We start from the raw sequence: 136,317 nt of genomic DNA on the forward strand, positions 1-136,317 counted from the left end.
ACCTGACCAGAAGGCTGCAGAGAGGTCATCTGAAACTGGCGGAAGAAAAAGGCCAACGGGAGAAGAAGCACAATCGCCCGATTCGGCGTTTTGTTGTTGTGCGCGTAACCAGGCACTGACGTGGCGCCCCGCTCTCCGAACATGTGGGAGACGGTACGGTAACTGCACGGACAACACATGCAGGATCCTCAAAGAAGATGACATTTACGGTTACTCTTCCACTGAGGAGCCAGATTTTTTTAGGACTCAGCCGAAGGGGCCTCCCTTTTTACAAGGTTTTGCCGCGTGTTCGCCATTTGCTCTGTCAGCTTCGGCCTTCTGGCTTCCAGCGCATGCAGCATGCTTTTGTCATCGCGAGATCGCAGTTCACGGCTGGCAGACAGAGCAATCCAGTATCCTTGGCCAGAAATGTTTTCTTGTGAAACAGATACACTCTGTTCGCCTTTGCCTTCCATCTTTTCGTGAACTGCTCCTCTCAAGACCATGCTGGCCGGCTCGCGCTACGGCATCAAAGCGTTGGTACCCTTCTGTGCCACACACCGGGGTCACCTGGCTACGGTGGCGAGCGGATTCGCTCCTGCTAGAACTATGAAAGAAAGCATTTACACTCCGGAGGCACCGGCACCCATCGGGCCTTACAACCAAGCAGTGAAAGCAAACGGCCTTGTTTTCGTTAGTGGACAAATCGGGCTCGATCCTCGTACCATGCAACTCGTGGAAGGCGGTGTTAAAGCACAGGCAAAGCAGGTGCGCGAGCGGATATCCGGACGCCAATCCAGCCAGCGTCTAGTTCCTTTGGTACATGCGGAGCGGCCAGACATATCGTTCAGTAAATTGCCGTCGAGCAATTGTTTTCCGCTTGTGGAGGCAAGCGGCTTTGTGAAGCGCCACACATGCTTGGAAAGGAGTCGGCGCGCAGACGCGCACACCACACACACACGGTGAAAATGGACCATTTCTCGGTGTCCCGTTTGGCTGTTTAGGGCTTTCAGAGGTAACAGGCAGGTATCCACTTCCCCCTTTAGTTTCACAACTCATTTTGGAAAGCTTCATCCTTCCTGCGTGTGCGTGCAGTGCCTGGCCAACATATCAAACATTTTGAAGGCAGCAAGGTGTTCTCCCCAGGATATAGTCAGTACCACTGTACTTGTCACTGATACGGCTCACTTCGGTCTCGTCAACCAAGTCTACGGAAAGTTCTTCTCTGACACTTGTGCTGGCCACCAGTGCACAGAAGGAGGATCCGTTTCAAATGAACCAGGCAATAGCGTCTTCCCGACTCGAGCTGCCTATGCTGTCAAAGAATTGCCAATGCAGGCTCTTGTTGAGATAACGGCAGTCGCTGTAACAAACGAGTCTACCCGTTAATCGAACTTCTGAGTCTCGTTCAGGTATTTTTTCATGTCCGAGTGATAATTGCTTCGTCGTTGCTTTGCCTTGGTGGGCGTCGTCGTAGTTTCGTAGCACTTGTATTGCAAGCTCCCGTGGGCTCGTACAAAGTGTATCTGATCGTGACCATTGGTTCCGACTGGAGACGCTTGAGGGGGGAGCAGCCTGGCTAAAGTCCCTGTTGCAAAGTGGAAGATACGTGGGTTCCTTTTTGAATGCAGGAAAAACTCGTACGCGTCTTTGGCCGTTGCTGCCATAAATTCTGCATGTGTAGTGTTCACATGGTCACGCTGATTCGGTGCTCGAACTATCAAATAAGATCCACTTTTTGCATCGCCCTAGCCCGAGCGAGGAGCGTGTTAAGCCACTGCAGATTAAAACGGCTTTCCGGCGCCAGATTTCTCGTGACAGTGGTCAGAGGAGGGAAATTCTAAGGCACTCGGTTTATCAAGAGGCGGTTCTCGTACAGTTTGGGCATTAGTGAAGGAATTCATTGCGACCGGAATTGCGAGGAATCTGTCCCAGCATCCAGCGCTGACGACAGCCTCATGCTCACGCATACCTCTGGCCTACGATAGAAGGGCCCTGGTGAAGGCGCGCGGCAGATAAGACCGGTGGCGGTTCCCGTGGAGAAACGCTCGCGTGTTAGCCTGCCGCGACGGTGTTTCGAAACCAGAAGATGCTCCCCCCTTCTATCAACGGCGAAGGAAGCAGGGGCCGCTTCCGGTCCCACGCTTAAAGAGAGGAATGGAATCGAGACAGGAAGACCTACGGCCTCTGCCGTGCTGCCGTAAAAAGCCTTCACGACCTGCAAGGCTATCAGAGAGGGACCAGCTACATATCGATAAAGAATACTTCGATAGCGCTGATCACGAGAACAGCAGGCCTGCGAAACGGCATAATTTTTTCTTGAGGTGGCCACGGACGAGTGGTGCCTGTTTCCTTAACGCGAGAGGCTCAATGATACGCACCGCCTGACAGCCGCTTTCCCCTCTCAAAATGAGCATACAGTGAAAATTTCATCTCAGGCTTTTGCTCTGACATATGCTGTTGTTGGACGAAGCACATCATCGCCTGCGGGCCACCATGGTGCTATGTAACCATCCCGTGGATCCCTGTCCAGTTTCGTTGGTCCTCCTTTTGACCAGCTTCTCCTCCATTGGCGGATGTGGTACCCGTTTCGCGGAAAGCACCTCATTGCATTATGGCGGGGCAATCGGACGACTTACCGAAACACTGAAGAAAGAAGAACGACTGGGCCGATACCTTCTCCGGGGTATTGAAGCGCTGCTGAATACTCGGCGGATGAGGTTGGCCAGAGAGTTGTGAGTTCTATAGTTTGGGCGTGTTTGTTAGTGCTGCCGCAAGTGCGCATCACGTAGACTGTTTTTGATGTGTGGCCTCAATTGCGGGGCTCTCCTTAGTTGTGCTGTGCTTATCGAGGCACCGCCGTAAAGGAGAAATATGCAAATCAGGGACCAGTTGTAGTGCGGTATTTCTGAAGATAGGTGACCTTATTTTTCGGTGGATTGTCATATGCGTATTCTTATGCTTGCCAGATCGCTAATGTCACGTTGAACTCTGGCTGAGGACGCTCACCGGGGCTTCTTGCAACGGTGTTTTGTGCAGGATATCACGAAGTGTCGTATCAGGACACGGGATGGAGGAAGATGCGTTAGTCAACTTGCAGGCACACCAAGCAGGTTGCACTTGCAAGCGGCGTTGAAATCGAGACTGTCGCCCATCTGGGAGAGCATGGTGAAGTCCTGAAGCGCGCAACACTGGCACATATGCATCTTACGACTTGCGAGATTTGCTCGTCCCGCTACGTGCGTCGTATCCGTCTGCATGCGCCACTGTGGGGCACATTTTTAAAAAAGTCAAGCTATGATAACGCAGTGAGAGTCCGTAAGGCCCACGGAGAATGTCAACAATGGTCGGAAGAGATAGTATGCCTCTAGGGATTTGTTTCACACTTCCACAAATAGACGCGGCCAACACCTACTTCGCCTCCCAGCCATGAAAGTCATGCAGCCTGGCAGCTGGACATTGCTGTCGGGGAGCCTGCCCCGACGATGACGCCGAGAACCGTTGCTCCTTCTGTTTTTGGCCTTTCGTTTCCCTGCTACAAGCATCTGGAGGGTCCTCACCAGACCATGTTCACAGACTGTCGGAAATAACAAAGCAAGAGTTTGTCTGGTCTTCATACCCATTCGGCACCGTCGAATGAGGAGTGTACGTAACCATTGTATGGCGCAGTCAGTCAGCGATCCCTTCGCAGCAACTCACAGTTCGCAGTCCGAAGTATCACCGTTATTCTCGGTGGCGGTTAATAGATCGCCCGGCAAACTGAAGCGGTGTTCTGTGTACTGAATGACCTTCCCCACCGTTAGTTTTTCTAATGGCAAAACCGTTCATTCATTGCACGGGGGAGCGTCCGTTGGATTCATTGCTCGACCCTACTTTTGCGTTGGCTGCACTCGCGGACCATTCCCAACACGTAGGGAAAACTGTCGCCGCCCGTCTGACGAGAGTCTCAGACCGAAAAGGATCATTTTTAGACTCTGTGCACGATACGTGGCTGTATCGTGTCGAGTGTCCTGCGGTACACGCGTGCATAGTTGGTGAAGCCCCTTCTCAGTGGCGTGGCGTTTTTGAAAAGGACGAAAATCATGGGAAAGTCTCGGGAGACCAGAGGTATAAGTTTTTCCACTATGGCTCGCCGGGTGAAGGAGCCGCCTCTCCCTCTCTGGGGTATGAAAAGGCTGATCTCGAGGGCGAGACGCCGGCCAGACACCCCGCTGATGAAAAAGCCGCTTTCGATCGAACTATAAAAAGTAGGACCTTAGCACCAGAACAACCAACTGCTACGCAGTTGTTGCTATGGCAGAGAATAGATCACACACAACTCTCCGAAATAAGGTAGCGTCGCTGTCGCGCCTCGTGAAGTCCCAGAAACATGGTCCCTGCTACAGAAAGTGACCTTTCGTGTGTGCTGCGCTGTTTGATATTAAAGCAAACGACCTGTCGAGGTCTCGAAGCGAAAATCCGTTTCATCCAGGACAAGGAAGGTCAAGCATTGGAATTCAGTCTGTTTATTCTGAACGAGAAGTTCAAACGGTTCCTTATTCGCCTCCATTTGTCGTTCCGGAGGGACAGAGTCCGGAAGAGCTTACTATTGCACACTTGTGCTGGGAGAGAGGGTTGCCGGCAACGCAGCTCGAGATTTCCATTGTTCAGAGAATGCGGCAGAAACGCAAGATTGAGAGACTTCTCCCCCCAACCACAGACGAGTACTCGTTTCAAGCGAGAGCCTCTCTTATGAAGGAGCAGGAATTCAGAGAGTGGGCAGACCGGGAGAGGCGCATCAAAGAGCTGCATGTACGTCACACGAAAGAGCGACTGCAGTTGCTAGTTCGGCTACCTGTGCGCCGCAGCGTGATTTAGATTTATTTTTATTAGTAAAAACATTTAAAGGAATTGAATAATAAGAAATCTCACCAAAAGAAAATGCGACCGAAGGAAAGACTTGCGAGCACCTGCACAGGCCGACCTTTCAACACAAAGAAAAAAGAGCAAAATGGGGAAGAGAAAAAAGGCTTAAACAGCGCTTGCTGCAGTACCTTTCTGGTCGTGTCAGGATCGCAGGTTGGGGCTCTTCCGGTTGGCAATAAGAGAAAGGAGAGAAGCGTTCCGCAACAAGGAAGAGGATGTTGTAGAGAGAATGCGAATGCGTCTATCGCAGAAGGAAGCTGTGCAGGCTATCAAGACAGATGCAAAGCGGATAAAAACGCTACGGCGCATGTGGCAACAGCGTGTTGCCATGGAAAGCCTCATGAATCCACAAAGATGGAAGGCAATCAGCGACAGCTCCAAAAGGGCGTCAGATATGTTTGCTCCTCGGTCGATGAAGGGATACATCCCTGGTGATCCTTACGCTTCGCTGCAGATCACCCCTTCAGCTCTGAAGGTCAGTTAGTTTGCGGCTCTATCGCCTCTCGAAAACACATGGCTCGAGAAACATACGCCTCGCACACTCGCACTGCTCTGTCCGGTGTCGGTGCGCTGACCGTCGTTCCTTCTTCAGGATTTCTTGGCCCTTTCAGAGATAGAGGCGTCGACGGGGCAAAAACACAAGAAAACCGTATTCCCACGAGGACGGAAGACCGCCTCCTCGGGGCGCGCGGAATCAAAGCTAAAACAGGTCGGTGCGGTAGCGACCGGGCTCTCGTCTGCCCATATATTGCATCCTGTCAGTGCCCCATCCCTCACACGCCTTCACATGATGTACGGTGTCTATTTCGCGCAGGCTCTTGAGGAAACGGCCACCCGTCTTCGGCAAGAAGCTGTCCGGGAACAGGCAGAACGGGATCGCGGAAACACACAAGGCCTCGAAGCAGCCAGCGCCATGCTGCAGTTGACGGGTTCGCAGTCGCGTACTGTGACGGATGCCAGCGTGTCCCTCAAAAAATTCCACATTCGTAACATACGAGAGAGACCCGAGACCCCGCGGGTCGAGGAGGTCAGTCGCGACAGAAACTGGGAAGCACAGTGCAACCTCCCTGCGCGGCAGCCGAGCAGTGTCACGTCTCAGCTGTTTAGACGAAAGCCGAGATGACATCGCTTAGGGCCCTTGATGGTGTGCTGTGGCAGGTGTTGCCGGAGGATGAAGCGGTTCAGGTCGCAGCAGTTCTTCTGCAGCGAGTGCTACGGGGACAAACTTGCCAACAGCGAATGTTTGCAGGCAAACAGATGAGGCTGGACCTCATCAACTTCCTCCGTGCTGCTGAGCAACTGAAAGACGTGCCGGTGGAGGACCAACAAGTTCAAGCTATCGGCGAAACCACCGAGGAAGCAGCCGAAGTGCTCATGGCATCGATTCAAGGACAGGCTATCTCCGAGGTAAAGGGAATTTCCAGGCTGTTTGCCAGCGAAACGTCCTTGGCAAGGCCACCTACACTATTGTCGGGTTCCACCACTTCACCTATTGGCAGGTCCCCTGAGCACAATGTGTGGGGGCGCCCCGCTGGCGACACCGCCAGGCTGTGGTATATAACGAACGCGTGCACTGCGATTGCACCATTGTCATGTACAAAAGACTCTAAGTTGTGCCAGCGCTTGCGAGAGGCCGGGTTTGCGTACAGACGCTGGATGAGCTCGCGAAAGAACTCCGGAAGGTGGAAGAGGAACGACGGATTGCTGCGATGGTTAATCTGGCTGAACGAGACCGGAGGATGCGAGAGGCACAAGAGTCTGGCACTCGCCAGGCTGAGGAACTCCTCCGCGCTCGAGAGGATGAAACATTCAAGCGCGTCATGACTCTGCATCACCAGACAGTTGACTCTTACGTCGAAGACATACTTACAGCCTCCGTGGAGCAAGCAGCGAAGCAGCAAGTATGAAAGGTTTTTCTGCAACAGCCCGAAACCAGAGGTTCCAGGGACACGTGCATTGCCACCCTTTTTCCCTTCTGTCTGCGTGCTTCTCTCAGGCTGTCATAGAAGCGAAACTACGGGTCGAACAGCTTTCAGCAGTAGTCGACGAGCTGGAAGAGAGATACTCAAACCCAACCACGATAACCCGGGAGTTGGTGACGAGTTTCCTCCTCCCCCATGTTCAGAGGCAGCAGCTGCACAGGCAACTGCTTCGCGAACAAGAAAAATACGGCATTGCAGCGCGTTACGCCATCGGAGAAAGCTTCCAACCACTCAAACCAAAGTTCGGTCCCCTTTTTCAGTAGCCCACACGTTCTCCGTGGGAACGGTGACCCGTCGCCGCTGTGAGACGAGGTGACTATGTGAAAGACAAATGGTCAGTCAAACGTTCACAATCATGCGGCAGGCGGCCTCTCCTTCTAGTCGCCAGGGCCTCTTCCCACGTCGGAAGGCGGTCCAGGTGACTCACAAAACAAACAGCCGCGCGCAACCCAAAAGGAACCTAGCTCGAGAAAAGCGGTCCGAGGGAATCAACGAGGGCCGTCGTTTTCGTCTACTCTGAGAATCTCTGCGTTAGCCTTGATGCGTCGACGGCGATGGACATCCGCTTGTTCCGCCTCAGAGGACTTTCATGCATCTGCTCTCGTGTTCCTAATGTTTTGAGACATCGTCGTGTCCACCGAATCAGACGAGGCGGGTGTTGGAATCTTCTCTGGCGAAGTCGATGCTGCATTCAGAGCGCGGCGCATTTGGCAGGATGGACCACACAATGCGTTTCAAGCGAGTCGCGTTTCGATGACATGTGAGCGCTGACGGACAGCGACTTACAGTTTTGGCCTTGGATAGATTTGAGGAACGAAAATGTCAACTGCCGCAGTTCGTTCAAGAACTTCCAGTTCTCCTCGGACTCGAACCTGTCAATGATCTCATCTCTTGTCCACGTAAGACCGCAGCGAGCTCCTGCCAATCAAATGCAGCATGCAGACAAGCAGCAGCCCAATCTTTTCCTGCGTATGGGCAGTATCACCTATCAGCCTGGGCCACTCAGCACAAAGAGTCAAGCATGCCGCTTCAGACTGACCTTCTTCGACAAGCGTCTTCAGAATTAGCTTCTGTGACAATACATCCGGCAGTAGGCTCTCAGCGGACGTTTTCTCGCCCGCGGCGGTTGACAGGAGGGTCAACATGGCAGAGAGGCCCCATGCTCCCCAGTTCGCTGTCGTCGCAACTGCAAGGCCAGACAGAGAACCCTCAAAATAGCAAAAGAACTTGTGGAAATGTTGTAGGCTGCAGCGTCTGAGCATCGCAGTCACGACCAACTTACCCAAAGTCAAGTCCGCTGGGACATTGCATCCTATATCTTCTCCGTACTCGACGTTTTCCTTGACACAGTTGATTAAACGGCCCATTCCTAGCTCGTTGCCTGCAACAGATGTAGGCAACAGATACGTTTTCTGATGAGCGACTGCTTTGCGCCACCAGCAGGTGCTGCAGAGAGAGTGTGAGCCTCACCTAGTTCCCCAATGACCGCAGTGGTGGCGACATGATCAGGCCGCAGAGCAAATCTCTCGGGCCGAGTGAAAAAGAACTTGAAAGAGGAATCGAATGCAGTCATATTTGCCCGGTCGTGCGCTCGCGTTTCGCCTTCTTCTCCTGGGCCCGGTCTGGGAAGACATGCCGAGCAATAAAAATTCGTATACGAATCCAAAATGAATCAACACTGGCACTTGCGATGACTCACTGGTTGGCAACAGCGAAGAATTTGCACTTCGAGCTGTTACCTGCCAAGGTTTAGGATGAAATCCGCTGCGTCGTACACTTTCTGTAGCCGCACATCTTCAGCCTCTGTCCAGTTGCGCTGGCAAGCAAATTTGACGTATGCTGCTGTCTCAGTTGGAACGTCCTGAAGAACCAGTGGACAGTCCATCAGCTCGAGGGGGGAGAAGTTGATAAATCTACGCACTGTAGGTGCCGTTCCAGTAGACTGCGAAGTGGGCAGTTCCTCACCTGCAGTGTAGCCGCGGTCAACTCTGCACACTCAACCATGGAAAGGTTTGCCTTTTTCAGAGACTCAAATACTTGCTCATGATTCAGTTCATCTGCGAAAAAAGGAAACGACGGAAAAAGCAAACGCATACGCAGGCGAGCCGAGCAATATATCTCGCTCTATGTCTCTGGGGGAAATGTTCAAGCAGCCCGAGACACTGTTCGAGGCAGGGCATGAGCAACCCGAGACTTGCCTGTTACGAGCACAACTTGTCGGCCCAATTGCTGGAGAGTTCGAGTGAGGGCAAATGCGCCACCAGGGCCGTCTGTGTCTGTAGGAGGCCACATAATTGTACAGTTAGCTGAGCCGACAAGGATCGCCACGACCTTCGTCGTAGCGGAAAGCAGCTTTTCGGCCATTGAAAGGAGCTGACCCTTGCCGCCTGCCTCGTAGAGCGTTTTAACACCACCTTTAATTTTATGGTAGCCCGACTCCCGAACAAGCAACTCTTCCAGCTGCCGGCCCCATTCGGCTGCCAAAGGGAAATGCGTCTGATCCATCATCGTGAAGACGGTATATCAGCTCAGACCTCGTCGTAAGCCTAGGGAACCTGATTGTTTTCTTCTCTGCGAACGTCCGTCTGATCTCGTTGCAACACGATCCAGCTTTGAACTCAAAAGTGTCAAGGAAGTCACTCTCTTGCTTCCACGTACTCGGGTTCACGTCAGCTACCAGGATTGCCAGGCGCATCAGTCGCTAGCAGAAACCGAAGCAGCCGACAACAGCGGTGGCGTCTGTAACTCAAGTAAGAATGCCTGATCCGTTCCCCTGCAATCTCTTTGACGGAAGGATAGTGACCAGCAGGCAACTGTCCGCATAGTCTGACTCACTGACATCTGATTTCGCCCGCAAAGTACCTTGCGCGCCCGCGGATCTTCTCCATCCGTTGACCCCCTCAAAGGCAGCAGGCCAAAAAGGTGTTTCCAAGGGAACACTATAGTCGGATCTAGGACCAATCTCTCAGGAAGACGAATTGACGATATGATCAGCCCCCAGCGGTTCATTAATCGTGACTAAGGTGACGACTGCGATTGTAGGGTACTAGTTCTAAGGACAATGCGAGCTGCGTTATAAGTGAAATCGAGCAACTACGGTTTCCATCTCACGTGTCTAGTTACCGACAAGCCAGCACTCCTTTCCGGGTTTGTCCGTTAATTTTTGTCAAAACGGGCTGCAGGACGTACACGTGGCTGCTCGAGATGGACGAGACTCCACCGTGGCACCGACAAAGCACAGGCCCCCACACACGACCCTGCCACATCTGAGATAACGTTGGCAGGCTGTGCCTATTGTAGTTTTCGGACTTATGTACCTGCCGCTCTTGCGTTTTCCGTCGCACAGACGCAGCGTGTCCAGAGACGAGCTGCTGCCTAAACGAATACGACAGTGTCACTTTTGTGAACTTAGTTCCTTGTGTCCCAAAGTATATGCAAACTCATCCCCCTTCCCCGCTAGAAGCTGGATTCCTGGTCGGTGGCTCCCCAAATTGACTTGGATGAGCTGCTTCCCAATCGCTACGCGTTGATAGAAAACGGTTACTGTGACTCGCTCGATTAGGCAGCATGGTAAGAATCTCTCGATGATTAGGAGCGACATCAGGCAGGCTCTTGGTATGGCTACGTGGTAAAAACGTGTGCTGATAGCAAAGCCGCAGTGTGGCTGTCTTCTGCGATATGATCAAACGTCAGGTTGTACACCGGAAGGGACAGCGGTAGGACAAGTGGACAGCACACGAACCTGGCGTGCCAGAACATTAGCGAGTGACGACATTAATTCAAGGACCTGCGTAAGTTCTTTTGAGTACGAAATTGGACACCATTTACACACTCAGCAGTTCTCTAATCCTCAGGGATGCAGAGGCGTGTAAACGATGGAAATATAACCAGTATCAGTCAGAAGCGAGTAGTCAGAGCTCATCTCCACGGCAGCTCCCATCCGACTTGTCTTCGTGGCCAGCTGCGCTGCCGTCAGTACGTGTCGCCGTGCTGTCCGGTTCCTTCAGGGCTGGGATATTCAACGGCCGCTTAGTCCCACGCACGCTGGGTTCACCCTCACTGACCTGCTCAGAAATCTCGAGCCTCCACTCAAAGAAAGCACCATTCTGGATTTCGAGCATCCTAGGCGAATTAGCTACGTACCGACTGATTCCTGTGTCGATCAAGATGAGCCTACCATCACAGTAGAACTCAATGTTGCCGGATTCCTGCACTGTATGGCCAATGACCATTTTCTCAGACTCCAGTATCCCTAGGGCCTTTTCAAGCTCCTCGCATATCTTCGTCATTTGCCCCATGGAAAAAACCCGTGTCCAGAGTGGACCATGAGAACCGGCCACAAATAGATCACCCGTTCGCAACCCCATAGCCTCGTTGTAGAACCGAACGTTATGCAGCTTGCAATCGTCTGCCAGTTCTTCATGAAGCTGTTGCGTGAGCTTTCCGAGTCCCACAGCAGCGAACTCGCTCGGGATCCCCGCATGGGCGAAGATGACGCCGTTCACCTTTATCGATGCTGGGAATGATCGGAGCATCTTGCCATAATGTCCATCATCCATGAACTGCTGGCGGCGACCCGCGGCACCTCCAAATTCCATCGTTTCTGCAGGATGTGCATATCGAAAATCTCCACAGACATTCATTACATCATGGTTTCCGAGAAGTTGAACGATCTTTCCTCCCCTCTCCTTTGCCTGCGCAGACAGAGTTGAAAGGTAATCGTAAATACGCTTTCCATCGGGGCCTCTATCGACGACATCACCAGTCTGGATCAGGAGAGAGTCGCCACCAATCCAGTTTCCATCTTCGTCCACCACTCCAGCGCCGTACAACAGCAGCATTGTATTGCCGATGTCGCCGTGAAGGTCGCCCACAGCTAAGATCCGAGAACCCGGCCAGAGAAAGTCAAGAGAATCGGATGCCAGAGCAGTCATCGGCCGTGTCAGAAAACACGTAAAAAGGAAAGCGAGCAGGTACACGTTCATCTTCGTGCGCGCTCGACCGCCTCGTTGATTCTGCCATGTGCTCCTGACGCACACGGGCACGATCGTGCTTCTCCCTGAAGGCAGTGCCCCTTTCTCCACCAACGGCCGTCTACATTGGGAGAACCGAAGCGAACCGACAGATGTACGTTCCCTGGAAAGCCAGGAATTATGTGGAAGTGAGCAAAACATGTCTGGAGAATGAAGAAGGAATCTGCGTTGGTAGCCAGCAGCGTGTCCACTACGTCACTAAGACACACAAGATCACAAGGTGGCGAAACGACGCTCCTATGTGGCCTATACTGTGTAATTAAATGTAAGGTTCGACTACAGAAAACTGTCCAGGCCAATTAGTTGCATTATTTGCAATTTTAAATCAGGATCGGCGGTTTGGCCTTGGTCTCGAATAGCTGGACTGCCGCAGAGCAGGTTCTGCTACACGGCCGCCTCCATACACTTAACTCTAGATACACTCCTCAACACGAATTGATATCTGGACGACAATAATACAAATATTGGTCAAAACGTTTCTGCTGTCAAAAATGCGCGTCAGTTCACCCGCAATCGCACAGCAACTGAGCAGCATCTAAAGGAATGTCTCGCGGTGGGAAGTCTGCATGCAAAAGGAGTGACCCCCCCGGTGTTGAAAGACGACTTTCTCGTCTACTGGTCAAACAGTGACATTTTTTACTTCTCCATTTATGCCAAGGGGGCCGTCTACGCTTCTTTTTGCTCGTGGAATGATAGATGACCTCTTGACCAAACTGTCCGACGGCTTGACTGTCGAGGACGGCTCTTCCTGCTTGAAGCGCATGGTAGAGGCCTGGCCGACTCGCAGGCCTGCAACACGTGACCAGCGCTCGACAGCCGTAGACATACACGCCTTCAACACATAAGCTTACTTCGTTCAACTTCCGCCCTGACAGGGTTCGGGATCTGTAAAAGGAATTTATGACAGCAAGGGTGCGAGACTTGCTGGCAGACCGTACCATCGCATGAATCGGTTCGAATGCTGCCTGGACGATATCTCTGTTTTGGATCAAAGTTCCCTACAGTTGCACAGATTCAGTTTCCTAGCGGATGACCTCCTACCGAATGCGGTTCTTCTGAATATTCAGAAGTCTCTGCTTTTCAGACACGTAATCGTCTTCGTCAGCTCTTCGTTCTGCCTGTTCGATCCTCAACAGCGAGTCTGCATTCCTCGAAATGGGATTGAGGTTCTGAAGACGTCGCCACTTGTTTCCTACATACCCAAGGCTTCCAGTACATCCTCAGTGTCTTCCTCTGGAGCCTGAAATAGAGCATATAGCTAGCGTTGTTTTCCCTTGCAGAGCACCCCTTCTTACGTGAACGCGGATTTTGAAGTCAGATTTCCCTTGGAATGCAGACAGCAGAGCGGTGGAGCCGCCCTGAATGTGGGCAGATTGATATTTTCTCCAAGCGTTGCGCAGAATACACAATTTTCTTACAGGACCGAACGGGATTTGCTTCAGCTCTTCTCCCGCGCAGAAGGCACTTCCACATAGTGTGGCAGCCATGCATACACCAATGTAACAAGGGGCTGGATTCATTGTGAGATGGAAGGTCTGGATATCGCAGCTGTACGCAACCCTTTTGGAAAGAAATCGCTACACGCGAATGCTCCACTGGAGCAACGGGGAATGACAGCCCGCTCCCCGTAGATACAGCAGGAATCGCCTGTCGCTCTATAGGGGAGACTTGTTTAACTTGCTGTTCGTCGGATCTGTCAGATGCGAATTCGAACGCACTCGCTCCTGACGCCTGGTCGCTTCCATGAGAGAACGAACTTCAATGTGGCGTCATTAGAGGGAAACACAACACTGTGGCTACGGACCGGCTGGTTTCCACTCTTTGTGCTGCTGGCGAAAATGGTACACGCCAGTCGCCGTAGAAGAGTAGAGTGAGCGAGCCCATGCGATCTGTCTATCTGAATTGCATCCAGAGGCCAATATCATGCCAACTACAAAAATTGGGACGGATTAGTACAGCTTCGCTACCATGCGATTCAGCTCGGAAAGTGGAAATGAAGCAAACGCGTGAAACCGCAGGAGAATACGGTGTGCGGCCATGCTGGAACACTCGAGGTTGACGATGGCGATAATGCGGATTCGTGGCGGGCTGATTCACACACGTCGTGTAAACTGTGCACCGTTTTCTCTAGCGATGGCATCGCCGTCCCTCCGTTGCCCACTGTAGGCCTTTTTAAAAACTCTTCCCTGGGCTTGGTGAGTGGGTATTGCAGCGCACGGCAACCGTCGCTTCGTATTGCGACAGAGTGTTTTTTCTGGATGCTAGCAGGAGTCTTGCTCCACAGCAATTTCCCCATCAAATCTACACAAGCGGATCAGTTGGAAGCACTAACAAATCTTCGCAAAAAGCGACCACGAATTAAGCCATTGTTTCGACACTCGACAAGATGACTTTCTCTGGTTCGACATTCTGAAGTCGCCTCTCCTGTTACCGGCCAGAGGTAACGGAGCCGCTTTCGTCGATGTTAATTGTAATGTACACATTGGTACGCGCTGGCGGAGTTAAAAAATTTCTGTTTTCTTTTTCTGAGGAGGGCTCAGCCCGGTCGGATTCGAAGGCAACAGCGCCGGTTCCCTGACTGGAGGGTATGCCTTTGCCAGCAAAAGGCAGATCAGTCACACTGCCAGGATCAAGTTGACCATCCAAGTTCCCTTGTTCAAGCTGGCTTCGTAACATGCCAGCACTAGGAAAATTGGCTCTCTCGGAAGTAGGCCGAAGGTTTGAAGGATACTGTGAACTACTTTCGGCTTGTGCCACGTCACTAGTCTTAACCTCCTGCCGAATGGCCTCCAACTGGATTGCAATATATTGCAGGTCACTGAGGGATAGCTCCCCAGCTTTCACCCGGTCCACAATTTGATGCATTTTCTCCATATCACGTTTTAGTCCTTCCAGAAGATCCTCTGCTTCTTTTTCTCGGTCCGTTGGCATGTCTGCAGTTTCCAAGAGTTGCTGAATAGCTTGCATTGATCTCAGTATGCGAGCCTTTATCTCGAAGGCTCCCTGCAGAATGGCTGCCATTAACGCTTCTCTGGGGCTTGCTGCGACATGCGGCGACATTTTTTTGAGCTGCAGCTGGTGGTGACCGGAAGTATTCGGACTGGCAAAACTGATCTCCATTGCCTTGTGAAGGGCAGCCGCAGCTGCTGCTAAAGCTACAGAGCCTACCCTATCTTCCGGAAACACAGGTTGTGTTGCATTCATGGGCATATGATCATGAGCGGAATTCATGTAATGCGGGTTCGGCTCGATAGTTGCCGAGTCGAGTGTGGGCTCTGCATCCTTCTTTGTCCCGTACACGTCATCTGCCTCACTCGCGTCTGAATCTGGTGAGACTCCCTCCATTGAAGATGCGTTGTCTCCGAGGAGGAACTGCCATAAGCTCTGCATCTCCGTATTCGAGAGGTCCTTTCTCTCAAGACGTGAAAGCCCATCTTCAACAACTCCAATATCGTCTCTGATGAGTTCGAGTTCTTGTGCCAGGTCGTCGACTGGACCATTGTCGGCATCAGTGTTATTCATGGTTCTAGTCAAATTTTTCTCTTCGATCCGCAGCTCCGACAACAGCGACTCCAGCAGTTCACGCAGCTTTTCCGGCTGAAAATCCGAATGCGGAGCTGCTGCACCATCGCCTGACAGCCCTTGTGAATTCCGGTTGTGGCCAGACTGAGAATATTTGGAACCGTTGTCGTTGTTTTCTCCTGAAGGTTGCTGTACAACGGTGACACCGGGGGAGGGAAACGCTGATGTATTGGGTCCCGCCAAGTGTGGCTGGTGATCCGAGTGCCTCCATGGGAAACTGGAGCTTCCTGTGAATGATTCAAGCTCACTGATTATTTCTTCCAATCGTTGGTGTTGTTGATCCGTGAGGTGGCCGCCTTGCGTTTGTTGAAACTGCATCAAATAGTGAATCTCTGTTAGCAGCTGTTGTATGCGGTGCAACGATGGCGTGGTTCCGAACTTGGGGATCCCCCCCGAGACCGACGGTAGAGTCGCTCATCACAGGTCCGAGAACAGCGTCGTGGTGAAGTGGCAGAACCAATCCTCCACTCCCGTCTGACAGTACACCCTCGGCACTGAAGGGTAGAACAGCAACCGGTATGGGTGCCTGGTGGAACGTCTTGTCTGGGTGACCTACGCAACCGCGTATATGACAGTAATGTGCCGCAGCTGCAGCTGCAGAATATTCTTTCTGCAGCTCTGCACGGTTTTCTTCCAGCGTTGCGTACCCAGCGGAAACGTTTGAAGTGTCGACAAGATGGTGACTTTCCCCAACGAAGTCGCCATGATGCAACTCTGGCGCTCCAGAGTTACCTCCTATCTGCACGTGGGAAGATGTATGCTGAGGAACTGGATAGATATCCAACCTGCTGTTTCCTTTATGGCCATGGGGTGCTGGATGAGAATAGGGCTGCTGATTGTGACCGTGAGGTTCTTCAACTGCAAGACCTTCCCCTCGCTCGAAGTGTGATGCACCGACTGCCGCAGGGACTCCGCTCTTTACCGCAAGGGAAGGAGAAGGTACGTCGAAGAGCAACGACGGCACTGGTGAACCGGGAGCTAGAGGTGCCAACGGCGCCGGGGACCCGTCATCAGAAACTGGAGAACGTGCCTCGGATCTGTCTCGCTGATGCTCGATCAAAACGACATCATGAGCATGGTGGTCTTCACTGGGGGCAAGACTGTGGAACGCAACCGGTGGCAGAGGTGAGGGTGGTACTGGCGGTAGGACTCGACTGGGATCAGTATTGTAGTACTTACGGTGCTGGTTGCCTATGTCGTTGAGTTCGACGACGTGAGAAGGTGGCAGACGAGAGTCGCTACCAACAGAAGATGGGATATCAGCAGAATCCAGAGCTGCGTGTCTGTTGAATTCGTTTATTCCATGAGCTCGAGGACCCAGATAGACTCCACCAACAGGCGGTGGTGGTACTGGCAACTGAACAGTTGAAGATGAATAGGGAGCGGGTTCCTTTTTGCTCTTCAGACCCCAAGGTTTGAAGGCCGGCAGCAGACGCCGGGCCCTGGTACCGACTTCATCATAACGTGATCTGTCACCAAGCCGATCTTTTGCAGAGTGAGAGGATAGCGCAGCGATGCTGGGTCTGTTCGGTAGTTCAGGAGTTGAAGATGGTATCCCAGCAACTGTGTGAGCCAGGGAGAGTGCTGCGAGGGCTGCTTGTTGCGTAACTGGGTCAAGAGGAGACATGGTGGAGTCTCCTGTTCGGTGTTTAGTCCGTTCCGACTCGTTCACGTGTGAATTATGAACGGAGGAGTGCACACTGCTGCTTTCTTTGGAGGAAAGGGGAACAGCCAGGTGTGGTGCTGGTATTTCCGAAACCCCCTTCGCCTGCTCTCGTCCTGGGCAGGCCCTCTTGACTGCAGTCTTCTTGCAAGGATACGATACCTTCTGCTTGATGACCTGGGGAGAGGGCAATTGAGTAGCGTTTACCAAGGGTACATATTAAAGGATAGATCCAACAGTGCCACTATGAGTAGCTGCACGATTTAGTGTGGTACCTTTCCTCATTACGCAACAGCTTCTGACATATATTGTATTCCTTACCTTATCACAGCGGGACGCAACTTCTTTTTCCAAGTCTTCGCATTTCTGGCGAACTTGAGTCTCTGTGCATTCGTACGCTTCCTTGTACTCTTCTTGCTCGAAACACTTGCCGGCAATATAAGCGGGAACGGGCACGCATTCCTCGACCTCTGTTGGTTTCACGCATGAGTATTCCATTGCCTTTCGCGCCGCCTACAAGGATTTACAGAGTGTGCCACAACAAACTATGAACTTCTGATACCAACAAAAATCGCATCACTCAGGACATCGGTGACGTTCATATTGTCCAAGCCCATTTTTTCTTCTTCTCTTCGGTACATAGAAACGCTTGGCACTTTTGTCCCTACATTGATGCTTCCCTATGTGCAAGGAGCGACAAAGGACGAATTTGTGTACGAGACCTCTCTGTCAAAAGGCATGTGCCGTCGCACCTTTTCAAAGAACCACTTCCAACGTGAACCAGAAAGATCGAGAGGGTGATGCAAACGAATGCAGTCCCATGGTCCACGTCTGCAACGAATTCGCTACCTCTCGCGGATTTCTTTTATGAGACGCCCTAGGGCGCTCAAATATTAGATGTTCCAACCTACACGGTAGCAAGTGGTGGCATCAGTCTTTTCAACAGGAGAACATGTGGTCACAGGCACCTTCGTCTGGCAGGCGAAGTCTTCGGTGAATGGCAAGGTTTTCATGCACATTTCTTTCCGCTTCACGGATCGCGTTTTGCAGTTTGATGGCACAAGCTGCCGCTTTTCTGATTCAGACCGGCACACATAGGTCTCGGTGAACTCCTCAATCTGCAAGAAACCCAAGATGCTGCGTTAGGAAACCATGGACCGTGAAATTAGGTGGTCTAGTCAATTCTTCTCCAGCTACCATTAGCTAGCCCTCAGGAAACAACTTCGGAGAAGTCTCTTCTTCCGCAATCCTACCATGTAGCATGTGTCGGGTTCTGCATCCTTGACTGTTTCACACACTTCCTCGTCGGCTTCAGTTTCGCATTCTCCTTGGGTGTTTTTGAGGGAAACATCCTTGCACGTTTTTTGAACGCGCACTGGTACGTCGATACAATGCCGGAGGCTGTGTAAAGGCACCGCTGGTCCATAAACGGCTCCAAGGCGTCGCAGCGAATTGTTCCGATTTCCCGCCGCTGCCGCTACCAAGGAGCCGCCGTCTCCGCCGGTCGGTGGCATAGATTCACCATCTGATAGCAATGTGCCGCTTCTGTCAGATTGGACTGTCTCATACCCAATGGTCTTACGCGTACGCCCGAGCACTCGGGTAGAAAGAAGTTCAGCCTGAGGCTCCCCTGTGGAGGGTATCGTTGAGCAAGTCCGCTTCACCTCAGTATATGAGCAATCGAACTCGTTGACAACCTGTTCTTTCTGCAGGCAGTAGTCACATGAGTCTAAAAGTGGCAATGGTGAATGAACGGCAAGAAAAGTGGCAAGCTAACGCACGCTTTTCTTCTGAAACCCCGTTCTCTCGCGGTCGTCAGGAGGGGACTCACTGTACACCGGAATATGCGGCCCGTGAAGAACTGACAGCGCCACACTCACCTTGATACATCGGTGCTTTCGTGTTTGCTTGATCACGTTGCACTTTTGTTTCATACGCGGACGAGAACATGTGTATGGAACGTGCCGTTGAGCTTTTCGGTGGCATAAAGAATGTCCGCCGACGGAACCGAAGGAATCTTCGAGAGGACCACTGTCCTGCTCGCCCTGATTCACCTCCACCAGCTTGCGAAGTACTTTGAGAGGAAGCTTGTTTTTCTTCCACGATTCCTGGTCTTTTGGCGGAGGCCTCACAGCCGTCTGCGGCAGTGTTATGAATTCAAGTTGCCCCTCGCAGTAGGTTTCCAAGGTTTCCTTGACGCAGTCGAATGATACTGGTTTCACCACAGACTTCGTGCATTGGTCTGAAACTTGGATGTCTTGGACCGTACATTCTTCCACGGTGGAAGTCAACGCGCATGGGTACGGCTGTTGAACCATCCATTCCTTCGTACACTTTCCAGGCAGTTCGACTAGCCTCTTACTGCATTTGAGCTCGTAGTTGACCAAATTACACGGCTTTTCAATCCACCTCATGCCAACCTATTTGCACGCACATAATGAGACAATGGCCATCGCGTAACGCCGTAGATGCCTCTCCGGCGTGAGATATTCGTTATATGTTACATCATAGGAAAAGCACAGCCAGGATACTCATGGGATGCCATGCGAATCAAGTACCTGTTTTGGCGCGATTGAGGTGCTTCTATAAGCGAAACACCTTGTTGCGGCACTCCGATCCAAACACACCTTTAACGGCAATCGTCACTGGAGCAACAGCCGGTAATACATTGTCGCGCTCTGGCGGAATAACTACGACCCCCAGGTTCGGAATAGAAACGTGTTGTCTTTTTAAGTTCAACGCTTGCGACTTACTGGACCACCTTGCTGACTTGCCATGCACGTACGTGCCACGAAAAAACGTATACGCGATGCTCTACCAGAGTTTCTTCCAGCGGCTTACTCTGTGACAAACTCGAGGAACTTGTAAGATCTGCGGTCTACAAGTCACCCGTTTTTCCGTTTTCGGGCAGCTGTAGGGTTCTGCTAGTTGCACGACTTCGTGGCACAGCTCCTCGACGCTCACAATTTTATCAGCGCACTTTCCCAAACCCCCACTCGACTCCTTGCTCGATAGAATGGAATCCGAATCATCTATGTACTGAACAGTCTCAGGAGGAGCGGCTGACACCCTTTCCGCTCCGGCTGCTGAGAGGATGATGCCGAGGAGGAAGCTCGCACAAGCAAATAGGCCGGTATGTTGCATTTTGCAGCCACTATTTCGGAACAGTTTCCTGGTTTTGGTTTTTACATAAAGAATGTGGCCCGTGAACCGAGTGGCCGTCGGAGGATACGGACTCGTTCCCATCCGCTGCCGCCACCGATTTTGTGTCGGAGAGGCAACACAGCGCCTGACAGCTTGCCTGCTAGTCGAAGGGGCTTTGCAATGACAAGAAAAATATTTGATTTGGTCCACACGTACCAGCACAGATGCACACTTGATTCAAAAGGACAAACGCTTGTTACCGGTAGTATGAACGCCAGGAATATGAGTGACTGTAGGTCTTGTCGATCTGGCGAACTTCACGCAAGCAAACTGGCTGCAGATCTGCGGTTGTCGCCGCCTAGGACGGCAGAAGAGGATCATTGCGATACTTAAAAAGACGCTGAGCGAATGCCACTCCTTCGTCAAACAACACAATATTCAGGCGAGCACAACAAAGGTAGTCAAATATCTCAGTGGAAAGATGTGCCGCGGCCGATCGAACAGGACTCGCACAGCCAGCCAGCGAGCACCGGGTTCGTGCAAACGCACGCGCAGAAACCGCCTGTATGCTGGCAGAGTCTTGACACCGCCTCATTTTGGGAACCGTTACACTCCGTGGGTGGTTTCCAAAATACCGTCGATGTTGTTCTACAGTTTTCCTAGGAGGATCCCTGCGTCCTGTGAATGCGCTGAACCCGATGCAACTTGACTGTTGAGAAGCGGCGACGTGTCGGAGAAAGGAGATTGGTTAGTCCTACCAGTCACATCAACTGGACGGCTTAAGTCACCCCCCGTTGAGCGCTCCCCCAATGTGACTGCAATGGGACTCAACCACAATTGGTAAAGCAAACTGTTCCGCGTGACAAGCGCTCCCATTTGCCTGCAACATGCTGAGGAATAACAGAGAAACGACGTCTCCGGAAGCGAAACAGAGCTACCGTTTATTGAAATGCCCATGAGGACTACGAAGGTTGAGGTACATTGGTGAAAATGTATCGTTGCCCTCTAGTGGGGTATTAAATAAATGGGTGTTTCGTCTATCTTATTTAATGAAGGCTCTTCGTTAGCTGCTTGTTTCGTGTTTCGCTGTCTCACGGATCACTTAAACGATTTTTTTTTCGTCTGACGCTAGCACCATATTGTTGTCCACGAGAGCCTTCGCCGCCTGCGGCACTACCACTATCTCCAAATGTACGTCCACGTGCAGCATACTAACAGCATGAGATGCCAACGGACATCCAACGAACTTTAAACAAAACGCATGGTTGGGGTGCTCTTGCCACTCACTTTCATCGCTACGGTTTGCTCCCGTGAGTCAATCATCGGTTTATGCTCTAGCACGCGAAAAGAGCAGGTTTCTCTTTCCGATCCCTTGATTAGTTGGATTTTCGATGGTGAACGTATACTGCCGAGAGTTACAGCTTACCAGCACGGATTCTTTGTGTTGCTTCTACCCGAACGGAAGATTGTTTCTCGATCCCACACGGATGTCACCCGGGCTGCTGGGACTATGACAGCTGTTGACAGGTTGGTGACCTCAGGTGGTCTTGAAATAATCTCTTTCCATGAGGTGGGTTGGTTGCGTGAAACACAGCGCACTAGTGAACCGCTGCTGAAGCGACACGCTCTATCTATTCATCGTTTCGGTCTATGGATGTTTGAGTCAGAGTATTTGTAGCTCGCCTTTTAGCCACATATAAAATGAAATTCATTTGTCACTTGCATTGGGCGCCGTCTACAAAACGGCGGTTTAATGAGAGACGTGTTGGTTCGCTCTTGACTCTCCTGTTAGCCACTTTCCCCTTTTAATTCTTTGATCCTTACCCACGTGATTATTTTTTGGGAAGCCGGATACGAAGAACAGAAGGACTACAGTTCATCCCTATCCCTCCTTCTCCATCACGAGTGAACCAAGCCCCGATCAAACAGCGGATAGAGTGTGACAGATATGCTGTATTTTTTGGATTTTCTGAGCGTTGTGGTTATACACCGCGAAAAAGGTTTTCCTTCTTCCGGCCACACTGTTGCCATGTGGTCGTTGGTACTTTCTGTGATAGCTAGGTAATTCACTGACTGGTTGAGCACTCGACACCAACACAGTTCAGCAACCTACAACCTCCACGACGGTTTGTTTTCCTCAGTTGTCGCGGTCTCGCCGCCCTCTCTGCTGGCGACAGTGGGCCTCCCGAAATGAGTTCCAACACGTTCACCTTCCCCTCACTTACACAACCACGAGATGAAGCGTTGGTGGATCAACATGAAACACAGAACGCATCTGATTCGAGTGAAACGATGCAGAAGAAGACAGGACGTTCCCGTCGGCTGCAGAGTCCATTGCTGTGCGAAGTCGATGCTGCTGGCTGGTCGGATCAGCGTTGATTGCATGCGGGTTGACTCGCTCCGAATGACGGCCGTCGCAACACACCAGTTCAGCGTGCAACTTTTTTTTTAACATCTTGTCACGCTAGTTATTTCAAGCCTTTACGCAGAGTGCGACTATTCTTTTGCGTTTGCTTATCCCCCATGCTGCAGTCGTGCCGTCCTACTATTTGTTCGGGCACGAATTTTACGTTTTCACGGGCGGCGTGACCACAGAGCGCGTTGTCTTCGAAGATATTCCTGGTCGTCTCAGTACGGTAAACAGTAACGTCAATTTTTCTTGCATCGATGAAGCTTCCTTTCCTCTCCGGAGCGTTGCGCACAGCTTTTGCGCACACAGCTGCATCTTCCGTAGCCCGCGGTGGTTCATCGGACGGCCTGGTCAGAACGGAGTTGAATTCCCTGTACCAGCGCGTGAGAGACGCAGCGGGCAAATTCAAGTCTCCGATGTTTAGGGAATACTTCATTCGACGGGTAAGCTGCGATGCTATTTCCCTGGTGGCTGAGCGCTGTGGTTGAGGGAAAGTGCCGAGAAGGGTCGGGTTTCGTACCCCAGTGAGTTGCGGGCACGTCGACACCTCAATGCAGAAAGAGCCAGTTCGTGGTTTTAGCCGTTTGCGCAGCACAGGCTTTCGAGTGGCCGGGTCCTGTATTGGTGAAAGGGTCTAGCGTTCTGCAAATAGGCACCCTCGGCCTACGCTGCGGCCTTCCCACTGGTCGCAAATGACTTGGTGTTCTTGACGGTTTTCCGGCCCGCCATCTGCGTGTGCGGGACGAAGTTTTTCTTCACCTCACATCAATGGCTAGAACGTGTCGCTGGGACATACACTCCTCCTTCGACACAGCTGAACGTGCGCGCCGCCGCAAACTGTCTCGGGGACCACTTGCCCCTTGCCGGACTGAAGGAAGCAGTTCGACGAGACCGACACGCTCAGCCAGTGTTCCGCAAGTTAGACGCTGCCAACTGGAATGGTGGACCTCTTGTGGAGGGCATGCGCGTGCTTGCCACGTGCATCCGTCCATCGGAAACACTCAGTTGCACGGGCGGGGCCTGTGGGCGCGCAGCACATAGAGGCTCAACTGCTCTGCGGCGTGCGAGATTGTGGAAACGGTCAAGAAGCGCCGGCGAAATCCGTCGTCTCCAGCCTTTCTGAACAGAGCGGGTGACAACTGGATCCGGCGGCGTGGCCGCATTCTAAATTTCGTATCTAACTGCCACCACTCGTGTGGAATGCATGGGTGTGTGATACCATCTGTATTGCGCTCGTGCACACACACACACACACTTTTGATGACGCGACCGCACTTTGCTCTTTCTGGTCTAATTTACAGGCTGACGAAGACTTCAGGAGCATGCAGGAGAGGCTGTCGTCTGCGAGCGCCGAGGAGGTCGAGCAGTTTAAAAAGCGCATGGAGGCCCACTGCGCACTCCTGCATCGCCAAACCGTTGTTGCGAATCTGTACCATACGGACCAGATTGCCTATCTGAAGTGAGGTCTGCTGATTACCGTCACTCGTTTGAACCCCCGGAGGTCTGTGAGAACCGACAGGCGTCCATCGGCAGTCCCGGCTGTCTGTTGACATATGGTCTTTTTTATACTTTCCCTGTCATGGGTGCACCAGAGTGAAGTCCGTATGTGGATCCTAGTCAGCTGTCTGCTGTCGTGTTGCTCCACATGCTGTTAAGCCCGTCGCCCGAAAATGGCCGCGGGTTTTGCCACAAACAAAAGGAAGGCATTCTGACCTGGCGTACCTGGCTCTTTCGCAAAAGGCCTTTGCAGCGCCTGGGCGACTCCAGCGTTCCTCCCGCCTGTCTGTAATTACACAAGCTTTACGACGCCACGCGTCACCTCCCATCTGTTAGATCAGCTGGAAGAGACGCACAGGTAAACAATTTGCTATTTCTATTGGTCTGCTAAGGTCATCAGTCGTTGCCTCCATTGCTACTCTCTCTTTCTAGTGTATCTGCCTTGGCGTGAGCTGCGTTTCAAACCATTCGGATTGCCTTGAAAATGCCCGAGATAATAGGTTGGTGGCCATGCGCGAAGACTGACTGTTCCCTCGCGGGCTAGCCCAAACATTTCAGCTGTGCTTGAGGCGGGTCGCCCCTCATCGGAGAGTTCGCCCCTTATTTTAACTCAGAGGACGATATTCTGTCGCCTCTGGAGGACTCGTCTGCCTTAGTAGCAACGCGCAGTGCCTCGATAAGAGAAAAGGGCGAATGATGGCAACGGCGTAGCGCACAAAAAAGTATCGCGAACCTAGACGGATGATGCTGTTCTGCAAACAGTGAATCCTATGTCTATCGCTCGCGGTTTGTGCCTCGGGGTTGTCTGGTCGTGGGAATTCAGTCTCGGAGTTAGGTTCCTGTTCAGTTGTCAGGACCACGCCAACTGTAACACTAAAAACGTTTTGGAGCACGCGAGTATGAAGCAGTGCGTTGAAGACCGTTCATGCTAGGCAAAACGGTTCCACCAGATACCGGCGTCTCAGCGCGGACACGAAAGACTCCAGCACTTTTTGGACGGCATGCAGAAGTCGGTCCATTTGTTCACGGACCACCATCCCAGCACGGGTGCCATCTTCTTAGAAGCCCCGGAAACCAATCTGCAACGTGGTTTCACCCTGCAGACCGGGGTGGTGTCCCTCCTGTCGTCTTCGCTCCGACGTGTCACCTGTGGACTCCGACTTCTCTTTGAGCCCCGAGCCAGAACCCTTAGCTTGCGCTTCTCTTTCTGCTCTTGCGGCCTCCACCTTCTCGAGGAAAAAGCCCACCCTCCGGAACGCCGCTGTCGCTGCTCCCGCTCACGCCACAGCCGGCTGTCCGCACCCCGCGGCGGCCGTCAAGAGAGCCGAGGGTTGAAACGCTTCCCTCGAGGAGGCCGCTGAGGTCTTCGTAGCCGACCTCGAAACCACCATCTCTCGCAGCTTTCCCCTGCATCTGAGTGTTCCGAATAATCAACCCCGTGCCATCCACATTCCACTGTCCTCGCTTCTCAACGTTCTCAGAGGTCATGGCGTCGTCGAACAACGCAGCATGCGCAGAGTTGCCGAGATGAGAGGCTTCAGGCGCACACTGAGAAGTGCTGCGGCCTGACGAGCAGACGCCATCCAGCGCCTGCGCAGCGCTTGCCGCCCACACATCAGCATCTCTGTTCCTTTCCGCTCTTTCCTCGCCATCAAGTAAAGTCGCCAGCGCCGGCGGGTCTTGCGCCGCTTCCACCAACGGTCCACGCCTCGCCTCCTGCAGATACAGCTTCTGCCACTGTTCTCGGAGCTCCGCCAAATTCTGTGCCTGTCCGGGGCGTGTCTGCACGCGCAGGGCGTCTCCGTCTGGTCCACAAGAAGCGCCGCCAGCTTGTCTTTTTCTCCTTCCCTTTGTCCCTGGTACACAGTCTGCTTCGCTCTTCCCTGCCCCTGAGAACGAGGAACCCGGTTCCTCCGCCCCCGAAGTTGCCCGTGCTCCCCAGCCACGCTCGCCGACTGCTCGGTCGCCATCCTGGCGAGGCGTGGGACGCAGTGCGCCTTCGTTCTCGTTCATCGCGCTCCAGTCCACCTGAAAATCACTTGCCTCGCAGTGACCGCCGCGCAGAAGCTCCTTTAGACTCGGCCGCATCGGTCGTTCCGTTTTGAGAGTCTCCCCTGGCGCGCGCTCTCCCCCGGGGGCCGTCCACGCCTCGCGGCCTTCCGCGGCGTCGCTCTCGCGCTGCCACCGGGAGGCGGGCGCTAAACCCGGGCAGGCTTTCTGCTGCCCTTGCACGCGAGCGACGATGTCGTCGAGGGAGTCGCCGGGAACTGAGCGAGGGCTGCGATGCGCGCCCGGCTGGGATCTCCACCGTGTCTCCTCTCGCGATGGGGGCTTTCCCCACGGGTCTCCCGGAAAGTCGCCCCGGCCAGGCGTCTCCTCTGAGCCGGAAGCGGGGCTGAAACTGTCGCTGCGACGCGGCGCTCGCAAAGGCTGCAGACTCGACTCTCGCCACGAGTGTCGATCGCCCCGTGGCGCCGCCCAGCACGCGCCCAGACCGTCTTCCTGGTTTGAGGGCTTCTGTCCCCGCGAGCCCCGCCGACGCCCGCCGCTCGCGCGTCGCCCGCGTTCGCCCTCGTTCTCCAGCACTTCTTGACGGACTTCCGGTTCTTCTCTCCGTCCGACGTCCACGGCAGCAAGGTCCCCTGCGCCGCGCTCGCTGTGCCCCGAACCTTCGTCTGTCAGGAACTGTTCATCGCTCTTTCTTCTGAAGAGTGAAACCGCATGAGCCTCTTCGGCCGCGACAGCCTGAGCTGTCGCCAGAGCTGCGGCGGCAGAGCCCCACACCCGGCGATCACCCTTCACCCCCGCGGCTTGTCCTTGCCCGCCGCTCGGGCCGACGGCCTTGGGCGAAAACGCAGACAGCACGTCGGCAGGGAGACTCTCTGGCGACGCAGCGAAGGAACCCACGGTCTTCAGCCGGCCGTCGCAAGCTGCCACCAAAGATCGAAGTTGCCTCAGCCTGTGGTCTCGCTTCCCGTCGGAGAGAAGCAAAGGGAGCCTCTGAACACTCACTTCAGCAACCCCTCGGTTGGTCGTGGGTCGCGGGTCTGCGAGTGTTTGCTGTGACAAGTGGGGAGCGTCGAACACGCCGCGTCCCCCATTCCTCGCTGCGACGCCCGCTTCCCCGGCCTCCCTTTTCTCACTAGGCGAAACTACAGAAGTCTGCACTTCTTCCGTCCGCACGGATTCCATCTCCGCCGGCAAACCTCCGTCTGCAGGCGAGAGGGACCGCGACGGCTCCGCCACGCGCGTGCACGCCTCCAGAGCACCGGCTTCACTCTGGAGGGCAGTGCTTGCCGCAGCGACGTCGAGACACATCCTTTCCAGCGCCTGCTTTGTGGCGAGACAGTCGTTCGCACTCATGGTTCGGATACTCTCTCTGAGTCGGGTCAGACACCGTCGCACGAGAGGCACGTCCCCCTTGGGGCCTCGCCTGTAGAAAGATCGAAGAATCGCCAACCAGCTGGGAGCGGACAGGAGAGGCCAGAGTCGCTTTCCGCCCAGTTCCTGGCTAATTCTGTAGAACAGCACTGCGTTGTCTACGCCGAGCGCCGAGAGCGCGTCCAACGCCTCGCACAGACCCTGCGGCGTGAACTCGCTGAGCTGTCGGGTCACCTCGTGGCTCAGAAACGCGACGAGCTCGTCGCGAATCTGTTCATCTTCTGGATCCATTTCCTCTTGGCCGCCGCCGTGGCTGCGCAGCGCGTTAGGATCGACGGCTGAGGCCACGGGGGAGGGCGCGGCAACTCGGGCTCGAGGTGGAGAGGAACGCAACTCCGGGGCGATCTCGCGCCCGCCCCCGCCGCGCGACTGCCCCGCCCTGAGTCTGCTGAGGGCCCTCAGCAAGACGGCGACTTCCTGAGACGTCAAGCTCTGCGCCTCCCCTCGTTGCGGATCCCTCTGTCGGGCGCGCTCGGAGGCGACATCTGAGCGCGAATATGTCAACCGGTGGAGGCGCCGGCACAGAGGCCGCACGAGCCTGGGGGCGTTGTGCAGTCTGCCGCATGCATGCAGCACTTGGGTGATGAAGGGGAGCTCGAGCGTCTCGAGTTCCTCCGGGCACGCCTCGACCCAGTTGGTCAGGCAGGCGAAGAGCCGAGGATCATAAAACCTCAGTCGGGAGCACGCGTTGATCGCTTGCGCCTTTTCCGGCAGACTGAGGCTGCCAAAGTGTTCGCATGCCTTGCGCGTCATGAGCTTGAGAAACGCCTCGTCCACCGCCGCGTCCACTGCCGACGCCCCGTGGACGATCATGATCGTGTCGGGCGCCTCGAGTTTGTCACGCAGGTGCCCCGCATGCTTGAGCAGTTCTTGCCAGAACGCAGGGTTTTTGTACCGCACACGCGCGCCGAGAATGTTCGCCATGAGAGCAGTCGGTCTGGGGGGGAAGTCCTCCAAGAACCGAAGCGTTTGCTCCGCCACGTCGTCGAAGAAAAGGTCATCCTGGATCTCGAGCTTGGCGAACGCGTGGGCGACAGCCACCACGTGCTGCGGCTCGAAATGCGGGAGTTTGTGCGGAATCTCTTCACTCAGGCGTTTCATCAGACGCCGGTGAAAGAAGCCCAGATTCCCGTACGCACTCGCAATGAGGGCCAAGTCCTGCGCGTTCGCGTTTCTCAAGCGCGTCGCCAGCGAGTTGCCCAGTGCATCCAGAAGCGCCGGATCTGAGAAGCGGTGCCGCGCCAAAACGTTCAGGATCAGCGACGCGTGCTTCGGGTACAGAGACGGCGCCAACGCGAGGGCCCGCTCCGCGTACCTAAAGGAGAGACAAAAGAGAAGAAACAAACCGCGCTGCCCGAGCTGGCCGAGCTGCAAAGCGCATGCACACCATCCTGGCGAAGGGCGCAGACCGCGCGTCCCTGCCGGCATCGGAGCTTCCCACCCCCCACACCTCGCCCTCAGCAAAGGCCCCGTGGAGACTCGCCCCAGGGGCGGAAAGAGACACCTGAAAGGGCCGCGCCGCTTGACCGTCGACGCCTAGGCGAGTTCCGCTCCCCGCGTTAGCCTTGCGCGGTCCGTGCATGCGTCTCTCACATCCCATGCTCGCGGCAAACGAAACCACGTCGCCGCAAAACGCCGGGCAGAGACCGCGAGAAACGAAATCCAGGCGGAAGTCGAATGAAGGCCTTCCGGCCTTTCTGCAAGAAGACGCGACGGGTCCCCCACGAGCCTGCCAGGAAGGAGTGTTCCGTGCCTCCAGACGTTTCGTCGAAAAAAGAGATGCAGTCGAACCTGAAGACTCAACGACCGTTCCTTCCCCCAACCAAAACCGCCCTTCTCCCCTTCTCGTCTGAAAGGGCACACGTCGTGGTCTGCTGAGTATCTACATCTACACAGTGATAGTATACATTTACGAATATGCTCTAGTTGCTGCAACATATACATATATATGCATATATATATATATATATATATATCGTCATGGTCTCGGTCGAGGACCAGGCCTTTTGTCTTACCTGGCGAGGAGCTCTCGATCTGAGGCGTAGCCGAATTTGTTTAGAGCGCAGATGAGGACTGTGAGCTTGTGCGCGTCGGCGTTTTCAGGGAAGTAGATTTCTCCCTTCTTGACCAGTTCGATGCCGTCGCGTTGCTTTTCGAACTCGAAGGGATTCTTCACTTTTCGCTCGATTTCGACGTGCTTCCGCTTGCTCGGGCGCGACTCGCGATGCCTCTCCTGCTTCTTCACCCCTCTGCGGCGGCCTCGCCCCGAGGCGAAGGTCCGCAGGGGACAGGCGGTCGGGCCCCAGGCGGTCACGCCGTGGACGCGAGAAAGGGACGGAGTGAACAAAGAGAAACTGTGGCGAGCCGCGAAGCGGAGTCGCGAGGCCGAGGCAGAAGAACAGGAGACAGTTGGAGACACAGACACAGCAGGAGGCGCAAGAGCAGAGGAAAACGAATGGGGCGAGGAATTTAAATGGGGCGAAGAAAGTGAATGGAGCGAGGAAAATGAATGGAGCGAGGAAAACAAACGACTCGACAAAGTTGACGGCACCACGGAGAAGGCTCTTTGTTGAAGGAAAACGAGAGCAGAGCGCCTTTGCCTTGCAGCGACGTGCCCGTCGCCTAGTCCCTGAACAGGTGCGCTGGCAAGGCACGGCGACTGCGGTTCCACGGAGGTGAAAACAGGCTTTCGTCCCCGAGAAGAGAAGTGAAGAGGCGAATCGGAAGAACGAGTCGAGGAAGGAAAACATGAGCGAGAAAAGGGCTTGTCGCCGATCCCCTTTTCAGCCACTCTGAGCCGGAATCGGGGAGAAGACGCGCCCTCGACGCCTGGAGCGTCACTGGACGGGCCGGGAGGGTCCGGCCGCCGGCCAGCTTTCTCAGAGAAGCTTCGGAGGGTTAACGTTCCGTCTTCGCGCGGGACGCAGAACTGCAGGCGCCCGCGTCTCCTCGTGGCGACTCGGTGCGCCAAAGAGGCCTCCATGGCTGTCATTTTGGGGCGACGGAAAAGGCTCTCTAGTTTTTTTCCTCGTGTTGGAGAAAAGGAGAACCGAAAGCGCGCTCCGCCGACCCTCGTTGAGCTGCTACAGACGAACGACACGGCGAACGGAGAGACGCCTGCCGGCCTCGTGTCCGTTGCTGACAAGGAAGCAGAGAGGCGACTGCGGAGAAGCTCGACTTGCGGCCTCTCTGAGCGGAACACACGAGGAAAAGCGGCTCTCGCTTCCTCAATCGAGGAGAGGGCTTCAACGTAAAAACAGGGAGGAGACGTCGCCGGCCTTTGTCAGCGAAGGAAGTCACGGACACATTTCGGAAGGAAGGGAGACTTCACAATCTTCAGAGCAGCAGTGACGGAAACTGGGATCGGAGCGACGTGAACGAGGCCTCTGTTTTTTGTGTCCATGTGGGTTTGTCTCTCCATTTTCTCTGTGCATTTGGCGAACGAAGTCTTCAGACGAACAGCCGAGGCACACCACACCGACGCTGGACAGCCATCTCGACTTCACTTCAAACTTGGCCACCCTGAGGCTCTGTGACGCGGTCCCCCTTCGAGCGTCGATTCTCGTCAGAAACGCTCTCTCTCTCTCTCTGCCACATTCCCCCCCGCGTGGCTCGGAACCGCGCTTCCTCCACTGCACGGCGCACCTTCTGCGTCTTTGCGTCTCGTCCACCCCTCAGGAAAGCGGCGTCTCCCTCCCGGGGGCCTCCAGCAACAAACTGCGACTGACGGCGACACCGGAAGAGGGAGAGAGCGGCCGTTTCGCTGAGCACACTCTCTGTTTCCAGCCGGCGACGGCTGAGAGGACCAAACTCGAGAGCCCGGCGCGTTCGACAACAGGAAGGGGGAGCGCAGAAACTTTCGAGAGCCGCCCAACGGCCTTTTTGTCGTAATGTCGCCCAAGCACATCTCAGAAGAGACACAGCCTTCTTCTGGACAGAGAGGACCGCCAGAAAAACGCATGCAGCCTTTTTGCGCGTCCGCCGTCGAGTGTGACGCGACTCTGAAGGAAGTGGAAAAGAACATGAAGGAGAAGAGAGGCAGTATTTTGACTTGTGGAGAGACTCTTTCGAACGTCCGCCGCGAAAAAAGACAACAGAGCTTTTCCGGCTTCTCCCTTCCCCGAGTCCCGGGCCCCCGAGGAGGCGTGTGTCTTCTCTCTGATTCGCCAGCGTCGAGAAAAAACGCGAGTGCATCTTTTCTCATACTCGCGGCGTGAGAGAAGCCGGCGCAAGTCCCTCACGAGACAGGACGGTCGCAGCCCGCCCTTCTTCTGGGGTTGCTACCGTGTTAGGAGACGCCGTCCGATTGAGGGGGAGACACCCACCAGCTTTCTCGCGAAAAAGGGAAATTCCAGTCGCCGAAAAAACCGCCAATCGCCGTGCCGCGATTGGCGAGAGCCTGCACTGTTCTTTTCCTCTCGCACCCCCTGCGGCGCTCCGTTCCAGTTCCACACTCTCTCGCCGTCCCCCCTCCTCCGCAGATCTTTGACGTTTTCTGAGGGGGGCGAAAACACCCCACATTTCTTCCACTGTCTCTCCTTCTCTTCCTCGCGCTGGTCTTGCCACTGCGAGACGAGGGAACCGACTCCTGCGGCGCCTCGAGCACTTGCAGAGCGCCGCTCGCAGGGGGGGAGGTCTCCGCAGTCCCGTCCTGGACCTTCGCGAGAGTCCTCCGTCACCTCGCCAAAGTTTCCGCTCCAGAGTCGCCTCCGTTTGCAAGTTTTTCGCGCCGACTGAAAACACCCGCGGCCTCGAACCTCGCTACAATGCGGGCGACTGTCCCGCCCCGCCCGCTGCCTTGGGGCGTCGCTCAACTAAGGTCCTCTCGACTTCTCTTTCTCGCCGCCCTGACCGCTCTCTGCATCTCCCTGCTGTCCCTGTCTCCCCATCTGTCTCCTCCGCCTTGGTCTTTCTCTGCGCTCCCGGCTCTTCTCCCGGCTCGCGCAGGATGACGCAGGCAGTTGCACATCGCCCAGCCTACAGGCTCGGCGGATCGGCTCGGGCGGCTGCTGCGTCTGGGCCAGCGGGGCGCGTCTTTTTTCGCGGACAGAGTTGGCAGCTTCGCCCGAGAGAAACCGGCCGTCTTCGCCCTGACCTCGGCGGGGCTCGGCCTGGGGCTCTGGGCGGGGGCGAAGGCGAGGCGCGACGGCCTCGTCTTCTCGCAAAACCCGCACGAGTCGCTCTTCCCTCCTCCGGAACTCTACGTTAGAACCCGCTTCCTCAGCCAGGCCGCACGCATCCCTCGTCGAGAAGCTTTCCTGTTTCCTGAGACTCCTCCAGCGCCCCCAGGGGGTCCAGCCGACGAAAGCGGAAACCTTCGCGAGAGAGAGGCCGGGGCAGGAGAGGGAGATGCGGACCAAACTGCATGCGCAGTCGAGGGCCGTCCTGCGTCGATCTCCGCGCTGCTGACGGAACTTCTGCCGCCTGAAGTCTTTGCTCCACAGCCGAGCGCGCGACGCTCGTCTCTGCGAGCTCTGCGCTCTCCCCTCATCCACGTGGGGCGAGGGACAGCTGCGTTCCGCCACGCCTCGCGTCTTCTCCTCGGCTTCGATCCTCGAGTCTTCTCAGCGGACCGCCGGGGAGAGGCCCCGCGAGGCGAGATCATCGCTGTGCACGTCGTCACGGCCAAAGACTTCACCTCGGACACAAGCGACCGGTCAGGCGGCCGCGGCGCCTCATGCCTTTCTCAAGGAGACAGAGAAGAAGAGCTTCGCGTGGGAGACGCCGCCGCCCTTCTTCTTCGACGCGGGTCTCTCCGGTGGCGACTCGTACCCCTCACAGTCGCGTCGCGGGAAAGGAACTGCGCACTCGTTCTCGGGGGACCGGCTGAGGAAGCCGCCGGAACCGCAGAGGCCGCGGTTTGCATGCAGCCAAAAGAGACCGAGTTTACGAGCCAAGGGCGGAGCGAGAAAGCCATTCGCCCTCACGTCCAGGGAGACAGTGAGCGGTCTGAAGGAGGCGCGAAGGAGAAGGACATATGCGAGGAAAACACGAAGCTTGCGCCCTCGACAGTCGCTCTGTGCAGTTCCCTATGGTTCGCCACAGCCCCCAGCGCCGTCTCTTCGGCTTACAGCGGATTCGTCGTGTTCCGCGTTTTCCTCCTTCCCTCGTCGCGCTCGCTGCGCCGCCCCGCGACCCTGCCGAGGCCGACTCGCGCAACAGGCGACGTCTTTGTGGAGGTCTTGGCTGCAAACGAGCAAAGCGAAGAATCGCCCCTCTCAGAAGAACTCCTGCGCCTCCTCGCAGAGCGTCTCGCTCGAGAAATCCGCCGGCAGCTGGCGGCCAGAACGCAGCGACTCCGCGCCCTCGGAGACGAGCGGAGAGACACGCAACCGCGCAGAGTCAGCAAAGACAAAGAAGACAAAGACAGAGAGGGTGAAGACAGAGAGGGTGAAGACAGAGAGGATGAGAAAAAAGACGGAAATGAAGACGACCCAGAATGCGGTAGAGAAGAAGAGAGCGAAGACGATCTGTGGCATGATGCCTCTTACGAGACGTGGCAGAGAGCGACGCCTCGCGTGCGGGCTGGGGCCTCGTTCCTGTCCGCAGAAGACGGTGGTAGAGAAAGGGAGGAGTCTGAATCGATTGTCAGTCCTGGAAAGGGGTCGGGGCCTGGAAGCTGGCGCGCGGAATCCACTCGCCAGCGGGGCGAAGCGTCTTTCTTCCGCGCCTTCCGAGGGCGCCGGAGTTCGCGGTGGACGCAGAGCGCAGCCAAGCAAAAGTTTTTGCAGACGCCTCGCTCTGGAGCGCACTGGAGACCCAAGCCTCCGGCGCCAGGCGGCTGAGGATAAAGCACTGCTGCTCACTTTGCTTCTTCGCGCGTATCTGCCGCAAAGAGCGGGCGAGACAACAGGAGCAGCAGGCGAGCGCGTTCTGCGGAACGGAGAGAAGTGGAAGACGGAGAGAAATCGACGAGGGTAGGCGTTCACGGGAGGGGGAAACGGGCAGCGGATGAAGGTTCCATTGTGGCGGTAGAACAGAGCAGGCCGAGAGTGTACGAACGGCAGAAGGCACTCGTGTTTGGTCCGTCTGTGCGAGCGCGTGACGGGTGTTGCGGGAATCTCTCCGGAGAGGGCGACGCCTCGAAAAGCTCCAGAGGATCTCGGTGTCTTTTCCCGTGTTAAGGAGTGGTGCCTTCCCCCTCGTGTGGGGCAAGCCTGATCGGCGGAGCGCCTGCGAACGGGTTTGTTGAGAGAACAAGGATGATTCACCACTTTGGACTTGCCTCGGGTTTCGGCTGTCGTTTCGTTAGCAGGCACGGTTCAGACGCAAAGGCCTGGTAACGGCCACCACGAGCAGCTTTCAGTTTCGTGCGCGATCGCAGCCCACACTGCTTGTTGTTTCTCTCGCGTCAGTTTCTGGTTCCACGTAGACTTTGGCTCTCACAAAACGCGGCGCTTCGCACACTCCCTGCGAAGACACGCCGAGAGAGAGGCTGGAAACTTCACAGCCGTCCTCAGCGGGGTTGAGACGCACCTCTCAAATGACTGTCTTACCTCGGTCCTCCACTGCCCTCAAAGAAACAGCCTTTAGGTGAAACGTGAGTTGCAGGAAACACAAGAGTACACACGAGTACACACAGCCACGGACGGGTCTCAAAAAGGCCTTTTGCCCTTCACCGTGCCAGGTCCAGAACTGTGTCTCCGCTCTCTGCGCAACCCGTGTCTCTGCTCTGGGGCCGGATCAGGCGAGAAAAGCCCGTGCACTCCCCAGAAAAAGCTTATAAATAATCCTGTTACGAAGACATGCAAGATGTAAACCAGTAGTCAAGCCCTCTGGAGGCTGTGCGGGTCTTCCGCGCTCGCCGCGTTTCTGAAACCGCCCGTGTCCGTGGAGGGCGTTCTGCCCGCGTGATCGTTTGCGTCGGTCGTGACTCTAACTTGAGTATGACTCTAGCTTCTTCCCCAAGAAAAGCGCATATTAATAATCCTGTCACAACTGCCTCGGTTTGCATGTCAGGTGCCCGCGTCGTCAGCAGCCCGTTGTGGCGGCGCCGTGGCCACGAAGGCGTAAAAAAGGCGACAGGACCGCAGCCATCCTCGTGTGTTCTCGTTTACCACTTTCCACGATGTCGCTCTCTTTCTCTCTCTTTCGCTTTCTTTCTCTTTCTCGTTGGCTCTCGCGCAGAATTCTGTGCGTTCTAGAGTCACGCAGCCGCCTCTTTTTGATACGCGTCTGCGTCTCGTCCAAGAGGCCCGCGGTCGAGAGAGAAACGGGGTACAAAGCGCTCGTCTTTCTATGGTGAGAGCTTATGCACCCGTGGGGCCCATCGGCCTCGCTGCGCTTCTCGAGACCGTTCCCGCGGGGTCCGTGAGAGGCCGCCGCAAAGCGCGGGGGAAAAGGGCGAGGAGACACCCTGGCAAAACGGAAAAAGGCCCACAGTCTCTACGCAGCGTCGAGAGCGGGTGGGACATCGTTTCGAGCAAAGAACGGTGTTGCCAAGACAGGGAAAAACGAGCGTGGTTGGGATCCACAAATGCGCGTGTGAGGCCTTCTTCGAGGCTTTCCACCAGACCCTCCAGCATCCGGCCTGGGTCTGCTCGTCGGTTATCCCGGAGACAGAATCTCCACAAAAACGAAGAGACACTGGGACATAGTCTGGGCGAGGACGGCCCAAAAAGCATAACTCCGTGACGCCGCTCCTCTGCCTCGGTCTCTCAGTGGATCTTGTCTTCGGCGTTTCACCACGCGTCGTGCGTCGGGTTGTGGGCGCCGACAGAAGAGAAACCCAGATCGGGTGAGAGAGGAGACCAGGCGGCGCGAGAGACGTGCGTGTGGCAGCATGCGGGGGCGCGCCTTTTGCTTCTCTCCTTTTTCTTGCCAAGCCGCGAGAGCTACAAAGCTTCTCGAGGGACGATAATGTCCACGACGACTCTGCGCCGCTCGTAGGGCAGGACGCGCGCGACAGGCCTTCGATCCTGAACAATTTTCGCCACCAAACAGACAGAGACAGACGGCGGGAAGACTCAAGTGGCTCTGGCCAGCCGTTTGCGGCGAACTGCAAAAAGAAAACAGGACTGAGCAGCCCCGTCCACACGCCTGTGGTGCGTCTCTTGCTCGAATGAGCTCGTTTCTCCCGTCACCCGATTCCTGTCGCTCCCCCCGAGCTCTGGCCTGGGGGCGTCTGTGTTTAATTCACGTGACTCAAAGACTGCGTAACTGATGTTGCGGTTCCTTAGCTGCCGCTTTCTAGCTGACCGCCTCAGTTTCCTATCGCTTCCACTCGCCACTCTCCCCCCACGCGCCCTGCCTCTTCTTCTATCCGTGGGGCTGTGTCTCTCTCGGGCGCCATCACACTCGCTGGTGCTGTCTCTCTTCCGCTCCTCCTCGCTCTCTCTCTCTGGCTGCCTTGTTTTTCCGCCTTCTCTGCCTTTCCTCTGCTCCTTTCTCTGCCTTTCCTCTGTTCCTGTCTCTGTCTTTCCTCTGCTCCTTTCTCTGCCTTTCCTCTGCTCCTTTCTCTGCCTTTCCTCTGCTCCTTTCTCTGCCTTTCCTCTGCTCCTTTCTCTGCCTTTCCTCTGCTCCTGTCTCTGTCTTTCCTCTGCGCCTTTCTCTGCCTTTCCTCTGCTCCTTTCTCTGCCTTTCCTCTGCTCCTTTCTCTGCCTTTCCTCTGCTCCTGTCTCTGCCTTTCCTCTGCTCTCACCTCTACGTGGACAAGACCGTGCTTGTCTAGCTCCTTCAGAAAATGCTCGCGCGTCGCCTCTTCTCGAATTGCGGAACAGAGAACGCAAATGCGCCGCCATTCGCCTCTCGCCCCCTCTCCTCGCTTCTCGCTCTCTTCGCTGTGTCCGCGTTTCTCTCCCTCCGCGCTCTGTCCTTCTTTCTTCTCGTCCTCCTCGAGCGGACAGCGAAGGAGAGTCGAGAGCGCACTGGCGAGCAGTGCGTTGAGGCCTTCGTCGTAGATGAGGTCTGAGCCGACAATGAGGAGAACGCCCGACGTGGATCCGGAAGGAGGTGCCGAGGAAGCGGCGCAAGGCCTCGAATGTGGGCCAGCGCAGAGTTGCCGTCGCGCGGCTTCTCGTCCGGTCGCCTCGCAGATCTTCTTGAGCAGTGCCGGGGCGCGGCGTTTGGCGTCGGCAAAGTCCAAGAGCTCGAGGAAAACGCGTGGACACAGAACGCGCGCTCTCTTTGTCCCTCCTCGCGCTGTTCCCTGGCGCGCGGAGTTCGTCTCCACTTTCCCTTCCCTCCCCGTCTCCTCTTGCGTGTCTCCCTCCGCTCGCTGCAACGTCTCGGAGCTCCCCCCCCCGGCCTCCACCTTCCCGTCGGATATTCGTGCGTCTCTTGCCCCGCGCTCCTGGGCCTTCGCCTCTGTCTCGTCCGAGGCGTGCGCGTCGGCTTCGTCCAGGCCTTCTCGGGCAGACTGGGCGAACCCGACAACTGCGTTCCTGCGCAGGTTCGCGGCGCAATTTGACAAGATGCTCGGTAAAAAGTCGGAAGCGACGTACACGCAGCAGGACGACAGACGCGCGTCTGTGGTGCATCCCAAAGCGGGCGGAGACGCCGCGACTGCCGAGAAAGCGCCTAAGGAGTCGGAAGACGGCAAGGAAGCAGAGACGCGAAGTTCAGAGTCCCTGAATGCGCTCCCCGATGCCCCAGCGGTCGCCTCGTCTGGCCCAGACTCGCCTTGGAAGCAAGAAGCCCGTGCAGGCGCACAGAGAACCGACGCCGTTACCCCCAGACCACTTCCCAGCTCCAAAACACTCAGCGGAGCAAAGGCTGCACGGCACCGAGAAGACAGGGGCGCCAAAGGAGGGGACGACGAAGCCAAAGAAGAAGAAAGAGTCTGACGAGAGTGAGGAGTGCGTCTCCCCGTCACGCCGCCGTTGTCGCTGAAGTCCTCATCGCCTGTGTCTGGCCCTTTCCCGCGTTCGCCTGCTTCCACGGGTGGCTCCGGCAGCACGCCAGGTTGGGCCGCTTCGATTTTCTCCAGCATCCTCCGACTCCACGATCGCTCCGAGTTTTGCTCGCCCGCCTGGCAGCAAGTATCGTTCGGACAGGCGCGCCCCGCGGTCGCCTCGCCACCCGCGTTTCGCTCTCCGTGCGCTCGCGTTCGGGACCAGGCGGCGCCGCAACAGCACTGAGCTCCCGTGGCGGAAGAAAAGGGGAAGCGGAGCGAAGCGCACGCAGACGCGAGCGCTTCGAGGTCGCCTTGCGGCACGCGAGAGGATGCGCCAGCGAGAGAAGGACAGAGACAAGAGAGACAGCGAAACTGATGGCCGTAGGAGGCGAGGTACTCGACGAGGAAGAATCCGGCGGTCCAGGTGCGCAGGCCGAGCTCATTGCGGCACGGCTGAAGGGAAAGCAGAGGAGAGAAAGAGAAAGAAAGAGAGGGAGAGAAAGAGAAAGAGAGAAAGAGAGGGAGAGAAAGAGAGAGAGAAAGAGAAAGAGAGAAAGAAAGAGAGGAAGAGAGAAAGAGGAAGAGAGAAAGAGGAAGAGAGAAAGAGAAAGAGAGAAAGAGAGAGATAGGGAAGCAGGATGAACGCTGGAAAGCAACGAACAGGGCGAGAGTTAGCTTCTGTCCACCTGGGCACACACGCGCATATCGACGGGAATGGGCCAACGCAACTCTCAGCGTACCGAAAGCGGCAAAACGCGAACCGGTGGAGAGAATAAGAGAGCAGGAAGAGGAAGAAGAGGAACACGAAGAGAGGGAATGGAGGAAAAAAGAAGTGAAGGCAAGAAAATGAAGAAAGGGTGAAAAGGTGAGGAGATGCAGAAGAGCGTACGGGTAGAAAAGGCGCAGCAAAGAAGAGTAACCGATAAAAGAAAGAGACACCCGTAGGACTGACGACTTTCGGGCCCCGTACCAGAGTCCGGAACGTGAAGACCTGAGGAGGGCGTGCGGCGTCGAGCGTCTCGTAAGACACAAACGGCTTATCAGCGAGGTCGTCGCATTTGCTGTACGCGCTCACGTGTCTGTAAGCAGAGCACAAAGAATTGCCAGGAGAGCGACCGTCAGCCTTGGGCTCCGTCGCGCCTCCCAATCCTTGCGACTCAGCGAACGGCGGCGCGGTGAGGCCGGAAACCTGGAGCTCTTCCTCTGGGGAACGCGAATAGGGCTTGCACACCGACCCCCCTTCTCGCTTCCCGAGCTTCCTATCTTCCCTTACACCGTCCCCTCGCCAACGGACACGGAACCGCAGTCGCACAGACAGCGAGATAGAGAGACAGCGAGGGAGAGGCGGAAAAGGAGACAGGGGTGCTGCGGAGAGCCAGCAACGCCTAGGTACTTTGCCTCTGGACGCACTCAAAAACGGCTGCGGCGAATCGGTCAGAAAGGGGGAGTTGCCGGAGTTCCGCGGCCGCGTAGAGGCACTTGAGGAGGGAGACCAAGTAGGCCTTGGGGGGCGGTGCGTCTCTTAGGGGAGGCGAGACGAGGAAGTCGACAAACAGATCCTGCATCTGGAGGATCGGCGCCACATAAACAGGAGGACACGCAGAGACAGGTGTGGAAAAAAGCGGAGTCTCTGGTCTTTGGGGTGCGCTTTTCAGTTCCCGTCACAGGGCCATGCGCGGCACACAGACGGTGGTGCACGTGCGTCTCGCTGCCGCTTCCAGAGAAACGAATCGCACTCGAGAGGGAGCACGGCTGCGCAGCGACGAGAAAAAGCGCGGCATATTCCAGAGCGGAAGAGACGCGCTCTGTTTCCCCGAGAAGAAGCTGAGGCAGCGGGGACTGAAGGCGTCGCTTCGGTGCGCCGTCTCTCCGGTGGCAAAGCTGCACTTGCACGGGGTTGTTCAGTTTTTTCAGCACGGCGAGAAAGCCGCGGCGCGGCCTCCTGGCGCCTCTGGGCAGGGCGCAGTGGACTCACTTCGAGACTCTTCAGAAGCCCGAGGAAAGTGCATATCGCGGTAACCTTTTGCATGCGGGCCGTGCGCATGATGCTACGTCGAAGCACTGCCAGCAGAGCTGCCTCGACGGCTCGTCGCTTCAGCGCCTCTCCTGGCGCGTGCGCAGACGACGACAGGCCAGGCGGCGCGGCGGGCGACTCCGCAGGAAACGAGGAAGAAGAAGCGGGCGAGCGGCGACCGGGAGAAGACGAGCAAGGTGCGCGGGGCGCAGACGCGGCCGAGAGCTCCGGAGGCGAGGACGCGCTCAAACCCTTCTCCGGCGAAGCCAGCGAAGGCTCTGGAAGGCAAGAAGAGCCCGACGAGAGAAGAGAAGGAGACGAAGAGAGAGACGGGGCGGAAGAAGGGAAGGGTGAAACGGAGGAAGACTGTGGAAGGCTTTCTCTCTCGTGCGACTCAACAGAGGTTCGCGGCGGTCGCCTCCCCCATCCACGGCGATGCTGACTCCGGAGGAACCTGGAAACCTCCTCGTCAGGCCAGGCTGTCTCTACCCCTCGTGCTCGACGCAGCCTGGGAGAAGGTGAAGACGTGCACTCGCAGATGGAAGAGCCGGCAAGTCCACACCCTTGCAAAGATGGAAGTTCGCATGCCGCTGGGAGAGGAGCGAAGGTGACTTCGTCTGTTTCACAGTCGTGTTGCAGATTGCAGAAGGCTAAGGTGAGGTCGCGGAGAGACGGTTCATCTGGTCTTTTCTTGTCGTGGGATTTCTCTTCTTCCGCGTGCTGATGTGCGGCATCTCCTCTTCCTTTCCGCGCCTTCTCTCTCTGGGCATACCGAGAGAGAAGCACGTCGACGTCGAGAAGGCGGCTGAGAGTCGCATACACTTCCTCTTCCGTCAGCGGTCTCCGCGCGTCTCTTTTTCTCCAGGACTTCAGCCGCGTTTCTTCTCCCTCGGAAGCCTCGTCATCTTCGGGCCTGTCCTTCTCGCAGAGAGCGTCCTCGAGCCGCACGGGAAAAAAAGAGAGGCTCCGCCTTCTCCCTTCCCCCTCATCGTCGCTCGACGCGTTTTCCGCGTCTTCCTCCTCAGTTAATTCTGCACAGTCTGCCGTGCTGCACGAACTGCGAGGCTTCGAAGACGGCGTCGGAGGCGCAGAAAAATGCTCCCCTGATGAGCTCTCCGTCGCCGCGAACCCCAAAGAGGCAGAAGAAGAGGAAGAAGAAGCAGAGGAGGAACAAGAAGAGGAGGAAGACGACGAAGAAGAAGAGGAGGAAGAAGAGGAAGAAGAAGAAGAAGAAGAAGAGGAAGAAGAGGAAGAAGAGGAAGAAGAAGAAAAAGAAGAAGAGGAAGAGGGAGGAGGAGAGGGAGGAGGTGAGGGAGGAGGAAAGGGAGGAGGAGAGGGAGAAGATGAGGGAGTCGCTGTGTGTCTTCCGGCAGCAGTTAGAGAGGCAGGGGCTTGTTTTCCACTGTCTTCGTTGGTTTCTGGGCCGCCAGCAGCGGCGCCCGCGGCGGTTTTAACTTGCATCGTCTCGGGGGTAGACGGGAAGAAGCGATAGAGAGGAGCGAGCGTGTTTCGCCCGGAGACGGCAACAAGACGAGACAGAGAAGAAGCACGAGAGGAGACAGGAAGAAAGGGATTGAAGGGACAAACGATCCAGAACGAGCCGGAAAAGGTGAGCAGAAAAACGCCAAATGCGCACGCGCGAGAGAGGGCCAAGAGAGAGGGGAAAAGCCGGGAGAACGGCTCACCTCACAGAGAGCAAACGGAGACAGAGAGACGGAGAGACACGGAGAGAAGAAGAGACAGGCGCGGGTCAGGGCGCCTGTCCGCGCATGCAGAGCGGAGAGAGAGAGCGCTGAGCAGGTCCAGAATGTGAGGAAAGACACCGGGAAAAGCGGAGATCACCTGCGAGCAAAAGGAAAGAAAAGGCGGAAAACTGAATGGGCGCACGAGCACAGGAAAATCGCGGCCTCGGGGGACCCAGCTGTTCCGCGGTATAGGGAGACACATGCATCTGCATGCTTGTGCAGTCGCTGCATGCGGAGAAAAAATCCTGGAAATAACTTTTTTCTTCTGGCTAGCCTCGCTTTTAGAGATCGCGCGTCAGGAAACGTCCTCTTTTTTTGAAAAGGACAAATTGGTTCTCGACTTTCTCCCGCGCTACTGGACGGCTTTCCTCCGTTCTGTCACCGAGCAGAGAGCGACAAGCTTCCGTTTCTCAAACACACAAAAGCGTCTTCTTCCCTTCCAACTCGCGGTCTTTGTGTCGCGTCAAACGGCGCCCGAGGAGTCTGCAAGGTGACACATTTCTGAGCCGGAGCAGGACATGTCACCATCTGCATGGGGTGGGACCGTTGTTGGTCTTGATTCTGAGTTTCCCGGCAGGCCCCGGCCACGCGTTGTGTCTCTCTTCTTTTAGGGTGTTGCTCCTCGTTTTTTTCTTTCCTCCCAGGCATGCGTTCATTGAAGTGATAATCTGTGAAGGCGTTCCGCCTTTCTTTTCGATGGCGCGGCAGGCGCGCTCTCTTCTTCCCCTCCTGTCTTTGGCGCTCATGCTCCTGTCCACTTCTCTCTTCACCACTTTTGGAGCCTGATTCCTATTTCTGTTTCAGTCACTGCAACATTTCCTTCTCTCCATTTCTCGCGCCTCTTGGCGCCCATCCCGCTTCCTTCCCCTTCTGGCTGCACTCCTTTTACTCCGGTCGTCTCGGGCGACTTCTCTTCTCTGTTGATTCCCCATCTCTCTTGGTCATCTTCTTCTTCTCTCTATCGCGGTAAATTGCATCGCCCTGCTCCGCTCATCGTCCTTTGTTTCTCCTCTCTTTTTTTCGGCGTTCGCTCCTTTCGTCTGTCTCCTTCTCACCTTTCCACTCCGGATGGCGGCGCGTGTCGAGACGGGGCCTCGAAAAATCCCGGCAGGCGCCTGGCTGGGCTTTGAGGCACTCCGCTTCCTCTCCAGCGCCTCCCGCGCCTTTGAGTTAGAGAGACAAAACCGCCAACTCGCAGGAAATCCAACAGGACGGAATCGCTCTTCACACGCTCCCCTGCATTCTTCTACTAGACCCTCTCCGTGTTCGGCGTGCTCCACGCCTTCTTCCTCGTTCTCTTCTTCCTCTTCCTCTTCTTCCTCTTCTTCCTCTTCTTCCTCTTCTTCTTTCGCTCAATCCCCTTTGGAGGTTTGCGAGGAGGCGGCCGCGAGACGCCTTGCCGGATCGCCGTCGCTGGATCGGCTTCTTTTCCTCTTTCTCCGAGCTTCCCGACCTCCAGCGGGGAACACCCACCACCTGCGTGCGCAGGCGCCGTGTGCTTCTGAAGACTTCGCGCATGCAGATCCCTTTCTGTTCGCGTCGCTTCTTTCTCTCGTCCTCGAGGGAGGCTCTGCGCGATTTCCATTTCTTTTTCAACACAATGAAGGGTGCACAGGAAACCGAATGGACCTCACCAACGGAGATACCGGAATTCATTCTTCCCCTGCTGCGTCTCTTTCATCTCCCCTCGTTTCGCGGTATTCTCCTCCGCCAGCTTCTCCCTCTTCTCCCGCTTCTCCCTCTTCTCCCTCTTCTCCCGCTTCTCCCGCTTCTCCCTCTCTTTCTTCTCTTGCTTCTTCCCTTGCTTCGTCTCCGTCTTCTTCTCTTGGTTCTCAATCCTTCCTGCCGGCGTGCTCTGGTGTGCAGCCGCAGGGGGAGCCGCTGGCGTCTCTCTCGCCGCCGTCGGCCTCGTCCCCCTGTTTCAAACTCTACAGTGAGCGCCGGTCTCATCACCTGCGTCCGTGTGAAAGCCGTGCCGCGACGGTCCAAGGCGCCGCGACGCTTCCCACGCCCTCCTAATGCTGGCACAAGTCTCTTCCTCTCTGTCTGTCCGTTGTCCGGCTCGCTCTCTTGCCTGCATTTCCCTCTCCCTTTCTTGCCGGTTCCGCTCCCTTGCTGATGCTCTCGCGTTTGTGTTTTTCCCCCTGCGTTTCCCGTGCAGTTCGAGGCGTGAGTCGAAGCGAAGATCCTTCGTCGCTCCGTGAGCGATTCGCCGCCTTTGGAGGCATTTCCGATTTTCAGTTCCGCGGCGGCTACGCCTTTGTGACGTTCGCCGCAAAATCGGCCGCAGAGGCTGCGCGCGCGGCGCTCCATGGGTCGGTCAGCGGCTGCCGAGAGAAGAAGAAACTGGACATTCACTGGGCCAAGACCTCGAGTGAGGCGCACGCACAGACAGGGGAAACCCGCCGCAAAGGGCCGGAACCCTGCGAGACAGAAGAAGACGAAGCAAAAGGGAAGGAAGGAAGAGAAAAAGAGGAAAAGGAGGAAAGAGAAAGAGAGAACAAAGAATACGGCCGCAAAGTGCACGCGAGCGAGGAGAGAGACGAACGAGAAAGGAACGGAGAAGGATTCCCGGCGGTGAGAGGTGGAGAGCGAGGCATGAGAGAAAGAGAAGGGACGGAGGGAGAGACGCGTGAACCCAGCGCAGGGAGAGGCCAAGGAGAAAACGCCGAGAGCGAGCGCAGAGGAACGCAGGAGACGCCAGGACGAGCGGCCGCCGAGGAAACTGAGCCCCGGGAGAAACGTGGGCGAGGCACGACGGTGCGAGAAAACGTGTCACGTGGCGGTGTGAAACGGTCGCCGGAGAGTCCGACGAGGCCGACCCCCGAAACGAAACTGCAGGAAACGGCGGAAGAGAGGCACGTGCTGATGAGGCGTCTGAAGTACGTCACCAAGTTTGTTCGACTTCTTCATGGCCAAGACAAACTGCTCGAGTTCCTGAGAATTGTAAGCTTTTCGGTGCCAGACTCTACTTTTTCAAACCCTTCTTTGTCTCTTTCGCGCGTTTCCTCTCCTGTGTCCTCTCGGACGCGAGGCAGAGACAGCCGGGAGCGGCGGCCCGTTCTATTCTCTTTGATCGGACACGTTCGTCGCCTTCGCTTTTCTCGCGTATTGTCACTTTTGCATTTCATTTCCGTCTTGCTCTCTTTCTTCTCTCTCGGACGATCGCGTTGCAGTGGCCGAGTCCGGCGGCGCTATTCCGGGTTCTTCAGCGGCTTCTCGTGCATTGCACCTTTTTTTGCTCGTCTTTTCTTTCCCCTCTTTACTTCACGTTTTCTTTTTTGTTTTTCCCGCAAGCGTTCTCTCCATTTTCTCCTGGTATTTCTCTCCATATGTTCTCTTCCATCTTTTGCCTAGTTCCCTCGGTAGCCAATCCGCTGCTCTTCCTCGGGCGGTGAAACGAACCGACAGACCAAATCTGTGCTAGTCAGCTCTGTTAAATCGTGTTACGCGTTTGTTATTCTCTCCCCCCTGGGTGTAAAAGCGTGATGCCTGCGCGTCGTTTCTACAAACATCTATTCAAAGCATGTCTGTGTGTCTAGCTCTCGGCGTGTACTTGTGATTCGGCTCCAAGAGAGTTCACTATTAAGGCACGTGAAAATAGGGGACTGCGTTTATTCCTGAGAAAGCGACCGGGAAACCCTCAATGCAGACTGCATCCCTCCGTCCTTTCGTGCCTCTGTTGTCATTCCTCCATCGTTGCCTTTCTCTTTTCCACCCGTTTTCGTCTTTCGCGGGTCAGGTCTCACGTGGCGACGGAACTGCCGTCTTAAAGGAAATCTCTGAATCCTTCGCCGCCGTCTCAGCTACGTAAGGCAGGGGCGTCAAGCAAACGGACCCGACAAGCTTCGCGCGTTTTTTCGTGTTTCTTTCCTCTTTGTGAAAACGCGGAAAAAAACAGACACAGCCAGGCTCTCCGCGACCGTCGCCCTGCTGCCCCCGCACGCCGAATGTGCACGACTGCATGCGCTACTCCACCGCTCTGCGCATATACATATATATGTATATGTATATATATACATGTATATATATGCATATATATATATATATGTATATATATGTATGTTGTTGTATGTATAAAAGATGCACACAAGGCTGCAAGCATGTGTGGAGACTCGCGTGGACGTCGTGTGTTTTGCTTGTGCCTGTTCGCTTCTTCGAAGGCGCGTGCTACTGCAGCTTCCGACTGCGTCAGTGGAGAGGAAAGGCTCTGGAGAGACTACAGAGAGGAAATAAGACACAGTCGTGCGCTGCCTCATGCACTTGGATACGACGCATGCACCCAACCACCGCATGCAGCCAACCGCCGCATGCAGCCAACCGCCGCATGCAGTTCTTTGCATGCATCTTTCTTTTTTCTGCGTCGAGTTTCCCTTGCATACAATTCCTGACGTAGTGTTCGTGTTTCGCGTGTGTAGGTTGGAGGCCTGCAAGACGTGTCTCGGCGAGGATTTTCGGAAGCTGCGCACGCGCGTCTTCATTCCCGGTGACGGCAAAGTGCCGGTGAGAGACTCAAAGGCCTTGGAATGCTGCGTTTTTGCCGCCCGTCTTTATTTCTCCTCTCGCGTGCGAGCTTTCTTCTCTGGCCAGTTTTCTCCGTCTCGTTCTGAAACCCCCTCTTGCAAACGTCCCAGCGAGACCGCAAACAGAAAAAACGGGAGGCACGTCTCTGGTAGTGTTTGGCGAGAGAGCCTGGAAGGTCGCGTGTGTCCGTCTGAGTTCTGCGACTTCCGTGTTTTCGCGCAAACCTGTTGTCTCAGAGAACGGCCGCGTCACTCTGCATCCAAACGCCTGCAAGTTGGAAGTGTACATCCATCGACCCTCGCATGCTCGGCGAGGGACAGGAAGCCGCGTTCTACGGGGCGCACGTCGCTGCTCGAATTCGCTGTTTCCGCTCGCTGTCTCAAGACTTCGCGCTTCGTCTCCCCGCGACGCCCGCTCCTGGCTCAGGTTCGGGGACTCCGGTTTCGTTGGTCCGTGCGGAGAAAGAAGAAGGGGTGGCGAAGGAAGAAGACTCCGAAGAAGTCGACCTGTGTGTTCTGATGGCAGTTCACTCGCACGCGCCGCTGCAAGAGTTTTTCGAGCGCATGCAGCGAGCGTATGCGCGGCGCTCGCGCTGTGGTTTTCTCTGCGTCTCCCTGCCTTGCTGCGGTAAGCCATTGAGAGAGACGTCTCCCGCTCTTGCTCAGGGGCGCACGCGCGACCGGCCAAGAGGCAAGACGCGGGGATGAGCGGGAAGAGCGGGAAGTGTTCAAATCCCTCCCCGTGCTTCGCCACTCCTCTCAAGGGTTCTCTGAGCTCTCGCGTTTCCAACCAGAGGGGACGCCTTCAGAACAGGGTGTCCCGCTCTTCGCAGACGTGTCGACTCTTCCGCACGCCCCTTTCATTCTGCTCCATTCCAGTGTTTGTCGCTTATGCCATTTGTCGATGCGCACACCCACCTATATATACACACATATATATACATATATACATATATACATATATACATATATATATATATATATATGTATTAGGATCCAGTCAGCATCACAGAGGTCCATTATTTGTGTACGTGTATATATACAGTTTTGCATATGCATTCTATTTGCATCAACATATGTATTAACATGCATGAATCTTCACATGCTGTAGGTACGTAAATAGATTCGTTTTTGTGCATACACAGGATGTGTACGTGCATGTATGCACACTTGCAGATATGTGTGTGCATTTGCGCTGGTCTTGCCTGGTGAAATGAAATCACTTTTCCACAGGCTCGGAAGGCTTTCTGGCCCAGGCTCCGGTCCTGCGCTTCGAAGACCCTGCCGTGCTCTCCGAGTGTCGCGAGGTTCTCGTCTACTTTTCCCCCAGTCAAGCAACGGAACTTTCTCTTTAAGTTTTTTGCAGAGTTCCGCCCTCATATCACGCCGCAGACGATCGGGACGTGACTCCCTCAAACTGAGACTCTCCTCGCTGCTGTAGCGACGTAACAAGAAGCCCATATATATATATATATATATGCATGATCGTGCTGAAATATATATATATATATAGATAGATAGATAGATAGATATTGGTATCTATGTGTGTGTGCCATGGTGCATGTGCATCCATGCATTGTATTCCTGAAGAGAGCATGCATTCTGCTCTCGCGCCCCGAAAACGGATAAAGCGCATCTCAGGCCTCACCAAAAGCGGGTCTTTTTCCGTGTCCCTATGCATTTTAGCGGCATACCCGTATATATATATATATATATATATTTATTTATATATAGTTATGTGCGTGTATTTCACACCTACAAGTGTACGTGTGTTTGAGGGGGTTCGGACTGTTGTTTCCTTGCAAAGAGGAGATCGTGTTCGCAGCAGAGGCCGCTCTTTGTTCTCACGACTCGGAGGCACTTTTTCGCGTTTGGACCTTTTTCGCGTTTGGATTCGTCGCGCGTATCGCGTCTCTCGCGCGGCGAACTCCCATCCCAAAAAGCAATGTCAGTCTGACTCCTCTCTCCACGCCGGTGCATAAGCATATGTATATATATAGGCATAAATATGTGTATGTGTATGCCTATATGTATATATATGTATATGTGGAGGGCGATTGAGCTAGAGATATAAGTATATAAAAGTATGTGTAGACATGTGTGCCCGGTGCATAGAGGAGCGTGGCGATGGAGAAAGAAGAGGAACTGAGAGCAGCAGCCAGGAAAAGAATATGGAGGGAAAAGATGAGTGCAGGAAGCGGAGGAAAAACGAGGGACGGAAAAGAAAGAAGAGAGCAGTTCTGCGTGAAAAACCGACGAAACCCCGGGGGAGAGCGGAGGGAAGCAAAAACAGAACTCTCCCGCATGCACTTTCATTCACCACAGAGAAAAGACCTTCGCGCCTCTTCTTTCTCCTCGTTCAACACGGCGTGTCGGAACCCCCATAGTTTCTACAAAGGCGCGAACACAGGGACGTATATACGGCTAAATGTCAATCAAACATGCGAATTTTAGGTATATATATGCAGATATAGAGATAGTGGTATGCAAGTATGATTGTAGTTGTCTGTATATGTGTATTTAGGTGTATACTATATGCATCTATCTGTAAATGTGTTCATATGTATATGTATATGCAGATAGGCATATAAATACAGATCCACGTAGGGATATGCGTATATTCACGTAAGCGTGGGCGTGTGAGTAAGCCGGCCTTTCGCTTCGCGAGAGGAGCACAAGTGTGGCGGCGCTGTCTCCGTTTTTCCTCGACGGTTCAGAGAGGCGAGGCTTGTTTCTCAAAACTCGAAAGGCGCGGGGGCGGCCCGAGGGAGGCAAGTTTTGTTTTCAGCTCCAGAGCGGCGTGTGTCCCAGCCGACAGAGACAAAATGCGCTTCTTGTGCTCGTCAAAATGCATGCGGCCTCGGACCACACCTGAGAATTCCCCACACATGCACATCTATTCACTCGCAAAGGAATATATCTTTAGAAGTGTTTTACACATGCCTGCCTACCCTTATCTATCTATATATATGTATATGTATATATGTATATGTATATATACGTATATTGTGTACGTATATATATGTACGAAGCGCCTTTCGCTGAGCAGGCAGATTCCGTGGACAGACTTCGAGCTATTTTTAATGGAGCGACAATGCGACAGACTGGAGAGCAATACGAAAACTGTGTGCGCCCGATGGAGGACAGCAACGGAACTCGAGAGACGACTAGGTCTAGACACCCGGCGAGACAGATCGGGCAATCCTGCACTCCGCACTTGAGCTCTTATATGAACCATGTGTGCGCCCGCAATTCTCACCAAAGGCGACATTCGCTTTCACCTCTGCGGCTCTTTCTCCGGCCTTCTTCGCCATCAACTGCGCCCTTCACACACGCACAAGCATCTTTTAAAAGCGTTAAACAGCGTCATAGAACGTTTCACCAGGCGAAAAACGCCAGCAATAAATACGTGCACGTCGATAAAAAACACAGGCAGATGTGCCTGTCTACGCCGGTTGCATTTTTTGCCTCTCAACTCTCTTGGATTCCTCGTTCCACTTCTTGGCTTACTCTCTGTCTCTCCGTTCTCTCCCTCTCTTCGCGTCCACTTTCCTACCCAAACGTAAGACAGCTGATCTTCCATATCTCTACTCTGCATACATCTCTATATATCTGAATAAACATCTATAAACATACATCTATAAGCATATATCTATATATATGCGTGCACAGAGTTTGAGATGAGCGTGGTCTTCTTTGCCTAGGTTGTTGTTCCGTGCCTCTATTCTTCTCTGTCTCTTTTTCGGCGACGGTCCTTCAGCGCCCAAGCTCGTTTACTTCTCTCGCGGACTTTCTGTCTCCCATTGCATATGAAGTGTCTGCGAGTGATTTCTTTTTCGCCCCTCGCCCTTTTCCCCAGCGTGTCACGCTTCTCTCTCTCCGGCATTTGTTTTCAAAAACGAGAAGGCCTCACTCGCGGAGGTGCTCAGCGGCCTGCACGTAGTCGCCCCGAGCTGCGTCGATCTTCCCGAGATGCTGTTGAGAGTCGACTGCGCAAAAAGAGAAACGGAAGGACAAGTCGAGACGGCGGTAGAAAGAAGGAAACAGTCCGAAGCGGCCCCGGCAAAGAAGCTGACTGATATACCTGTTTTGCGGAACATGACAGAGGGGAAAAAGCGAGGGAATACGGGCGGAAAAAGCAGGGAAACGGAGAAACTGACGACTGAGGCTTCAGAAGTGTAAGAACGCGAGGCACGATCAGAAAGTGGGAAATCCAGAAAAGGTTCGAAACGAGGTATTGAAAAGAGAGCATGCAGATTCTGTTGTTCCGCAAAGGAAAACGCTCTCTTCGATGAGAGATGCATGTCCTTTCTTCCTACGATTTGCAAAAACGGTCATCCCGTGGCGAAGATAAGTCTTCCGTCGGCTACTGGTCAACTGCCTCGCCCCTGTCTCCTCCGAGGCGAGGCGAGACGCCATCGCGCCCGCTGCAGGTTCTGCGTGAGAGGAAGAAGGGGACAAAGGAAAAAAGGAAGGAAAAAAGTGAGGGAACGCGAGTCTCGGTTTCGCAAGTACGACCGTCGTCCAGGTGCGCAATGCCTCAGATGTCCTCTTTGTGTTTAGGCCCCTCCTCATGTGGTCTCATACTCGGTCGTCTCTTGGGAGAATCGCAGCACTCCGCAGTGGACGAAAACGGCAGCAGAGTGCCGAAGAAAAGCGCGTGGGACGTCTCCCGTGAAATTCTCTGTGTGTGTACGAGTCTGCGTCAGTGTGTGCAAATAGACCGATACACATTTGTACGTTTCCATAAGCATGCAAATGGACAAATTGAAAGTGTTGCCTCTGGGCAAGTGCAGGCATGCAGAGACGCATAGGTATCCTATTGAGAGGGAGAGCAGAAGCCAGCTGTAGATATCTATAAATGTATACATTTACAGATGCATATAATCACTTAAATACACATTTACAGAAATGAAAAAATGTACCTTTGCCTGCGGGCATAACTTGGGCAACGGCCCTGAATAGCTGGACACATTGGAGCGTTGTATATTTGGATGTGTAGAGAACAAAGGTGAAGACAGAAACCAGCAGACAAGGACAGACGTGCATCTCTAGAGGGTTTTCCTCCCACAGCTTCCAGGAGGGTGACCGGTTGGTGGTTTGTTGCGGTCGCTTTTCGCCTCTTTAGGCTGTCGGGGTCTTTTAATCCTTGGCGCGTTTGCTTTGTCAGTCTCTCACCGGTGTTGGAAAGAGCGGCCGCGCGAGCAGGAACCGTTTCTTTCTTCGACCGTCTCCGGTCTGAAGGAAGCGAGAGGGATAACGCCGGGGCAGAAGAAGCCGCAGACGAAATCGGAGGCAGAGAAGAACTCGGAGAGAACAAAGCACCGTGCCCGGCCTGGCACTTCGTGCTGTCTCCCCAAGCGCGTTCCGCTTCCTTCTGCTCCTCCTCTTTGTACATCTGCTCGTCTGCGGCACAGCTGAGGAAGGAAACGCGAGGGATTCCACGCCTAACAGACGCTCCCTTCTCCCGCTCTCTCTCTTTACCCTCTTCTCTCTTTTCTCCCTCTTCGCCCGCTTCTCCCTCTTCTCCCTCTTCTCTCTCTTCTCCCTCTTCTCTCTCGTCTCCCTCTTCTCTCTCGTCTCTCTCTTCCCCCTCTTCTCCCTCTTCGCCCGTTTCTCTCCCTTCCCTCCACAGGCAACGCAGAGAAGAAGCCGAAGCAGAGGAAGACGGCGCGGCAGACGGGGCAAGCGCAGTGGAGGAAGACGGGAGGTTTTGCTGCGAATCTTTCCCTGTCGAGGCGCCTGGAGAACACAGCTCGTCGAGCGTCACGGCGTGATACTGCAGGAGGCGCCGCGACGTGGTCAGGTCCCTGAAAAGGGGCGAGCGTGGGAAGAAAGGACAAACGCGGGAGAGAGATGTCACAACAGGACGGAAACAGAAAGAGAGAACACAGATGAGGATAGACAGAGGGGACGACACTGAAAGAAGGAAATGGACAGAAAGAGAGAACAGAGATGAAAACGGAGAGAGGGGACGAGACCCAAAGAAGGCATTGGACGTTCCAGAAAGCAGCACGAAGGCGACCCCCGACCTAGGTTTCGATACACGTTTTTCCTCCGCCCCAACCAGAGAGTCTTTTCTCTCACAATCGGGGGGAATCGGCAGCGTTGACGATTTTCGCGTTTTGTTCTCACCCAGAAGGAAACACAGTCAACGCCAGATTCCCGACAGCGAGGCTGTGGCCGAGGCGGTTGCGCCTCCGATCTGCGATTGCAGCAGCTGCTCTGTAGTGCTCCGCCGCCGCTTCAGGTTTCTCTGAGTCCATTTGGACGCACGCACGTCGTTCCAAAAAACATGTGCACCGCCGTGCCTTCGCGAGTTACGAAAGCGAGACGAAGCAAAGCCGCCAGAAAGACCACGGAGAAGAGGACTGTCGACGTGAGACGAGACAGCGCATGCCTTCACACTCTGTTGTCTCACCAAGTTTGCAATACGCCAATCCAATGTTCATGTGGGCGATGTATTGTCCTGAGAAAAAGAGCGGGGACAAAAGAGGCCATGTAGCAGTCACGAGAGGAAGCAGACTCCAGAGACACACGGGTGACCCAGACCTCTGGGGTGTCGTTGAGCATCTCGCCGTCGCAGTTTCCCACGAGAGAAAACCTCGAGATCCGGGAAACGCGCGTCTGCTGCCAAAAAAAGTCGCCGAGGAGTCTGTCTCTCTCGTTCTGTGTCTCTTACCCTCTTCGTCGGCGAGGCGAAGCTGCTGCGTGTGGTGTTTCAGTGCCTCCTGGTACTCTTCGCATCGCAGGTAGTCGATGCCGATACTGTTCCACAGCCCAACACACCAAAAAAAGAACAGGAAGGGACTGCACAGCCGCCGGTCTTCCAAAAGGGAATAAATCAAAACCTGCGGAACGGCTCTTCCGCGGTCCTGGCCTTGAGATGCCCTGTCTCACAAGTCGACATGACCCTGTCGGCCTTCTTCTCCCTTCCCTGTTCCTCTCAACACTCTTTCCTCTCTTTCCCTCTTTCCTCTCTACTCTTTTCTCTCTCTCCTTTCCACTCTTTCCTTAATTTCTCTCTTTCCACTCTTTTCTCTCTTTCCACTCTTTTCCCTCTCTCCTCTCCACTCTTTTCTCTCTTTCTTCTCCCCTCGCCGTGTTCGAAGCTCGCCCCGAGGAGGATCCTAGCCCACAGCTCGGCCAGGCCGTCTCGCGATGGCTCACCAGTTGTGGGCGAGGACTTGCAGTCGGCGGTCTCCCAGCTGCTCTGCGCAGGCCAGGAAGTCTCGGTAGGCCTCTCGGGCCTCCACCCAGAGGCCTTTGTTGTCGAGAAGGACGCCGAGCTTGTACAGGTTCTCGCCGGCAGCTCGGGAGTTTCCGGCCCTCTTCGCTGCGCGGGCGAGGAACTTCGCATCGGCGACGCGCTGGGTCTGCGAACGCAGGCCGTAGACGGGGAAGGCGTCGCGCTGCGCCTTCCTGGGAACGAGAAACAGCGAAATCAGCAGAAAGGGGGGCACACGCGTGGCCCGGGGCGTCTTTTTCGAAAGTTGTCGCTTCATCGACACAGTCGCCTCCCCCTCGGGGACCGGAAAAGCGTTCCAAGAGAAGAGACACAGCGTAGGGAGACATCGCCACCTTGCTGCGCGTTCACGCACCCAGACGTGACACACAGAAGCCTGAAAAAGAGGGCCAGAGACAGGGCAGTGAGAAGCAAAAGAGCGACCGTTCGTCTGGTTGGGCGAGGGCGGAGAAATGCACACACAGGTGTTTGCGTTTTCGCCTCTCACAGACCGCCCTTGTCCTCCCGCCGCCTACCGTTTGATTTTCTCGAGGTACGTGACGGGGTCGGTCGAAGCCGCGAAGCGGTCGACGCCACCGTCTGCAAGGAAGAAGCCTTCTCCCCACTTTTTTCGCGCGGGAGGCGCAGCCCAGCGAGGAGGCCTCCGCGCCTCTTCTCTCCGGCCCCACGCAGCCGCTCGTTCGGAGACTCGCCAAGGCGTGCAGAAGCGGAACGGAGACTCGGGCCGCAGAGGCTGTTGCAGGCCGAGGCTCGAAGGCGCGGTTTCTCGGAGCAGTCCGCCGCCGCCTTCATCCTCTGCAGTGTCGCGCGCGACGCCGAGGAAACCGAATCTGGCCTAGAAGGACCCAGCCGGGAAACCACACATGCCCCATGCAAACAAACGGCGAGGCAGAGGGACAGCGAAGCAGAGAAAGAGAGAAAGAGAGGGAAAGAGCGAAGGAGAGAAAGAAAGAAGGAGGGAAAGAGAAAGAGGGAAGGAGAGAAAGAGGGAAATGTCTTTACCTGTTGAATCTCCGTTGGTCTGCGGGTTCCGCCTTGGTTTCGCAAGATTCCCGCGACGGTATTCGAGTCTTTTGGGGTGGAATCTCTTCCTCCACGCCCCAACTCCCTTCTCTGTTCTGGGGTCTCGTCCCCCGACGGTCGCCTCATTGCGTTCCGTTCGTCTCTCTGCCTCGGTTGATCTGTGTCGGCGTCCTGGCACGCCTGTCGTTCACGTCCTTCATCTCCGGTATCAACCCCACCTGAAAGGATCCGAGGTCTTCCTGAAGAGGCATCCGCCTTCCATGTCTCTTCCTTTTCGTCGTGTCTCACTCCTCTTCGTCCTCTTTTCTCTACTCTTCGTCCTCGTTCTCCCTCGCCTTCCTCTCCTGCGTCTTGTGTCTTCCCCTCTTCTAGGCCTTCGACTCGGGCCGAGGCTCCGCTGTTCTGGGCCGTAGGGGAGGATCCAACGGCGAAACTCTGCGAGGCGTCTCCACCTGCGCTGGGCCGTCGGCCTCCCTCGATCGCGGCGCGTGGCGCAACGCGTTTGGAAAGCACAGGGGGAGAGAGTGCGATGAAGGACGAGGAGACCGACGGTTTGCCGCCCTCCACTCTGCAGAGAGGCCAGGCAGGCGCAGAGATTCCGAAGGTCTGTTGGCCTCGCCTTGGCCCAGGAGCCTCCGCGCTGGGTGCACACGTCTCGCCGCTTCTCTCCCCGGCCCCCTGGCCTGACCGAGATTGACTCGCCGTCCTGCTGCCTGCCGCAGGTTCTCTCAGAGGGCGCTGAGGAGCGGCGCTGGAGACAGGCGACGCGCCTCCGGCTTCTCGCGCCTCCCCGTGGAAGGCAGTTGCCGCACCTGGAGATGCAGATGAGGAAAGAACCGAACGTTCCCCCCCGTGCGAGATGCTGTCGGAGGTCGAGCGGCTGCGCGCTGGCTCTCCATTGGAATTCGAGTTATGCGGGGCGCACCTTTGTGGCTTAATGAATGGAAAAGACGTCGCAGAAGACGAAAAAGCGGATGAAGATTCACAGGAGGAAGAAAACGAAGAAGAGCAGGAAGATTCACTGGAGGAAGAAGAGGAGGAAAAGGAGGAAAAGGAGGAAGAGGAAGAAGAGGAAGGAGAGGGAGCAGAAGGGTGAGTGGATATTGGCGCGGGGACGCGAAAAGGAGCAACGGCAGAAGGAGAAGACGGTGTCGCCTCGTTGTGTCCCCTGGCCTGTGATGCGTGTTGTCCGAGTCTCAGGTGCGGAGAGCGAGGCGGTCGACGAGAAGACGATTCCTCGGAGGCAAGATGGTGCGCTTCCCCTTCTTCGAAATTTAACTCGGAGAGAGACGGGCGGCCCTTGGAAGCCGGATGTTCCCCCACGGAGTCCAGACAAGGTGTATGTACACTCGAACCGTCCTTTGGAGAGGGATCAAGGAAGGTGGAGGTGGGGAGGTTGCTCTCGCGCGAAGCGTCGCCGTTTTCCCGTTCCTCTTTGCTTCCGGACGCAGACTTCTTTTCTCCACAGAGAGACGCAACCTCGCTCGACGCATCCAGCGGAGATCCGCTGCGCTCTGTCATTGAGGCGCTTCGGGGGAAGAAACGAGGACGGAACGAAAAGGACGGGAGGCAAACGCGTTTTTTGCGAAGCAGGCGCGTGCTGGCCTACCCAGCAGCTCCAGAGAAAGAAGGTAGTACTTTGGGCGTCTTCATGAGGCCTCCGGCGCAGGAGTAACCGATGGAAGAGAACCGGATCGGGGTGCTTGCGCGTTCGCTGCATGCAGTGGGTTCTCTCTCCAGCAGTGAAGAGAATGCACGCAGAATCTAAGCGGCGAACCTCGCTCCGCGCGTCGCTGTCTCTTGTGCGTATCTTTTGCTGAGTGGCGGCGAGAAAGAAAAGAAGGGCCCCCCTGAGCAACAAGGCAGAGGTCGCGAGAGCTCGGGGCGAAAGCCAAAAGGCGAGGCGTCTCTGCAGTGTGCCTGTCTGTTCAATTTGAGTTCAGCAGTTCTTGAGAGTGCCTGGGGAAGAGAGGATTTCGGCAGAACCCCCGGGCGAAGAGCGGGGGTAGGAGAAGGGAAGAAGCACGTCAGCTTCTTTCTGCCTTCTCTGGAGGGCCGGTTTCTGTCAGTGTACAGGTGCCGGACAGGGGAGGAGCGCACCGACGGCTGTTTGTTGGGTGTAGTTGCATCGACGCAAACGAGTCGCTGCGTGCTGGCGAACTGGACTCAGCCAGGCTCGGTTGGGAGGGACAACCCCTTTCCTGCCCCGGCAAGAAACACCCGAGTTGGAAGGCCACAGGAGAGCAGTAAAATGTCTCGGGCTTTCTTCTGGTGGTGCCCCAGTGGGCAGAGAGGCGCTTTCGAAGGGCTGCGAGGTCTCGGGGTTCCTGGGTGTGTGTTTGTGTGTCGGCGCGACAGAACGGCAGGCGCGGCTTAACAAGACAGGAAGTGTTTGTTGGCATCGAGGTGGGTTTGACGGCAGATTCCCTCGCCAGGTGTTCGTCACTTGATGTTCTTCTCTCGAGTGTTAGCAAGGTGAACACCATTTCCGGAGTGACTCAAGGCTGCTGACCCGCGGAAGAGCGACCGCGGGTTGGGACGCGCCGCGGTTCACCGAGGGGGACACCGCCCGCGCTGTTCGTGCATAAAAGGCGATTGTATCCAGGCGTTTTTCGTGAGGAACGCTATCCCTTGGAGGATTGGGCCACGAAAGGAGAGGCGTGGCGGGTTTTGAGGTTCGTCCTCGGCTTTTTGGCGGGTTTCGTGGCATTTCCCGCACCAGAAAGGAAGAGCGGCAGCGAGACACCAGGGAGGGAGAGCCCCAGAGAGACACAGCCACAGATGCAGCCCCGCCGACGCTTTTCATTTTTGCATGCGCCAGGTCTGTTTCGGATCAACGAGGCAAATTCGATGAGTTTGACTCATCGGTGATTTCCTGCTCGACCAAATCTTCCCGTTTTCGGTGATCAGTTCCTCCTAGAACTTCCGCTCCCGTCCCCACTTCTCGGCGCCTCTGGCTAGTCGCGAGGACGCCGTTCTCCTTGACTCGTTGTGGTGAATTGTCAAATTGCAAGGCCTAGGATTTTCCTGGCGAGCAAAAAGTTCAGGGCTGATGAGAGCTCGTGCGCGTTCGTTTTCCACTGTTTGTCTGCAAGCAGCTGGGGGGAGCGCAGAGTCGGGTCAGCCGCCTAGACCTTTTCTTCCCTGCAGTCGAAGGGGGAGGGGATCCGCCAAAGCGCAGACACACAGAAGCACATTTCACGTCGACGACCTCATCTCAGTTCGTGGCTGAGGAAAATCTCAAAGATCTTCACTTGCTGAGCCGTTTGAAGTCGCTTTTTCTCAGTGAACGAGGCTGCAGCCGGACACGGCACCGTCATCCCTCCGTGGTTAAAACCCAGGGGGTTTTGAGTGTAACATCGGATTTTCGAGACCTCGAAGGGGTGGGAAAGGGCATTTTTGGATAGCTTGCCTTAACGTCTGGCGAGCAAGTCAGTCTCAGTCGGGCGCACTCGGGGAAAAACCGCCGCCACACAAGTGAAAAAGAACCCAAAAGCGAGCAAAAACACCGTTACAAAGTAACGACAGTACAGGCGTGTGTCAAGCCCTCGGGCACGGGGGTTCGGCGACGATTCAGATTAGCTCTGAGGCAGGTTTTCCCGACAGGAGGAACTGGCGAGCGACACACAGTGTGTCCTTGAGGGCGGGAGTGAAGCGCACCAAAGGGTTTCTTTTGCTCAGTAGAGTTCAGTGAGAGCATTTTTTGAGCACAGAGAAATGGACACACCGGCCGGTCCGTGGTTCAGCGGAACCCCCCCTCTTACACCATTGTGGACTGTCTCGAGCGGATGAAACTGCCACGAATTTCCTTATCGCTCGTCGCGGCGGCTCCGGGGCTTTCCTCGTACGTAGGATGGTTTTTTAATCTTTTAGTGCTGGCGGTGCCGGTGTCCAGATGGAGCGTTAAACTTCGGAGAAAGACACCATCTGGCTCTTCGAATTTGATCACACAAACGTGCGCGAGGAACGTCACAGCTCTAAACGCTTCTCGTTTTCGCACAGGCCTGGAACTCTGGGTTAGCCACACACGTGTAACTTTGGACCGGGGCGGCCCACACGTTTTCTCGCTTGTGTCCAACAGAGACACCCGAACGGAGAGTTCGGAGGATCCCCACACTCGTGTGTGTGATAAACCACACCGTGGCCAAATTTTGGTCTCAACCAGACGTTCTCTTTGCTCCAAAATGCGGGACGAGGCAGAGAGACCCGCAGTGGACGACATGGAAGAGGCGGAGGGAGACAGGGAAACGGATGGCTGCAGCGAAGAAGCCGGCGGCAACCTTCATGAGGGCGACGATGCCCAGAGTGAGTCGAGTGCTCTTGCGGGCAATGCCGAGCGTGCGACTGAACGAGACGACGTTAGCGATAGTGGATCTGAACGGTATCGGCACGAGTCGGAAACGTCCGCCCTTCCTGAGAATGTGGACGGGGAAGACATCGCGCACACAGGGTCACGCTCAAGTTCGCCAGAAAGCCACGACAACTCCACGGTTTCGCGACGCTCCTCCGACAGCCCCGCCGGCGGATCCCGTGGACGGTCTCTGGAGCTAAACACCGCAGGAGACGCTGATGGATCGTCGTTAACAGGCCAACCCGAACCAAATTCGCCCGAGGCAAGAAATGCGCCTGTTCTACGCGAACAGGACGAAAGAGCACAAACCCAGGCGGCGGACGATGAGCGCGCACGCATCAGCGATGGCAAGCAGAACCGACTCGGGACTGGAGCAGATCGCGACGAACAACCTGAACAAGGAATGCTGTCTTCTTCAGTACCTGACGGGCAAAACCCCTCCCAGAGAGGAGGCGCGTCCGAAGAGAAGGCAAATCATCTGTTTTGTTCCAAGTCGCCAACGTCCCGCTTCCCCTCTGATAGTGTGCCCAGCAGCGCCGGCAACAGACTGCCGTCCGGGGTTCCGTTGGGAGAGGAGTTGGAGGTGAATCGGCGCACGTTTCTGACGGAAAAGCGAGATGGACGTGTGGAGGACCACGTCGGAAGACCGGACTCTCGACGCGCTCTGTTTGAATCGCTAAAGAACGGACCGAAAATCCGTGAAGGCGTGGAGCGGATTCATGGTCTGCTCGACACCCTCGATCAGAGGGTAGACAAACTCATGGGGGACCACGAGAGGGATTTTCTGCTCGCGTACCGGACGCACATGTACACGATTCAGAAGCAAATGGACTACTTCAAACAGAAGGCAGACGAAGAGCAAACAAAGCTTTTGAGAGATGTGAAGATTCGGACTCTGGAGAAGGAGTTGAACTGGTTCATGTCTGAGGCGCTTCGACTTGATGGCCTGTGCAAGCAGTATCAAAACGACCTCAATAAATGGCGTGACCGAGTCGAGGCGCTGTCTGAGGATCGTACTTTTCTCGAGAAACAAGTCAAGTCTTGCAAAAAACAAACGCGGGCCCTACAGGCACGCCTCGAGGGTAATTTCAGACGACCGGGAAGACGGACAATCCTCAAACTCACACGCCACGCTGCTGCAAAAGCAAAACGCGATCCCGTTCAAGTGTTTCCGCGCGTTGTGCATATCCTTTTTTCCACGACAATCCAAACGCGAAGGAGTCTTGACATGCCCGTTCGTGGTCACCGCTGCGCAGACTACCGCTTGCTCATGCACCCTGGGCAACATGTCCATGTTCTCTCGAATGTTTGTCCTGTGGACAGAATTCGAAAGCGAGCATCAGGAGGTACCCGACGGAAGCCCCGTCGCCGGTGAACTCCCTGGACGTGAGGGGTTTGCCGAAGTAAGCCCGAGAAGGAAGTAATACAGCCAAGGGTGGTGCACAAGCAAAGTTCTGCCTGCAACCAAGCGAGGGCGTCTGTTTGTGCGGCTCACGCCAATAAACTAGATCGATCGCGCCACGTTCTTCCTATCTCTATGTGTACCTCGTTACGCGGCGCTCGAGGTGTTTTGTGTCTTTGCCCTGGCGGAAATGCTTCGTCTTCAGCAAGGTTTCCAAATTTTTGGGCGAAGCAGCCACGAAGGCGCGTTCCTCCCTACCGGCAGTCCCCCAGGAAACCCGACGCCTGCCGCCTCTCTTGGACCAGGTTCCTCTCCAAACGCGGCTGCGCCTTCGTCCTTTGGGAAGGAATGCTGCGATCGAGCGACTGAGTTTCTCCGCAACCAAAATGCCCGACTGCGGACTTCTCTCGAGCGCGAAAAACGAATCGTCATGTACGGACCTTGCTGAACAAACAGGCGAAAAGGGGAAGAGCGCCGTTTTTCTCGGGAGTCCGACGGGAAAAAAACTCCCCTCTCAACGAAGAGATGTGGAAAGGGAGCACACACAGAGCTACTCTTCTTTTATGGGCTACTCGTAGAGAGAGAACGAGTGTTCACGAGAGGGTTCTTGAGGCAGAGAACATTTACCACTTTTCTGCCGAGCGAGGAGTCTCCCGATCTGTGCACCATAGGGGAAGATTGCTATTTACAAAGGAGGCCGAGGGAGGATCCGTGCAGAAAAGAAAACGACGAGAGGGTGCGAGAAGATGCAGGAACTCGACACTGTGGAGGAGCCACGCCGACGTTTTTTTCAAGCGCTTCGATCTCCATTCGATTCGACACACGCGATACAGCCCCTGTCAAGAGGCCTGGCTTCAACCGTAAATCAGCAGTGATTCGTGTAGATGTCTTCCTGCGTTCGGTTGGTGCAGGCAACTGAGACTGGAGCAAAGCAACAGGGTCTCTGAGAAAACCGACGCAGAGGACTTCTTTCTCAAGTGCTGCGAAGAGGTAAAGAAGGAGATCCAAATCCGGAGGACGCGAGCCGTCAGCGACGCCTCCAAAACGAGGACGCGAGAAACAGGAAACAAGGCAGAAGATTTCGGCAGGCCAAACGGTGAGATGTGAGGAAGAACGGGACGGACTTCGGGAAGGGACAGAGGCTGATGAACAGCACAATGGAAACAGAAAGACAAAGCAAAGAAGCGGAGCAGTCTTTTGTCGCACAGCAGTGCACGCTGGTGTTCAGAAAGGCTCCGTTATATTTGAGTATTTTGTGTGGTGTAGCTGCTAAAGCCGCGCCAGTAAGAGCACAAATAAAATTGTGTGCCTGTGCTGGGGTAATTCGCAGGTAAGCGCAAATGTAGAAAATGCATATATATATATATATATATATATATATAGACTTTTGTATGTATTTTTTCCGTGGAAAACGTGCGGTCCTCAGCAACGGCACAGTGGTCTCCTGCATCAGGCGCCCTCAAATTGTGTCAGTCCAGGTTCAGCTTGGCTGTCCCCTGTTTTCAGGCCGTCTTCCTCGCGACTTGACACTGCAAGATTTTCTTAAGACTGACAGGCGCCGGCTCCTCGAGTTGATCATTTCCAACGATGACGTTCTCGTAAGGCTCGCCCCGACGCTCCCTTCCCGCCCAGGCACATATGATTGATTAAAACATGGGTCGCACATGCAAACGCACGGACACGTAGATCTATCCACATATTTCCATGTCAGACAACAGAGATTTCTATCGATGTGTGCATCGGCGAAGCGCGAGACAAGGAACTGCTGCCGGCGCTAATGCGTCAAGCAGGCTAAACAAAAGTAAAATATGGATCTCGCACTGTGCATCGACGTGGAGTGACACGGCCTCGTGGCGAAACTGAAAACGATAAATGAAGATGTCTTCGGTTTTCCAGTATGTACACCTTCGCATATCTGAACATTTGTGTGAACCTGAATACACGCGTGTATAGAGATATATGCATTTGTCCACCTAGAAAGATAAATTCCTTTCTGGCTGTCTAGGTAAAACGCAGCCTCACGGAGAAAACGTGAAATAGAAGTATGTGCTTTCCGGTTGCAGTTACGTGACTGTATTTGCGTCGCGTTTTTTCCTTGTGTCGTGCGCTGACGTGTGTGTAGGCACAGTTGCACACGATGCTCTTTCCCTATCGAACTGCGATACGGCCTTCTCTGCATCCCAGCACACACGACGCATGACCGACGGGCGAACCTTGGAGGACAGGAAAGCAGGAGGACCCCCCCGTGATGGAAAGGCACTCTGGACGTACCGCCGGCGCAAATTGTCCAAGTAGCAAAACTGTCCATTTCGTACTAGACTTGCGTACAAAGAAACCCTAGAGACTTTCTGACGAAACGCATTCATGGACGTCTTTCATCGTGATAAAAATCCACGAATGACAGCCGACGAAACAGCGACTAAAGCATCCCCGTCTCGACCCGATTCCGCATGCATATTAGCATGCATGCACATGCATATATATATATATACATATATATATATATATATGTACATTTATATCAATATAAATACTGCATGGATGTATATTCTTGTCGTGGGAAGATATCGAGCACATCCGCAGAATACGATTTCAGGCGGCAGATCTTCTCGGGTCATTCCCGTGGCCGCATATGCAGAGACGGTGGGCCGATCCAGTGATGCTTGGCGGGGCATTTTTCGGTGCATTCCAAATGGACCAAAAAACTAAATGCTTGACACTCCATGGGCAGCTTGGAATCGAATAGACGAAAAACGAGACACTATGGGTCCGTACCATATGGCTACCGTGTTCTCGGATCCCACAACAACAAGAGGCCGTCGACACTTTTTTCTGCATCGTATACATACATACATACATACATACATACATACATACATAGAAGCACACGATACCCGTGTGCGTCAGTAGGTCTCTGTAAGCGTATCTCTTAAGGGATACACGCGCCCATATATATATATATATATATATATATATATTTATATGTATATATGCGTATGCGCGTACAAGCATTCCGCTGTCGATCTGGGTATTGAAAAGAGAAGAGAGGGAAGGCTGTTGCGAGGGCCGAACTCCGCCATGTATGCAGAAAGAGCAATGAATCAACGTGCAGATTTCCAGGTATCCACTATGCCAGCTACATAGAAATTGCTCGTTTTTGGTTCGTCAGACGAATCAGAGGAAACCTGTCTCGCCCGGCTACACCAGCACACTGTTCCCGTAAGCTGCTTTTCTGTACTAGCGCAGAATCGCCGTGCAATGTCCGTAAAGCGCGACACGCCGCGCAGCTGAAAATGAGTTGCCCGAAGCCCCGAGAATGGCAGCGGGATCGGAGCGAAAACCTTTTGGGAAGATTCGAATCAGGGTTAAGTGCCTCATTTGGACCTTTATTCGCTCCTGCTTCGCCTGCTCGCGGCGAGGCCCCGAGAAGCGACGCGCGTGTCAGCCAGGCTGGGCATCGCAGAAGGACGACGTCACTTGACAAGTTTCTTCGGTTTCGTGGGAAAAGTCCGGAGAAGCGGAAAAACCTCACACGAAGAGAAGCTTCGGAGCATACGTGGCCACTGCCCAATGTTCCCGGCGTCCCAAACAACACTCAAGAAGCCCGATAGAGAAGACAGACAGATGTGGCTAAAGCGGCGGGCACAGCAATGCGGGAAGATTCGCCCAGACACACAACTGGACATGCACGGAGGTATCTCGAGCGGCGCCGAGAGCGACGAAAAAATAGTCAGAAAGAGAGTCTGACCATGAACGAGCGATAGGTGTAACTACACACCCGGCTACGTTGATCTATACACGTCGCGGCAGTGATATGCCTATACCGATACACCCAGATATTTATACATGTTTGTGTACACGGGCAGATTTAGTTCATGCATGGAGAGAGGAAAGAACCGCAGATCCACACAGAACGAGGCACAGGGATAGATACAGGCCCCAGCAGCATCGTCGACAACCATGGCGAAAACGAGACGCTATTCGCCTCGAGTCCCGGAGAAGTCCCCTCCTGCCTACGTTCTATCCCCTCCTGAAGACACGCATACGGTCTCATCTTTCTTCACCGCCACACAAAGACTCCGCCCCCCGTGCGCCCTCCCGTCCCCCTTTTCCTGCCTAAAGGATCGATTTTGCGCTGCCGATCTGTCCCGACGCGTGATCGCACGGTGAACTCTTTCCTGTCGAACGCGCGCGTACACCGCAGAGGCTCGGAACCGCACTGCTGCCGATGCACTCCACGCCGTCATCGGTCTTCTCTTCGTCTGCGTTGTTGTCGCAAGCGAAGGGAGCCTTGCTCTTCTCCGTCCTGCCTCTCGTGCACACGCGCTGAAGATTTGCACGCATGCGAGAAGAGAGGAAACGCGAAGTTTGTATCCAGTTTCCCGTGCGAAGCGGAAATGCAGGCGTCTGCTTTGGCTGTTCTGTCGAATACCCCCTCAACAAATACGCTTCGTCCTCAGAGAACTCCGAGTCGAACCAGCGTTGCGAATCCAGCGCCTCAGAGGCAGCTTCCGCATGTCCTGAAAACCCCGCCGTCGCTGAAAAAGCTACGCTTCTCGAACGCATTCCTTCCTCATCTCGTCGCTCCGAGTACTTTCTGTTCTCGCTCTCTCTCTCTGCCCCCGCGCCGTTTTCTGCTGTGCCACATGGGCCTTCGGACCCGACACTGGACTCTGCGAGGCTGCTCCTGTTAAGATGGTTCGCCGCCAGCGAAGGCGGCTTCTCTGCAACGGACCGGCCAGCGGACTCCGTCGCGTCGGTCGCTCCCTCGAGGCGCGGATCTGCATACGCTGCGTGCCACAGTTCCTCCATCATTTCTGCGAGGAGCGCACCCTTCTCGCGGTCGCTCGTCTTGGCAAACTCCGCGAGAAGAAGGGAAGAACAGAGTGGCCGCTGTGAGGCACTCGCGGGGCACGGAGACGACGGCGAACCTGCCGACGCAGAAGCCACAGACGGCGATGCATGTGGCGCTTGAGAACCAACCGATGCCGACCTGGAACACGTCTTGGACGTCCATCTTCGCCCTGGTGCAGAGGGAGGCGGAAACACCGAGGTGTATGCACAGCTCACAAGGCTCCACTTGCTGCCTGCAGTTCTGACAAGAGGTTTCCACGTTCCGCCCGACGGTCCTGCGTCCACAGTTTCTGTCCCCGACAAACTCGCAGCAGAGTCCTCGCGTTCGACGCTCCGCGAATCATCGCAGAGCGCCGCTGCGAGCTCCGCGACCGCCGCTTCAACTTCTTCCTCGGCAACTTCCTGGCCCTCTCGCCGACTCCACAGCCTGTCGCTGTGAAGGCCTTGGGGCGCGAAGAGCTGCGGCCCGGTCGACGCAGACGGCGAAGGCGAAGCTGGGGAGAAAGACGGGGAAGTGCCTCCGCTGGAACGTCGGTTCTGACTCTCGAGAGATGCGTATTTCGTCGCGTTCCCCACGAGCCTATCTGCGTCGCGTCGGAGGCAGTTCTCGACCTTCGTTCTTCTGCCGTCTCCCTCCTGCCTCGCCCCCAACGCGTGCTCCTCCCTCTCTTGCGTCTGTCGCCCCTCCGTCCACTCGCGTTTTTCTTCCCGCGCGAACTCTGCTCTTTCTCGGCCCGCGTCCTCCGCCTCTCCAGCTCCCCCCTTCCTCGTTCTTCTGCCGTCCCAGAGCCCGCCTGCGTGCTGTCGCGCGCCTGCCTTCGCAGAGACAGAAGGACGCGCTGGGGCGCCGGAAGCAGATTTTCCGGTCGGGTCTTTGCCGCTCCCACAGCGCGAAGCTGGCCGGGGACGAGGGCCGACGCGGATCGTTGGAGCTACCCCAGCCCGGGCTCTGGTCAGCGAAGAACTGGATCTCTTCTGGGCAGCGGCCACCGGGGAAGCCTTTGGTTTTTTGCTGACCTGAAAGAAATCGGTGATGAGCCCGTTCCGCTTGCGTTTCGCCGTCTGTTCTCGGCTGTACGTCCACAGCGAGGCCGCAATCGCCCGCTGGAGCTCGTCGTCCGAGTCCGCGTTTTCCGGAGAGAAGCCACCCTTTCGGTCTTTGCCCGCAAAACCCTGCGAGGTTCCCCCTCGCGACAAACACCCCGAAACCGAGAAAGCAGGCCGCGCCCTCGAGGAAGATCCCTCGCAAGACGAAGCACGTTCTTCACACGAAAGGGTGGAAGAGAGCGGAGAGGGACACGCGTGCGGGGCAAAACCTTCCCCGAGAATCAAACAGTCGTCGTCTTCTCTCTCCTCGTCCATGTCCTTCTCTCGCTCCTCTCTCTCTTCTTCCTTCCCTCCTCTCCCTCGTTTCTCGGTGCCTTCTCGGCTGTCCCCTTCATCGGTCGCGGCCCCAGTTGGGCTCGAAGTCCTCCTCTCGGGCGCCTTCGGTGCATCACAAGACGCGACTCTGCCGGAGCTCGAGACGGGAGGGGAAGGGGGAGACGCCTCCGCTGTCCAGTCTTCTTCGTGCCCCGTTTCTTCTTGCTGGGAGTCTTCTGAATCCGAGCCTTCGGAGAGGTGAGTCAGGGGCTGGTCGGGGCGGAGGCTCGTCGCCAAGGCCATCGCCGCTGAGCGCGCAGCAGCGTCTGTCGACTCCACGCGAAAGACAAGCGCGGGCGGCCAGACTCCGGGGTGGAGACGAACGTACACGCGCTGAAGAGGCGCGACGCGTCTGGACCGTTCGGAATCAAAGGCTCCGTTGTTCCTGTTCGCTTCCGCGAGACCTGACTCGAACGCCGCCTCGTGTCCCGCGCCGACGTCTGGCGGCTGGGCTGCCCGGGACGCGAGCGAAGACACGAGAGACGAAGAAAGAGCGGAGAAAAGGTCCAGGAGCAGCGCGCACCTTGAACGGGCCGAGAGAAAGCGAGGCGGCGCGCCGACGGAGCCGACATTCGAGAAGAAGAGAGTCTCCTGCAGGCCCTGGAAAGCAAAATGGGAAACAGACGGTTCCGCGTGGCGATACGGCTAGGCTCCGGACTTGGAGAAGCACACCCTCTTCTTTTCTCGGGAGAAGGGTGAGGAAAAACGAGAGAACGGGTTCGAACCCAAAATGGGCATCCGTGCTACGGCCACGATTTCGAGTGTTTTCTCTCTCGGCGTCCGTGTGCAGGATCCTCGGGTTTCCCCTCGCTTGGCCCCGCCCCCCCCCCACTCTCTCGCTCTTTTCCCTGTCCACTTTGGAGTCGTTTTCTCTTCCTCTCTCGGTGTACCTGCTTCCCTCACCTCTTTGTGCTCTTGCATGAACGCCTCAAGAAGCTCTGCCTTCGTTGAGTCGCCATCGGACGTGTTCCACTGCTCCTCCAGAAACGCCAACTCGCTTTCTTCCTTCTTCCTCTTGGCCTGCGTGCTCGCGTCTTCTCCTTCGCTCCCCTTCGTCTCCTCTCCGTTCATCCTCCCCCTCGCTCGCTCTCTCCTCTCCACCTCGGCCTTCTCCTCCTTCTCTCGTGGTTCTGAGGCCTCGCTCGCAGTCTCTGTTTCGTTCTTCCCTGCGTTCCCTTCTCCGTCTGCATGCGGTCCATCGTCCCGGCTTTCTGTGCCTGGACTTCTGCGTCGCCTTCCCCCTCCGGAACTCTCCGTCCTCGCCTCGCCGTTCTCTGTCTCACCTTCTCCCTTCTTCCCTCTTCCCGAAGCTTCTTCGCCGTCTGTGCAGCCTCGCCAGGGTTGCCGAAGCGCCTCGGCTGCTTCGTCCTCGCCTCTGCACCCGAACTTTGCCCCCGGGCCCCGCTGCAGTTCGGCAGGCCGTCTCGCTCGCTTCGTCCTCGGCACGCCGCAGCCGGCTCTGTTCTGCGCCAGGTCTTCCTTCTCTCTCTCGAGTTCCCGAGCAGAAAAACGGGCCTGAGTGGGATGCGGGTGCCTGCTTGGAGCGCTGTTCTCGTCCGAACTGACTCGTCGCTCTTGAGACGGGCTCCGCCCTTCCTCGGGCGACTGAGAAAAAGTTGTGTCCACGGCCACCGCCTCGAAACTGTCCACTTCCTTCTTCCCGCGACATCTCGTTCCCTGTCCCAAAGTGCGTCTGCTGGTGCGCGAAGGCGTACACGCGGGCGGTGGCGAGGGCGACTGCGGCGGAGAGAACGCCGCTGCCGGAGCCTCCTCGCTGGAACGCCCCTCGAAACCGTGTGTCTCCACGCAGGGCTCTGTCTCCTGCGAGGAGGCGAGGGAAGAACAAGAGAAGCAGTCTCGCTGGCTGAAGTGCCCGAAGCTTTGCTCGTTTCTGCACGCGCCGCTTCGGTGGAATCGTGGAAGCGGGCTGGCGACAGAGCGTGCGCGCGAAGGAGACGTTGCGGACCTCGAGTGAGGCGGAGAAGGAAAGGAAGAGGTTCTCGACGCGCGGAGGGAGGGGAGGGACAATGTCGAGGCCGTCAGGCTTCCGTTTTCCGCCTGCTCGTTGTTTTCTTCGCTCTTTGCGAGCCTCGCCCCTCGGTTCCTCGCCAGGCGCATCCGCCGACAGCACTGAAGCAGGAGTCTGCGGTGGTGAGAATTGACGACTGGAACTTCCTCCCGAGTCAAGCAGAGAAGAAGACGCGAGAGTCGCGAATCCTTGCTCTGGAGATACGCTGGAGCGGCGAGCGGATAGGCCTTGAGGGCGGAAGCTCGGAGACGCAGCAGTGTGTGGAGGAGAACGCGCATCTCCACGCGACGGGTCAGAAGAGACAAGAAGAGAGGAGACGCGGCGACGTATTGTTTCATGAACTCGGGATCTTCTTCCCACAGCGGCGTCAGTCCGAGCTGCAGGTCTTCCTTCGTTTTCTGGTTCCGCGACGCGCGCGCCACATCGAGCTCTTCTCGCGCCTCGACGGAGCCCAAGTCGAGGAGCAGTTTGCTCAAGTCGTTCGCCTCCAACTCCTCTGCCTTGTCGACGCACACGTGCAGAATCGGAGACAATTTTGCTTCCCGAACCGCCGACAAAGCCCGCTCAAACGGGTACCCTAGCCGCACCAGCTGCGCAATGATTTGTTGATTCGCCGTTGACAAGTTCGAAAGGTCAACGCGCGGGGGTGGGACCGCTACCGGAGCAGCAGAGTGAGAGGAAGGAAGCGACGCGGAAGCGGGCGGAGCGGAAGAGGGAGATGAATACGAGAGAGCGTGTGAGACAGGAAGCTGCGCGAAGGGCAAGAGAGCCTCGCGAGTCGAATTTCGGGCCGGCGCGCAAGACATGGGACTCTCTGTCTTGATGAACTGCGCGACGACTTCTTCTTCCGTGAGTTCCTCAGTCACCAGGACACCGTGTTGTTCGAGCCGAGCATTCAGCCTCTTCCGTACAGCCTCGGCTCTTTCGGGATTCACCGGAATGAAGAGCACACGCTGCGAGGAAAGGGACAAGGTCCCCTCTCCAGTCTCAAGTTCCCCAGCAGCCTGTGCGGGCTCCGCAGAGCACGGCGGGAAGCAGAAAGGACAGCGATACGATTGTCGCTCCTGCTCTTCCAGTCCACACAGCAGGTGTCTCCTCAGCCACGCCAGCTGGGCCTCTTCCCTCGCGGTCTCACGATCTTTCCCCTCTTGCGTGTGCTCTGCAGACCCATCGAGCGAAGGAGTGGGAGGGAGCGGCGACGGTCTAGGCCCCAGGCCGTGCTGGGCCAGGAGTTTCTCCCGAAGCTTCACGCGCGGACCGATGCGGTATGTGCCGCTCCCTGAGCACAGGGGGCAGCCTGGCGAGGCCATGGTTTTAGCTGGAGAAACCGGTTCAACGCTCGTCTCGGGAAACCGTTAAACTGGCTGCGCTGCCGCCGGGAGAGTGCGTGAAGCCATCTGAAAAAAACCCTGTTTTTGGCGCGGACGCCCAGAACAGGACAGCAGAACAGGACGGTATACGAGGTGCACGTTCAAAGAGATCCCAAGAACTCGCGTTGAAAAAAAATTCCAGAAAAAGCGGAATCCGGCAGAGGCGGGCGTTCTGTGTCTTCATGGAAGACGGGTAAAGAACTAGAGATTGCAGTGCCCACACGCATTGCACATGGGTTTCCACATAGTGAAAAAGGGACACATATGTATCGATGTATAACCAGGAAGATACGGGTGAGCACTGGACGGATCACAGAAATGTTCCAGATCGCCAGGACGGGAGCAGTCTCGCTCCAGCTCCACCCTGGCAGCCAGCGAGAAACTTCGTCCTCACTACCAAGAGAGTGAACACGGAGACGAGAGACGAAAGGGATGGCGGAAATCGCTTTGTTTTTCGTGATATTCTTCGACAAGGGGGGAAAAGCGGCGGAACGCTGCCTAGCTATTCTGAAGTTTTCAGTGATGTTCTCAGCAGCCATGCGGCCACCCTCCACGAGGAACAAAATTCAGGACACGCGGACGCCTGCCGTTCGTTTCACTGCGATCCTTTCGGAGGGGTTCACGACATGTTACTTGCCAACCAAAAACCCGTAAGCATTTGCTTTTCGTCGGCTTTTCGGTACAAAGTTGGCAGATGCAGTGTGATCATGTCTCCTTTGTCGGATCTCAGCGCGCACAGCGCGCATGTGTCGGAGAACCGCGTGCATGTTAGAAGTGTGTCTCGCTGTCTCTACACCACAAAGATTCTTGCCCGCAATTTCCATCACTGCAAAAAAGACGTTAGTTGTGCAAGCACTCAACTTGTTAACATAGAGCCTTGTCCCGGGTTCGGTGCTCACCTATGAGTCCACGGATTTCCTGCGTGTAACGATAGCGGGTCTACTATAACGTGGGAAATAGTGAGTTGCCGCGATGCCGCTGTGCAGTACCGAATCTCCTCGCTCCAGTAACGCGTTTGATAGGAAGCGGATTCGTCTGTCCTGTTCGACAGCTCGCTTCTTTATCTCGAGGTGCGCATCATCTAGCATAGCAGACGACGTTACGGAGTGCTACAGATTCTCAGACGGTTGCATGCACACGAGGGCAAGAAGCGAACAGTCGACGCAACCCAGAGCAGAATAGACACCTGAGTAAACAGCGTTGGTCAAAGGACTGCGGCGAGTTGTACCTCGCACCGATTTCCGGATGTGCCCGATCAAAGGGCCTTCCTTGGTTGGTGATTTTGCCACAGGTATTGCCCCTGCCTCGTTCTAATAGCCTATTCAATTCATGGGAGCGCAGGTCTGCGATATGCCCACCTCCATATGAAAAGATAATCCTCTTAATGTGCTGCCTGCTGGTAGCAAGCGTTCTAGATGACCCGCTTTGTGTGGTCACTGATAGCATTTGACAACTGACGCCTCATAGCTGCTTACCGCTTCGAGTACAGTGCCTCGAATGAGCGTACACCTCTCGTGTTCAAGCGGCTTTGCTATACCTTTCACAAGGCGAATAGCATTTTTGGCCAAAAGTAGTATAACATAGAAAACGAAGTGGAGTGGACAATAGCGTTATCAGTCCTGTGCATTTGATAACGAGGGCCACATTAGCTAAGTCACCGCATGTGAACACGGTAAGGCGCCCATAGTCAGCCGACCGCAAGCCTTTTTGTCTACCTCGCTACTGGCCAGTAACTCGGAAAGTGGAGTAAATCTAGCTAACGGGACGGCTCACCAGTCATTGGCATAAAACATCATCGTGTTGGTTCGGACGGTGCAAAAATGTGTCATTTTTCTATCAGAAGGGGGACACTCACCACTTTGTCACCCAGTTACCGCCTAGGATTTAGTGAAGGCAACACATCCCCAGATTTCCCCCCAGCACCATTGTCCGGTGAAACGATATCTGGATGAAGTCTCATTCCTATCGCTGCGCGCGGACCTTCGACGGTACCAGGAAAGGGAAGCAGGAGCGTTGCACGAAAGTGGAACACCATCCCCTCTCGCGGTCGCCCCCAACCACCCGATGCCACGTAGTCCCCGCAAAACGTGTACTCGAATCGTAACGATTCCCTGCCTCCTTTACAAATAAGGCTACTTTCCCAACAGATGGAATAGAAGCGGTATCACACACACATCCGCAGACCATCTGCTTGGGCGCAGAAAGACCGAGTACGCACGCGCCACAGCATATAATCGGTCCGACAGAGTTTGACGCTCTCTCCTGTTGCAGATGAACTTTTACAGACTGCCGCTCAGCTTACTAAAGTTTACGTCTCATTGCCTGCGCAGCTGCCCCCAGAGACCATTTGGCGAGGTTTGTTCCTGTCGCATCCGCTGCGACGCCAAGGGCCCTTGACTCCGGCCTCGGCGAATGCTAAGAATGCGGGGGGTATGCCCCCAAAACCGGAAGAACATGAGACGGGGCTCATCCTTCCTATTTGTCCGGTATGTATTACGACCCCGACAAGGATGACTGCCGCGGCCAAGATTCACACCGGGAACCGTTCGTGCCAAACAGCCTACCGGTGACGGAGGCTAGCGCTTTCGCCAGGCGCTGTCTGCCCAACCATACAAGGCAGCCCTCATATGCGCTTTTAGGCTGACGCTCTTTTTACATCATCGCGGCTTTGCAGTCCGAAAACAGAAATAAATCGTTTACTTACTACGTTTCTGTTTTCCCTCACTACCACCACTTGACCAGTACCACACAGACACGCGAGCTCCCACAATCATGTGGAACCTCGGCGCCTTCATGTGGTGTCCACGTTGACGAATCACCAGCGACGGGAGCAGATATGTTGGAGAAACACGGCGACAAATTTCCGTGTGTTCGTATCCACAGGGGAGGACGTAGAATCTACCGGATCAAACAGGATCATATTTCCTCGAGCGGTCAGTTCACACGGCAAGCGCCTGCACGCGTTTGCACGGAGTGCTGCTCTAAACCCATCTGTTTCCCCCCTCCACAGTCTTTGCACACAGATTGCACCTACACCAGATCAAGGATAGCAAATTATCATACGTCCTCACGTAAATCATCTCCGGGTGATGAAACGCATTCAACACTTGAGAACGTCACGCACGCGAACTAAATAGGTGCGCTGGTAAGGGACACGTGCTTTGACTGTCAGGAGGAGCATTCTGAGATACACCCAGACCGATAACCAGCTCAGGCGCTTTGATCATAAACGTGACCGCGTTCCCACGGGTTTTCACGAAACTGCTCGGTGGAGTGTTCACAGAAATCCCCCTGTGAGAGTGATAAGCTGCGTCGATATCCAAGACGCTTTGCCAGGCTCCCCTTGTGGTAGCCGAAGTGCGCCTTCAGAAAAGACCCAACAGGTAGCAGAAAAAAAAGTGCAGCAGGAACGAAAAGCGAGCAAGGCCGTAGGGAGTGAAACAAATTGCGGGAGAAGTCTTCTCGCCACCACTGCTGGCGCTGCATGCGCAACATCTGTACTGTGCTAAGCGACTTTACGTCAACCGGTATGACGAAGTTAACCGGACGCAACAACCCTGTCTTCGCTTACAAAGGCTGAACCATGCAGCCTCATGAACTCCTGATTATTGAATGCCTGCTGTCGAAGCCAGTAAGTCAAAGTGTTTCTCAGGATATCATCTACGCGAGGTCCAAACGGCGTGTGTCTGTGGGTAGGCGCCCCAAGCGTTGTGAAGAAAGAGCAGCATACTCGGTTGTCGCCGCTTTGATCGAGGCGTGTGAAGGGGGAAGCTACCCTCCGCTCACCCTCAACTTAGGCAGCTGTGGCACTTAGTGTTGTTATTTAAAAGCTTAGTGAACACGGGAGTAAATCGATGATGTGCGCCTTCAACGGTTCCCCCAGTGGATACACATCGCTGCTGGGTTTCACAGATTCACGGAGCTCGAAGGTCATACATAGTTTGTGCAACCCACTCACTCGAAGCATCAACCTCGAACTGGCTACTTCGAGCGTTCATGATTCTTCTTTGTAGCGCTGGGACGGACTTCATACAGGACACTAGTGGCAGGAACCGTGCGCTTCAGCGATCTTTGCTTTGTCGCTGCTATACAGCAAACTCGAGATCCGTTGTGCAAATGGCGGCATCGCTCATTCTTTGTCAGGGAATTGAACAAGCAGTACCGCCGGAGGGCGAGAGACCTCCCACACGCGTTAAGTCATCGTAGGGGTAATGAACGGTTGTGTATCCCTGGTCGTACCGGCAGGAGAAAACGAATACTTTCACTAGAAGTGATGGGGTATCCTTCCCACAAGTAACCTGGGTTCGTGGCATAGCCGAAGACACGAAAATGCATAACCAGCAAGGTCTCGAAGGAGTCCAGTTACGGTAGCACAACCGTGAAAAAGCCATAGTTATCAACGAAGGTTTTTCGCTAAATTCGGGAGGCACCACACGATGTGGAAGTCGTGGAAGCCGAATGTCCTGCACCATAAATTTTGCAACAGGAAGGGTGCTTCGTCGGCGGAGCCCTCGTACCGCATGATGCCCATCAGGCTCCACAGGGTGCGATAGAAAACTGCGTTGCAGAACGAAAGCGAGGTCCGGAGCATAAACGCGATGCCGGATACTTCCCTCAGCTCGTAGTGGCCTTGATGTGTGAAAATCCATGCTGTTTGACATGATACGCCGTTCCTGGTCACTTCAGTGATCTTCGTCGACTTCCAAAAAGGCGTACAGGTAGTCTAGCCGGGCAATGACTTTGTTCAAAGTCTCTTCCAAGATATTTTGGCGTTCCTCAATATCGCTCAGGCGTCCGTTGAGTCTCCGCCGGAAAACTATACACAGGAGACAGAAAAGAGGCAGCCGGGCGCAACGATCACAGGGCTTGCAAATCGGCAGACCACGTGTGTGTGACACCATCTTGAGCAATCCCCGGAACGAGCGGCCACTGTCGACGGTGTGCTCTTTCCTTCGCAGGCAGTGCAGAGCAGAAAACAAGAGAAAAAGAGAGCTACGGAGGATGCAGGAGCAGAAGAACGGCAGGAGGAAAAACGTACGTTTCCTTCCTTCCTGGCGCTGCCACTGAACTACACAGTCGTTTTAAATTCACTCAAAAGAGGGGGAGGTGCTGAGTCCGACACCAAGGAAAAAAGTGCTCCTATTCCCTGCGCGAGCATGCGTATGCTTGGCCCTTCTGAAGAAATCCACGCGTACTTCTACCGCCTAAAACACTCACGTGCATACGAAAACATCAGCGCTTCAGTGCGTGGTTACTCACCCTCGTCCACGCCACATTTTGCAGAGTCCAGTAGACTGTCTTGAGAAGAAATGGACTGCTTGAGCGCAGCGATCCGCCGGCGCACAGTGTTGGCTCGAGTGAGAGAATCTGCGACTGAATCGCCAAAAAGTCGCGAATGACTGTCGGCGCGCAGCGAGTCGCTGATCTCAGAGGCCACGGAGAGTGCTCGGTTCGGCTGCAAATGCGGAACCAAAATAACCACACGAAGGCGTGTGATCTGCCGAAATGAATACGGGACTACAATCGCGTGAAACCGTGTCACTTGCAACAAGTAAAAGTTGTACCTGAGGTACTATGGCTGCGCAGGGACAAGGAACTGACTCGTCCTGACGGAAGAACACCACACTAGAGCAAGCGGCCCACTTGCTGCCGATGCACATCCGTGCCGTCGAGCTCCCCTCAAGATAAAACACGGGGTTCGATGTCCAAGGCGTGCGGCTCCTGCCAATGCAGTACGGCACCAAGCCCGAGCTCGTAGCAACCGGAATTTTGGTTGGGGTAGGTTTCACAAGAAGCAGAAACCAGACGCACCGCGTTTGCCGCTTGGAGTAACATGTCGAGTTTCTGGAGGCCATAAATCTGTGGTCGTTTCATCTCCGTGTCCAGTCTGGTGGCCAGCTCCTGAAAACGCACGCAAGACCCACCCGACTGACCGAAAGGGTACACCCGCCTTATCGTATTCGTCTCAACAAGTCACACGATACAGCCCGCCAAGATCTTGAAAGCCGTCCTCTGCACTACATGAAATCCTATGCGCGGAAACGGCGACTCCCGCAGGCGCGTCCCTCTTCTCTATCGATGTAGAGGCAATCTCATTCATCAGCCGTTACCTTGGCAGGACGCATAATGGCGTCAAGGCTTGGACTTGTGAACATTTGCGCATCCTTGTAGTACCACTGCCCGTTCCTCTCTCCAATTGCAAAATACACAAGTCCGGAGGCACTGGCAACATCCGGCGGCGGTTGTAGACCTCCGAGGACGATGTCTTTCACAGTCGGCCCCATAAAGCCGCCGCATATCTGAATGCGGCCTCGTTCCAGTTCTGCAGAAAAAAGGAACGAAACGACGACAGCCGCTAGCACTTCGAGACAGAAGACTCTTGTCGATGAGGGACCCCGTCACGCCCGTCTTGGAGCGCGATTTGAATCGTCCATCCACTGCCTGCATTTCGAGCCATGAGTGGTTGGCGAATCAGCATTCACGACTCAAAGCTCGCATCCCACAGAGAGAGTAACTCTAGATTCACACGGATTGGCATGAAACTAACGAACCCCGGGTTTCGGCTGGTATTGCTTTGATCCTGCAAAATAGGCGAGTAATCCCCCACTCGCGCACGGTATGAAGTGCTGCTACGAACCGGTTGAGTGGTACGCAGCCTTCTGTGCGTGAAATAATTCTGCCAACCCAAACGCCACTATATGTGCTAGAATAACACGGTCGCAACGAAGTCACGAGGTCGCTGCTGGTGGCCCCGTGGCTGAACAAACCTTTTTTTTAATCGACTCGCTGAATTTGTGGTCTCAATAACCAACAGTTCGTCACTACGAGATGGACTCGGATTCAGTTCTAGACTGTGTCTTTTACTGAATCCAACTTGTACTCCGCTTGTCATGGCCATCATTCGTGCATGAAGTATCACGGCGTCAAGCAGGAAATGCTACACATCCTACTCGGTAATGCATTGACATGGCTATCGTTCAGGCACTCAGCTCGTTATCGAGAGTCACTCACGAGCCTTGAACCATGAATTTGTAATCTAAATGGTTTGCGATCGAACCGCAGCCGAGTGGCATATACACGGGTCAACCCGGTGTCATTCAACTCAGAAAGAGGCACCAGAAAACTCGACCGCGTCCCCCCGGAATCTCCATACCAAACATCAGGCGCTTCGTTACCCACCTCAAAGGGCGAACTGAAGGTAACGGTGCGTCCCTACAATCGACGGACGCGGAGAGGATGTTCCACTCAAACCCTGCAATGCGTCTCTTTCCCTGTACTGTAGAACTCCCTCAACCTTACCAGGCAGAGAAAGGCCCAGTGTGTAAACAGCCGCAGCCAGAACGATGGTGGAGCACTCTTCCGGAATGCGCGTCAAATCCATAGCCAGGGAATTGGTAGCGACATTCAAAGAGAATGCGCCGTTCGCCCCCTCCGTGTTCCGGTAAAACACGCAGTCAAGATACTTGCATTCCTTGTCATACAGCAAAGCGAACAAATCTGCGCGGAGAGACATTCACACGCATCCGGAAACAGTAGCCGCAGGTTTCTTTCCATATACAGACTCCTTCAGAGCCTACGCCTTGGCCTGGATCGAATCAGAAGGACTCTTTTGACGTCAAGACCCCAGGCAAGGCTCCTGGCGAGTCTGTTCTTTTTCGTTTGCGATTCTGCGAGGGACTGTCAATTGCGTGTCGGCCCCAATGGATTCATGGTGGAAGTGCGAGGGAGGAAGTCACGAGTCTCCAGAAGTGACCTGGAACGCAATTGCCATCCTGTGCGGTTGTTCCCCCAAGCCGAACTGCCAGCGGTGTGTGAACATGGCAAGGAATGTCGCCAGAGGGAAGGGTCAGTCTTCCCAGATAAGCTTTTCTGCACAGTACACAGCTACGTGGATTTCGAGCCTATCCCGCACGATCCGACGTACGAATGCTTCCCACGGCCGACCACCCTCCTGATAGCGAAACGAGTTCTGGAAGACGCGGTGGGAGTCTTGTAGGTGTGAAAAACGGTATTACCGAGTTCGACGCCGGCGGGGTACGCATCCTCATCATAGTAGAGCTGAACGCGCATTTGCTTCATGGCCTCGGGTGCCTTCCCTGACGGAAATGTTGACCACACAAAACCAAGAATGGAATTGCGGTCAAAGAATATTGCCGGCCGAACCAGCACTTGACCACTGTCGACGGATCGGTGATACGCTTCTACCTTCGTATGCACCAGAGAAGCCACGAAAGTACGGCCACACACATCGGCGGTCCGAGGCAAAAGAGTTGCTACCCAGCGTCAAATAATCGGCCAGTCCGTGAGCCTTTCTGCTGGAGGAAGGCGGCAATATCGTTCTGACGATTTGTCTCGAACGATGTGGCAACGTGCTGCAATCCACGAAGTGTAAGAGCACACAGAACGCAGCTCTGTGCAGCGGTTTCCTCAAGATGGGCAAGACGCCAATGCTTGCCACTTAAAGTTAGATTCGGTGCGGATGTTCGAACGCTTCAAGTCCACGGAGATAGGCTACCAAGAAGCAGCTAGATAATGAGAGCATGGCGGCCACGTAACCGTTGCCACGATCAAAACCCGTCTCTGTGTCTCCAAAGGTTCGTCACTGCATCTGCCTCAGCTGTTCTCCTAAGCGGCTGATGGCTGATGTCTCTTTAAACGCCGCACACGGCCTATCTGAAGCGAAGGTTCCCGTGATCGCACCTGTGTCAGATTTCGAAATGGAGGCCTCCGGTTCCGCGTCGGTTGTTTTTGTTCCCAGACGGCCGTAGAAGGATCCTCGGTGGGCGACACTCCCCTTCTTTTTAGGGCCGACACTGCCCATCGTAGTTAGCTGTTCATCGTCCTCATTCCCAACATACGTCCCGTACCCCGTAGTCCCGAGTCGGACGAGGCCTCCCGTCGTCGCCATTTTGCTTAGCAAAACCTGATCGAAAACAAGGTCGCAGTGTTTCACAATTCAGCATATAAAAGATGAAGATGAGGACACGGTGAGGAATCGCCGCAGTGAAACGGCTACACTCGTCTCGCGGCAGTCAAAGTAAAGACGTCAGACTTCGAAACCTTCGTGTAGCTTCTCTTAGCGTAGGTGCATAAGGCGTGCATCGAAAAGGCAGTAACACACAGGGAAAGGGTTGCCGCAGAAATCCGAGGAGAACGGCGCAAACGCGGTGAGACTTGCGGAGTGAACGCATGAAAATGCAGTGTTTCCACAACGTGGCGGCGTGAATGTACGTGAAGTGCGGTTCCTTCAAGAAATCAGATTGCATCTGTCTCCGTCTGAAAGAGGTCTTTGGGCCGTAAAAGAGAGTCGCGAATGTCCAGTTACACGCAGACGCGCGAGTACCGCCCGTCAAGCTCCGGTGACGCACGGTAGGAAAAATAGTACGCTCAGCGGCAGGCAAAGAAGATTGAGAATCATTTGGTCTCGCCCGCGACTTACAGTATATCGCAGTTGACTTCAGCGCGAAAAACACAAAGGAGAAAAGAGAAAATGCTGGACAGTGCCCTCTGGAAAAGCGTTCATCTGGGGTGCTTTTTCCCAGGTCTTGTAGCGCCGATGTAAAAACCTTGCTGTGCCGCCAGTACTTTCGCGTGGCGGCAAAATGCGCACTTTCCACTTTTCAGCGCCTCAAGAGTTTTTTCTGGAGTCAGAAACCAATCGGAAAACCCGTTTTTACCTTCCGGTTACAAACGTATTTGCTTCCGGCAGGAGCCTGCAGTCACAGGGTCAGTCACGCGAGCCTGACCCCGAGGCTGACCCCTGTGTGGACGATGCAAGAGAAAATACCTAATTAAACCCGCGGACAAACTTCGGAGTACAGACGGGTGAAGTCCAATGTGGTTTAGTATAGCATTGGCAAAGGTTCGCTTCCTGGGAGAGAGTCAAGGAGGGACCCTGTCCTGTCCCTGATCTTTTGACCATCGATGATGGGAACGGCTGCAGCCTGATAGCTAGTTGCTAGACGCTCCGCGGGAATTTGAGGGATTCCGTTTTGTGGCCAGCACAGACAACCGCTCGCCCAAGCTTGGGACACCTCTTTTAGGTGGGAGAGAGGCGTCCGCAAGCGACTGGCGGCCATGCACAAGTGAGCAGAATCCTTTCCAGTGGAGAGTTTGGCTCTTAAAACTCAACGGACGGTGCTGAAAAGCGGAGTATTTGCAAGGCGGTAGTCCACTGCGAACGGTGTCTGCGGTATCTCCGGGGACTCCCGGTTAAATTCGCCGTCTTCCTATTCGTGTCACTCAGAAGGCTTACCACTAGGTTCAACGGGGCCCCAGTCTCTCGGATCTGTTTTGCATTCGTCAAACAACGATAGACGGTTCCGTAACCGCTGCGGCTGTCTCTGATCTGGAACCGAGAACCGTTGACTAAACGCGGCTCGGCTGCGATGTCTGCACATTGCGCTGCTGATGTCTTCAACGCGCCGGACACCAACCAGTGGAAAGCTCTAGCAGTGAACGTACTTTTGCCTATCTCGATCCTTGGCAACTGCGTCTCCACCTTCCCTCTGTACGTTCTTTCCCCTCTCTGCCTCTGTCTTTTTCTTGCACACGTCTTGACCGTATTCCCGGCTCTTGAAATCGCCACCGCGCCGCCCGCACTGAACGGCGCCGCCTGCAACTCCATGTCTTCCTCAATCCGTCCGAATTTTCAGGCCGTTCTGGAAACTCTACCAAGGTCTGCGCCGGTCGTGGAGAACTGAAAAACACAAAATAGGATCTTTTTCTCCTCCACACAACCTTGACTTTTTCCGGAAAACGTTCCATGGCAGAGAGGCGGCTGTCCACCCTCCTGTCAGAAGAGTGGTTCCTGGGCACGACACTCCGCACCCCCGCCGAGATTCCCGGTTACGCCTTTTCTCTCAAGATCTGTTCCACACGTTCATTTCCGTCTTTTTCGCTCGTCCCTTTGCAGTTGAGCAAACGTCTAGCGTTTGCTTCAGCGCCTCCGGCCTCGCGTACTACAGTTGTCTTGCCTACCTGTGCAAGTCCCACCAGAAGCCTTGCCGCCGAATTTACTGGCTCGTCGGTTCTGCGACTCTTCAGCTCCGTCCAAATGTTACAATCTGTTTTTCGGTCTTGAGTTGAGTCGTTTCCGCTCATCTACAACGTTCAGAGCCGGTTTCCGCCATTCAGAGAACAAGATGTCAGGACTGCGCGCCGAGGCGTCCTCGGGACCGTCTCGCCGTCGGTTGGTCAGCCATCCGACTCGAAGGTGCGCCTGCCTTCTGGGGCTCGTCGCGTTCTCAACCTCTATTTCGTCGCCTCTTCCTACGGACGCTTCGCTCGAGCCGAGTGATCCGTTCCAGAGCGTTCTGCCTCTGCTAAGGGAGACGGTCCAACTGGAGCAAAAATTGCTTCACGACGCGTTCGACGACGGGACAGAGGAGGAGGCGTCGTCTCAAACCAAACGGGAAAGTGAACCAGTACCTGTTGTGCACACGGAACGCCTGATAGGCTGGACCAGTGCGAGCTGGCCAGGTGCGTTTTCGAGGGCTTTCGGCGCGGGATGAGCTGTCTAGGTTCACACAAGTGTGGTGTTACGCCTTCACAACATATACATATATATATATATATATATATATGTTGAAGGAAAGCTATGTACATCGGAACTCCGAATTTCCTTTCCCATGTGTGCTTCACTGGTACCACCACAGTGCATGCATCAGTTTGTCGTGGTCACTCAACTTCGGTTCCGCGTCAGATTTATCGGATAGCGGAACCGCAAGACATCCCGGCGGCCTTCCACCCATTTCCCTGATGTTCCAGGCTTCGTCCACTCCCGCATTCTCTCGTGTCAGGTGACTCGGCACTTCCCTTACGGTCTTGTTTTGGCTGTCCGTGAACATCGCGGCCTCGCTGTGTTGAATTTGCAGCCTGCAAGGACGAGGACCTCGGCGACGAGAGGCAGCTCCGCAGGATCGCCAGTCGTCTAGGCGAGTACGAATTCCAGGCGGCAGGCTACAACTCTTTTGTGCTCGATGGATGCTGGGCACTACCCGAGCGAGACAGCCGGGGTCGGCTGCAGCCTGACCCCGAACGTTTCCCGTCGGGCATCAAGGCGCTCGTTGACTTCGTCCACGGCAAAGGCCTCCGCTTCGGGATTGGAACACCTCTCGACAACAGCTGCGCGGAACTGCACACTCTCGGTGTCCGGTAGGTTTCCGCGCAGAACCCTCCAGGGACCGAACACAACGCTGCATTCTTCACTTCTTCCCTGCGTCGCTCGTACCCAACGCGTCCAGATTTGAAGCAGGCTTCTTGTCCTGGTTCCTGTCCTGGAATAGCCTCTGAAAAGTACTCGGAAATCCCTTTGGCGTCGAATGGCCTCTGACGCATCGCGAGGAGAAGTCCAGAGGTCGAGGCTTTGGGCTATCCGAAGGCAAGCGGCGTCTCTTCTCCACCACCCGCCCCGTCTTGGTTTTCTGTTTCATTTGTCGCGGGGCAGAGGAGCCGCAGTTCGTTACAGATGAGGGCTCCACTGCAAGAAAAATGCGGTGTTTTTTTCGGTGCAGTCTTTTCAGTTGATTCAGGTTTTTGTGCCTACGCATGCGTCTCTGCGTCTGTGCTTCTTTGGGCTTCCCGTGCAGTGCCGACCCAGAACAGGATGTCGCTCTTTTCACAGAGTGGGGAGTGGACTTCGTCAAGGTAAGCTCTGCCTGTAGGTCTGTCTCAGCTGTTTGTAGCCTCCCCTTGGCGTCCGTTTGTTGCATTTTAGGCTTCGCGTAGTTTACCCGTATGGTGTACCCGCGCAAACGCCCGTCTCTGCGTTGTCTCTGGACTCGTGCTGGGATTTCCTGCGTCCACCGCATGTTCGTTGTTCTTGTGTCGCCTCGCGTTCGCAGGTGAACGCCTGTGGCGCCCCTACTCGCAGTATCCATGAACCGGTCGCGAAGTGGAGAAGCGTTATCAACGCCCAGGTGTCGGACCGAGTCCCAGACCTCGTCTGCAGCTGGATGAGCGAATCAGGCAGCTCCATGCCGTAGGTGTCGGTGACCGCTTCCCGCGGCGTTCTGCCGCGCTTTCTTTTCTTCGTGCACGCAGAGGTGGACACGTCAAAGTGAAACGTCCTGCCTCACGCCAGCGTACCGTAACACAGGAGGGTGTCGAAGTGCCGTGCCTTCTGTCCGTGGCAGGCCGTGGGTTTGGAGGCGGTTTTCAGGCTGGGTTTGCCGCATTCCGTCGTGGTTGCAGAGGCCTTAAAACGCCGCGAAGGCTTTCTATAGGCGATTGCGGGGGTAAACACGTGTGTGTGTGCCCGTGGTATGGGGGAAACGGAAGTTGCTTTTTACGTGGTGCATCTTTTCGTTTCCTCACGTGAGATCCTCTGTGTGGATATTTCTGCTGTCCCTCCCTCAGCGAAGAGCAGTTTTACACAGGTGAGGTTTTCTTAGTCTCGAGTTGCTACCGCTTTGTTCGGGCCACCCAGAACGGTTTGCCGTTCCACAGCCTTCCTAGTGGATTGCCGTTTGCACGCGTCTAAAACACGATAGTCACCCAGCTGTCGTGTTTTGCTTCTCGCCTTTTCGTTGTCCATCTTCTCTTCCAAGTTGGTTCGTTCGGTAGGCGGAAAACGTCCCTTCTCATCCTGCAGTCTTCTCGTCTTCGAGCTTGAGCCGAAACGGCCGCGCTGTCTGCTCCCGTGCGCCTGTCTCAGGCCAGGTCCAGTTCGAGCTCGACGAACTCTCAAAAGCGTGCAACGTACTCAATGTCTTTGAGCGGACGCCTCCCACGTGGGAGAAGATGAAGAACATGTCGGCCGTCTGGGAGGCGAAGGTCCGCGGCGTGGCGTCGATTCGGCAAAAGCCGTTCCAGATGAGCTGGAGCCCGCAATATCTTTCGGTACTTGCCACACATACAACCAGAGAATAGATTCTGCGAAGGACGGAGAGCACACTGCCGCTCAGATCTGCTTTTTCTCGCAGAAACGCGTGATTGTTTTGGAGAGAACGCTCTCCCGCGACGAGGGTGTAGCGTCTGCAGGAAACGCGGGGGAGCGCGGAACTGAAACGCAAAAAGCAAAGCCGGGACAGAAGAGAAGCCCCCCAGGAAGAGTACATCGGTGGAGGGAGACGACATGGCGCGAGAACACGAGTAAACGCGTAACGCTATGTGCGTCTCCAGTGCTCGCGTCTGGTTTTTGGGGGGGGGCGGGCTGTCTGACGGGAACACGAAGATGCATAGGAAGTGCAGAGACGGAACTGGGCTCTGAGGAAAGGTTCAACGGCGAAAGGGAGCGCGACGTAGGGGAACGACAGGCACAGCACGGCGTGGTTCGAGTACGTAAACTGCTTACTCCCGGTTTTGTACGCAACTGCAAATAGGCCAGACGCACACAAGACACACAAGAGGGAAAGGAGACAGGGGGCTGCGGTTGGGAAGCGGGAGGCTCTTGAGCAAGAAGAGAGCGCGGTCCTTCGAGATGCGTTCGTGTCGCGTGCAGGTCAACGGTCTGGTCTCCCGCAATCTGGCCGAATTGCGCACGCAATTTTCCTTGTGGGTAAGTGTTCCTGAAACGAGAGGAAGATGAGAGAGGCGAGAGACCAATTGCGAGCGGCCGTCGTTGACGGTGGAAAAAGCGAGAAACCAGGCAGCCGGAGGAGAGAGCCCCAGTGGAAAACACACGGGAGAAGGCCAGTGTTGCGAAGGCTGCCGCGAAGTGCAGAACCTACGGTATTCCCCATCTGGTGTCGAGGCTCGGGCGCTGCGAGTTCACACGCATGAAGGACGGAGAGCGGTAGAGCCACGGGGGTACGTGGATGACTATGTTAAGGCACGGGGTCTGCGTTTCTGTTCTTTGTCCCTCCTGTCTTCTCTTTAGGTCCTCAGTGGGGCGCCGATCATGCTGGCCGGTGACATCACGAAAGTGTCGCAGAATGTTGTTGGTGAGCGTTTCCTCCGTTCGAATAAAAGCACTGGATGCAGTGCATTTCACGGAACACAGTTTGGAAGGAAGGGCGAGGTCTCAGCGGCGTGCCGAAATTCGCACCAGAAAGATTGACAAGAGTGTTCACTTCGATCCTCCTGCCAGTGTTCAGGGGGTCCACGTAGAGACGTTTCACTGTCGACTGGTGAGTTTTCTAGGTCCAGTGCATTCCTCTGTGTACGTACAGCCCGACAGTCCCCATGTAGTCTAAAGCTTGCTTTCCACACATTCTGGCGCGCTCTTTCTTCTTTTAACGAACACCCGTTCCGAGCATCACAGGGCTGCTCCGTGCTTTTCCGGGGTTTCCGCCGCGCCTGCGTCTCCTTTTCGAACAGGCGAAAGGGCCGTATGCGAGCCTCATTCTTCCGCGCGAGTTCCAACCTATCATCATGTTTTCGTTGTGTAATCTGTGGCATCTCACATGCGACTCCGCAGATGTTTTGACGGAACGAGGCGCCACCGATGTCGCCGCAAACGTGGATGTGATGTGGGGTGAGTCGAGTGTCCAGACACCTCACGTAAAAAGGGGGGAAGCACCGCAAAGGCATAGAGTGATAGAGACAGTCGGCCCTTGAATGCTCCGGCATCCTCTCCAGTTAGCTTCTTCTCCACAGGCACCTGGTGGAACCGTCCTGTTTTGGTCTCCGTCCTCTCTTCCGCATTCGGTTTTCTCTCCCTCCGATTCTTTCGTCGTCTCTCTCGCGAGCGTCTCTGTTGCTTTTTTTTCCTTGGAGAATGCACATTCGCTATCTCCAGATCCCTGCTTCGTGCATATCTTCTCCGGCAGCCACAGAACTCGAGATAGCCCATTCTTGTCGAGACCCCACACCGTCGTTCGTTAGGCCGTTGCTTGACTCGAAGGAGACGCTGGTGGCGCACGGCACTCTCAGTTTGTCTCTGTCCCCGCGGTCGCCCCCCCTTTCTGGAGCCTCCATCTACGCCCCACATGAGCTGTGTTAGGACAGGAAAATTCAAAGTCCCAGTTTCGCAGGGGGCGCGTCGATGTGAGGGACGTTGCGCCCCGTGCCGATGCGCATTCCCGCGTCGTGCTGTCTCTCTGGGCTTTTCAGGACACCGAATACTTGGAGAAGGCTCCACCCACGCATGGATGTCTTCGCTCTTTGGTCCTAAATTTGCCATCGGTATCTCGAACTGGAGCGACGAACCAGTCACTCAAAAACTCGACTGGGAAAGTTTCAAGGAGTGGCTTGGTATCGTGCGCGACTTTCCCCACGAAATCAAGGATATCTGGAGGCACGAGGCTCTCGGGCTTCTGGGGCCAAATGCATCCCCTCTGCAGTTTGAATTGGGGCCTCACGACACAGTCCTTCTCATGGCGACGCTGATAGAGAAGTAAGTCCCCGTTCACGTATCCCTGGATGCCGTGAACGCATCCAGTGCGCCTCCACGTGCGCGCAAGCCCATCGCTGTGTCGTGTCTTCTTCCTCGGACACAGGGTGGAAAGGGAGGCAAACGGGAGAAAGGTTCTTCGCGCTTCCGTGGACTCCGACGTGCCCATGTGGGCATACCTGAAGTGCGGCGATTCGTTGGTGTTCACTGTCTCCCCCTGCTTGTCACTTTTCTTCTTCTCTGAGATTCCCTTGTGAACCGAATGACACTCTCACCCCGCGTTCGGCGTTCTCGACCTGCCACGGAGAGAGTCCGCGGACACGCACGGGCGGGGCCGCATGGGGCACTGTGAGGAAACGCCGGTGGAAGGGGATGGCGCGCCGATGCTGAGGCGTGTGAAAGTCTCGCGTTTGCTTCGGCAGTCACGCCGCTCTCGTCGAGGCAGGAAACCTACTCGGCAATTCGGGCCGGGCTCTCCGAGTGCATGCCGAGCAGTTGTGGCGTCCAAAGAAAGAAGGCCCCCGTTTGAAAACGCGTGTCTCGTAGCAAGAAGGCTGTGTCTCTCCCCTGTATCAGTTCTCGTTCCATGCTCCCAGTCGTTTTCCCGCATTTTGTGCACGGGTCTCTGTCTTCTTAGCCTTGACTCTCTTTTCCCGCCTAGTTCCGTCCCTTTCTGTTTCACGCGCCTGTGTTTTCCTGGGCTCTCTTTGGCCGTTTCCCCTCCCTGCAGGCCGCAGCCTACTGAGGAGCACCTGCCAGCCCCGCAGATGGCTAGCGGTCTCCCCGTTATGCGGCGCTTGGGCTCCGGTATGTTTGGGTCTCCGTCTCGGTCTTTCGGGTCTCCGGTGGACGGCCCCGTACTCTTTCCTACGCCGGCATTTTCTTCGCGACCCGTTCTCCGAGGATCGGGTGCGGTGCGAATCTTCCGCATCGGATCGATTGTCGCGCCCCCCCCGCGTCCTCTTCGTGAGTCGCCTTTCGACCACTTTGTGAAAACCATGGACCAGCTGGCGACTCAGCTGGTTACCACGGTGATTCCGGATCTGGTGAAGGACGGGGACAAAAGCAAGAAGGAAGGGGAGAAGGAAGTGGAGAAGGACGGTGCGCGCGGCGATCAAGAACCAAGTGGCTCAGAGTCCGAAGACGCGTCCAGGGACAAGGAAGCCAGTCGGGGCCGAGGAGTGCTGCCGCCTGCCAAGACACCCGAGGAAGTCGCGAACGATGCCCCCAAGGCCCCACCGGTGGGAGCGCAGAACAACGCGGAGTCCGAGAAGACGCCCACGGCGAAGGCGGCCAAGGCCCGACCCGAGTTGCAAAAGGGACAGCAACGCGCGGCACCAGCGGGCGGCGCGAAGACGGAAGGCGGCTCAGCGTCCGGTGAACAACCCCAAGAGGAGGCGATGCAGAGCACCAGGCGCACCAGTTCGTGGCCGATGTTCGTTGCTGGGCTCGTTGCCGCGGGGCTTCTCATTGCATTCGTCCTTGTCGGCCGAGCAGTCATGAAGACCTACACCACATCGAAGGCGGAACGCCCTGCGAGGATGCAACTCATGCAGTGCGACCGTCCGCATGCGAGCTGAGAAGGAAATGGGTGGTCTGGGAGTCTTCCCGACACAGAATCGAACACGCGCAAAAAAAGAGGCATCCAGTGACGCAAGGGACTCAAACCCGGGCGCCCCCCCCCCCCCCACACACACACACACACAAAGGCTGCAAGAAGAGCGTTTCAACAGTGCGCGAGGCTTTCAAGAACCCTTCCCGTGTTTCGTATCGCGTTCACTCCCCAGGGGTAGACACACCGCTCTTCGGTGAACTTTCTCGGGAGAAGTTTCAGAGGTTTCGAGAAGCGTTCGGCGCCTCTCGACACGGCTGCTCCCCGACTTGCACAGTGACTCATTCTCGTTCGTGGTGGCAACGAAAGCATCGAAACTTACTTGCAGCCTCGGCGCGCTTCTGCTCAGGCAGGCACATGTCCTGAGTCTTTCAACACGAGTGGGAGGGGACCATTTTGCGGAGGAAGAGGCAGCCAAGCTGCCTCTTTGCGTAGAAATGTGAGACGGTGCTCTTTGTTGGAACGAGAGATGCCTAGATTGATGACGCCCCATACAACACGCGACGTAACTGAAACAAGTAGGAACGAATTTTTTTCAGCCCCTGCCGGCAGTCCGCCCGGAAAGAACACCCCGCGACGCCAAAAACGCAGGGATTTCGCCAAGGAGGGTTTCGCCAACAAAGGAGTGTTACCGTGGAAAAGAGCAGTAGATCCCCAGGGGGAAGAAGCAGGCCCGATAGACTGGGCGGTCTGTCTAGGAACCCGAGGCAGCCCAGCTGGACCTTGTAGGAACGGACGGGCGGCAATGCAAAACCAAACTCGTGCGCAGCTCCGCACATGGGGGCTTTTTGCCTCGTGAGACGGTGTGGTGTGCAGCGCCTTTGTGAGGGAGATTCGTTTCTTCATCTACAACGGTTGCAAGAGGTGGTGTGAATCCGCATGCGGATAGCGCAGTCTTCCTTCGAGCGGCCGGGTGAAACACCAGGCGAGAGGCTTCTCTTGTTCCGTAGCCCGTATCTTCGCTAAGGTATAAAAAGCCAACAACTCGGCCTTTGCAAATGTTTCCAGAGAAATGGGGCACCACAGGGGAGCAACATCCACTCCGTCACCTGTTCGTGACCGTTCCTCTATTTCACCATCGGCCTCCCTCCTCTCATTTACATATGCAGAAACATAGAACTACCTATATATATATATATATATATATACCTCTTCAGATGCATACTGCATGTCTGTGTCCCCCCGTTGCGCACCGAAGCCCGTGTCGCTCCGCGTGCTCCGTTGGACGGGAGATACGAATCGAGAACGGCATTACAAGTTATCCACGCCGGAGAATGGAACAAGGCTTCAACGGCTGTTTGGCTGTGTGGCCTATCTTGTCGACGCTCCTCAGTCGACTTCAACTACTGATAACTATTTGCGTCTTGCGCGTGAACGTGTGCCATCTTTTCGACTCTGAACTCTTTCGGCGTACACCTCGCTCTCCTTGTCGCGTCAGAGGAGAGAGGAACAGCCAGGGAAGGCTCGTAGCTGAAGGGGCCGAGTAGATGAGAGGCGGGGGGCACACAGAATAAAAAGCAGAAACGCGCAGATGTGTCGGCTAAAATAAGCTTGTGTTGGGTGCACTCACGTCTCAGTCTTTCGCGTCAGAGACGCCTCGGTCCTCTCCGCTTCGTTGTCTCTTGACGACACAGAGAAAGCATCGAGAGAACGCGCGCGCCTCCGGAGATGTCCGTAAATGAAAGAGCGCAGAAGAGCCGCGGAGGGGCTCTCGCCGCTTCTCACCCCCAACTGAGCGACAGAGAAGCCCGAGATAGAGTGCGGCGCCCCAGAGTTGGCGAAGTTTGGTGGAGATAGCCTGGGCATTTCGCGGGTTGCCGATAAGGAAGCTCCGCACTGACAAAATGCATTTCAGAGCCTAGTTTGGAAACAAATGACACGACGGAAGTTTCCGTGACAAAAGCGAAACACGCTCCGGAAACGACGCAGCGGAACCGACGCCTCGTGCATCGTTCACGTTAAAAAGGTTGAAATCCAAATCAACTGCAGCGCGCAGCCGTCGATCTCCTCTGTTACGTCCTCCCGGTGGCAAGATCGCGGTCCTTATCACTTTGGAGCTTGAAAACCTTTACACAATAAAAGCGGTGTCTCTCGCAATACCCTGTTGACCGAACCGATTCTCTCGGTGTTCTCGGGCCGAGCCTGACTCGGTCAGTGAGGCTACATTCTTTTCCCTGCTCTTTTCTTCGACTGCTCCTCACGTCAACCGCTTTGGAGTCGCCTACTGCATTTAAAGTTTCCACAAAACCTGTTCACAAGGCCGGAAATTCCCCCACGTTCGGCGCGTTCGCGCTCTCTTGGAGACGCGTCGTGCCTTGTTCTCCCCCCTCCCTTTTCTCCCGTTCTCGTCTTTTCTTCCTTCCCCCCCTCCCGTCCCTTGTGCTGGGGCGGGTGCTTGGCCCTTCTCGAGGCCGCGGAGGCTGCCGATTGACGTCCAACGGCGTGCGCGGCGACTACGCGCACAGCCTGTTCCATTTACTGGGATTTGTTTCGCGCCTTGCGCCGTGATTCCTTCGCCGCGATGAACGACCGGATTTGCTGCTCCACCGCGAGGGCCATGGGGCTCTGGCCTATGGGGACAGTCGCAGTCCCGCCGTAAAGCTTCGGCAAGCTGTCTGTTCCGATCAACTCCTGCAGGTGCGGCACGTACTCCTCCGGGCCACCCAAAGCCAGGACAGTCATGCTCGTCGGCGAAAAGCGTTTGAGCGGCTCCACGACAGTCTGGACTATAGAGGAGGAGTTGATGATGACAAAGTGGGAGGTTCTCTCGCCGAGGAGACTCTTCAAGTCGTCGATGCCGTGCGCAATCGCGCGCACCGTGCCCAGCCCGCCGTACCACATGAGGCTGGTCAGGTTCATCGACCCGCAGTCCATCACGATCTTGATGCGTGCGTCGCGTCGCCCGTCCAGCGTTCCGAAAAACAAGCACCCCATGTACTTGATGAAGTCGACGATCTGGCCACTGGGCACCGCCTTGATGACGTCCAGGTTCATTTTGTCCAGCTGCAGAGCAAGGGAACAGGGAGAGACAGGCAGTGCGGGACTGGACGCCAAGACTGGAGACTGCCGTCGCAGGAAAGAAACCGGAAAAGGGACGTTAGGCCGCCTCGCAAACGCGCGTCGAGAAAACGGAGTGTCGCCTCAAAAGAGTCACTCCACGTCCAAATATATCCCCAGCATACCCGTGCAGATTCAAACGCGTGCATAGTTGCGTGAGGATGCATATTCATTCGCGGAAGTAGGAAAGAAGATAGGCGAACCGCAGCATGTTTCCCCGCATACGGGGACTGCCACGGACACCCGCACGGACGGAGTCGCGGCCAAACATGCACACACATCGCGACACACGATTTCCTAAAGCGTTTGTGTGTCCCCGCGTTCGCCTGTCCCGTGTCGCTCGAGAAAAACTCCTGGGGGCTGAGGAGAGATTTCCGTAGAAACTTCGTGCGAGATTCAGAGCATCACGCTGGAAGAACACCCAGAAATGAAGACAGGGAACGCAGTGTGCGAGGTGCTGTGAAAGAGCACGCGGATACCCCAAAACGGAAGGGGTTCGGACCCCCCGCGACGTCTCTCATCACGCGCGAGAAACAAAGAGCCGAAGAACGCGAGAGAGCGACGGGGGACTTGCGACAGAAGAGCCGCGCCTCAATGTATCCGGAGGAATAGAGAGGCCATTCTGTGGATTTTGGCACATTTCCTGTACACGTGCACCCCTGTCCTGTTAGACTTTTTCCTGTCTGTGACCCTCTTTCCGCGTTCTTTCCTGAAGGCTCGCGGACAAAGGCGGCCCGAAACGAAAAGCTCGCCCGGCGAAAAGCCGCAGTTTACCGCTCGATTCGCCCAAAGTTCTTGTTGGGACCAAATGTGCACAGAGAGCGAGAAAAAAGAATGCGAGAGGCAGATTGGAGGAGAAAGGTGAGGGACGAGGAGGAAAGAAACCGCAAGCAGAGGCCGGAGATCGCGGCGAAAATCCAGGGGGGAAACGAGAGACGTTTTCAAGGGACGACAGGAGTGTATGAAGAAGCGGTAAAGCGAGAAGATCAAAGAGGCGCATCCAACGGGACATGCGGCGCCTGGGGCACACATACTTGTGCCGTGCGCGCGCGCGTCAACGGTCTCGCTTACCTGAATGAAGACGACGTAGCTCCCGTCCTTGTCAGGGAGGTAGAAGGTGAAAGGAACGGCACTGGCGAGTTTCCAGAAGTCGTGCGGCGGATTCTTCGCGATCTTGTAGACCTCACGATTGACCGAACTGAGGTCAGGTCGGGGCGGCAGCGAGTATCTGAGGTCCCGTTGCATTTTCGCAGTTCCTCTGGGACCGAAAGCCACGGCCCACGATTCCGCCGTCGCCTGGCTTGGCTCCACGGTCCCAAAAGCTTCCTGGGCACTTTGTTCTCCATTTGCCGCGGCCGTCTCCGCGGCGCTCCCCGCGCATATCGAGAACACGGCCAGGGCGGTCAAGAGGAGGCGAAGCCTCAGGCGGGGGGTTTGCCTCGTCATTTTGGAGAGGCAAAGGAGAAAAACGAAAGACTACGAGAGCAGAAGGACCGTCAGCGCCGCTGTCTCAGCGCTGACGCAACACAGACAGCACAAAGCACAAACGCCGGTGTCCGGCGCGTGAGGGGCGAGAAGATAAAAAAAGGTGTAGGGCGGGGTCTCACGGGCAAACAGGCGAGGAAGACCGCGAAAAAACTGGAACGCGGGAAGCACTTCTCATGCTCCTCGCTCGTGAGTGCCCGGATCCTTGCTGGCGTTAACGAAAAAATGGGGAAAATCTTGGGGCAGAAACGACTCGCCTCTGAGCGAACTCGCCGCCGGGTCCGCGTCTCCGACCGCCTCTCTCCGTGTCGATGCCCCAGCAGCGAAATGGGAGCGCGCGAGAGAGAGTCTCTGGCCGCATTCCTGCTATCTTTGAATCTCGAAGGAGCTGGTGAAGGCTGCTCTCCCGCACTTGAGTCGGTTTTGCACCAGTCGACTAAAAGATGTCCTTTCTCTCGGCCTGCGATTATACGAAATTCGCCTCAAAACGAACGGGACAACTCGAGAACCAGAGCGCTGCGGAACGGCTCGAGACTAGGGGGGGCTTTTTTGATTGCACGTACGCCTCGCCCCGCTGTAAGGCTTCCCGGCATTTTTTAGCCGGCGCTCTTCGCGAGTTCCCAGTTTTTTTTCCTAGGTCTCACAGCGGAAAATGAAGTGGGGGCGCGAAAGACCAGAGCGTTCCGGCGCTTCCTGCTGGGAAAAACGGAAAACCCCCCCATTGCACGCTGCTCGGTCTGTCGGCGGGCGCTCCAGCCACATTTCTCGCCCGATGTGAAAGGATTTTGGAGCTACCCCCTTTCTGGGTACGGCGCGTGTGCGTTTCCATTGCGAACGGTTTTTGTTGGCAGGGTAGAGGTTTCCAGAGGGGAATAAGGCGTTTCAAGGGGATTCAGGAGCTATCTTCTTCTCTGGATGAGGGAAGAGCCTGAAAAGGGAGCGGGAAAAAAGAGGCCGTCCGCCTCGTGCTCTGCCTGCTCCGCGGCACTAGCACCGAGCCCACAAAGGGCCGCGAAAAACAAAAGTACGCAAATTTCCCAGCAGCACTGCAATTCGTCTTTGCTTGTGTAGAGATTCGGCAGTGTCCTTGCTAAGAAAAAACGCGAAAAGGGTGTGAACAGCCAAGACACGAGACATCTCCAACCCTCTCGCCAAAAGCCCGAGGCGTTCGAGGGGTCTCGACGGGTCGGGCCTGTTGTCTCTCCAAACGCACCGCGTGCGTTTTTGTCGGAACGCGCTTCGCGAAGCCGAGGCTGCGTGTTGTGAAATAGACGTCTCGTGTTTACTAGAGAACTGCGAGTGCAAGCACATATCGAAACACAGACGCACGTCTTTTGCTCGCCAATCGCGGCTTTCAATCACAACGCGGAACAACCGTAGCACTCGCCCATAGGCTGCCAGCCAGGACAGGGTTAAGCCACGATGACACACAACAGACTCAGTACGGCCCGTAGCACACTTGACGGCACGAACCTCTGGTTCTTCTCTTCTCCGAGAACCTGACGGCAGGCGCTCGTCCGTCTCCGTTCTGGGAAGAAACGGCGGAAGTGGGATACGGGTGTGGAGCGACAACACAAGTGAGCGGACGCAGCGGTTGATTCGGCTGAGAGGCCTTGAGAGACTGGACGACGCCACCACAACTACGCGTCGGCTTATATGCGGGTCACACAGTCTTGCGCAAGAGAAAGGTCACCAGACGGTGGTGTCATGTGTGTTGCGTGGCGAAGATTTCTGCTTTTCGGGAGAGGAAAAGAAGGCGAGTCTCGAGAGGCTTAAAAAAACGCAAACAAGAGAGGGGGAGCGTCTGCTAGCAGCCTTGAAGAAACGGGAGGTCGGGCAAAGATAGAGGACGCTGCACGTGTGTGTGTCCACATGTTTAGCTTCATTTGTTGCCAGTTTCTGTCCAGCAAAAGTCCATTCCTCGCCCTTTTTTTCTGTCTTCCGCCAACTCGTTGCTACCCCGAAGTTGGCCGTGTCGGTTCGCTGTCCCCCTGGATGTTCACACAGAGGCGTCTCATCGTTTTGGATGCAGAGAGAAACGGAACAGTCTTGCGGCTTCTAGGTGGCTATCCACGGTCTTCTGTTCCCTCTGTTTCCCGGCCTGTGCTTCATTCTTCCGCGTCTTCTCGGCACTGTTCCCTCGGGTTCTGCTCTCTGCCCAGACTTGCGAAGAGCCAGGCAGGGAGAAGAGAGGCGCCAGCAGGCAGCCTAGCGACTAGAGCAGTGTGCAGCAGTTTCGCGCCGTCGTTACACAAGAAACGCCTCTTTTTTTGTTATTCTCTTCCTTTCCGTGCGTCTTGCGCCCCACCTATTTTCTGTGCGGACCTTAGAACTGAAGAGCGATTCAGCGGTTGCGGCAAAGCAGACAAAGCGTCGCACCCTCCGCTTTTGGCCTCTCGTGGAAGATTCGACGGTCTTCACAGCGATTTCCCTTTTTAAGGAAAACAACGGAATCGTATTTATCCTGTCTCACCGTGCAAAACGATTCCTCCACCTTCCTGCCTATCCAATCTGGACCAACACACGCGCCTTCGCTTTCCTGTCTTCTGGCGGGGCGGGAGTACCCGACACCGGTTTTGTAAATGTTTAAGCGTGTGTGCTGTCTTGCGTACACACGCCATACCTTTTCACATTTGTATTTTTATTGCCGTACAAAGTGTGCACTTCATTCTTAGGGAAAAAGAAAATCCCCCGTGTCTCTCACCCCCTGGTCGCTCTGCCGGCCGGTCCGCTGAGGGGTGATGTTTTCTGGGCAACGAAAGTCGCCTGTCCGTCGTCCAGGGGTATCTCTCTCCTTCCCCCCACTCCTAAGCGCCGCAACCTGTGCGTCTTCTCCGCGGTTCGCTTCTCACTTTCTCGTTCTCTCGTGTCGGGTGTCTCGTCCACTCATCCAAAAAAGCACACACTCGCCCGCAACTGCACGTCAAAACTGCCCCGTTTCTCCGCAGCGCTGAGGTCTTTTTCGAGTCTGAAAAACCCAGGAAAATGGAGACCGTGATCGGCATCCGGGGGCGCACCTTCGCTCTGGTCGCATGTGACCGGTACGCGAATTCGAGCATTCTTCGCATGAAGGACGACGAAGACAAACTGATGTTGGTTGACGACAACAAGGTGATGGGCTTGGCGGGCCAGATCGGGGACCGCCTCCAGTTCGGCGACTACATCCAGAAAAACATTCACCTCTACCGATTTCGAAACAACAAGAAGCTGAGTTGCGCGGCAACCGCCAGCTTCACGCGCCAGCAACTCGCCTACTACCTGCGGCGAAGCCCGTACCACGTCGACGTCATGCTCGCAGGCTACGACGAGGTAGGCGGCAGAGCGAATCCTCGCACCAGCGAAGGATAGGCATCACGACTTTAGATTGGCACAGGATGTCGCAACCACGAACTGAGGGGTCAGTGGTACAGGGTGAGCTCGCCAACAGAGCTAAAACGAGAGGAACGGAACGGGGAATACGAGGCGTCCAGGCGGCACGGAGGATCCCTCTGGGTATCTCGTCGTTGCGCAGAAATTCCTTCTCCTCTCCTGGCCGCTCCGCTGTTTTTCGTCCCGACGCTCCGCTCTCTCCCGCTCTGTGTGCTTCCCTGTATGGGGGTGTGGACTTGTTGTGTCGAAGGTGTCTGTCTGTCCCGTGTACCCGTTTCCCACTTTTCTCCCGGTTTCCACGTGGGTTTCTGTCCCTGTTCAGATGGGGCCGCACCTGTACTGGATGGACTACCTGGCCTCGATGGCGTCGGTGAACAAGGGAGCGCACGGCTACGCGGCCTACTTTTTGGGTGGTCTCTTGGACCGATACTACCATCCGGAGTTGACGGAAGAAGAGGCGCTGAAAATCATCGAAATGTGCAAGAAAGAGCTTATGACGCGATTCGTCATTTCCCAAGCGTCGTTCCGAGTTAAAATTGCAACCAAGGACGGAATCCGAACCCTCGATATCTAAGAGGCCAGCACACGCAGACACGTCGACACACATACAAACCGTTCGATCCAGTCTTACACGTGGAGACGCTTATCCATATACAACACATTTTTACAGAGAGAACAGATGGACGGTTTCGTTTTCACGCTGCCGTTCCAGGATGGCATTCCGAGGAAGGGAGGAGTCGTCTCTAGAGGACGAGGCAGCCAGTTGAAACAAGGGAGAGGCACGCCTCGCGTTTTACTCGGCTACAGCCTCTCGGCGAAGAGTCGCTCAGACTGCGAAACCAGACGGTTGGGAAGAAAACGAAACAGGTTGGAGAGGAGATAAAAACTGGAAGGATGAGACACGTTGCTCTTGGACACGTCGCTCTTGGTCGATGCAGAAGCAGTCGTCCGTTCTATCTTTTTGTGCTAAAAATGTGAAGGGGGATAATCTAGTTTGCTACGAGATCCCGTCGCTTGCCGCCTTCATGATTCCGATTACGACCTGTGAACAATCGAGCGAGACAGTTCTTCGCTACGCGCATGGACATACACGTGTATACGCGAAAGAAGAGTTGCTACGAACATGAAAACCTTGTTACTTTTCTTCCTTTTTTCCCTTGTATGGCGAGGAGACGGGAGGGCATCTCTCCTGTTTTCTGTGACCGAAATCGGCAGGAGAGAAAGTCCCTGACCCTCTCATGTCTTACCCACGCGGTGTCCGTGTTGGCCTCGAGTTTCATCTTTTCGATGTACACTCAGCCTTGCAAAACACGCACAATATCACTGTATCGAACACAGAACAACAGAGCGGTATTTCTTGTCGTAGGTGCCAAGCCCAACGCCGCCTCTTGCAGCGTACACTCCCAACAGGGGATGGCGTTTGGTAAGAAACAAAGTGCAAGCTGCTTAATGCAGGGAACTGTTCCAGTGCCAGGCTCTATAGAGACCTCGCATAGATGAGAACCGCTGTGAGACAGTAGGCTTTGAAGCGGGCGAACTCGTCGTCGCCGGATGAAAGGGTGGCACATAGACTGAACTGATCGGTTGTGGCGATGAGAGATGGAACAAAAAGTGACCGAGCGGCGGAGACAGGACTGTATGTGGCTACGTTTCAGAGGGACCCGAGGAATCCCAAGATGTTTTAAACTGACGGGAACAAGTGTTGCAGGCTTTCATGAATCCAAGCTCTTGCTGGGATAATTTAAGAGTGGACGTGCAAGAAACTTCCTTCGTCGCAACGGCGATACAAAGACGGGCAAGACAGCTACTACGCGAAAGTGATTGAAGAAATAACTTAAATGTGTGTGTACGATATGGGAAATGCATTTTTCCATTGGTACGAGTGAAGGAAACTTCGCCTGACAGCACTGGAAGAAAACGAAAACGACTCCAACGTACAACTGTACGGGACGTAACAAAGCTCCAGGCAAAGAACATGGTATCGTGTTCTAATTCCCCGTGGTAAACAGTCCGCGAACGGCGGAAGGAGCATTTATATGTTATGCGGTGTCGTCGGAGGTAAAATCTAGATTTAGCGTGCATCTACAGGTACGTAACTGTTGGGTTTAAATAGCGGCTAATCTTTTCCCTACGTACTCAGAGCCTGCAATACCAATCAGAGAGCAGCTGAAGTTAGACTCCGTGTTCCACATTATAAAATGGGATTCCTACGTTTATACCAACTACCTTTTTCTGGGGAGTGTATATACGAGTTGGACTACTGGTTTAGATCTTGAATGTCTACCGGATCCAAGTTCTATTGTGTTATTATCATGGTTTTCAGAAAACTCAGTATGCCTATGAGTCTATTCCGGGCACACCTTGTCTTTTATCGGTGCGCTCTAAATCTAAATTCATCTTATACCTTTGGTTTCTTAGTTGCAATGACCTTTGTACTCGAGATAATTCGGGATGGATATCTCCCTAGCGTTTAGATATACTTCAGAAGCATCTTGTGCATTTGCTACCGTTCACCATGTAGTTAGGAAAGTAGTAGCAGGATGGGAATTTTGGATGTTGCACGCTGTAACTGCCTCTTTTTATTCTTGTGTATTTTAATTCACGTGACTCGAGGACCATATAACTGGAGTTATAGTTATGTTACTACCGCTTCGACGTCTGGTTTAGTTTTATATCGACTTCCTATAGCCACTGCCGTTCCGAACACGTAATACAATGAGGACAAATGAGTTTCTGGGGTGTTACAGTGTTTACGAATCTCCTTTGTTCAGTGCCATACCTGGTACCTTGGCTAATCTTAGGATACTACATATCTGATGTAACGTTAACACGATTCTTCGTATTAATTTTATATTGCCTTTTATGAGATGTATTATAATAGTTTTACATATCTTCTACTTACATTTAAAAGGTCCTAGCAACCCTGCAGGTATAGAAACCGCGCTTAAAGTTACCTTTTATCCTCATATGTTAATGACGGATGCTAAATGTCTATCATACTTAATTGGATCAATCTTCTTACAAGCGGCTTTCGGTTTGAAGGTTCACACCCAGATAACTCCATACCAGTCCATCGGTCTGTAACACCTTTTCACATCATACCAGAATGGTATTTTCTTGCATGTTGTGCGGTGTTAAAAGTACTACCATCCAAAACCAGTGGCTTGTCAGTATTTATGTCATCAACATGTCAAGGAAATATCAACAATGGTGAAACTTATTTGATTAACATAACAACATAGAAGATTAATCTGCATTACGTTCAACCTTTACACTGGAGAAAGTTCAATGTTAAATGACTACAGACCATAGGACCGAACATATCTAATATGTAACTTTGTTCATGGAAATCAAAGGAGCTTTCACGCTATCTATCATGCCTGTCGAGTCGCTCAAGGAAGTTTTGATCCTGCTTTTGATTTAAGGGATGTATGTGTGCTCAGGGTCTAACCATCGGGCGGTCTCGATCCTCATATTCAAAGGTAATCTTTTTTTCAAAAGTTTTAGATACACATGTGAAGAATCGGAGCAGCTTTCACGCACGACGATAATTACCTGACAAGAATTTCCCTACCTTTGGACAGTCCACAATGCAGCCGGCGTGTACCTGTTACTGCACCGGGCAGCGGTTGTGTACTATAAAATACTTCTGCAGTGGTATTAGTAGTATCTAGTGTTGATGTACATCAGGCGCTCTCCTTGTTCCACTGCCTAATCATAATCTACTGGTCCAGACATTAGGGAATGTACGTGACATATAACTACACAACGTTCTGCCAAGAAGGATCCCACACTACCCTGACTATCTCCGTTATATTAATACACGGCGCTCAACTGGTTGTATTTCCGCAGAAGTTATCTTAACTATGCTCTGCTAACACAATAGAGCTTGGATCCGGTAAACAAAGACATTCAACATCTAAACCACTAGTCCAAGTCGTAGTATATACTCCCCAGAAAAATCTTAGAAATAATCCTGTCTCAGAGATGATCACTCCCAGTACGATCATTACTGATCATACCAGCATCTGAGTAGTTTTCTCTCACTATTAATACGAGTGATAACAGTAATCCACATATTACGCCTAGAACATAACCGATGTGGAATAGCGTTACTGTAGGGTATTGAAATCCAACACTTTTAGCTGTCTTAAGCAGTCCATGGGGATGGTGCTGTACAGCAATCATAAAGAATTTGGTTGTCTGTATCTCATAACTGGAGTCATACGAGAACATCGCCGGAAGAACGATTGCTCTGCAAGTCGTGGAGAAGCAGGAGCGAACGTCCATTCCTAGGTGCCATGACTCAGAACATCTCCATCCTATTTATCAAAATGAGGATTTCACAAATATGCGCTGCCAGGGAGACGATCGTGCGCGCAAGTCTGGGTACGCTCGTTTCCCAACTCAAGTACGGCTTCCGAGATTCGAGCGACAATTTCTCTGCGGAAGTGTCTCATTCGCTCGGTGCTACCCGAGATAGAAGCATGCTTTGTGGCCGCGTGCGGACACATCAGAACACTGCACGGTTCCGCCAGCAGGTGACATGATGGTTGAGGAGGGTTGTTTCTTTCATCAAGCTAAGGAAGTGTCTTACCACCCACAGATTCCCCGCGTATAAGAGCGCTCATCTAAGCAGTGCACTTCAGCGGCACATCATGCACATCCGTTGGGATAGCGGTAGAAATTTTTACGAGAAAAGACGCCTTTTCCGACTGGTGGGTTTCTCGAGGTTGGGCAGAAAAAGATCCCTTCGTTGACTCGTCTCCCTCAAATGCCGTAAATACCGTTTCCAAGACTCAGAAACCTCTTTGAGGCACAAGTTACTTCTCCCTCTGAGCCTCCATCAAAGATGTATCCCGATTAGGTCGTCGCACGCGTTCTTCAGATACAAAAAAACCGAGAATGCGGGAAGAGTTCCGCCGAGGGAGTTTCTTCCTGTTTCTGCACAACCAGTAAGACTCGCTGACACAAACATGCACGCCTCCGAGGCGGGAAACATCCTGACAAGGAAGCGGGAAACACAACCCTACACATGTGTTGGCCGGATGTGCATATACAGAGGTACGTACGCATCCACACCAAAATAAATGAGGATACAGAAAGAGGAAGACAAAGAAACAGAGAGGAGACGGGGGAAAGAGAAGAGAGAGCAGTCGTGAAGAACGATCGCGGAGAGGCTAGAGCCAGTTCGTTTCTCACCCGGTCTTAGCATCTCGGGGGAAAACGCAGGCAGCCGTTTCCGAAGAGACAAAAAAATCGAGTACCGAGAAAACGGCGGTGCATGGGCACGTCTTCGTTTGGTCCTTTCTCCGGGGGTGTTTGCAAAGGAGAAAGAAACAAAACCGTGCAGTGTGACAACAGGATCAGGAAGTTCCCTCTTAGAGAATCGGAAAAAAGAAATCTTCCTCGATGTGCATCTTCCCACGAATCAACAAACAAATACACACACAATGCCATGCATCCTATATCCATATGGTGTTGTGTTGGCATGGATCTCTGAAGAGCTGTGCAATCACGGACTGGAAATCTCGTCGACATGCACGACGACCCCGCCAGTGGGGGTGTATGTACAACTCGGATTTCGTACAGAAGCCCCTCGAACCAGCTTTCACGGAGGCGTTCAAATACTTCAGTTTGTCGACAGATGTGTGGCCTTTGTGCGCGTGATTCTACTGTGGCCGCGATAAAACGCCACTCTCGCTCTCTTCTCCCAGAGAGACAAAAGAGAAAGAGACAAAATGAATCTTTCCCTAGAAACACCAAAGCACTGGGGGAAGGAAAGCATGGAGCTGGAAGACAGGCATATCATATGGAGAGAAAAAGCCAAAGAGAACCACAAGGTTCAAAATAATCCAATTGCACGCGTTCCACGTTCCAGGAACATGCGCGAGCTCCACATGCATTGAACGAAAAAACACCAAAGAATTGCCCTCGTCATTCTAGCTGACATATCTCCAGTTGTTCGCCAAAAAGAGACACACTGTCTCTGTCGGGGAATCAGCCCTTGCTGGTTAACTATAGACCCTCTGTAGCCAGGACACTGAAAAGACGTGTCGAGGCGAATAAACGTGGGGTGGTTATATCCCGCAAGACAAATACGAGGAGAAAGCACAATCCAGGAACAAAGAGAAACAAGAGACAAGACAACTGGATCCATCTGAAAACAAGAGATCGGGCAAAAAACACGAAACATGACAAGACGCATATTCGTCCCCCTGCTGAACAGGCACAGAAGCGGGAAGCCGCAAGACACGAAACTCGAAATCCTGGCCTCTCTGTGTCCCAAGACAGGAGATTTCAGTTTTCCGTCTCCGAAACTTTCCTTGTACGATCCCCAGCACACAAAGCAGATTCTCCGTTTCCCGCACTTACACACAAAAGCCCATGCAAGTTTGCCGTTTTCAAATAGCTGTTCCAGATTTGTGCTGAACTGGAAGGCTCTTTTTTCTTATCCACTTTGACACGGAAGAAGAGAAAAGCGAGATGCACACACAAGGAGGGGGGCGGGCGTCGCCCCGCTCTCCTCCCAGGCCCCGAATGTGCCCGAAGCAAAGCTCTGAAATCTCTCGCACCACGGATTCGTCTCTCCTCGCCCTTCTCCGCTGCCCCGTTTCCTTTTTGCCTTCCCACTCGTCTTTCGCTTCATTTTTCACACGCGACACTTGATTCTCCAGGCCAAGTTCCGCACGAGAGGACGCTTTTCTTCAGCAAAGCAGGAAGTCGTTTTCCTCGTTCCCTTGCGTGTGTTTCCTCTTCCCGAAAACCCCGCTCCGCACCGTCCGGAGGGCATCTTTTGCACTTTGCCCTATCCCGCGTTAAGCGCCTGTGTCCACATCTGGCTCCGCTGCCTAAATGTTTTCTCTGTTCTCTTGGTTCGCGTTCTCCCCTTCGGAAAGTTCTCGAAGTCGCCGACCCTCGATCGAAGCCCGCTCCGCTCGCTTCAGCTCCTTCTGGAGCGCCGTGATCGTGTATAAACCGACGCTGGTCGTGAGGCCAGAAGCCCTGGACTGCGTTCCTCGCTCCTCCCCGCACCCCTGATCTCTGCTCATCAGTCGAGGCTGCAGACTCCGCGCCCGGCGCCGATCCGCCTGAGCCTCCTCACCCCTCTCTCCTCGTCGCTCGGGCTCTCTTCCCCCTCGGGCAGCGCCGTTCCCGGCTCCCATGGCACCAGTCACAGCCTCGATGAAGGTCACCGGGGCGCCGACAGCGAGAGCCTTGGCCTTCAAATTCGCGGCGGCACACTCGGCCCAGACTTCCGCGTGAAACTGCAGCAACTCGAGCATCTTCTTGTGGCAGCTAAGCGTGAGGCGCGACAACACCCACTCAGCGGCCAAGCGGTCTGGCAAGCTGCATGCGCCGCCGGAAAGCCCCGGCGAGGCAGTCAAGGTCGGCGCGTGCTGCGCGGGAAGCAGCGGCGTGTGCGACAGAGAAGAGGAGAGCAGCGCGGCCATCGCGTTGCGCACCTTCAGCCACTTGTGCAGCAACATCGACTGGCAGCGGCGCACGAGGCGACAGCCCGTCGACGCGCCCGACGCGATGAAGGCGCGGGTGGCCGCGAGGCGACCCGAGGGCGAGAGAGGCGAGATTTCGGTGGCGGACAGCTGGGGAAGGAGCGCAATTTGACAAGCAGCAGACGCCACGACCGACGGCTTAAAGCCCAGACAAATGCGGCGATCCAGCTGGCCGAGCCGGACCAGAAGCTGGGCGATCAGACGCGCCATATCGGGCTCGTTGCTCCCGCTGATCCGAAGGCGCAGCGCAAAGGGCGAGGAAGGAGTCGGGGTCCCAGCTTCTTCCTCGTTCGCCGTTTCGTGGTCTCCATCGCGCAGAGAGACAGACGAGCAGCGGCGCGACGAAGCAGCCGTCTCGCGCCCCGAGAGAGAGAGACGCTGGCAACCTTTTGCGTCGGCGGATGTTCTTCCGATGTCTCCACAGACAGACGCGCGTCTCTTGCTGTCGAGAGGCGAAGAATACTTTGCGAATCCACTCGCAGTCTTCCCACGGCTCGGACTCGTCAAATCTGAGTTCGGCCTCCCCCCCACGCACTCGTCTCGACTCGGTGTCGTCGTCTCGATCAATGCAGACCGTTGCCGCTGGGCTGCGTTCAGGTGGGCGAACTGCGCAGCCACGTTGAGGAGTGCTTCGGTGAGTTCGGAGATCGGAGTCACAGAGACATTCCCGGCCGGCGGAACGTGAGAAATGATTTTCCTCTCGATGTGCATGAGCTTCTGCTTTAGCACAGTCGACGACAACAGAGAGGACGTCCAGCTCTGTCGCAACAGCCCGGTCGCCTGCTGTTTCCACGCCTCGAGAACCGCGGAGTAGTCGTACGCATGGATGGCTTCAACCCTATCTGCGAAGCAGAAGCAGGCAATCGCGATCATCTGATTCAAGAGCAAATTGTTCATCGTCGCGCTTCTTCCTTGGCCATTTCCCGACAAAGTGTTGAGGCCATGCAGCGGATGCATCCGGTGCTCGGCGCTCACGCCGTAGTGCACGTCGTTCTGGTGTACGACATGCATGAAGCGATCAAAGAGTTGAATTGCAATAGCTACAGTGGCCGCAGCCCGCGGGCTCAGCGGATCGGACCCTGGCGTCGTCTTCTCCTGCTTCTCGCCGGACTCCCCGTTTCCAGAAGACGCGGCCGAATTCTGGGCCAGATGCGCTGAAACCTGGTTTAAGATACACATGAGCAAGTCGCGCGTCTCCGGGGATATGCGCTTGCTGACGGCCGTATAGTCGCTCACAGGGTGAGCCTTGTCGGCCTTGTACGCCGCCTGGTCGTAGCTGAACTGGGCCAGGCGCGAGTTGTGCGTGTTGTCAACCCCAAAGTCGTCGCCGAACGCCTCTGCCGTGTCGCACATAATCAGACGGCAGCACTCGGCCAGATTCAGAAAATCGAGGCGGGAAGGCAGCAGGCTCGGAGCCCTCGTATCCACGCACGCGCCCTCGCTCCGCGGACGAATGTTCTGCGTGTTCGCAGGGACAGGTTCTGCCTGTGCCCGGCTCTCTGCTTGAGCGTCAGCCGTCTCGACACTCGCGCCTTTCTTCTCGCCGTCAAGCGGCTTCACGTTCAGGAGCGCCGTGGCCGGAGAGGGAGACGAGCCCCGGCTCGCCGCTGCGACGTTCCGAGAAGTCAGACTCAGGACACTCTTGGACGCGAACGAACTGTCTGTTCCAGTCTGTTGAGATCGCGCGCGAGAGAGGCCGGGAACAAACGCCAGAGGGGGAGGCGTCACTTTCTCAGGTTGGGGCCCCAGAGGGCCATTCGAGCCGAAGGCGAACGAAGCCGAAAAGGCATCTCCAGCAGGGTGCGCGTTCGAGTGGATTGTAGCTACACAGGGGCGCGTGACCAGCTTCGGCTGTTTCACCGCGCGATGCTCAGACGCAGGGCCAACCTCGGATCGAAGGGAAGCGCTTGGGCCTGAGCGGAGAGCGACTTTCGAGTCGGTTGCACTCGTGAGGACTTGCTGAGCCTCATGAGAAGACAACGAAGAGGAAGAAGCTAGGTTTTGGAGGAACTGGCGCGTGCGCTTCGAGGAGGCCGCAGCCGTGGGTTGCGGAAGAAAGCGGAAGGAATCCCCCAGGCGCTGAGAAAGGAAAGACGACGCACTGGCGGTCCGCCGCGACATGGACCCTGCCGTCGCAACTCCAGTCAAGAGAGTCCCCTGCTGGGGGAGCGAAGAGGTATTTCGAGACATTTGAGACAAGACCGCGGAAGCAGCGAGATCCGAAGACAGTCGAGGAACCTAGCGGGCGGTTGCTACTGCGGCTCACAGACAGGACAGAGCTACTGGAGGGTTCTCGAGAAACAAAAGACGTTGGAGCAGTCCAGCGCAGACTCTACCAGAGAATGAGAGACTTGAAGACCTTGTTTGAAGGAGCAGACGGGGAGGACAGGAGACCGCGGGGAGATATGCGAGGGGCTCAGATGCCTGGACGGGAGTCTACCGGGAACTCGGTCGATGCGAGTGTGCCTCAAGAAAAAAGTCCCCGAGGACAAAGGAGGCGGCAACGCATGTGGATTGTTCCCACAAGTATATCGCCAGAAACAACAGGTCCGTCGAGCATGGAGAGCACAAAAACACCCTCACCCCCGCTGGGGTCGAGCCTCGTGCTAATACATCGTTAACAGGACGGAGTGCAACTAAGAAGCAGGAACCGGAAAGTGAGGGGAAGACGAGAAGCCGGTTCCCTTATTGGCTTCCGATCCACAGGCGTTTGGTAGACAAGCAGCCGGCCAGGACACGGTGCGCTGGCATCCGTTGGAGAACACAAATCCGAGAGAGTGGATGAAACTATGCGATACAGCTGCTTTGGCAGTTACTATGCACAGGAGTGCGCGGAGACGAGAGGGAAACGAATGCTACGATCGAACACGAAAGGAGACAAGAGAGGCGAGCAAGACGAGGAGGCATCCGCCTTGTGCAGGAACCGCGCGACGTACAGAGTGCAGTCCTCCTGCGGAAGATGCACGGTTTACCAAAGACCGCGTCTTTCAGAAACGCGTAGCCAGCAGAAAGATGAATTGAAGTGAGCACGCAAGCAAAGACATGGCAAGACAGTCATGACACATTCGTTTCCTTGACAAGACATGTACAAACAGGGGGCAATCTGACCGCGAACTGCGGGTGTGGACGTCCACGCTCTGCAAGCGTTGGGTGATTTTCCGGAGCTGGGATGTTGCAGAAAGCCGAAAGGTCGAGTGCCTAAACCGCCATAACAGCAAAAAAGAAAAATTCAAAACGTTAGTGAGTGGTCAAAATGCACTTCGCCGACCTGAAGACGGTGGTAATTGCGTGTTTTTGCCGCTGGACACCTAATGCTGTGTATGTAGCCTTGGGACAAGCGTTTCAGGGAACCTTGCGCAGCTACTTTGTCGGGTGACGCCCGTGTGTCAATGGGACGTGCACTAAGGCGGTTCAGCGCCTGGAAAATGGGGTCATTTTCTGTGACGACTTTGGAGATTTTTCTCTGCTGCTGGATTTATGCCCCCGCTCCAGGGAAAAGGGGAAGCGGCGACAGGCACTAACCTCCTCCCCCCTACCCCCGTGCTGGCGGGATCGGGCAGAGAAGCAGACGCACAGATAACTCCCAAAAAGATCAGTTCCACACATTGCCTGGGCGACACGATGCAACTAAACGAGTTTTCTCCACGCGAAAAGGAATGCAAATGAGCGTGTGTCCTCGCAAACGGTTGCAGGGCGGTCGGGGCGTCTTGCTGATCCTTCTAAACCGGCGCGTCCTTTGGCGGGACAGCCGCTGCAGCGGGGCACTCGGCAAATCGCAAGATAGAGGGAAAGGGGAGATTGCACAGACCAGTCAACCCAGCCGAAAAGGCAGACTTTCGAGGCACAAAAGGCTGCCCTGAGGTTGATTCGGTGGAACTTACGTGGATGTGTGGCAGGATATCCGCGTTTTAGTTGCTCCGTAGTCACGACAGCCGCCGAAGCCGAGTCCTATTATGTGCAAAAATTTGGCAGTACAGGCTGGCGCCTCTTGATCTCTCTCGCGGGCACAAGGACGGTCAACCACCAAGCCGTTTCTGCAGACGACCGCCTGGGGAGACGAGGTGAAAGGGACTGGAAACGACGTGAATTCCAAAAGTTTTCCTTCCAGGAGAAAGGACGGCTGGGTGCGGGGAGGAGAATCAAGATTCCAACGAAGCAGTCGGCTACAGCGCGGGATAACACACAGAAAGATGGAGGGAGGGCGATCTCGTGTGGTGTCCCAGCTGTTCGCGGGGGATGGAGGGTGGTTTACTCGCCGTGATGTCTTCTCCCGCTGTGTTGTGTGCGCTGTGTGTTTCGAAAGAGTTCTCTACGGAGGCTGTCTACACAGTCCGTTACACCACGTACCCAAAGAAACAGCACGCAGGCGGCCAAAAATAGGAAACGCAATGACAGAGCAAAGCTACAGACGAAAACACGCAAGTTCGACTTAGCACACAGAGGCCTTTAGCAGGGCGGAAAACACGTTTTCCTGGAACGAGTTTCCGCTTCAACAGATGATGCAGGGACAAGACAGCTCGCTGATCTGAGGCTGTCAGTGAAATCTTCCGGCTAATAACCCCGTCAGCGATATAAAACTCGCCTTTTCTGACACAAAGTACAAGCATGTAAGGACAAGAAACAAGATGGCGTCAAAAAAGAAAAATCACCCAAAAGACGTGGAACTTCGAAAGGTCATATGACACTTATGGCACGAACGGACGCGATTATGAAAGCGATCGGCGACGATAGATTTGTTGGAGCTTAATCCCTGAAAGCGATTCCTTTATGTACCCCGGGAGGCTACCCAAGCGTCCAGGTCACGAGGGAATGGGAGAGAAGACGGTAAGCGCAAAGGCACACGCCCGTTAGAGTTCATCCGCCTGGGACAATAACCGTGGCACCGCTTACGCCGTCCCTCTGGTCCAGCAGTGACATGCCTCAACTTTTGTTTTTTGGCGGTCGAGACTTGTCATTCGAAAAACAACTGGGCTATCTCCAGTTCCGCAAAGCGCCAGGATAAGCTAGACTCTCGTGGCCCAGCTGCTTTGGCAATACGGACAGTTCTCTCGCTGCGGGTTACGAGAAGTGGGTACGTCGTGTCCAAAACGTTGTTCATCTTCCAGTACAGGCAACTAAGCGGCTCTCTTGGCGTAAAAGCTGGCATTGAACAGTGTTTTCGGATAGGATTCGGACGGACCCCACGTGACAAGGATACCTTTGTGGCCGCTCTCGCTCCGTGAAAGGCTCTCGTCGGTGCTTGAAGCTTTTTTTTTTCAGGGCGAAGGCCATACAGTGGCGACCGCTTGCCATTGGGCGGAGGTTTTCTCTGGGAACTGTCGTCCCTTCACTTTCACCAACGCCTCCGTTCGAGGAAGGGGGGGGAGTCTTACTGACGCCCGCTCAATTGAGGAGTGCCGACAGACCATTCCGTATTGAAACTGAAATCACATGTGTGACGAATGAGACGAAGACAAGCATTTGAAGTGGTAAGGGATGAGTTTGTTGGTTGAAACTTGTGCCTGAAGTCTTCGTCGCGGCAACTCGCTCGGCCTTTCAACGATTGAGGAAAGTCTGTCATGCGCCGGAGTCCCAAGAGCGGAATCTGTCCACCGACTCGCACACAACAGTGTCTGCACTCCAGCGCGGCGGAGAGGTTTAACAAAGAGACCTTCAGACAAGGCCTGAAAATTCTCTGCGCAGTGGCGTCTTGAATGGCAACGCCTTCACTCAGCGAACTGAACTCGCACAATGGAAACATGCAACATAGGTGCCGTAGCCCGAAATGCAGCCAGCACTACATTCGACTTTGAGACCCGGTAAAATTCACATGGGTTTGTTTGATTACTATCACCCGTCAATCAAATTCATCCAAACTGTCGAGTTCTTAAGGTTGAAAGCACAAGTGGACTTCACACGCGCGCGGGCTGGCGGTACCAAACGAAAAAAAAAGCGAAAAGCTTCTCCCGTCGAGGAGAACGGTTTCAATCGACGGCTTTTATTTGTTTCATTCCACGAACAGAAGAACCAAACACACTTGCCTCCATATATCTCCTTCTTTAGGTTCGAAAGATATCACTTCCGACTAACCTGCCTGATTTCCGCTTTCGGGGGAATAGAGATAGGAAGCTGAAGAAGTGACATCTACAAAAATACCATCACAATTAAGCTCCTAGTACCCTCGTTCAAATGTTTTTTCTTATTTACCGATGCTCGCTCACATGGTTGCCTCTCAATCATATGAAGTGTGTTTCAGGAGAAAATTAAACAGGAACACGTCGCATGTTGCCCACGTCAGTCTCTTTTGCGGACTATCAGAAAACAAACCGCTGTGTATTTTCGTATGAACAGAGATGTTTGAGTTCTAGGCAGGCGGTCGATGTCATATCGGCATCTTCAGTATTTTTCTGCATTCCTTCTGCTTTAAAAGAAGAACTCCGGTACATCAGCGTAGTGTTCGATTCCCTACAGCTTCACAAACAGGCTACAGTTGACAGCAAGGAATGATAATTGTGGAATTCACGCGTTTCTTCGGCATACGGCAGCACCACCGGGATGCAAGTAGAGAATATTCCCGCGTTTATATGCCGTGGAACACATATTTTTTTTTCGGTTTGTCGTCTTTGTGTAAATGTTTTAGCACAATCTACCGCAAAGAAGGGCGCGTGCGCCAACCACGCTGGTGGCCTCGAAAGTGATCCACGAAGTGACTCCAGTGCACGTCACAAGATTTGCCAAAGAAAGAGAAGTGTTCAGATACACTGGCGAATGCGTTAGGGACGATAGAGGAGGTCTGAAGGACAACGAAAGCGAAGCGGATCTACATGTTTAACCGCTGTTGTGGAATGCCACTTATCGCAAGATGAGCTAGATTGCCGGGTGCCCGCGAAATTTATAAACGTGACAGCAGATCTTCGAAGGGGGCGTCAGCTAACCCGAAAGGGTCTCAATGGGAAAAAGAGCTTGAAAGCGAACAGAAACGGACGATACGGAGTCCCGAGAAAAATGCAGAACGCTCGCTGGTGTGCGTTTGTGTACACGAACCGCTAGGTGCTATTGAAACAGTGACAATTTCACGGTGATGCAACGCAGAGCATCGTAGGCGACATTGTTCTTGTTTCCACACGAGGCGGACACTGTTTTACCGGTCTTGCTGTTGATGCATTATCCCCCGTGGTGATCCCAACCTGCTGAGTCTACTCCTGTGCCGAGATGCCAAGCAACTCGCTTCTTTTGTCATCCGGCTGCCTGACACCGGCAGGAGGCGCCCCAACGCCTTTGACCCACAGGACCGCTTGAAAAACGTCGTTTGCCTACAGGAGAAACGTTCACACATATGAAGCGACGGGAGATAAAAAATCCGTTTTCCTTACCGAGACGAGAGAACGGACCGCCACTCTGCAGCGTCACTGAACGCTGGAGACCACGCTACACGGTGAAGTGTTTCCTGGGGTTTTCACTCCAGTGTCTGCATATATATATATGTATGGTTAAAGCTTCTTTCCCCTCTCAGTTGTGAGACCTCAGTTTGAAAGAAGCTCGGAACAGGTTCGTTTTTACACGGTTCGTCCTAGAGAGGAGCCACCTAGATGGTCCCCAGATTTCTGCACATGGAGCTCGTTCCGCCGTCGTCTGCAGTTGCTTGAGAAGAGAGAAAAAACAAGGACATGCTTACGTCAGCTAGATTGCACGACTTTTTTACCCATGTCCACGTGCATCCCAGAGCAACTGTCAGAGCTGCTGCAGGGATAAGGAAGAGTTGAACGAGCTCGGAGACGGTAAAGAGTTCTGTTGGATGCGGACAAGAAGACGATCCTGCAGTGGGCTGCCCTTGGAATTCTTCCTCGTCGTCAAACGCGTCACCCCACCCCTTTTTGTTCCTTCGCCTTTCATGCCACAACACAGTGTACGGATCTGCTGAGGACTCTACCAGGTGCGGATGACTACCGCCGTCAGGCAACTGAACGCCCTGCTTGCCTTCGTCGTTCTTTCCACTTGCACAAACTCCTCCACCAGCAGCCAGTTCTCCTTCACAGGGAAGATGGACCGTACGGCAGGTAGGCTTTGTTACACCCGCTTCTGGTGTCTGGCCTCTCTGCTCTTTCGAAGACGGCTGAGAACACGGACGTCTCAGGCGGTGATGCTGCTCCATCAGGGACACAGCAGACTCTAAGGGTACAGAAGAGGACGGCGAGGATGGACGAGGCAAAAGAGAGGAAACAGGTGCACGAACTTTGGCTACATCACCCCTGCACGCACGGGGTGGTAGCCCCGGGTGCTCTGTAATACCAAGAGTTAAAGGAGAGGAAAGCCTCGCCTGGGTTCTCGAGATCGTATAAGACGCGTCCCTGGGAGGCCCTGGACTTCGGGCTTGGTTTTTGATGGCGCTCATTCGCGCACGAAAAGTGACAGATGCGACAACTCCGCCAAACACACCACTGGAGAGGAAGAGCACCGGTAGTGTCCATACACCGAAACTGTCTTTGAGACAAGTCAAGGAAGTTCGAAAGTGGCCTTCAACAGTCAACAAACCCTTGACAAAGATAGAGGGAGCAGCACACTCTGCATCTTTCTCAACAGAGCGGAAAGCTTTCGGCTCACAAAACTCATCCAGAGATCCCCACTCTCCGGACGATCCCCCCGTCTCACCGCGCGCCATCCCGAGGACAGCACATGACACTCGCGACGTCGAAAAAAACGAAAGGAACTCCTCAATTTGAACGTGAAGTAGGCGGAACAATGGCCGCAGACAGGCGCTTCATTAGCGACGACGCCACGTCACCGAGATACGAAGTCGGACAGGAGAGAAAGTTGACAACCAGAACACGCGCGACAGGTGTTCTGCGCAAAAAACACCACGACCAATGGTTTAACCGAAGTTTGCTGGGAAGCCGCAGTACCACGTTTGAGACAGCCAGGACGAAGAACCTGCTGGGCGACTCTCCTCAGAAAGCCGTAACTTTTTGCCCGCGTGTCCAGTTGCTGACCAGTGCGATTTCGAAAGGAGGCGACTTTACAGAGCTTGTGTCGTCCTTCGTCTCGTCGCTAGAATGTCCGACCCGTCCCCTGTGTCTCGATGCTTGTCCCTAGTTGCTCTGGAGCTGTCTTGAGACATGAGGCGCACGCTTCCTCTTCTTTCCGCTGCAAGAGGGCGCGAAGTGCACACACATCGACGTTCTCTAGCCGGCAGTTCTTCCCTCAAATTGGAAAAACTCCCACCTCTGCGAGGCTACCCAGACAAACACAGAACAGGGAACCGCCGAGAAAGATGAGACGGGACATGTCGTCTAGAGGATGAGAGAGAAATACGCACAAACGGATTTCTTCCGGACGGTAGAATTTCTGAGGGTATGCAGCAAGGTACCGGCGGTTCTCGAGGATAGTGGCGAAACCGAGCTGGCCCGAGATTGAATATACAACGTGAGACGCTACAGGAACACGGACTTCCCCGCGGCATACCTACACGCATAAATGGCGTTATATCCAGCTGCGAACACGACAGCCGCAAAAAGGTTTTCCGCGAAATGAGGGCGGAAGCTGACCACAACGGCGGGTATATGCGCAAAACTGTTACACTGCAGCAACCCCGTGTGGAAGTCGACTCTGTCCAGCAGCGCGTAGTGCTGTGCTCGCAAGCAAGAAAAAAAAATGTTCTCCGCTGCTGCAAAAACCAACACGTTCCGTCCGGGGAACATGGAAGAAACATAGAAGATTAAAAAAAACTCGGAAAGCCGACAGAAAAACCCAGGGGCATGTTGAGTGACCAGCGGTGACAATGTGAGCATGCACATCCGCATGCGCTGTCGTTTTTTTGGAGGCCCCATGAATTCCGGCAAACGCTTCGCTCCCGTCGGTGCAGAGGCGCGCGCAGTTAGTCCGTAAATCTGCTCACAAGTGTGTAAGTCTTTCTTTTGGAAGCGAAAACAGCCACAGGTGTGACTACAATAAGAGGAAAGCAAGTGGACTGCGTAATGAATGCACAGAGGAGGGCACTCAGGTTTGCAAATAGGGTTAGCTTGCGCCTCCCTTTTTTTTCCGGCAATGATGCCATGGAGTACTTGTCTACGCACCTGCCTCCCTCAACACACAATGCAACGAGAGGAAGGGAATGCGTCCGCGAGCGGACTGCTAGGGAGAGCAGGCACGGCCGCCATAGGAGTACGAGAGCGCGTGTCATCTCTCTGTGGTCACAACGAAGTGCTGCACAAGAAAACACAGCAGCAAAGCGTTCTTACTTGCCAATTGGATATCGTCTCGGGGTCCGGAGGGAGCAGATCTGTCTGAATCATCTCAGTTGGAGCGATGATGATGAAGCTTACCGAAAAAGCAGTACACACAGGGACAACTTCTTTCGAACCCCAGCAGGAAAAGAGTGGACTCCCAATGAAGCGTTTTGCGGTGGTCGAGGCTTCACGGCTTTCCAGAGAAGGGATCCGCTGTGCTGGTAGCCGTGAAACGCCTTACTCCTCAAATTCCTTCAACGCAAGCGAGGGGAGCTGCCGTACACCAAACGCGTTACGAATGCTCCATGGATGCTTCCGGCTTGGGGGCAAGGCACAAAACCATCCGAAAGTTTCTGAAAGACTCCACATTCTCCATCTTGACCCTTCGAGCAACGCTGTGTAAGCAAGCTTAGTTTACCTGTTGGTGCTCGCTCCTGCCTCCCTACACATAGGTCTCTACAGGAGTGTATTGCACGTATGTATCTCCGCTTCTGTTGTGTACACGCATATCAACACACACTGCGTCAGGCACAGAGACACGTGAGCAGTGTGAACCGCTTGTGAGGTGAGGTTCCGTACCCGACGCACGCGACTTTGCTCTGAAGACAAGCGAAACCCGATAGACTTCCTTGAACGCCAATTCCCTCGGAAAGCGTCTGAGCAGCGCAACCAACATCGGGAGCCGCCCCTCAAGCACAGTTGGGTCCCGTCTCTTTTTCGGGGGGTCGGCGGCCAAACAAATCCAACAGCCTATCGACGACACATTTAAAGGATACGAGTTGATGATGGGAGCGATATACCGAGAGCTCTGGCGGGTTCTGAATGAATGAATGTTAACTCTTGGCACACTTTGTTACTTTGCTGTCCATGGGAAATTAAATATGTATGCAGCTCTTGCTTGTTCCCTAGAAATGTATTTATATCAACCACGGACAAACTGAGGCCGGCGCTCCGTGTCTTCCTTTGCATCTTCATAAAAAGATACATGTAGAAATAAATAAATATATATATATGCGTATACATTTGTAGGGAATTTTATGCACATTGGCATGTAAATATATTTGTGTTCCTATATATATATATATATATATGCATGTGTGTCCGAGTCCGAACATAATAGATTGCCCTGTTTTAGTGTTTCGCGACCGCTGGCAAAGGTGCAGATATGCTTCGTTTCTCCGCCTTTTTGTCGAGATGCATGATGTGGTTTCTTTATTTTCGCCGCATCTGTTGTCACGTTGATTCTTGTTTGTGTATCTGTTTCTTCGGTGTTAGCGCGTTGCTGCTCTTCCTGCTCCATCGGCCTGAGTTCGTTCTCTCTGTTGACTCGGTATTTCTGTCTCTCTCCTTTTCCATGTTTTCTTCCCCGGTCGGTCTTTTCCTTTTTCTTCCCCTCGATCGCGCTGACTCTCTATTTACAAAATTCCTCTGTTCTTCACAAAGTGAAGCGAGAAACTTCTACTCCGCGCCTCTCGACGCCACATGCTCGCTTTCTCTGGCACGGAAGGGAGTACCGAGCGCTTCCCTGTCTGCAAAAAACCACACGGCGTGGCAGTTTGCCTTTGTGTTACCATTTTGCTTCTTTCCTTTTTCTCCCGGGGATGTCGCTTGTGCACAAGACATCATTTTGCTTGCATCCAAAAAGAGTAAGAGCTAGTGAAAAGAGAGAAACCGTTTCGATTCTTGGTTTTATCGCAACCATCGAGCGCACAGCACTCGTAAAGAGTCGCGTGCCGGCAGACAAGGTTTTGCAAGTCTGATCCGAGACGGCGTTTAGAGTGTCTTCCCGATCCACCTTTGGGCTTTTTCTCAGAAGACACAGCGCGTCTCTGTATCACCTTTTCGATTCGCATCTAAGAACCCATCGTCTCTTTTCTTTGGCGTGTTTTCCCCGGTCTGTACTCCCTTTCGACAACCCTCTGGCGTCTAGCTCCTGGCTACCGTTTTTCGGGAGAGCGGGCTCGCCTCTCGTGTCCATCGAATGTTTTTTCGCATCCCGAAGTTTTCCCGTCTCGACTGGTTCTTCCGCGAGGCTTCTGACCCTTTTCGCTTTTCGTCTTTTATCTCGCAGCGCAGCGTGACTACGAGACTCCATCGCGCGAATTTCGATGTGACCTCGTCCAGCTGCGATTTTTTTTGCTCCTCTCACTTTGTTCCGGGGACGTGCTCTTCTCGTGCTCTTTTCCCGCGTGTCCACACGACCGTTCTCTCTTAACCGCTTGCCCCCGTACCTAACTGGAACCCGGATCTTTTCCGTCCGACCGTCGATCCCTCTGCTATGACTGCGTCGTTTCCAAAGGCGCTGTGGCGGGCTGGAGCACGAAGAGGGTGCAGAGAAGCGAAGAGGAAAAGCCGACTAAACAGTCACGAACCGATGGCGAGTGACGAGAAGCGCAGGCAGATGGGGGCCAGCACTGAAGAAACGCGCCACGCCAGAGCAGCCTGAAACACAAATACGCGTCGGGAGTTGTGCGGTACCTCCTGCCTGTCTTCTCGCCTTTTTCCCTCCTGTCAAGTTCGAAACTGTCCTTTGAGTTTCCACAGAAACGCCGAGTTTCTCAACCCCCCTTCTGACACGCGGAGCGCGGGACGCCGAAAGGGATACTCGCCGTCCATCTGGTCTTGGCTTCCTCCCAGTTTTTCACTCTGCCGCGAACAAAGAGAAGCTGTGTTTTGGGCGGGTGTCGACGCGCCTGTTCACGGTTCTCTCTGTTTCGTCTTTGACGTGTCCTTCGAAGATGCTGGTTCGCTGACAACATTGCGTATATCGTCAGGAGACGAAAAAAAGGCGCTCAACGAACAGGAAGGGGTGACCAGAACGGAACGCGGCAAGATGAACCATAGCGAAAAGAGAAGAGCGGGAGGAGCTCTCGGTCTCGCGCAGCGGCTGCCATGGCGTGAAGGCAGGGAGGCTCTTGCTGTGCCTGTGTCCGAGAGACGCGCCGCGGCTGCCTCTGAGCACGCGGTCCCGCCATGGCAAACGGCATCGAACCCGTTGCTTGAGGAAGCGAGACGAGACGGCCCCGCTCGCTCCTCTCCTGACGCGTTTCGCGCGTCCCCGGTCGGCTCATCCTCGCCAGGGCGTTGCGCCTCGTCCTTGCGAGACACGAGAGCGCCTCGCGCTTTTCCCGCCCGCCTCGAGCGACTCTCTCCGCCTTTCTTGTTTCTTCTCCTTTGCCTCGTCCAGTGTCTCTCCTTCGCGGCCGTCGATGCACGCCTCGTGGTCATCTATCCGGACACGCTGGCCACTTACCCGCCCATCCTCGAGACGTACTTTGCGCCGTGGTCGGCAAACTTCACTTCGGTCTCGGGGCGATTGCGATACTTTGCCAAGACGTGCGATTTGGAGCACTACTTTTACCGTGACGTCTCCGAACTCGAGGCCGATCCAGCGTCGGTCTTCAAGGGACTCCACGCTCTCCACTTCTTCCAGCCCGACCGGGTCTCGACGTCCCTGTCGCGCCTCGCCCCCAGTGGCAGCTTGCGCGGCGACTCCCGCGGCGAGGACGCGGACCTCATGCGTGGAGCGTTTCGTCGCCTGCAGGAAACGTTCCTGCCTCAGACTCTGTCACTCCCGTGGGGGTGGATCAGCCCTCAAGAGACCGATCTGCCGCCTGCGCCAGGCCGGTCCGCAGCGGTGCGCGATCGCCAGGCACCGTGGGCAAGAAACACAACGGGGGAGGGCGTCTCCGCGGCGGATGGTGTGTCTGTGTCAGACAGCAGGCCCCGAGAAGAAGTCTCACCTTCCCAGGAACGGGAAGACTCTGTCGCCCGCGTCTCTCGTCCTCAATCTGATCGTAGACCTCCGGCTGAAAGACCCGGTGACACGGGGAAACGAGACGCACGTCCCTCAGCATTTTCCGGAGCAGACAGTCACACGTCCCACTCTCTCTCTCCTCCGTTTTCCTCTTCATCGGCCTGTCCAGGATGTGCGGAGAGAGAGCCGTCCGGGAAGGCTGCCGCGTTGATCTCTCAGTGGGCGCGTCCGGCGTTGTCTTTTCTTGGCGACGTGTCCACGTCCACGCCGCTGTCCTCTCACCTTCCTGCAGCTCACCACGTCCTCGCTCGACGCGGGGTCTTTTCCTGGGGGCCGCTGGACGACGCCGGTGTCGCGGAATCTCCCGCGCGCGCGGCGTCTCTTCCCTCCCATCCTGCGCTTCTTCTCGCGATGGATTCGAGCACGCCTTCGTTCCTGCTGCCTCAGAGCAGCCACCGGCCGCCTTCCGCGGCGCGAGCGACTGCGGAGAGGAAGATGTCTCAAAGACAGGCTGAAAGAGAAGAGAAGAGGCAGGGGGAAGGAGGAGAGCGTTCGCGCGTTTCTCCGCTCTGGGCGTCTCTCTTTGATGCGCTAGGCGGGTCTCCGTCGTCCTCCGATTCGCAGGTCAGTTCCGCTCCGGGAGGAGCGCCTGCGCTCGAGGTAGCGGCTTCCACGAGTGCGGCGCTTTCGCGAGGGCTCGCCTGGCTCTTTGGCCCTTCCTCGGCAGAGAGCGCTGCGGACGCGTCTGTCTCGAATCTGGAGACGCCCGCTGGGCGTTCGCTCTTTTCGTCTTCCGCCGCGCGCCCGCCCGTGCTGACGCAGGCGTCGCTCGACGTCCCCGAGGGCGGCGCTTCGCCGACCGCGTCAGAGTTTCCAGATTTCCCAGGGGCGACTGGAGAGGTAAACGCCGATCCGGCGTCGCCCGCGCCCTCGCCCGAAGGCGACACCGCGGTGCGCGTCGAGTTCGGCCAGGTGCTCTGGTTTTTCGATCAGTGCAACAACCCGGAGGACGTGGAGCGGCTCGTGCATGCAGCCAACATGAACGGGGTGGCGGCGCTGATCTTCACAAACACGACGTTTTCCAACTCCACGGAGAAGCAGTCTTCGCTGGCTTCTCGAGACTGGTGGAAGAAGCTGGTGACCTCGGCGCCCGGCGCCCCACAACCGCTCATGCCAGTCCTGTCTGTCTCCGACACGCGGCTGAGCCGAGAAATCAAAGAGCGCCTGCGAACAGGAGACACCGTCGAAGTCGACATCGACATGCTACCCGCCGACTACGTGAACTGCGCTGTCCTGCAACCCGTCAAGTGGGCGTCTCTTCTCTTCATTCCGCTCTGGGGCGCCGTCACACTCGTCTGGTACACGCTGTGCAACTACGTCCAAGCGTACGACGTGAGTCCTCTACACCGCCTGCTGCTGTTGCCGCCGCTCCTCAAAACCATGTTCATGGTGACGGCTTTCGGGTTCTACGCGCAGTGCCCCAACTACTTGGGCTCCTCCACCCAGTACATCATGATGGCGTACATGGGCCTCAACACAATCTTCAACACCATCTTCTACGGCGTTCTCCTCCTCCTCGCAAAGGGATTCATGGTCACGCGAGAAGCCTTCGGACGCAAAGAAAGCCTCTCTCTTGCCGTGCTGGTAAGTCCAGAGGTGAAAACGCCCATAACGAGGGGTGCGCGGGAGGCCGGGGAGGGGGGGGGGGGGGGAGAGGCGCGTGCAGGAAGGAGAGTCGCGGCAACGGCGCTAGCCGTCCCCAGCAGAGAGATACACCTGCCTTCAAACAAACGACTCTGCTGGCCCGTCCTCGCCACTCACAGTGCCCACACACACGTGTCGATTCAAATATGGGCGACACGTGCCAGGGACTCCGCAAGAGCACCCACATGTCAATATATGCACATCTTTTTGATTTTGTGCATGCACATGTATGTATACACACGTGTACATATATATATATATATATATATATATATATATGCATGTGTAGGCCTGCACACTTGTGCATCTGCACGCCCATGTAGGACTATGCACGGTCTCGCCCTTGGCCTGTTCAGTTTGACAGCGCGTCACTGAGGGTGTTTCCGTCCACGCCGTGTGTCGGCTGTATCTAGGTTTAGCCCCTCTATCCGTATGTACGTACACACATATACCTATATATATATATATATATGTATAGGCGGATGCAGCTGCGTATGTGTAACCACGCATATGTAAGCCTTTAGATGCGCTTCCAAAGTTAAGCAGGTCCACGGGAGGGTGATAGACGCACGCAGTGCGCGGCGTGTGGGGTTTTTTCCGATGCCAAAGGGTACGTTGTTTCGAACTCGGACTGGCAGCAGTCGTCCGCGTGATCTCATTTTCTCCGCACTCCCGCGCGTGTCTGCTCTGCAGGTTAGCTTAGTTTACATCGTAACGTCGGTCAACCAGGTTGAAGAGGCGGAGACCCTTCCCGCTCTTCTTCTCCTCTACGTGGCGCTCATGATAACGGTCCTCATGTCTGCGGCGCGCAACGTTCGGCACCTCGAGGTTCGTCTCGGGTTCGCTTTCTCTTTCCTCGCCTGGTGTCTCTCTCTTCGCCAGCTCCTCTTTATTCCTCTCTGTACCTATATGCACATGCATCTGTCTGTATCGATATACATGCATCTACATAAATACGAGATCTACAAAAAACATCTGGATATGTGTGTATATATACATCTATTGACATGTGTAGTGGGTTTTAATGACCCGCCTGAGCTGCGCTGTCCAGGGTTTTTTTTTCGGGATCCCCTCTGCGTTTTTTATTTCCTCTTTTGCTTACCCGTTTTCTGTCCCACTCACTCAGTTCGTGTCTTTTTTTCGTCTCTCGCTCGTTTGGCCGTCCGTTTGTGTTTCCGGTTCGATCTACGTCGCCCACGCCTCCGGTTTTGTCTTTTTTAGGCCGGTAATGCATGCGGTGTTCTGATTTTTTGTTCGCCCTGCAGCTCCGGTTGGCCTACGTCCGGCTAGTTCAAGTGCAAGACTGGGAAGAAGCACTGAATGTGAAGCTGAAGATGTTTCGGAGTCTCTACCGTTTCTCGACCGCCTTCTTTCTCCTCCAAATCATCCAGAAACTTTCTCTGTTTGAAGTTTTCGATCGCCAAGACCTCTCGGAAATCGCAGGCAGCGCACTGGAGTGGATCTTCTTCATCGGCGTGGCTGCCGTCTTCAGACCTCGAGAGGAAATTCGCTACTTCTCCCTCATGCAGGTGAACAAAAACAAAGTCAACATGCTTTCCGTACGATTCTTGTTGCTGCGAACGCATTGCTTCCAGAGCTGTCCGAAAACCCATCTGCAGCCCCACTTGCATGCACCCGGAAAGATAAAGGGTTTGCCGGATGAACTGAGAGCGACCGCGGACACAACTATCCACATACATGTCATTCGTTATAGATAGTTAAAGGTGTCCTGCATGCGTGGTCTTCTCAGTTGATGTGTACGTTTGTACGCTCACATGTCAATGTATGTACAGCTGTGTGTCTGCATGCGGAGACGCCGCTGTTGGGTGTTTTCGTTCAACGATTCAACGTTGTTGGTCCTGTGTTTTCATGGAAATTCCGTGTGGCCTTTTTGACTGATTTCCCCACCTTGAGTCTGCTTTGTTTCTTGTTTTTGTGGCTTCCTGGCGTGCATATTGCGGCGCCGTGGGGGCGTCCCTTCTCTTCTTCGTCTGTTCCCTTCCGTGTTTTCCTCCTGCACTGCGTATTGTCCGTTTTTTCCGGGAACAAACGTTCGGATCTTTCCTGTCTTCTCGTCGCCCCTCCCCCCCTGTTTCAGACGTGTCTCATCGGTGTACTCTCTTCCTTCCGCTTTCCGTTTTCAGCGTACTCCCGAGACGCACACAATCCTCCCCATGTATGCGGCGGGGCCGTACGTGGCCCGAGGCGCCGAAGGCGAGGATAGTCTGTTTGAAGGCGACTCGTCTGCGTCGCTGCTTCCCTCGGAGGCTAATCAGCCGCCACCAAGTGTATGGACGCGCTTGAAGGCGGCCTGTTGTAGCATCTTTGGCGGTCCCTCGCCTGGACTCGCCGGCGAGCGGGAGACTTTAAGGCGGAGTTCGGAGGACGGAGACGCTGACGGCGTGGCAGTTGACTCTCTTCCCTTTCGAGGTGGAGACGGAAGGCCACGCGGCGGCAGCCCCATTGTCATTCTGAATCCTGCGGCAGACGAAGAGGAACCGACTGGTTATTTATCGCTGCACAATCTCGCTGTCGGTACTCTGGTGCCCACGCCCAGGAAATACTCTCCAGACAGAAGTAAGCGGGGCCTTTTGGGGAAAAACGGGCGAGGCGACGGACAAATTTTCGCGTGTGACCCAGGACGAACAGGCCCTATAGAAAGATAGAGAGACGCACACAGTCCGCTGTCTGTCCGCGGGACTGTCTGTCAAGAAGAGAGCTGTGTATAGGCATGCTCGTAGGTTGCCTTCTTGCGACATCGCTGTGTTTCGGGCTCTTGATCTATGTCTCTCCGCCATTGCGTGAGGGCTTCTCCGTCTGCATGTTGGCGGCTGCCGCACTATAGCCGCATGCTTGTGGTTCGAGCATTTCTCGCGGGCCGTTTGCAGCTTCAACCGATTGACATCTAAGGCGCAAGGCCAATCGATACAGTGCGTGTCCGGTGGATAGAACGGTCTACATTTGACTCGGTTGGAGAGAAAACCAGCACTACTACTTGGGTGTGCGTTCTCGCCGACTGTCTGACTGCTTCACATAAGATCATCGGCGTTGCGCAGAGTAGTAGGTGACGGATTCCTTCCTTTTGTCTTTCGCTCTTCTCGTTTCGGTTTCGCTTACAGAAACAAGTCTGCTCAGCACCGCTTTGGGGCAAAACCCATTCGGAAGGGCGACCCGCCCCATCCCCTCTCAACAGAGTAGGGAGTTGCGGCCGCCTTCCCCGACTCCGAACGACAACTCGACGCCGCCGGAACCGAGCGCGGAGCCCCTTCCCTAAAAGCAGAGAGAGAGATCGCTGGAGAAGGAAACCAGCTTTGTAGAGTCTCACTGTCGCTTCTTTGTAAAACGAAAGGCTGACGTCGGCGGGGTGCGTGGACGAAAACGCATCGCAAATGGGGTGCGGGAAGGCCGGTCAGTGGAGAGGCGTTTCAAGGGCCCGCGAACACGGAGAAGCGGCGTTTTCGTTTTTTCGTCTTGGGTCTCAAGAAGACGCATGCTCGCAACCCTAATTTCACCAGCCCTTCCTGGGGCATCCTGTTCGGCTTTTCCGTTTCCGCCCACAGTGTTAGAAGGGGAGACAGTGAGCAGTGGGCTTTTTATGACGCAGCAGGTTCTTTTGTTTTCCGGGGACAAGGCGAATTTCAGAGAAACAGGTTCCAGAAAACCAGCCGAGAGCAGCAGAGGAACCGCCGTCTTTTTGGTAGAGTTTCGCTGGCACGCTCACGGCAGCTCACCCATATATATATATATATATGTATATATGTTTACATGTATATATGTATATATAGTGTATCTATATATATACATACAGTGTATCTCTCTCTCTGTATTGTACGCCTCGCTTCACTGGCTGGTTTATATGGTAGGTAGACGGGATACCGAGTTTTGCGACAGTACGCTTCGAAAGTTGAAATTTGGGGATGATGTTCACGTTTTCGTCTGGACACATTCGGACGTTACTGGGCCGCGCAACATGCTTTTTTACAGGGAAACTGTGCTCGTTCGTCGAGGGGAGGGCCTTTCCGTTCGTAACTCCACAGACTGCATGATTGTGCCGCAGTGTGCGTACTCTTGGGCCTCGAGAGAATGGAAGTCCGGAGGACTGAGACAAAGTAACAGCTCTAACCGGAAGATTCGCCTTCACCACTGTCCGTAGTAGCGCGTCACCAGAAGACAGCAGAACGGTGGACAGCGTTCCTGCGCCCTTGGCGGTGTAGCTCACACTTTAGTCTTTCTTGCTCTGCCGCACTTCCACAAAATACTTTTTTCAGTGTTGCACGCCACACGTGGCCCTGTGGGCGGGTCCCACAACGGTCAAAAACTCGACACACACAAACTCAGGGTTTCGACTCGCAACAGTTTTTTGCCGGGAGTGGTATTGCCATCGACTAGGGGGATTACCACTGACAAACCAATGGGCATCACGCCCCAGTTCCTGGCACTCAACTCGTCTTTTTTAGTTTCCGGCAACTAGATATCCGATTTTCTGGGTAAATCCGGCTCTTTAGCGCTCCCGGCAATATGGAGAAATGAGCTGCTAAGCCCTCTCGACCATCAAAAGACCCTCACAGCTGACGGTGTAAGACACTCTCTCATGTTCAGTGGAGCGGAGAACTTGTTCCTACAAAATGTATGAACGCAGTTTAGGGGACTTGAAATGGGTTTTTGAAAGCGACAAAAGCGTATTCGGAGTGTGTGTCGAGGACTGGCGTGAGACTGGAGGGTCAACCAGACGGGCGCTGCTGCCGGAAATGACCGGGCAGACCAGACAGAAACTCCCGTACCGGATCTGTGCAAGTGTACGTTATCTGTGCAATGCATCTAACAACCATGAGGAAACAAAAACCACTATCTCGCGCGTTTGAACCTTTGAGCCCACTCAGCCAGTCAAGTAGGACGCTCACTTCCGCTACAGAAGAAACGAGCTAGTGGATTGCCTGAGACGCTACACAGATATGATTTGTATAAGTTCGCGGGGCTCGATATGCCGATGCCCCGATGCCGTCGGAGATGGTTAGTTGTACTTTATAATGTGGAGACTGCCCTTGATTTACGAGCGAGTTCAGAGAGATTTACTGGGCGTACCGTGCACAGCGCTCAAACACGGGTCCGCTGTTGCGGCCGTAGATGCAACGCTTGCATCTGTCTTTCTAACGAGGCAAGCGGATGGTGCCGTGGTGTACAGCGATTATACAAAACTTGTACACCAGCAAAAAAAAAAACATGGACGGCGCAACAGCTTCGCCTGCCGGGGACTGGGCAACTTTCGAGCGCTTCGACGCCTTCTCTGGCTTTAGATCAGGAGGATCTGCATAGCCTCTACAGCCAGGCTGTTTGAGAACGGTCTCTCTCGTGCATCCACATCAAACAACGCGCGGCCTCTCGGATCTCTGCTCTTTGCAAGGGCGTGTACTAGCGACGAAATAGCGCGTCCTCGGACGCGCTTTTGACCTTTCCTTCGTGCTGTTCCGCCCCTGCCCCGTCGAGCAGTCGTTTTGCCTCATCCGCCAACCCCGTGCGTCGATACCAAAAAGATCAGCCGCTCCCCTTCCTCTGTTGTTCACCCGGAACCCGCTGGCTTGGTGAAAGTCTCAGTCCGGACTACCCGCCAGCGGGCTAGCTCTTGTACTTTAGATTTACCCTTTCGCTTAAATTTGCTTTATGTTGTTCGACAGACGACTGTAAAGGAAATTCAAAGACGAAATATGCCACCTTGAGCACTCCCCACGCTATATATTTAGTAGATCAACGCCTTCTGGATTGCGAGTTACGGTGCTCGTCCTTGTGGTGCACTCGTGTTTTTGGACTACAGAGACAGCACACGCTTTTCCTTGGCACACTGCAGGGGATCCCGCGCGAAAGCCGTATTTTCTGGACGATCGCATAAGTCGAGAGAGTCCGAAGCGCAGAAACGCGGCCTCTGGATTACGGTGTCCCTGCGTGCGTACACACTCGTGAAAAGGTGGCGTCGCGAATCTCGGTATCTTTTTCCGGTCGTGAACCCTGTTTGCTCTGACGGTTTTCCCCCCGCGATGCTGCTTTTTGAGTACTGAGATCTATTTTGAGTTCGAGGATATTTTATTTAAACGGCGCTTTCCCCCTCGCGGAATGAACTGTCTCACAACCGACGTTCGAGGAGTGTGCGCCACAGCGGAAGAAGCTGCGGAGAAAGCGTGAGGACTTTCTTGACTGTTCCAGCGACTGTTCCCGCGGTTTGTTCCTTGGCGAGACTGGACGACGAGCGCGCAGCAGCCCCGCCAGTAAGTCTCTCTCTCTAGGTAGTTGCTCCTTAGCCTTCCCACGCGGAGAGGTGATTCATCGACCGCGCTCTTTACGTGCGGGCCACGCATTTACAGGTTTCGCGCGTACTGGTGGTCATCACCTTTGAGCGGACGGTACGTTTTTTGCTGTGTGTCGCCTTATATTTTGACGGAAGCCTGGCAGTCACTAGCAATCGACGCTACCCTGTAATACAACCCCTGTCTTCGCCACAGCGTGGCGTGGTTTTGTATATAAAGCCTTTTCAACAGCGTTACGCCTCAGCAAAGTTGAGAGAGAGAGAGCACGAAAGGGCGGAAGAAGAGTGTAGAGTTGATTAAGCGGATTTTTCTCGTTTGCGTCTCCGTTTCTTGACCAAATTTTCCCCCTTTTCTTTCGGAGCAGATAGATCTTCAAAATGGAATAAAAAAGTGTTTGCGTCGATATTCCCTTCGTTTCGTCTTTCTGCCTTTCTCGTTTCCTTTTCTCACTCTGTTGTCGTGGGGGGGGCACATGAAAGAGAGGTTTTCTCACCGTTGAGGGGGAGAAAAACCTGGAATCTGTCGTCTCCGTTTCGTTTCGTTTTCCTCTGTACTGAACTTCTGTCGTGTTTTCAAGTCCTTTGAGCGAGATCTGTTTTTCTCATTTTTCTGTTTATCGTCTTCGCTTTTGCCGTGTCTGTCTCTCTCCATGTTTTCCTTTTCGGGTTAGGACCGCCCCCCGACCTCCGACGACCGAGAAAGACGAAGTTGGACGTTGGCGATTCATGCTGCGAACTTTTGTATCGTTTCGGCAGACGCTCCACCGGGCGGAGACGCCACGCCGCGTAGAGTTTCGCACGTCTCCCTGGAGAAGAGTGTTCCATTGGCACGGCAGTGTGGAATCGGACGGGCAAAGGAGAACCGCGCGTTTTGACGGCCGAGACCGAACCGCGGATATGTCACCCACAGCCTAACTTTTCGTTTCCGGTCGACTGGGGCAGCGCACGTGTGCGGAGCGGGGGGAATTGTTTGCCTGATCCAGAGGAGGGGAGAGGGAACGCAATGATTCGTCTTCTTCATCTATGTCTTTCTTTGATGTGAACGGCGGAGCGGGGGGCAGGAGTCCACAGGTGGGAGACAGGCGCGGAGAGATGGTGAGAGGAGGAGGCAGAGGGAAAGCATCCGTTCACGAGCGAGAGGGAAGAGGGAGACGGAATCCCCAGAGTTTTGCTTCCCATGAAGAACGCGTAGCCGGAGGTCGCGCCTCCGGTGTGCCGTACACTTTCTCCTCTCACGGCGGCTCAAATGTATCTCTACGTCCACGAGAAGACTCACGCCATCTGGGAAGGGAAGAGGACCGCAGAAGACCGTCTTTTTCTTCCTTCGCGTCCGTTCCTTCGCCGGGGCGCGGAAGAGGGGGGACGAGAGGATCCGCGCGTCCCCACCTTCTAGCTTCCGCACAGGCGCCTCCCAGCCACGCCGACAACCAGTCGGGTGGGCTTCCTCCGCCGTTACTGTCTTCCGCGTTTTCTTCGCACGGCCACCCTCTTCGCCCGAACCACGCGAGGAGTGACTATCCCGTGTCCGAGCCTCGACCCTCCGGAGAAGAGACGGGTACAAACAACGCTCCGGGAAACGCGGCCTTTCCGCGCGCGTGTCTCCCTGGGCCTTCGCTGGCAGCTTCGCAGGCAAACGGGGCGGAAGGCAGGGATCCAGGCGCCCACGACGAAGCCCGCAGTGGAGGCCCGACCGCAGGTCCGTTCGGTTTCCACCTGGGGCCTCTCCCGAGTTCCCTGTGTGGTCCTCCCCCGCCCAGTCCGCCGCCTCCTGGCAGTGTGTGTGTGCGGCCCCAGCACGTGGGTGGGGGCGGAGAGAGCTCTCGCGGCGGACCCAGAGAGAGGTTGCCTGACGGCTCGCTTCACGCCGGCAGAGCGCACCAGTCTTCCCACGGCCCTGTCCCTCCGACTGGAGAGGTCGACGGAAACCGACTCGTGGGGGGAGCAGGGATGGGACCGGGAACCGGACCGCCCAACAGAGGGGTGGGGGGGGGAGGCGTCGGCAGAGGAGGAACTTTCGAGGAGCACGCAGGCGGCCGAGGCGGCGCGGGCCGAGGCGGACCTCTGGGCGGCGTGGCGCCCGCAGCCGAGGGACTCGGACGCGAGGAAGGCCCTTTCCCAGACCGAGACGCTCCGCGACCGGAGAACGGACCTCCACACCCACGGAAGCTGCGCGGCCCGCACATGAACTCTGGAGGCGGCCGAGGCCATGGGGGTGTCGACTTTCCGGGGGGCGGGCCGGGTCCCGTCCAGCACGGAGGCCCTCAAGACCTACAGGGTGGCCTGGAGCCTCCCCGCGGGCCGCACCTCCCGGGCGACGTACAGATGATGGGGCCGCCGCTGCATCCGCCGTTTCATCACCACGGAAGAGACGGTCCTTCTCCAGGCTTGGGAAGCGACATGGGCGGGGCCGGCATGCGCTTCGTCATGGGCCACCATTCGGGCGGCGTGCCGATCCTGCCGGGCCCGGGCGGGCCCTTGCGGGGCGGGCCGCAAGTCGGACCGGGTGGAGGCCCGTCTGGGGCTCCATTCGGACAGGCGCCAACCGCGTCAGGAGCGGAGCCGATGCTCGGGTGTGGGCCGAATCTGTCGATGCCGTCGCAGATGATGATGCCGCAGGGGTCGCCTCCCGGAGGCATGCAGTCTCCGGTCGATGTTCACCCTGGGGGCATGCGCATGGGCGGTCCCCAGCCCGTCGTCGGGGTGCCAGGCCCCGTCGTGTGTGGGGTCGGCCCCTTGGGCTCTCCGCCGGGAGCGGGCGGCGGGACAGGCCCAGGCTTGGGGCTCCAGGGCCCGCCGGGCATGCCTGGCGTCGGCGGCCAGGGTCTCCGCGGTCCCCCGGGCAACAACGCGGGCCCGCTGTTGGGCGTAGGTATGGTGGCCCCGCTGGTGGGAGTCGGGCCGCACGTTGTTGGTGGAGGCATGGGATCGACGACGCCCCTGGTAAATCCGCCGCCGCCGAGAAGGCGGAATGTGTTGGACATCCGCGATCCGAGGACCGGGAAACTTGTCATTGGCGGTTCGTTGTTAGACGGCGCGGGATTCTTGGCAGAGAAGAAAGAGACGCCTGGAGACGACAAGGAAAAAGGTGGATCGGCTCAGAAACAGAAGGAGGGTCAGCCGGGAAAGAAAGAAGAGAAGCGAGCGTGGTCGGGGCCACCGCGACAAGGAGACGGCGAGAAACTGGGCGACGGAAGTGGACCGAAGGATGCCAGTGGCGCCAAGGCGAAGGGAGGAGACAGTTCAGAGACCGTCCCGAAGCCCGCCGTTGTCGTCGATGCGCCGGGCCCCGCCGCCAAAAGTAAGGAAGCCGCGCCTGCGTCCTCGCCTCGTGCGGAGGAATCGCGTCCTTCCGACGAAAAGGACTCCGAAAGGAAGAAGGAAGAGGGAACACCCTCTGAGTCGAGAGCAGACGGCAGCCAACGGCGGCGGGGCTCGTCGCACCCCGCAGGCGCCGGGCAGGGCGAAGGCGGCTGGGGAGCTCAGAGGACTCCAGTGTCCCCTGGGGAGGCCTCCAAGCAAGAAGCTGTGCTGGGCCACAAGGAGAAGGAAGGCGCGGCGTCCTGCGCGGGGTCCGCGGAACCTGCAGAAGGAAGACACGACAGTCGAAGAAGTCCCTCGGGTGGAAGCGGAAAGGAAGACACTTTCAAGACCGTGTACGGCGGAAGCACGAACAAGCGAGAGCGCCGCAAGAGCCAGAACGCGTGTGCGTCGCCGGCGTCGTCGCCTTCTCAAACGCAGCACAATTTGGCGGCCCCGACGAACAGGAGTCGATCGAGTGCGGCAAACGCGAGAAGAGACGCTGCTCACGGCCAGGAAGCGGGCCTCGGGGACCATGGCGTGGGCGGGTCAGCGCCTGAGGCTGCGCCCGTGAAAGGCGAAGACTCGGCTTCGAATGGGGTCAAACACGCAGCGGTGGAGGCCCCGCCGACCGCCGCAGAGACTCCAGGCCTCACGGTGGGTTCAGTCGTCTTGGGCTCGGCACTCAAGAGGAACTCGCCGTACGAGGAGCCGGGCTCTGGGCCTGCTGCAGCTCGTTCGGCGGGCACCAGCGGACCTGTCTGGAGTGGCGAGAGACAGGAAGGCGGGATGCCGGCCGGATCTGCATGCGGCGATGTGCAGACGGGCGGCGCGCCTCAACAGTCTCGAGGGAAGGGGCGACGGGCATCCTCGCTTCCTGAGGAAGAGGACCCGAGTGGGAATCGGCACCCGGGCTTCGCGCCGAAACGGGGCAGCAACGCAGTTCCTCCACCTCCTCCCGGGGGCCTTCCCGCCTCTCGACGGGGCAATGGCGGGAGCGCTTCACACGCCGCGGGGCGAGACGGGTCTGCGCCGTTTCTGTACTCCGAGAACGAGCCTTCGCTTGCTTCGAATCCGCCCACAGGCCAGCAGGCCGAGTACGGAGTGTTCTCCCGGTCGTCTTCGACAGGCCTTCCGGAAGGGAAAAACTCGCCGCTCCGTTCTGGGAGCGCAGTCCTGTCTCCGTCCTTTTCGTCCGCGCTCGGCTCTGCAGGCGGGCGGCACTCCGGGTTCAAGGCCCCGGGTGACGAGAGAAGTATCAAGAACAGCCCGCCGTCGTCGAGAGACGGAAGAGGCAAGGAAGGCTCGACGCACGCGCCGAATCAGCTGAAGAGACCAGGCGGACGAGCAGACCGAGGCGTCGGCCCTGCGGCTTCTCAGTACGGTCACGGCCGGAGTGGCGGCAGCCTAGGCGGGCACGCTGGAGAAGACGAGAGGGGAGCATCGGGCTTTGTCAAGGGCGAGAAACTGTACGGCTACGCTCAGGTGCCGCCTTCTCCGACGGGCGGACCGGGAGACAAGGCGGAGGCCGTGCTTCGCGACGAGGTGGAACTTCATTCGGGTCAGGGCGGTGAGCGGTTTGGGCCGGAACGCAGTGACAGAAACGCCGGGACGAGACAGGGCCCGTTGAAGAACGGCGAAGGAAGACAGCGACGCGGATCCTTCGGCGAGAGGGGAGACCAGAAAGGCGCAGTTGACCGCGGAAGCGTCCGAGGCGGCAACGGCCCCGACCGGGGAGGCGAGAGAGGCGGGACCGCCATGGCCGGCTTTGGAGGCGTCGGCGGCAACAAAAACTCAGCGGGGCGGGGGTGGCGAGCCGCCGGGAAAGCTCAAGGCAGAGACTCCTCGCCTTTGACTTCTTCGGAGGCCCACACACCGCAGTTCAGTGCCAGCAGTTGTCTCACGTCGGGGCCGGCTGCGACTCCGGGACCGAGGGGCGTGTGGGGACCGAACGGCCGGGCTGCGGGGGGTGCGTTGATGCGCGCCCACGCGCATGCAGGGAGAGGAGGGGGGACGCTGGGCGCGTCTCCGCAAAAGACGCCTCAGCCGGAGAAGTCTCTCCACGGGAATCCGCCCGGCGTGCCCGCGTCTCCGGTGAACAACGCGCAAAACCAGGCTCCAAAGACGCCGGTGACCCCCGGGGAGACAGGTGCGGAGAGAGAGAGCAGTTTCCCGGGGAACCCGGGACGCGAGGAGGACCCGAGGAGAGGCAACACCCAACGACCGGGGGCGTTGCCTGTCGCTGCAGCGAACAAAGGCTCGGGTGAAGGAGACGGAGACGATGGAGCCCCCGGTATGGGCAGGGAAGGGCGGGAAGGCCCACGTGGGAAGGAGGCGCTTCGACAGAGAGACACCACGCCTCTGCACAAAAATAACGGCCTTCCTTCTCAGGGGCCGACACCGCGGTCTGGAGGCAGAGGCCAAGAAGGCGGCCGAGGGCGCGGAGACAGGCAGGTCGGAGGACCGAAAATGGGGAACAACGTGAACGGGGGAGAACGGGGCGTGCACGCAGCATCACCATCCGAAGGCAAAATGCCGATGCCGGCTCACGCCTCGCCTGGACTCGGGGGCAGAGGCGGTCCGTCGTTGGTGTCGGGTCCTCCAGGGCCGTGTGGGGAGAGAGAGGGCCGAGACACGTTTTCGTCAGACTTTGCTTCATCGCAAGAAGGACGACGAGGCGAGAAAGAAGGCACTCCGCCCGTCTGTTGTCCGCACCCCCCGACAGGGCCTGTGCCGCCGCATCTTCTCCCGGCTTACGACGGCTCCGGCCGTTTCGTGCCGCGCCCCCATATGGTCCCGGCGCTTTCGGCTTCGGGTTCGAGCGAGCGCGAGACGAAGGGGGCAAACGCGCCTTTCAACGCGGGCCCTCCCATCGTGACTGGTCCGGCGGGCGCTCTTCTTCAAGGCACCGGGGGATCTGCGCCTCCCTTTGGGGGTTCGTCCTTCGTGCCGTACAAGGCCTGTCCTCCAGCGCATAGTCCCCTCCTGTACCCCGCAGCCGGGGTATCAAACGTCTGCCCGCAGCAAGATCCGCACAGCCCCCCTCCGTTTGCGGCCTTCCCGCCGTCGTATCCAGGAGGAAGCGCACCGCCCCACGGTCTCGGCGGACCGCCCCTGCCTGAGGGTTCTCACGGCATGCGCATGTTCCCGCCTCAGGGGCCTTTCCCTCAACAAGGCGTGGTCGGCCTAGGCCCAGGAATCGAAGGCCCGGGCAGAACGGAGTTTCCGATGGACGGATGCTCTGCCGGCCAGAAGACCGGGAGCGTTCCCGGCGGAATTCTTCCCCCGGACCACACCGCGGCGGGGAACGCGGGCTTCTCCGGTGGTCCTTCGCCTCCGGGAGAAGGCGAAACCCCGGCCGACGGTCCGTACACCGTAGGCGTGTCCGGCAACAACGGCGCGATCCCTCTGGTACCGTCGACAGATCTTTCCGGGGCCGCGAACATGCCCGCGCCCGCTACGTCGCCCTACTACTTTTATCCACCAGGCGCAGGAAGCGAAGTGTCTCTGGAAGGCGCGCCGCCCGCGGGGCCCGTCCCACTCGACGTGATGCACCACGTTTCGAGTCATCAACTCCCGTTCCTAGGCCAGCCGAGTCCTCAACAGGTGAACTGCATGCAGTTGAACAGCGCCGAGAGCTGCGCGAACGCGAACTACGGCGCGGAGCGGGAGTCGGCGCACGCCCCAGGCGAAATGCGAAATGGAGCTCCTTTGGCGGCCACACCTGCCAGCAAGGGTGGAGAGGCAGGGGGCGTGATGGAGGGCGAAGGCCCGCACCATCCGATGGGCCCTTTCCCGCCGCAAAGTTCCTTTGCCTTGGGCGGCGGGGCTGCCGTTCCGTTTGGTTACCCGCCTCCGGGAAACACAACGAATTCGGCTGGGAGAGACGCGTCTCCTGGAAATCCACAGAGCGGCGCTGGGGTGTATGGACAGTCGCCGGTGATGGGTGTCCATACGCACCATCCGCCGACTGCTCCACCGTCTGAGTTTGGCATGTCTTCTCGAAATTCCAACCCTAATCTTCTGACGAACCATTCCGGGCCCCATCCGCACATGCCGTTCCCGTCTTCGTCCCCGGCCTCGTCGTTCCCGCCGCGTGGACTGAACCCGGAAGTCGGCGCTGGCTTGCCCCATCCAGGCTCCACGCCGGGCGTTGCTCCGGGAAGCAGTCTCGGGCCCAGTCCTCATCGTCTCCAGCCTTCGCTTCCGCCCCCCGGAGGCATCGGGATGGGCGTCCAGGGGTTCACCCCTTCCGGCAGTCAACCGGCGAAGCCTGGGATGTCTCCGCCGCTTGGGGCTGAAGGATCGCCGGGGTACTTGGACGGGACGGGCGCTGCCGGCTCCGCGCGAGGCCCGTTCGCGCCTCAGGGACCAGGCCCCCAGACGATGCGCGGCTCTGCAACGTCTTCCCCGCGGAAGTTCCAGGGAAACCAAGGCCCGCAGGCGGCTGAGTCGTCGAGCGACAGGCGCAGGAACCACAACAGGCGCATCGAAAATCAGCCTCTGAAGCGCCGAGGAGACGAGTCGCCTTCGCGGCCCAGCAGCGTCAACGGACGACTGCGTGCGGGAGGTGCATGCGCTCCCCAGGGCGGCTTCATGGCCCGACATCAGTCCGGCGGACAGGGGAGCTCGACCGCGTCGCCTGCGGGGCATCCGCCTCTCCTCTGTAGCGCAGGCGCGGCGTCGAACCTTGGAACGGTCTTTGGAGCAGGGGTGGACGCGTCGCTGGGCGAGACGTACTCCCAGCCCGGCGCCAGTGCAGGCCCAGCGCCCTTCCTCGGCAGCGGGCCGGGAGGCCTTCCCGGATGTCCGCCGCCTCCGGTGTACGGGGCGCCGTCGCCTTTCGTTCCAGCTTATGGGGCGATGGGCATGGGCCGCGGCGTTGCGGCTCCGGCCGCCTTTGGAGGGCCTGGAGCCCAACCGGGGCTGCAGCGCGTCCCTCCTGGAGAAGGCGCGAGCTGCCCCGCCACGCCCGTGGCTGGGCCCCAGCAAGGCGGCGGCCGTGGAATGGTCCAGGGCGCGCGCGGTCCCCAGAGCCCCGGAGCGGCTGCCGGCCATGGCGTCTGTCAAGCAGGGAGTCCGCAGCGTCGCGTGAGGAAAGTCGCCAACGTGCCGATGGCAGACGCGCGGCGGAGACGCGGCTCACCCAGCTCGTGGACGGAAAGTTCGCGCGTTGAGTCGGAGGCAAGTGCGGACTTTGGCGAGTCTGCGGTTCAGCCCAGTACTGCAGTCCCAGCGGGCATGGCCGCGTCGCCCTTCGCAGGCAAACAGCCTATCGCCCAGACCGCGCTGGGCTCCTCGGCGCGAGGGCCCAAAGAAGACGCCTCCGCTGTGTCCGGTCAAGACGTCGCTGTCTCTGCGGAGCCTTGCCTGGCGAGGCCCTCAACTGCGGCGACTGGGCCCCCCTTGTTGGCAGCACCTGGGAAAGGCCAAGAGACTCGGCGGGTAGAAGAGAGGACGAGTGAGACGAAACCCGCGCACAAGGATCAGAGAGACGAAGGACGACTGTCCCCGCCCAGCGGCGTGGACAGTGCGGCTTCTCCCTCCGGGGTGTCGAGCTCGAGTCCAGCCCTGGCAACGGCCCAAGAGGAAACAGGAGAGGACGAGGCGGCTGAAGGGAAGGGAGAGGCGATGGAAGAGGGCGGGACGCCCTCAGAGGCTCCAGCGGAAGCGAGCGCAGAATCGGAGGCTGCGGCAAGCGACGCGAAGGAAGTTCCGGCGGCTGCACTCGGAAGTGCGTATCCATGCGAGGAACAAGGGAGAGAAAAGCGAAGCGAACAAGATGGAACGCATGGCGCAACAGAGGCCGAGGAAGATGGCACAGCTGGTGCGTCTTCTCCGGCGTCCCAGGCGATTTCGAGCCCCAGTGAAGACGCCAAGGCGGAAGCGGCGGTTGACATCTCAGGTTTGCCGCCGGGTAAGTCAGAGGAGACGCGCAAGGACGAGACGGAGGAAGGCAAGCGGGAGCAGCACGACGGAGACTGTGTGAGACGGACGGAAGGGGACACGGGAGAGGAAGGCGCGAAGGAAACTGCGGAAGATCCTGTGGCAGAAGGCGCGTCTCGCGGGCCTCTTCTCGCTCCGGCGTTGAGAGGAGAAGGGTCGTGCAAGGAGCCGGAACGCACCGAGGAGACTCGAGACGTCGCGGCCTCTGCGGAGGAAAACAGAGACGGGGACGAACCTCGAGCCGCGACGGGAGTGGCGGGAGGGAAGCCGGCAACTCAGGGTCTCCTTGTCCCGGCCGGCGATGAGGCTCAGGGTGACGCGTTGGAAGCCGAGGAAGCGGGGAAAACGGAGCTGCGTGCGCCTGCAGACGCGCGTGCCGGAAAAGGTGCTGCCGCGGAGGACGCGCAGGAAGACGCGGAGAGTCGGCCGTCCTGTGTCGCCTCGCGGGATGCGAGACAGACTCGACCGAGCCTCGCGGAAGACCGACCCTTCTTCGAGCGAGCTCGAGGTTCTTCGGCAGGTCTGGTGGGAGCGCCGCCTGCGTTGTCACCCTCCGCCTCTCAGCGGGACGCGTCTGGCCCCTCCCTTCTGGGCAGGGATCTGTCGCCTTCGGTGTCTGTGGCGAAGCGTGCGGCTGCGGCCTCGCACGCCGCCCCGTTCGCCTCGCAGCTCTACGACAAGAAGTTGCTGGTGGGGCTCTTCCTCGCGCTCCACGGCACCTTCTCGCCTCCTGAATTCCTCGGCCGAATTCGGTGCGTCAGCCCGGGCGAAGCGCAGCTCGGCGGGGCTTCCAAGCGGTCTGCCGCGTCGAAGGACTGGCCCGCGTCCAAAACCCACAAACAAGGCGGGAGCGCAGGCAACGTGAAGTCCAAGCTGGGCAACGCAGGCAGCGACCGCTCCAGCGCCGCGAACGCCCATGTCGCGTCTTCACCGGCCAGCGCCTCGCTGCCGGGGAGTCTCTTTGGAAAGGGCGGCGCGCAGGCAGGCAAGGGCGGCTTGATGGGTCGGGGCGGCGGTCGGGGCGCAGGGACCAGCGGCGAGTGGCCGCACTTGGCTGGCGGAGAAAACTTCGACAGAGCCGGCCCCGGAGGCGTCGTCGAGAGATCCGGAAGCACCTGCTCCAGCGGGGGTTGGCGCGACTCGCCGGCGGGCAGCAAATGGCGCGAGGTAAGCAAAAGCAGAGAGCACACGAACACGGGATCGTGGGGAAGTGGATTCGCGCGTCCACGCGAGACGCCCTCACACACACACACACACACGCCCTTGCGCGCGCCTCCCAGTTTTGGGGGCGGCGCCTTTTAGGCGCACCCCGGTTCCGATGCTTGTCGCACGCGTATGTATAACCAGAGTCCTT

The 136,317-nt window shown here is 55.7% G+C and overlaps 21 protein-coding genes across 21 annotated transcripts in view; 9 read left to right on the forward strand and 12 right to left on the reverse strand.

Moving 5' to 3' along the window:
- Nucleotides 1–4,632: 4,632 nt before the first annotated feature.
- NCLIV_009010 (conserved hypothetical protein) lies at nt 4,633–6,791 on the forward strand (the record flags this gene model as incomplete). The annotated part of the gene is made up of 5 exons (XM_003880416.1): nt 4,633–4,770; nt 5,135–5,359; nt 5,699–5,911; nt 6,043–6,291; nt 6,534–6,791. The coding sequence occupies 5 exons, from the start codon at nt 4,633–4,635 to the stop codon at nt 6,789–6,791; spliced, it is 1,083 nt and encodes a 360-aa protein (XP_003880465.1).
- A 331-nt stretch (nt 6,792–7,122) lies between these two features.
- On the reverse strand, nt 7,123–9,561 carry NCLIV_009020 (conserved hypothetical protein; the record flags this gene model as incomplete). Its single annotated transcript, XM_003880417.1, has 8 exons — nt 7,123–7,166; nt 7,653–7,784; nt 7,906–8,052; nt 8,149–8,247; nt 8,337–8,488; nt 8,606–8,727; nt 8,832–8,923; nt 9,525–9,561. The coding sequence occupies 8 exons, from the start codon at nt 9,559–9,561 to the stop codon at nt 7,123–7,125; spliced, it is 825 nt and encodes a 274-aa protein (XP_003880466.1).
- Nucleotides 9,562–10,777: 1,216 nt separating this feature from the next.
- Nucleotides 10,778–11,800, reverse strand: NCLIV_009030 (metallophosphoesterase, related; the record flags this gene model as incomplete). The annotated part of the gene is made up of 1 exon (XM_003880418.1): nt 10,778–11,800. One exon carries the CDS (start codon nt 11,798–11,800, stop codon nt 10,778–10,780), a length of 1,023 nt encoding a protein of 340 aa, XP_003880467.1.
- Nucleotides 11,801–12,733: 933 nt separating this feature from the next.
- NCLIV_009040 (conserved hypothetical protein) lies at nt 12,734–13,419 on the reverse strand (the record flags this gene model as incomplete). The annotated part of the gene is made up of 6 exons (XM_003880419.1): nt 12,734–12,784; nt 12,838–12,877; nt 12,941–13,040; nt 13,100–13,139; nt 13,195–13,257; nt 13,318–13,419. The coding sequence occupies 6 exons, from the start codon at nt 13,417–13,419 to the stop codon at nt 12,734–12,736; spliced, it is 396 nt and encodes a 131-aa protein (XP_003880468.1).
- A 907-nt stretch (nt 13,420–14,326) lies between these two features.
- On the reverse strand, nt 14,327–19,558 carry NCLIV_009050 (conserved hypothetical protein; the record flags this gene model as incomplete). The annotated part of the gene is made up of 6 exons (XM_003880420.1): nt 14,327–15,610; nt 16,404–16,719; nt 16,935–17,089; nt 17,466–17,657; nt 18,056–18,132; nt 19,033–19,558. The coding sequence occupies 6 exons, from the start codon at nt 19,556–19,558 to the stop codon at nt 14,327–14,329; spliced, it is 2,550 nt and encodes an 849-aa protein (XP_003880469.1).
- A 3,397-nt stretch (nt 19,559–22,955) lies between these two features.
- On the forward strand, nt 22,956–24,161 carry NCLIV_009060 (conserved hypothetical protein; the record flags this gene model as incomplete). Its single annotated transcript, XM_003880421.1, has 2 exons — nt 22,956–23,141; nt 24,000–24,161. The coding sequence occupies 2 exons, from the start codon at nt 22,956–22,958 to the stop codon at nt 24,159–24,161; spliced, it is 348 nt and encodes a 115-aa protein (XP_003880470.1).
- Nucleotides 24,162–25,383: 1,222 nt separating this feature from the next.
- NCLIV_009070 (conserved hypothetical protein) lies at nt 25,384–30,628 on the reverse strand (the record flags this gene model as incomplete). The annotated part of the gene is made up of 2 exons (XM_003880422.1): nt 25,384–28,951; nt 29,652–30,628. The coding sequence occupies 2 exons, from the start codon at nt 30,626–30,628 to the stop codon at nt 25,384–25,386; spliced, it is 4,545 nt and encodes a 1,514-aa protein (XP_003880471.1).
- Nucleotides 30,629–32,402: 1,774 nt separating this feature from the next.
- Nucleotides 32,403–34,421, forward strand: NCLIV_009080 (conserved hypothetical protein; the record flags this gene model as incomplete). The annotated part of the gene is made up of 2 exons (XM_003880423.1): nt 32,403–32,455; nt 32,696–34,421. The coding sequence occupies 2 exons, from the start codon at nt 32,403–32,405 to the stop codon at nt 34,419–34,421; spliced, it is 1,779 nt and encodes a 592-aa protein (XP_003880472.1).
- Nucleotides 34,422–36,470: 2,049 nt separating this feature from the next.
- Nucleotides 36,471–40,035, reverse strand: NCLIV_009090 (conserved hypothetical protein; the record flags this gene model as incomplete). Its single annotated transcript, XM_003880424.1, has 4 exons — nt 36,471–36,554; nt 37,277–38,923; nt 39,441–39,549; nt 39,881–40,035. The coding sequence occupies 4 exons, from the start codon at nt 40,033–40,035 to the stop codon at nt 36,471–36,473; spliced, it is 1,995 nt and encodes a 664-aa protein (XP_003880473.1).
- A 477-nt stretch (nt 40,036–40,512) lies between these two features.
- NCLIV_009100 (hypothetical protein) lies at nt 40,513–48,107 on the forward strand (the record flags this gene model as incomplete). Its single annotated transcript, XM_003880425.1, has 9 exons — nt 40,513–40,887; nt 41,350–41,791; nt 43,034–43,195; nt 43,944–44,162; nt 44,391–45,175; nt 45,972–46,039; nt 46,648–46,732; nt 46,990–47,380; nt 47,986–48,107. 9 exons carry the CDS (start codon nt 40,513–40,515, stop codon nt 48,105–48,107), a joined length of 2,649 nt encoding a protein of 882 aa, XP_003880474.1.
- Nucleotides 48,108–49,465: 1,358 nt separating this feature from the next.
- NCLIV_009110 (putative TPR domain-containing protein) lies at nt 49,466–55,920 on the reverse strand (the record flags this gene model as incomplete). Its single annotated transcript, XM_003880426.1, has 10 exons — nt 49,466–49,623; nt 50,012–50,076; nt 50,666–50,741; nt 51,931–52,562; nt 52,888–53,008; nt 53,174–53,221; nt 53,435–53,520; nt 53,923–54,174; nt 54,514–54,833; nt 55,834–55,920. The coding sequence occupies 10 exons, from the start codon at nt 55,918–55,920 to the stop codon at nt 49,466–49,468; spliced, it is 1,845 nt and encodes a 614-aa protein (XP_003880475.1).
- Nucleotides 55,921–59,205: 3,285 nt separating this feature from the next.
- Nucleotides 59,206–63,069, forward strand: NCLIV_009120 (putative myosin heavy chain; the record flags this gene model as incomplete). The annotated part of the gene is made up of 6 exons (XM_003880427.1): nt 59,206–60,454; nt 60,696–60,775; nt 60,980–61,206; nt 61,686–61,870; nt 62,281–62,372; nt 62,959–63,069. The coding sequence occupies 6 exons, from the start codon at nt 59,206–59,208 to the stop codon at nt 63,067–63,069; spliced, it is 1,944 nt and encodes a 647-aa protein (XP_003880476.1).
- Nucleotides 63,070–64,890: 1,821 nt separating this feature from the next.
- Nucleotides 64,891–70,389, reverse strand: NCLIV_009130 (conserved hypothetical protein; the record flags this gene model as incomplete). Its single annotated transcript, XM_003880428.1, has 2 exons — nt 64,891–67,650; nt 67,954–70,389. 2 exons carry the CDS (start codon nt 70,387–70,389, stop codon nt 64,891–64,893), a joined length of 5,196 nt encoding a protein of 1,731 aa, XP_003880477.1.
- Nucleotides 70,390–75,131: 4,742 nt separating this feature from the next.
- On the reverse strand, nt 75,132–79,357 carry NCLIV_009140 (conserved hypothetical protein; the record flags this gene model as incomplete). Its single annotated transcript, XM_003880429.1, has 7 exons — nt 75,132–75,265; nt 75,709–75,904; nt 76,261–76,350; nt 76,560–76,771; nt 77,749–77,946; nt 78,465–78,545; nt 79,150–79,357. 7 exons carry the CDS (start codon nt 79,355–79,357, stop codon nt 75,132–75,134), a joined length of 1,119 nt encoding a protein of 372 aa, XP_003880478.1.
- A 2,236-nt stretch (nt 79,358–81,593) lies between these two features.
- On the forward strand, nt 81,594–88,305 carry NCLIV_009150 (putative alpha-galactosidase A; the record flags this gene model as incomplete). The annotated part of the gene is made up of 11 exons (XM_003880430.1): nt 81,594–81,930; nt 82,326–82,605; nt 83,040–83,097; nt 83,295–83,431; nt 83,809–83,828; nt 84,107–84,225; nt 84,893–84,949; nt 85,271–85,334; nt 85,811–85,867; nt 86,446–86,728; nt 87,456–88,305. The coding sequence occupies 11 exons, from the start codon at nt 81,594–81,596 to the stop codon at nt 88,303–88,305; spliced, it is 2,262 nt and encodes a 753-aa protein (XP_003880479.1).
- Nucleotides 88,306–90,812: 2,507 nt separating this feature from the next.
- NCLIV_009160 (conserved hypothetical protein) lies at nt 90,813–92,840 on the reverse strand (the record flags this gene model as incomplete). The annotated part of the gene is made up of 2 exons (XM_003880431.1): nt 90,813–91,340; nt 92,466–92,840. 2 exons carry the CDS (start codon nt 92,838–92,840, stop codon nt 90,813–90,815), a joined length of 903 nt encoding a protein of 300 aa, XP_003880480.1.
- Nucleotides 92,841–95,864: 3,024 nt separating this feature from the next.
- Nucleotides 95,865–96,822, forward strand: NCLIV_009170 (proteasome (Prosome, macropain) subunit, beta type, 1, related; the record flags this gene model as incomplete). Its single annotated transcript, XM_003880432.1, has 2 exons — nt 95,865–96,188; nt 96,571–96,822. The coding sequence occupies 2 exons, from the start codon at nt 95,865–95,867 to the stop codon at nt 96,820–96,822; spliced, it is 576 nt and encodes a 191-aa protein (XP_003880481.1).
- A 6,277-nt stretch (nt 96,823–103,099) lies between these two features.
- NCLIV_009180 (conserved hypothetical protein) lies at nt 103,100–105,952 on the reverse strand (the record flags this gene model as incomplete). Its single annotated transcript, XM_003880433.1, has 1 exon — nt 103,100–105,952. The coding sequence occupies one exon, from the start codon at nt 105,950–105,952 to the stop codon at nt 103,100–103,102; it is 2,853 nt and encodes a 950-aa protein (XP_003880482.1).
- A 4,985-nt stretch (nt 105,953–110,937) lies between these two features.
- NCLIV_009190 (conserved hypothetical protein) lies at nt 110,938–112,400 on the reverse strand (the record flags this gene model as incomplete). The annotated part of the gene is made up of 2 exons (XM_003880434.1): nt 110,938–111,054; nt 111,417–112,400. 2 exons carry the CDS (start codon nt 112,398–112,400, stop codon nt 110,938–110,940), a joined length of 1,101 nt encoding a protein of 366 aa, XP_003880483.1.
- Nucleotides 112,401–116,797: 4,397 nt separating this feature from the next.
- Nucleotides 116,798–122,699, forward strand: NCLIV_009200 (conserved hypothetical protein; the record flags this gene model as incomplete). The annotated part of the gene is made up of 5 exons (XM_003880435.1): nt 116,798–119,365; nt 120,119–120,253; nt 120,691–120,954; nt 121,570–122,002; nt 122,545–122,699. The coding sequence occupies 5 exons, from the start codon at nt 116,798–116,800 to the stop codon at nt 122,697–122,699; spliced, it is 3,555 nt and encodes a 1,184-aa protein (XP_003880484.1).
- A 4,044-nt stretch (nt 122,700–126,743) lies between these two features.
- The window catches only part of NCLIV_009210 (hypothetical protein), a gene marked incomplete at both ends in the record, with an annotated part of 15,547 nt that continues 5,973 nt past the window's right edge, over nt 126,744–136,317 (forward strand). Inside the window, 2 exons of the mRNA XM_003880436.1 lie at nt 126,744–126,815; nt 127,125–136,130. Coding sequence (XP_003880485.1) covers nt 126,744–126,815; nt 127,125–136,130 — 9,078 coding nt within the window. The remainder of the gene's footprint in view (nt 126,816–127,124; nt 136,131–136,317) is intronic.

The sequence above is a fragment of the Neospora caninum genome, chromosome III, assembly GCF_000208865.1.
Source record: "Neospora caninum Liverpool complete genome, chromosome III".
Classification (NCBI taxonomy): domain Eukaryota; phylum Apicomplexa; class Conoidasida; order Eucoccidiorida; family Sarcocystidae; genus Neospora; species Neospora caninum.